This window comes from Acromyrmex echinatior, chromosome 2 (genome assembly GCF_024713525.1).
Source record: "Acromyrmex echinatior isolate Ae372 chromosome 2, ASM2471352v2, whole genome shotgun sequence".
In the NCBI taxonomy this organism is placed as follows: domain Eukaryota; kingdom Metazoa; phylum Arthropoda; class Insecta; order Hymenoptera; family Formicidae; genus Acromyrmex; species Acromyrmex echinatior.
In genome coordinates, this window is record NC_141853.1 from 2,013,116 (window position 1) to 2,157,294 (window position 144,179).

The 144,179-nt window shown below is 35.7% G+C and overlaps 4 protein-coding genes, 2 long non-coding RNA genes and 1 other non-coding gene across 11 annotated transcripts in view; 4 read left to right on the forward strand and 3 right to left on the reverse strand.

The window, feature by feature from the left end:
* The first annotated feature begins 7,380 nt into the window (after window positions 1-7,380).
* Window positions 7,381-62,683, forward strand: E75 (ecdysone-induced protein 75). 4 transcript variants are annotated; one of them, XM_011055276.2, is made up of 5 exons: window positions 7,381-8,010; window positions 46,951-47,039; window positions 54,541-54,685; window positions 57,857-58,098; window positions 58,455-62,683. In XM_011055276.2, the coding sequence occupies exons 1-5, from the start codon at window positions 7,830-7,832 to the stop codon at window positions 60,411-60,413; spliced, it is 2,616 nt and encodes an 871-aa protein (XP_011053578.1). In that variant the 5' UTR covers window positions 7,381-7,829; the 3' UTR covers window positions 60,414-62,683. The 4 variants fall into 4 exon arrangements, with proteins under 4 accessions (XP_011053578.1, XP_011053579.1, XP_011053575.1 ...); XM_011055277.2 differs by lacking the exon at window positions 7,381-8,010 and adding an exon at window positions 18,906-19,166; XM_011055273.2 differs by lacking the exon at window positions 7,381-8,010 and adding an exon at window positions 45,722-46,687.
* Window positions 26,019-45,245, forward strand: LOC147910394 (uncharacterized). Its single transcript, XR_015544269.1, has 2 exons — window positions 26,019-34,130; window positions 45,156-45,245. It is a non-coding gene; the product is annotated as an uncharacterized LOC147910394 (long non-coding RNA).
* Window positions 62,684-71,359: 8,676 nt separating the features above from the next.
* On the reverse strand, window positions 71,360-86,870 carry LOC105145606 (uncharacterized). Of its 2 annotated transcripts, none has more exons than XR_015544074.1 (3): window positions 84,218-86,870; window positions 73,780-74,022; window positions 71,360-71,867 (listed from the first exon to the last, which is right to left on the reverse strand). It is a non-coding gene; the product is annotated as an uncharacterized LOC105145606 (long non-coding RNA). The 2 variants fall into 2 exon arrangements; XR_846092.2 differs by lacking the exon at window positions 84,218-86,870 and adding an exon at window positions 75,641-77,158 and having other exon boundaries at window positions 71,362-71,867.
* A 10,534-nt stretch (window positions 86,871-97,404) lies between these two features.
* On the forward strand, window positions 97,405-97,477 carry TRNAV-CAC (transfer RNA valine (anticodon CAC)). Its single transcript has one exon. It is a non-coding gene; the product is annotated as a tRNA-Val (tRNA).
* Window positions 97,478-133,013: 35,536 nt separating this feature from the next.
* On the reverse strand, window positions 133,014-136,765 carry LOC105145603 (pre-rRNA 2'-O-ribose RNA methyltransferase FTSJ3). Its single transcript, XM_011055271.2, has 6 exons — window positions 136,555-136,765; window positions 135,958-136,421; window positions 134,966-135,887; window positions 134,403-134,819; window positions 133,558-133,939; window positions 133,014-133,475 (listed from the first exon to the last, which is right to left on the reverse strand). The coding sequence occupies exons 1-6, from the start codon at window positions 136,619-136,621 to the stop codon at window positions 133,217-133,219; spliced, it is 2,511 nt and encodes an 836-aa protein (XP_011053573.2). The 5' UTR covers window positions 136,622-136,765; the 3' UTR covers window positions 133,014-133,216.
* A 1,525-nt stretch (window positions 136,766-138,290) lies between these two features.
* Window positions 138,291-142,204, forward strand: LOC105145602 (Protein SHC1). Its single transcript, XM_011055270.2, has 4 exons — window positions 138,291-138,753; window positions 138,861-139,127; window positions 140,433-140,648; window positions 140,893-142,204. The coding sequence occupies exons 1-4, from the start codon at window positions 138,493-138,495 to the stop codon at window positions 141,322-141,324; spliced, it is 1,176 nt and encodes a 391-aa protein (XP_011053572.1). The 5' UTR covers window positions 138,291-138,492; the 3' UTR covers window positions 141,325-142,204.
* Window positions 142,079-144,179, reverse strand: part of LOC105145601 (ADP-ribose pyrophosphatase) — a 3,028-nt gene continuing 927 nt past the window's right edge. The window contains exon 2 of the mRNA XM_011055269.2: window positions 142,079-142,901. Coding sequence (XP_011053571.1) covers window positions 142,267-142,901 — 635 coding nt within the window. The 3' untranslated portion in view covers window positions 142,079-142,266. The remainder of the gene's footprint in view (window positions 142,902-144,179) is intronic.

Here is a 144,179-nt window from a genome sequence, read left to right on the forward strand (position 1 = left end):
GACAAACTATATCTACCAAAAATAAATTTCAGCAAGTTTCGTTTTAGATTATCGTTAACTATCAATGAAATGATGACTATATCATGCATTAATCTCTCTTTCTCTCTCTCTCTCTCTCTCTCTCTCTCTCTCTCTCTCTCTCTCACATTACATGATTCCATTAATATCTATCCTGCATAAAAGGCAATGGGATATTAACGGAATCAAGCGGTGTCATATTAGCAAAGTCTGCGCGCGCAAAAATAGCAAAGGGTCACCGGCCCAACGAGTGAATCTCGTCGAGAAGAGGTGGACGATCAATTGCTCGGCCAGATCATGTTTACCTGCGCACGACTGCGTTCCGTGACGAATGAACCGCGTATGCAATTTCGATGCAGCTTGTCCTAGTGGGCGGACATTCACCCCCGCGAGTCGAAGATCGCCGATCAGAGGCGAGGTTTCGCGAGACTTCAGAAGATTAGCCAGATACTTAGTTATATATTGCGAAATTTTTCACTTAGATTTAGAATTTTTCTCGAATGCCCTCTTCTCGACAGTAGCGTATATAGAAATTAACACGCTCAATGATATATGGCTGCACATTTGTTGCAAGAATCAAATACGTCTAACGAACTAGCATTGCCTTTCCCCGCGTTACTTCTTCTAAGACTTCTTATACTGATCGATAGAGACTATTATAGCAAAAAAAGTGCACTTGACTCACTTCTCGTTCTCGAGGCCTTCACACAATTATACTTAAATTTATTACAAATATTTTGTTGCGATAATATAATCCTTGTGCCTTATATTTAGATTTTATTGTATCTCGTACTGAATAAAGATATGCTGTGACCCGCCTTTGAATATTCCAACGCCGCGCTCTCGGCTGGCGCGATCGACCTCGACGACGGAGAACGGAGGACGTTGCACTTTGACCGTATCTAATATAAGACACTGCACGCGAATATAAATACGGCGACTAATAGGGTTGACGAAATCATTAGCGTATCGCTACATTTTCGTCAACGCTCTCATACTTATTCGAAAAATATCCTTACTAAACTTGATAGCTAGATTTAATATTTTAAACAAACATTTTCTTTTCTTTTCTGTTAAAATAATATCGTTATACACGTATGTGTGATAATTTAAAATTAAATTTTATTTTTGCCTATTCGATAAAATTTTTAATTAATTATTAATAAATTTATGAGTTTTTTTAAGAAACGCTTCAACAATATTTTCTGTCACCTTTTCAAAAGAATGGCACATTTTCGAGATAATACATTTTCGAGAAGTTTACATTATATATCTTTTGCTTTAATAATTCTAAAGTAGGTTTAAATAGCTATTATTCTTGCGCAGGCGTGTGCGTGATGATTGCAACGCGTGAAGACCGTTATGTGCGCAGTGAAAGGACTTCACGCGTTTGAAATTAAGTGTAACGTTATAAGTATTACGAGGTAATAATGTCGCATTACTATTCACTTCTTAATGACAACACTGCACTCTGATATTAATAGCCAGGATTAAATGACCGAAGTGGACCCAGAGATAAATAAAATGAAAAACACATTTATGGAGTAACAAACAACAAGAAATAACAAAAATAAAATAACAATGCGCAACTAAAAAACTAGAATAGAAATTTGATTTGTGTACAACAAAAAATAATAATGATACGTATCAAATGAAAGTATTATGTGAAATTTTTATTAGAGACAATATCAAGATGAATTACAGTTGTTTTTCGATGCTGTAAAATTATTCTGACGACGATATTCTTGTAGTATTCTGTAATCTCATAAATAATATTTCCGAAGGAATGTTCAATTCCTTGTATTCTGTTAATTCACTGTATCAATTTATAGTCGAGTAGTTCGATTGCTTTCGCAAAATGTATCTTATCTTCGTCTGTATCACAATTAACAGCATTACTACATCATCCGGGCCACCTAAGACAGCCGCTTTTTATCAGCGGAACAGATTGGCAGGCATAATGATAGTGCTACTACCGTCGTGCAACCGAAACTAGCTGGTAGTGCTGGTACAGCGTTTCGACAGTCGCATAAATCCGTGATTCGATCGATCGATAAACGGCGCGGCACGGCACGGATCGTTGCGAGGCGGTGAAAACGCACTTACGACAGCACGGCAGTGCACCGTTGACAGCCAGGGTGAAGGAACTTTATCTGACTGGCGACTATCCGGTAGCGTAACGTCTGGTATAACGTAATGCCTACTAACGCATTACGTAGAGAAGTTACGACGTCTGGCTTTCTGCACTTTCGGCCTAGTTCAGGCGAGACATATCCTATCTATCTATCTCTCTAAGAATTTCTTCGCCTCTTCTGTTTTCTCTTGGCGCATTCGGTAAGGCCGGTTCTCTGAATTCTATCACCGTCTTTTCGCGTGCCGCAACAAAAGTCATTTGACCATGTAACAAGCTTATGCCACGCTCGATCTATTTGAAGCTCAGGAATGCGCGCCATTTAAAAGTGAATGGAATTTCAATAGAAGTCCAATCAGATACAATATTGAATTTAAACGCAATATCGTATACTTATTTTTTTAGTTGTTGGGACAATTATATGGGACAATTGTGGGATTACCCCTTTCGAAATTGATTATTTTTTTCATTTATTTAATAGCTACTACAGAAAGAAAATTTATTATTTAAGCACTAAAGACTCAGCTCGATCGTTTACACCATAACCCTTTTAATATATACTTTGTTTTTTAATATTAAAACAGAATAAAAAAATAGATCCTATATGTAATAAAACAATATGGAAAAATTGAGGACCTGCATTACATGGCTGTTCGTGTGCTTTTTACTTTTATTATATTAAAATATAAACATTTGAGCAATAAGTTTCAGTCATTTTTAATACAAAGTTATGCAAAGAATGCACTTAATTATATCTTAAAAAATTATCTCATAAATGAGTTACAAAGTTAGACATTGAATACATATTTCGTAAAAAGGGATTCCTGTTGTCACACGCATAATGTGATGCTGAAAACGTCAAAAAAATGAATTATAATAATGTCCGACGAAGATACCTCGTCGAATTTAACAATTGATGTGACATATTAGAAATTCAATGTCACGTCGTAATAAAAATGTTAATATGTCGAACCACGTCTACTATAAAATACATATATGCCCTCACATATACTTATTATTAAAAAAATGAAAATTATAAATTTTTTATTAAACTTAAATATGATTAACGAACGAATGATTCGGATGGTTCGACATATGAATTAATATTTTTATTGCATTGAATTTCAAATATGTCATATCAGTTGTTTCAAATTCAATGAGATTTCTTCATTGAATTAATATAATTCTTCATCGGATTAATGTAATTCACTTTTTTGGCATCACATTATTATGCAACAACAGGAGCTTTTTTACGAAATGTGTATTCAATGACAAATTTTGCGACTCATTTATAAAATGATTTTTTTATGTAAGATGTAATTAATGTTCTTTATATAGTTTTGTATTAAAAACGACCTAAACTTATGGTCGAAACGTTCATATTTTGATATATATAATAAAAGTAAAAAATTTACGAACAACCAGTGTCAGATCTTTACAGAAATTATTCCTTTCATATTGTTCTGTTTAATATTGTTTATATATTTCATTTATAATGTTCGATTGATATTGTAAGATTTAATAGACATTTTTTAATCAACGAAAGCATTCTTCCTTAATTAAATTAGAGCAAATGGAGAATATCGCACGTAAGAATCGAATAGATTCGATTTACAAACTCGCAATTTCATGAATGTTACATTTTTGACACTGTGCGCGCAGATGTAATAGACTAACACACCAATGGTGGAATGTGCTGGTCAGCTTTTCCTAACGTCTGCGGATTCAGAGAGCTTCGCTTACTTGGTCAAACTATTGTTTGCGTTACGGCATCTAGACGGCTATGTATTTGCGTGTGCTCATACATTTGTATGTCGTATTGCTGATTGAGAATAGCATTGATTGTGAAATGGAAAATTGTAGGCCGAACAATATTGATCGTGAAGAACGCGAAAAAGAAGGGGAAAGTGATAGAAATACTCGCTGAAGAACATAAGAATTAGAGAGAATGAGATAGTTTACGGACAGCTACAGATATATTACGTATTTATGAATTCCTTTTAGATAATAAATATGTTTTATTTATGTAGAAAAAGAATGTTGTGTTCATATATAAAAATTAATGTTTAAATTGAGTGAATTTTTTCGAGTATGATTGAAGTCTTACCTTATTATTGCCAAAAGATCGTTTATCGCACGAAATCTACACAAAAATGTTCGTCACATACATAATCTCGCCTCGTTTTCAAGTTTGGATGTAGGATAGACTTTCCCGACCTAATCGTTCCAGTCAACCTACCTCGGTAGCCTACACTCTTATAGTTACATTGTGAAAGAAGTACGAGTCCTAATTACCCACATTCTGTGCCAGATATTGGCTGCTAATTAAACAATTGTCGATTCAGCGTTTCTATTTCTTATTTGAGATTTCCCAAAACTTACTAACGTGAATGGCACGTAGAAAAGATTCTACGAAAAAAATTGGATAATATAAAAAAGAATTAGCTTTTAAATACTTAGTTAAATACTATTTCGCGCATTTTTTTCGAAAAAAATATTTGCATTTATATTTTTATTGATATCTATATAATTTACTCGTTTAGATATATACATATGTATAAATTGAAAAATTATGTTTATCCATTTCTCGTTCATTCTCGAAGTACAAGCCGTGCCTCGCAATATGCCTCCGCAATACATTGCAAATACATGGCGTGGGACAAATTGTGGGTGATAGAAGTGATAAAAGTATCTGTCATGGTAATCCGGTTTGTTTGTTCAGGACTTCGTAAAATGAATAGAAATAGAAAGGAAGCTAGTTTTAAATCAGTAATCAACGCGAGATTCAAACATCTATGCACTTTCTCAATAAGCATCGCACGTGGGTGTGGAACTGTGAGTTTCGTAATTACAGGTTTACTTCTAGGACATTATCTTGCGCGCGAATCAAACGGTGCAAACTGCACCTGAAAAATTTCTTATGAATGGTGGGCAGTTATTGCAACGCGGAAAGTGTCCCACGCGAAGTCCGCTAGGCAGCTGACATAGACATCTATTCTGACCGACTGCATATCTCAGCCTGTCCATTGTCTGCATGCAAGTAGGCCTGCATGAGAATGCAATAAAATCGTCTCCTGTCATTGATATGCGGACCACGCTTAAGATGAATTCAGTTAAACAAACTAGAATCTTGCAGGATTTCTTTTTACACTTTATTATATATTTTACTATTTAATACTCGGAGTTTTGTATTTGTATTTGTATTGGATTAAGTGCATAGAAGAAAGTTTTCTTTTCAAGACATCCTAAATAATGATATTTGTGTGAGTTTAGAGAATAGACCTTTTGAATAGTAATAGCATCAGAACATTGTTAAGTCATTTTTTATTTATTATGAATTATATATGTTTGTTAATTCTAATTATAACACTTTTAATTATATACAATGAAAATTTACGAATATATTTAATTCATGACTAAATCTTTAAAATTTTAGATGTTGTTATCAAACAACTTTTTCAAAAAAAAATCGAGACACAAGAAAAAATCTAAAATGATTTTGAATAATATAATCTCAATGATTGGGGCAAATGAATTTCTAATTAAGTACGGGATAATCAATTCAATAACTTTTAAAATAATTTGTAAACTCTGCTTTAAACGTGAAATAATTGAATGAAGAATTTGACTTTTCGATTTGTCGATGTAACAATATTTATACGATTTATTTTAAAAGCGTAAGTTCTTCTATAACGTAACGAAGATATGTATCAACTATATATTTCAAAACACTGCGTAATTATACATATTTCCAGGTCATAGTTGGGATAGGTTAGGCCTTAACAGCGTTTAGATTACGCTGGCATTCGTGCACCGTTGTTCGCTTTGGTCCCACCAGTCCCACCACTTACCTGTGATCCAACTTGTATTTTCTATAGCTGTAACCCACGTGTTCATGCCGCGCGCACACGCACGCGTATCCGTATGCAAGGGTTTAAACGGCTTTCACTCTCTAAGTGTTGGTGAGTCAACGACAACTTGGCAGGGGAACATACTATATTCCCCGATTATATACCATATCCAGGGCCGTAACAAGATCGACTCTTCGACGCATTTTTAAATTGCAGATTTAAATAGATTTCAATTTTTAAGAGAAAAAAATGTATACTTTTCCTAGGGCGGAATGATAATCTGCGCGATTACTTATATTTAAACAAATATTATATAATCGATTATAATTCGTCAACTTTTAAATTAATGTCAATTTTCAAATCTTTAAAATTAGCTTAAATGTAGACGCATGCAAACATATTATTTTACAAAAACTCCTATGAATTCCGAAGAGTCATGTATGACAAACTAACTGATTGAAGAAAATTCAATTGTTTTCTAATCTCGTTAGTCGTTAGTGAAGTTTGAAACAAGTTTTCGTTATATCGTTAAGTGGACAATGCAGTTTGATGAATTGTCAAAGCATAATAATAAAACCTAGGTCAAGTGTTTGCTGGTTGAGATCCTTGATCCTAATGACAGGTCAACCGTGCCAATTGTAAGAATAAAGCGGTTCTGTTCCGAGGATACAATCGTACAAGTTTGATCTTAACTGGATAAGATTGACTTTGACCACGTCCTGTTGCTCTGAGAACAACGCACATCAATATCTGCGTGCTGCAAATGAATCCTTGAAAGGATTGTTTAATACTCTTTCAAACAATTATTACGATTAATTAAACTTTATTAAAGAGAGAGAGAGAGAGAGAGATTATGAATCATGTTGGAGTTACTCAATCTAATCCTTCAATAAATACATAAATCATAAATTTAGCAAATGACGAAATAAATATACAAATACAATAAATGTAAAAATTCAGAATTTTGATAATTATTAATATACATGAATCTTCCAGAAATATCGTCTGGAAATATCAATATATCAAAAAAAAATTTACGATATTATCTTTCTTTTCTTTTTTCACACTTTAATGCACAGAAATATATTTGGTAGCTTTCGAAAACAAAAAGAAAAAAAATTGCACGGAAAGGAAAATGTGTGGAAACATCTGGTCCAAGGATGAATCGTCTGATTTTTTTTAAATCGCAATTCTTCCGTGGATCGTAGCAAAAGTTAATTGTTGAGAGCGAGCGACTGAGAACGCACAGGGTGGACGCGCGACGGTGGCACTTCGGTGATGTTCGGCGGCTCGGTGCGCAGGCGCTACGGTGCGGCGGTACACCACGCTGCGAACAACTCACTCGCGTACTGCATCGCACGGCACACACAGCACACCAACTAATCAACGAACCACGAGCGCGGATCAGCGCCGATTTGCAGGTACAGCCACGCGGTCGCGCCGACAGCTACGGTGCGGCAGCAACAACATAACAACGCGACACAAACTGGTGTATCGTCGGATGAGAGAGCGGTGTCATCGAGAAAGGGACAGTGATCGAGGAATCTCCGATTTCCGGAGATCATAATCACCGATTAGATATCACGGTGATCGCAAAGATCAGCGGACAAGTGCGTGGCTATACCGTTACGGATACGTCAAGTGAGAATTGACTTGCCACGGTTGCACGTCAGTGAGAACGGGACAGTCTCGCATGTCCCCGCGGCGTGGCATGTTTCTCAACTGTTCGTTGTTTACGTTCGGGTGGATGCGTCAGCGGGAGACGCGCGTCGAGGAAATATAGCGCGATCATCAAGGGTGCAACACGCGACTTTTTCCGGTGCTGGGCGATGACTGTGCAGAAGGTCAAACCACGCGGTACCGCGACGGAGGAGCAACAACCCTCGGCGTCAGACATTCTCTCACCATCGGGTGAACCCCACGAGAATGACAAGGAGCAATCAACGCGAAATTGTTATCGCGGGACCGGTCCACAGGACAGCGAAAATCTCCTGGGATGCGTCTTAGCCGGTAAGTGAGATAGACCCAATGAAAGGGAGAGTTCGCCTCTGGGCGATTCTCCAACACGCTACATTATGTGTTGTTCGTAGGCCTTAACCGCTAGTGCATCTAACGGACTCGCGGAAACATTCCTAACGTAACACACAGATCGCTATTCATATAGGAAGGGATGGAGAAAGAGGCGTTTTCACTTTCCAGCGCGGGCAAGAATGTAGGTCGCGGGGCCCGGGACGAGGCCGAGTTCGTTGCCCTCGGTCGGCGGCCTTCCACTCGGCGCTCCGGCAATTTTTCTCCATCTCTTTCTATCTCCCTCTTCTCTCGTTTTCTATCTCCCCCTTCCCCGCCTGACTATACACATACATATATACACACACACCCACACACATACACATACACACACACACCTCTTGTTCTCGGTGTCGGCACTAGCCTAGATAGTGCGAGAACCTCTCTAGAATCTCCCACCCTCTTTCACGCATACATACGTGCGGGCGTTTCCTCCTCTCGCTATTCTCTCTTTCTCTCTCTCTCTATAGTCTTCCTACCATTTATTTCTCTCATTCTGTCTCGCTCCTCCTCCTGTTGGCAAATCGCGCACTCGCGATCTACCATATCTCTCTCTCTCTCTCTCTCTCTCTCAACACCGACAGGAAAGTGGGTCGACGGGGCCTTGGCGCGAGGCTAGTTCGTTCACCCTGCCTGCCCCGTAACTGGGGCAAGATGAAATTAACCGAGCAGTCCGACCCTCCGTCCCTCTCCCTGTCTCACCGTTCGCCAAGTAGAGCCGTTGGTGAACTCCGCGACTCATGTGGCCAATCGCCGTCGGGCCGGTTCAACGAACTCCAACTGGGTCTCCCCACCTGCCCCACTACCCGGTAGCTCTCCCACTCCAGTTTAGCTATTCGACGACTAAGCCTCCCCACCTACATCCACTAGCGAAGGTCACCAACACAGCCGGCTATGTCTCGTCGACGCGTCGAAGATTGGCCGAACCGTTCGTACTTACGCATACATACAAGAGAAGCATGCGTGACGCGTAACTTTGCGAGAGAGCGACGAGTACACGGCGACGGCGACGACGATGAAGGCGGCGATGGTACTTTGGTGACGTACGTATGTACGTACGAACGTACGCGCCACCATTGGCCTATCATCGGCTGGGAATTCTCGTCAGCATGGGCTTCGTTACGTAACCGTACACGATAGTGAATTACGACGGTAAACTACCTACTCACGAATCCCTCTCGCCACAATCTCTCTTCTCTCTTCTCTCTCTCTCTCTCTCTCTCTCTCTCCCCCCCCATCCCTCCTTTCTCATCTTCGCTCCTCAGCGCTCCTCCTGACTGTCTTCACTATACATGGAGAAAGTATCAGCTAGCTGCTTCGCTGGACCGTGATCACTCTCGCTGCTAGAATGCTTTCACCGTTTCTTCGTATGTCGCGAGTGGTCATCTCTCGCCACTCGGTGCATCATTATTATCATCTCCGGAGCACTGACCTACCGTATGCGACGCATGTATGGGATGGACCGTTAATTGCAATGTAGATTGTAGACTGCTAGATGTACTCGCTACGTGCGCTGTATTTAAAAGACGAAATAGTTTATATTCGAAAAATATATGCATTACGAACCCTAAACATTTCTTTCCATTTTTCCGTACAGTCATATTCGAATTCTATGTGTTTTAACGCTTAATAATATGTACAACTTATATTAGTTTTCAATTTATTATTGAATTCTGAACTTTAATATTTTTGGATGAAAAATATTTCAGAATCCGTGTCTCTAAATCAACATTATTCAACATTTATTTTTTTTCAAAATCGGCATTATTAACGTTATAATGAAAATAGCAAGAGTATCTATTTCGCGAATCAGAGTGTTATCAATGCGTACAGATTGTACGAAAAAGAAGAGATCGACACCTACATTTGACGAAAGAAAGCCTATGTCATAATAATAAAATCGTTTATCCTTGGCTGGATATTTTCTAATTGCGCTTGTGCGATTGTTGGCTAACCTCAAAAGCAAGACGCGCGGGCAATGGCCTGGCCTCCTCCCGGTCCCCAGTGACCTCGATTGATGCACGGTGTCCTCTCCCAGTCCACCTTCTCCCTCCCCTCTACTCCCACCCTACACCCTCTAAGCGGAGCGTTGACTCGACATCGCCCAATCAGAGGCCGGTTCGTCGACTCTCCGGGCTGCTCTCTCGGGGTCGTTCTAATCTCGCAACGTCCCTACGCCAAACTGACGAGAAGCCCGATAAGAGTACGATCTCGCTCATCCTCTTTCTACATACATGCACACGCATCTTTTTCTTTCCTTCTTTCTCTCTCTTTTTAGCTTTCTGTCTCCCCTTGTCTCTTCCCCCCTCCCCCTCTCTCTCACTCTTTCTCTCTTTCTCCTCTCGCTCCCTCCTCCATATTGCCTTTCTCTCACTCCCTCCTGCTGCCGAGGTGAACAACCTCAAATCATGTCGGCACTCTTATCGCCCGCGAGCTCGGAACCCTTATCGAGTAAACGCACGTTCGCTCGAGTTCGCCGAACCGCTGGCAAAAATGACAATTTTTCTTGATCACCCCGCGTAATGTGAATGCTCATAAGATGCGCTCGTCCTGTGTTAGCGCATGGAGTGGGAATGATACTTTGAGGAACCGACGACCCAGTTTGGCTCAGTCACAGTAAATATCAACGCTTTTGTTAAGAGGCTCGATATAGATAACATCAGTCCATTAGAACAGAAAACTTGTTTTCTAGTAGTCTCGCAAATCTCAAAAACTAATAATAAATAAAACGAACACTGTTCGTTTAATGTTTTAAAAACAAGATAGGTTTCTCTTGTAATAAGAGAAGTTGACGATATTTCTAAATTAGAAATTCTAATAGTTGATCAATTAAAGATAATTACGTGACTTTTTGATGTCTATTTTTTGTCACGTGATATGTTTCATACAGAATACAGCAGAGTGTCAACACGTGCGAGTAAACAAAAACTAGCGAAAAATGTATGACAAAGAATGAAATAGAAGAAAAGAGAAAGGGAATCATCTTATTTCTCGTACGCGTATTTCCCTTTCATTGGCATCCGGACGAGCCACCTTCGCCGTTGCCTTAACTTCCTAGCCAGACCACTCTTACTTTCTTTCTGGTGAACCGTCTCGTTTGAGATTCGTATTAAGAAAAAGAAGAATAAATTTCTAACACATTACATTTTCTATTATGTTGCGACGAAATATCTTGTTTGATTATTAAGTTTGTTGCGAATTGATTGAAAGTCTCGTGTGTGTCGTTTCACCATTTTTAAATACCTCATGTGTGTGTTTCCAACGTAACTATACACTTCATTTATTTCGTTCGATTAGATCAGCGAGAAGTGAAACGAATAACCATTTACGATCTAAAGTATTTCACGGAAATTCAAACTGAGCGATTACTCACGCGTCCCAACCCTCGGAACTTAGGTGGTGTGGGGAAAAGGTCGTGGGGGTGAAGGGAGGGCCGGTAACCTCGAGGCCAATGAACTCTGACCCACCAACCAGTCCCGGTATCGTTCATCCCTTCCTCCGGTGCTAAGTATAGCATTTCTACCAACCTGTCGTCCTATGCTACAGATATTATATCCACCCCAACTTATGCACCCCTTCTCCATGCCATAGCTCACTCATCCCTTCAAAAACTCGCTAATTCCACTTTTCTTGCTACGAGCTTAATGCAAAGTACTTTTGCCTGTTACAAAATGTCTGTTTCAAACGGTTGTGTTATACGATTTTGATCTTATGAAATTTTTCTAAAAATATAGGAGAGCGATAATGAAAGATATGATAGATATTATTTATTAACTTTAAGAATTAAAGTACTATATAATAACTATTTGTTAAGTTTAAATATATATAACCATCATGAGGAGAGGACACATATTAATGAGTAAATTCCATGTAATTTCCTCGCAGATAAATTCTCTTAAATAATATTTATACATTTCTTTTGTGTGGTGAACTATCATATGTATCTTCCCTACCTCCAAAAGCAAGAGGGAGATTCGCAAGCGTCGAGGTCGCGAGGTCATCGACCGTCGAGGGTGGCACTCACCCTAACTAGGCCAGCAGATCTGTCTTTCTCTTTCTCTCCCACCCCCTTTTCTCTCGATACGCCCTTCCTTTGGTTTCTCCCACCCGATATAATCATATCCCCACCAGGACACGTAACCTCTCGGAGACGTTCCATGATTCTGCTATTTTCGCGGGACCACTCGACATGGATATACATGGCCACCTACGTTTGGCGGGATAATTTGTGCTATCGAGGTCATTCCACCCTGCTTGGTGGAGAACGAAGCCTACTACTTCGCCCCGCTATATCGCTTACATCGAGACTTTAATTCTTTTCCTTCTGCTGAAAGCGAAAATATCTCGTGTTACTATGATAACAATGATGATATATTTGAGACTCATTTCTAGTCATCTATCTTTCGTCAATTAATTTTGATTGAGTACATGTGAAACACACGAAATACTTAGTTCATGATTATATACATATATACACTATATTATCTAATAATGCGTAATTCTGTTAATCTTAAATAAATTCTGTAATCTTAAATAAATTTAAACAATCCATTTATTTTTAAAATTAAATAATTTAATTGCATTTTTTAAATAGTTTCTTTAATCGTTTTATGATTAATTATAATTACAATGAAACGGATAATTAAATATAGTATATATAAGATGTAATATATGTAAGATAATGGCATACCATGCTATGTTTATTTGAATAAACGTGAGGTACAGGGTATCAAAAATACGCTAATGAATCAACTGTTGAGTACATGTCTAATAATAGTGTCCGGTTGATCACTGGTTCAGGATCAAAGGAATGCTAGAACTCGATTTTATAAACTAAAACTTGTTTAAAGGATTGAAAAAAAGATGCTGCTATTAGCCATCAAAAAATCATAGCGGTTGGTATATCGATGACTATTATAGATTGAATGACTATTATAGATAGAAAATGCTGCACAAACCGAACACACAGCATCATGGACATGCTTTGTCGGAAACATCTGAGTATTGCGGTACCTTGTATCTCATATATATTTTTGCTAAGATGACAACTATCTAGATATAGCATATTTTACATCACTTTACCCGGATTTTTTCCTTTTGTTACTGTTAGATAAAAAATGACCAATTGTGACTTAGAAATGATTTTTTAAGAAGTGGTTTTTTTCGCAATATCAACAGAAAAAATAAAAAAAGACAAATATAAAAAGAGAGGAAAAAGTTGTGGAGTCACTTGCAACTCAATGCTTACTTTTTTGCCATAGAAGTAAACATTTTTTAAGCATACACATGCAAAAAATTCATCAATAGCGTAGGCATTCTCGTTAGAAATTTAGACTTTTTTTGAGTTACCCTTTTTTTAGAGGTACCGTATTGGACTGATATTCTTTACCTGTTCTTTCAAGAACAAAGTTACTTGAAGATTTTTTTTTCTATTGTTATGAAAAAAAGGATCATAAATTCCGCCCTCATAATTTTCTTAAATAAAAGGGAAAATCTAAAAGTTCATATTATTCACACACACACACACACACACACACACACACACACACACACACTCTCTCTCTCTCTCTCTCTCTCTCTCTCTTTCTCTCTCTCTCTCTCTCTCTCTCTCTCTCTCTCTCTCATATAACAAACAGCAAATATCCATCTTAGAAGCCTGTTCTATAAAATAAGCTTCAGTAGATCAATATTCATAGACGATTTTTATTGAGACACTATTTATTTTTAAAACGGTCTTCAAATAAGAACGGACTACGAATACTGTCCCTAGTCTTTATTTTCTACATTTCTCTAAAACGGATAGTTTGATATTCTATATCTAGATTTTTACTGGATCGTCTTTATCATTGTCCTTTAATCATTATCGATCTGAAAGATATCACATGTATTGCAACACGCCTGACCCGCATTGATTTGATTGATAACAATATCAGAATTAGCGAACCATGCATTGAAAAAATCAATTAAGTGTTTTTTTGTATAGTATCATTAATTGTTCAGTGCATAAAAAATTACATTAAACTGTAAAATAACGTACATTTCTCAGAGAGAAAGTTACAAATCTTAAGATTTGATTTCGATTGCAACTTTCACTAAATTGCGTTTACTCTTCGCCTAATAATATACTAATCGCATTTATCGCGCCTTACTTAATTTCTATGCTCTTTAACATGCACGTTTCTCTCACATTGCAAGTGATTATCATATCTGTGGCTAATAAAATGCATCGCACGACGGTTAACCGTGACGAGTAAACACTTAATCACCTCCTTCGAGTATCCACCGAGAGCGCATTCAGCTTAGAAGGGGAAAAATATTGAATCACGATCGAGAGGCGGCGTGAACGTCGAAGGTGCGCATGCAGAGCGATTATCCTCGTTCGATGTCGATGAACCACTTGACGCGGATTCCGGCTTCGAAGGACATGGAATCGCCGATCCGCGACGAACTTCACGTACAAATCAGTTATTATATCGGCGTATCAATTTACATACCCGTTTGTTTCTTATACGGCGCTAATCACACAAATTGCAACTATTGGGCAAGTTATAAATATGATAATAATCGTTGCATAATGTCGCCGCCTGCCGATAAAGTGATACGATCGATATAAAAGTTAGGCGCACGATAATATGCAAGTTGTTCCAGAACTGTCATACTTCTTTTCAGTTAGAAATTTTTTAATTATCTAAGCATGCACAAGTTTATGCAATACAAGAAAAAGATACCTTGTTTTATTCACGCTGTTCCGTACAAACTGATAGGATAATAGGATGTTCGCATAAAATTCATTAAATATTTATTATCATCCCCTATGAGAAATATATATGTATATCTCGCAAAGAAACATAATCACAATTTATTGTTGTAATAATTGTTTGTATATTCATATCGTTGGATAATTTTGAGTACTCTGCGAGCAATCGATGTTACGGCAACACATAATCGGGGATAGGTGGAGGTTGGTGCGTCGAATCCATGTCGCGGTTGACCGGGTTAGGAATCGTGGTGAGATCGTTGCCCCAACGACCCGATACCCCAACCAACCCCGGGATCCGTGGTGGTATTTCCGCGGGAGAATGGGAGGCCGGAAACAGGTAACACGGACTGATATCTCGAACGTAACTGTGAATTTTGTACGTTTCATTCTTATTAATGTTGTTGCGAATAAAATCATTTAAAATATAATAGATGTTTTATATGAATTCTTTTTGCGTACACATATTGTCAGAAATGGCACTTTTATCAGCACTTTCTACAACTTTGTATAAAAAAGATATAAAGATGAAAAAGAATTATTTTCGATGTAAACAAAGATAAACAATTTTTATTTATTTTTTTCATCTGTTAAAGCTGAAATCGTTTTCGTGTGAAAACATTGTTTTTCCGTCGAGAGTGGCGATACTTGAAGAATACAAGACATCGTAAATGTTATTTGACAAAGCGCAGGAGTTTTATCGGAATGTAGCTAGAAGTGTCATGTAACCATAAGGCCCATAATATGATCGCTTGCTTTCACTTTCTGGGAGTAGTTGATTGATATCACTATTATACACTATTTTGGATCATTTTCATATATTCCTCAAAGTCAAGACTTTCTTGGCACGTATGTTTTATAAATTCTTTTGATTAATTTTTATTAATAGAAAGAAACTCACTTCATCATGTTATTTAATGCTTAATAACTATTATTCATGACAAATGTGAATATCAAGTAACAGCAAAATTTTCGTAACGTAAAGTTATTTTTACTACAAAATTAATCTCATTTCACTGCAATCTCTAAAGATATCGACTATCGACAGTAAGAGGCAAATTTTGTCAGCAAAAAGCTGTTTCATAAATGATTACGGAGGAAGATAGATGGATAGATAAATAAAAAGGAAAAGAGAGACGGGAGAAAAGAGAGAGAGGGAGAGAGAGAGAGAAAGCGAGAGAGAGGACACGTGTATGTTACGTGCATTTGTCTGTATGTGGAGGCGTGCGTCAGTGATCTCTCAAGGCCTTCGCACATTAGCCGTTCGGTAGCGTTCGCACCGTCCCACTTTCCTTCGCGCACGGTCAACGACCTCGTAGATAGGTGTAGTAGGCGCTCCAAGGTAGTACACTACATGCGCGCGCTCGCGATTCTATCCGTTCTCGTTACAGATTGTTTCAAAAAAGGATATGCCAGCAGCAAAATTATATATCCTTGAAACTATAAACCCGCGATGCGATTTCACGCAATCATGCGAACGTTTATCATCTAAGTTCGCAGGAAAAAATGAAAAGGGGAAACTTCTACGCGCAATTTTTATGCACGTAATCTGATTTAATGCAGATTATACTAAAGAGAGATTTATTAAAATTATTAACTTGTGCTAATGTTGCAATTCCGAAAGTTGTATATATAATACTTTTCGAACAATTCTTTTTACATAACATATGTTTTCGTTACATATATTTTTTACGTAATATTATCTCTCTTGAGTGTATTCGTTTTAAATCTACAAGGATTAACTGTACTAGATGATTTCAGAAATCGACATTTCGTTGAGATGGTCGGTCGTAAAAAACTACTGACAAAAAATAGTACCATGCATAAATGAATTAGAAACGCTACAGAAAATACTTTGTAGAAATACAGGATGTCATAAATAAAAAATACAAAATTAGCCGAAAATAGGTAAACCGTGACAAGGATTAAAAAACGAGGCCAATTTGTTTTGAATACTAATCATGCATAAAAGCATACCTTAAAAACATCCGAAATATGTTTTAAGAACATTTCTAAAACCTGTGGAATTAAAGTGTGCTATTTGGAAGTTTTTTCTTCGAAAAGATTGAGAGTAAATTGTATGAGTTAAAAGATATCCTTTATGTATTTTGTTCCGGTGTAAGAATACGTGCGGAGTATAATAAATTCTCAAGGACTTTAATAAGACAACTGTAATTTTATGACAGTGTAACTTTATCGTATAATGACTGATAAACAAAAAATGGAAAACAAGATAACGTTTCTACCGAGAATTTTGAATCATCCAATACAAAAGTGCGCGAGTGTGCGATACAGCTGCTACGCACACGCATGACCTGACATACATAATCACGGTACAGTTCGCGTGCGATCCGTGCGAAGGCGCCACTGCCTTTCGCGAATCTCCGAGGAAAAGTCGGTACGACAGAGAATTCACATCTCGCGAGTCGGTATCGATAAAACACTCGAGATAATGTTATGATCTATGTTAAAAAATTCATTCCGATTACTTTTCGAAAGCATATGATTCTACTCTTTTTTTATCCGCCTGTCAAAGTTATGTTTCCGTACATCTAAAATATGACATCGGATACAAAGAAAATAGTTTTAGATAGGTTTTAAGAGTTTTCAACCTAGACTAGTTTTGTTAGACTACAATAGAGATACAATCCAGATTTTGTATTGTTACAATTTGCTTTGAACATTTTAAAGAGTTACAATATTTGACCATTTTAGGCTACATTCAGATTCCCACCAGAGTGCCATCTAGATATCATTTTATTCTTCACTAAATGTCAAACAAGGATAAAATGATATATAGGAAGTAGGATACTTCGGATGGAAATTCAAACAAATTTAGTACCAAATAATTGTTTACATTATTAGTTTTGTTCTGTAGTATTTTTTTGATGCTCCAATTTAAACCGAATTTTATTGATGTACAAGTTTTATTGCAACCAACATCATATGTTACACATAGAACGTTTGATTGTGCAATAGCGACATATCAAGAATAAAAAAAAAAAATTATAAAGGAGAAAAATTATTTAAAGCAGTGACTTGAACAAATGTAGCGAAAGGTCGGTGAATGTAACAAATAATTAGAACACTGACTTGCGCGATATATTGACGTCAAGCTTAGACCCTTACGCAATATCTATAGATGAACGCATTTCTGCATGTGATATCTATTTTTAGTTGATCAGTGTCGGGGGAGTGTCCTACTTGCGATGGCGGTATACGGTCATACAAGTTTGTGATAATAGCAAGAGATATGAAGTATCACCTGAGCATGAAATCGACATAACTTAATAAGAATTTGTAAATCGATTATTATCTTTCAATAATACGTATAGGTTTCGTCACATGTTCATACGATCAATTACATTAATATTAAACTTTGATCTTTTTCTATAAATTGATTTAGATTGACAAACACGTGATACTACTATATACAAGTAATAATTAACTATATTGACAATTAAAATTAAATGACACTTAATAATAATCCTAATACTCCTTTTTTCTTTAAGACGCCACTCTCTCATTGATATTTATTAATAACTATATATTAGTAGATATTATCTTAGATGATCGTATCGATTATCGATTATCGTATCGATTAATATCAGTATATTGTTCGTACGTTTAATACTAACTAGTCTGTTGTTAGTTATTGATGATTTCCGCTTATAGCCTTCTATTTTATTCTTATCCTCCGCCGCCGCTATTTCTCGCAGGGTTTATATCGCTCGTAAACAGATGTTATAAATGTGCATCGGCAATTCGCGGAATGTAAAGATTGCGAAAAGTAAAAGAATTGCTAGAATCTGTCTGTGTCGTAATCTCATTGTCGTTGAGTTATTAATTAAAAGTATTCTTGTGTGACATGATGAAAAGTTTTATATATTATATGAGAGAGTAACACAATTTTAATTTTATTCGAGCCAGCATATGTCTCCTTTATATTCTGCACTTATTCCAGTAATTCTACAATTTTCAAAAGAAATTAAATATACATATCCGCGTCCAATTAAGTTTCCCCTAAATAGCGTGGGCACATCGACGCCTGCGCAAAAAGCCCCACGTTCATCCCGCGTTTCACCCTGCCGCAACATTCATGGTCACATCACACAACCCTCGAGTACGCATTAACTTTCCGCCGTGGTGGAGCATTGTTTTAACACGTTATCAGCGCGAGTAATGTCAACAATCATGATGCGCGATGACGTGAGTGAGAACACGACTGTTCGCGGACCGATCATTAGATACAACAGCCTGGATCCGATCGTGATCATCGAGACGACCGCTATTGTAATCACCGAGACGCAGAAAGCTGAGAGACGTCATCAACGCGTCAAAGGTTCGTCCTTTATCTATCATAAGGTGTTCAATAAATGTAACGGCTTTTCTTATATACATCATACGTAATCCAAATAGCTGAGATCTTTCGAGCAAACGAAGAAATGCTTATTAACGAATGGAAACGTATGTAATGTCGTCCCATCTTGTCGATCCTACCGGCATCTCGTATCTCTTCTATTCATCAATATCATAGGAAATTCTATTATTTTACTATAATTATTTTACTATTCCTCTTATTACAATTTCTTATCCCGACGAGGTCATTTCTTTGGAAGGATGCATTGCTCAACATTGCTGTTCCGCGCAGGTCGTAGACTGATGTAGGATTGGACTAGTCTAATGATTCTTGTGTTCCATGTTGTAATATATTAAAGACAATTTCTTGATCATACATTTTTTTCAGTTATAAGTCAAGCCATTGTAACATGTTTTAAGCTTCTATAAGTTTACACATTTTACACAATTTACGTAATTATTTGCTTTCAAACATATTTTTATTGATATTGGAGCAACAGCGTTGATATTTGATATATTATTATAATAAAAATTGCCGATTAAATGAATTCTTTATCGTTAATCACATTAATTGAGAGTATTCAAATTAATTTTGTCGTCCCATTATGATTATAGAGTTTAGCTTTTGTTTAAAACACCCATCAGTACACTTTTCCGTATGAAAAATTATACCACTTTTCAATTGGACGCATTTAAAATATTGCAACTTGCTCCGGGAAAAGCTTTGACACTGAGTCGTATCGATTTTACCTCAAGCGGAGCTCACGTGCTCGTTGACATTGACATTGTTCGCGGGCTTGCACGGACGCGGGCCTGCCATCTGTCGACCGCGAACCTTACATGTACCTGACGATTAACTTACACTTTGTACCGCGCGATGGCAGTTGTATCGTTCAAACTCTGTCGTCGTTATCATCTTTTTAATTTGCAGAAGCAGGAAAAACCGTATTCTTTATATAAAATACATTTTTTATTTACACGTTTACGTAAGAAAAGATATTCTTCTACTGTTATCGATATCCTATAAGATTTAAATCGATGCAACCTGTTTTCCTTTCTAAATGCACTCAGATCTTAGGGAAATCATTTTTAAAAAATCCAATGATTGAACAGCTTTCTAAATGCTCATTTCGCTTATTTATTAGAGATATAGACCTCTACAATCAAGTGTTATCTAAATGAGCCCTGTCTTTTCTTCTTTTATCGCATATCAGACTTTCTCGTTTCAAGGATGCATCAAAATTCCATAAATCGTTCGTCAACAAGCACCACTTTTGTGTTAATAATTGCATTTTTATCAGGCGAGTGTCCAGAGATCAGACATCTAATCTCGATGCAAAATTATACTCACTATGTCCCTGAGTAAGCCGAGAGAAAAAAACCGTCTGGCAATAATAGATGCGAGAGTGTACCAGTCGTCGCAAGTTTCGCAATTGCTCGCAAAGGCTCATGGCCGTTGTTCTATGATTATGGTGACTGAGAGTGAGGTCTACGCCCGCTGTCAATGACATACTGTTTCCTGTAATAGATCATGTATATTCATTTGCGTTCAATTTACTTATTGGTTCAATTTACTTATTATCGTCGAAAAAAATTGCAGTGGCTGTTTCTGCAATCTTATCAGTATCATTGAAGCTTCATTAACCGCGTCAAAACGCGCGTAAAAGCGCGTTTGTGGCTTCCATTCCTTTTATTAGATACGCCCTAGATGATAAAAATCCAAAGATTCTCTACAGGCGGCGCGAGTCGAGGTGAGAGTACTTTCACCTTTCTCTCTGACGTTGTCTCTCTTCTCAGCCATGTGACTCGCCTCCCGCTCGCTTCTCTTTCTCTTTCCCCTTGACAGCTTTTACTCTCGATTGCTCGCTACCTCTGCCACTTGGAGAAAGCTGCAGCTCTGACCTCGCGCTCGCGGCGACATTTCTTCTTTCTCGTCTTCGATCTTTCCCTCCTTGCTCACTTGAAGATCCTCTCGCACTTGTTGTCATTTCTTCGATCCACCTTCGAGGTTGCGTCACAACTCGCAACTTCTCATATACTTTGCCAAGCTTATTCGTACATGTGACACCTTTTTCGTCGGCTTATATAAATACATTACCGAACTTCTTAAGCGCTTCTGTCATAAAGCTGAATGGTTCTGCAAGACGGTTTAACCGCAAATTAGTCAGTCACCAAATACATAATGAGTCGTATTTCGTCATATTTTGCAAATATTATTATTATTTTTTTTTTTTTATTGAAACGGTTATTCTGGTACACCTTTTCCTAGGCAAAAATAGGAATATTTCTCGTATTTATATTCTATGTACATATTTATATTCTATAATTATATCTATTAATTAGATATGAATATAAACCAGTCATTTGAAAAGTAAAGTTGTATAGATATTAATGTATTACATATCGATGATTGTAAATCGTGAACATATGTATATTAACAACTTCTCATGTTATTTTTCATTCCTATAATTTATTTTATAATTGTTCCTTTTTCACAAGAAATATGCAATACAGTGATAAATGTTAACAATTTTAAATTTACTCTTAATATTTCTTAATAGCGATTAAACTGCTGAGACGAAAATTCGATGAAATTTGAACGCCCTTAGACAAGAGCGAAATTTTATCGCGTCGTCTCGCAAGTAAGGCGATCGTTTTTACAGTCAAGCATGTCCAGCATGATATTGGGCAATCGGACCTCGGCCGTCCTGGATGTCGGCCGGTAACCCCGGCCGAATCAAGGCCGCGATACACCGACGCTGTCAGCTCTTACTTTCACGTGTTAGACGGTGCTTGTTCTACTCCACGTATCGATAACGACATAATGTCAATGTGCAAATCAATCTAAATGCTTGATCAACGTGGCTCAACATTACTGTTAACCATTCTTGCGATGATTGTCCTATTATATTATGTTATTTCATGCGTATTATGTTATCTCATAACAAAAATGATGCAATTTTTTTCTAGATTATATACATATAAATATATATACATACATATACATACATACATGTATATTCAATTTTTCTTAACGAATTGACTTTTTTCTAATTTCTTCTTTATATTTTATATATATATATATATATAAAAGTCAATTTGTTTCAAATCAACAATATTAGGATCAAGAAAAATTGAATTAGAGGATTGTTAAAAAAACATAAAAAATATTAAATTATTTTAGAATATCAGAAATCATCTCTTACATCAGATTTCTTTTTATCTCTCGGCTATTGCGCACCTAACACAAATAACTTAGCACTGCTTACGTCAGTGGAGACGGTGGCTGTCGGAGAACGCCTCTCCTCTGGCATTCTGTTAACTCCACGGTAAACAGTGGTTTGTACTCCTCATGTCAGCAACAGGCGGAACCAGGCCATGCCTACGACCCGATGGCCTTGCTTTACGCATTCGACCGCGTCGTCTTGCGAAACTTGCTCGATTATTTTCGATACCTCTCTTCGTCTATCGCTCTTGTTTTTTGCGACACCTACTTTTATAAAATGACAAACAGAAAGTAACGCTCAAAGTATTTAGCGCAGTAAACACGCACGACTATCTTTAAATTATAATTACAAGATAAAAAGATTGTACGTTTTATGTATTGACGCGTTTAATGTACTGAATACTTGTCAAATATCTCTTCTTAAACCAGATTCGATAAATCGATTTAAGATCGACGTAAAACGGAGGTGCGACCGAGTGGATACAACACTGCTGCTTCCGTATTCTAATTCGATTCTATCCTTTCTACATAGAAAGTTTTCTTGCGTTTGGCACCGCATCGATCATATGTAGTAATACTTTTACTGTCTATCCGTCCGCCTGCAATATTTCTGCCACTGAATTAGAAAGTTTTCGGAGATAGTGAAAATCGAAAGTAGTTTACGTGGCGACGACTTGTCGCGGAAAGGCCTCGCATCAGAGACGCGCGAGACGCTCTTACTTTTCTCCGGGATTCAATTACGATTAATGAGCGCGGGCGACGTGTCCGATGCGGATTGTACTTGCGCAATGTGCGAGAGTCAGCGACAGCGTCCTCAATAAATTTTCAGTTCAGCATTGCCGAGCTGGTCATTGCCCCCGACCTATTTGCGCGCCAACTCGGCGGCCAGCTCGATCCGCCTATTTCGTTCTCCTTCCCTCGTTCCTTCCCCCCCCCCCCCGTCCTCCTTTTATCCCACGTGGCATGTATTGTATTTCTTTAGAAAAATAGATGAATTAAAAAGAAATCGGTGGAATTCGCTCTATGTGCTTAATTGAACATCTAATCATTGCTCGAATAATTGCTTTTCTATATCAAATTTTGAAAATAAAAGCTTTAAGGAACGAGATAATCAAACATCTCTCATTGCGAGCTCCAGATTAATTAAGAAATATATAAGCGTAGCAAATAGCTTTGTGATTGTTGATGACCGTCTAAATGATTATGTGTGTGCGATAAGAATAATAACTTCCACATTATGCGGCTCGAAGCAATAAAACCCCCGTCGAACTTCTCAGACATCACGCAGACTCTCTTTGTATACGTTTGTCCGACGTGCGAGATTATATCGATTACACGTAATGACGACAGAAATCATTAACGCGATCCTTGCTTCGTTTCTTCCTTCTTTCTAGTTGGGTTCGTTCGCCTCTTCGGTCATACCCTAAGCAGCGCAGCCGCTGCGTGATAAACGCACACTCTGTTAGGACGATCTCTACGAGAAAATCCATTATTATCTCGCCATACTAATGACATTGTGAACCGCAACTTTGCTTCCTCGTAATCTCGCCTAAGGATTCACCGTTAAATCGATGTACGACACAAAGCAAAATTGTAAGGATTATCACCCTAGATCTATGCTAGTTCCGCATACTACTTTCGTAGATGTCTATTTTTGTATTTTTCTGTCAACATTCCGCGTGTGACATTTATCCAATGCAGATTTGTGTTTGTAGAGCGGGCCTTTGTGTTTGTAATTCATAATTGATATTCAATTATTTCAATTTAATAACAATGTTGTTTCTGGATTAATAACTCGTTTCAAGCGTTTCACTCGTATAAGAAGCGTGATGCAAAATCTTTTCGTTTACATATATAACTAATCTTCAGTCATTATTTCACCATTTTATAACAGTAACTTAATTTTTTTATTTGATTAGCATGGCTCGACCTTATTTTCGATCTGCGATAGAATTTCACGACGGAAGAGAATACGAGGCAACGAAATTTTTTGAGATCGCGGGCATTCACAGATTAATCGATCAATTTCCGGAGATTATGTCATCCCACGGTGTGTTTAAAGGAAAAAGATAAAGATCTATCTCGCAGGGATATAGCGATAAGGATATAACGATATATATCGATAAGGTGCGTCCAGCGTGATACCAGCGACGATATACGCGCGCCATTGCACGATATTCGTACGTGAGTCAAGTACATTGACACGCAATATATTCGCGGAGGGCAGGGACAAGAGGAGCCATAGGTCACTCACCGCCGCGTGTGTATCGCGCGCGTCGCGTCTAGTTCTCTTCTCCACACGCGTTAAGCTCACGTACAGCTAAGCTAGCGCGCGAACATCCGCCGCGCCGTCGCCGCCACGCGTATCCTTGACGCGTGCACCTACCTTCTCGTTCGTACTTCGTCCCAGGATTCCACGTATAACGGAATCACGGAGTTCGTAAAGAGTTAGTAAAGACACACATGCCAGAATCTACTCGTGAAGTTCGAGCGCGTGTCGATCGATGGTAGCAGGTGCTGCTCGAGAGATTAATTTTGATCGAGATACTTAAGTATATCGCGATCGAGGAGCTGATTTATATTTACGTAACGATTATATTTCATTATTTACATTAATTATCATAATTATGTGTTGATATGGCATGCGGCGTATGATTTATAGTGAATCATTTGAGATTTATAATCTTTAGGTTATCGTAGTTATAATCGACATCATCATCCTACATTATCGGAGGTTTTTATCTTCGTAATGATGTTAGATTGAATTTTTATATCAGCGAGATGTCCTTGCACTGTCGAAGAAGATAAATAATTCTGATATAATAAAAAAAAAAAAAAAAAGAAAAAAACCACGCGTTTCCTATTAAAATTGAAATGTATACGAACAATCGAATGTTCTAGCGCCACCTTTTAATCAGAGCACGATGAAGCGGTTGAAAACGCGCGAAAGCAACATTTGTAAACACCAAACACTTTCAATCAAACAGTTTAGGCCCACAGCATGATTCATCGACTCGTCTCAGAATTTTGTGAAGTTAGATTCGCATTGCGTGACGCGAATATAATCTAAACTTATGATCTAACACGCGTGGTAAATTAATTAAGAGCACTTCTCGCTGTTTCTAATTGGGTAACATTGTATAGTAGTCACGATTAATTTTTTTTTTTTTTTTTTTTTTTCATTGGATCAACAAATTATCGGGGATCAGCCAGGCATGTACCCAGCAGATCTTCAAAAATGCAACCTCACGATTAATTATCGATATTTAACATCGGAACGACTGCACATGCTTCCTTCGAAAGGAAATAAAGAAAGAAAAAAAAATGGGAGCGCGTCTCATTTCATGGTGGATATACGAGGCGGAGGAAAGTTTCGCAGAGCAGGATCGTGGCCATTGGCATTTCGTCACTGGCCAACCAGGTTGAATAACCGGCGTTACGTCACCGCAGTACGCGTTTGCAGACAGCCAGGAGGAAAGGGGGGCAAGAGTGCCAACGGGAAGCAGCGACGGAGTAAGAAGGCGGCAAGGGACGAATGTAGAGAGGCGGGGAGACTATGGAGGTCGATCACCTACGTACGGGAGTCAGTGACACCTCCGTGATGAGGACGCTCTTTTTTTTCCTCTTCCTCCACCTCTCTCTTCGCACTACGCTTCGAGCAGACTCGCCAAATCCTCGACAATGTCCTCCATGTGGAGGTCGCGCGCGTGAACGATCAAGGAAACGATTCCGCCGAGTCACGTGGCTGAATTCGACATACGAATATCTCTGTATCAGGCAGAGTATAGGAAGAATTCTGATTTTGGAGTTTGAACATGCCGTAAATGTGGGTGAGATCATCCCAAATAAATGGTCACCGAATAAATAGAGATGTTGTCAGAATAGATCTTTCAAAATGTTTCATCACATCTCGACGATGGGATTTTTTTATGGTTAAATCTATTTATAACGATGTTAATTAAGACAACTATAATAATTTTGGAAATCACCACAAGTTTCTACTTGTACCTATTAGATTAAACCGTTCAGCCTTGTTAGGTCAATGGCTCGCCGTCGGGCTACTAACTCTTTCAACGTATTACGCCATCAGCAAAATTTACCTTTCGATGTAGTGTGTCATGCGAGGGGTCAAGGGCCTCGACAGTTGTTATTGTTCTTGAATCGTACCGAATTACAATGACGAAATGTCCAGATTATTAATTACGCTAGGTAAGCAGTAAGTCTCCGTAAACCGATATTTTATTCGCTTAATTGGACACGATTCTTTTCAAATATTCTGTTATACTGTTTACTTCAAACGATTATGATTGATAACACGTGACATTTTGTAGTTTATTTTCTTCTTACATCACCACAATTGCGTCGTACAATTGTACCAGTTATTATTATCTTGTGATTAATTTTCCATTGAACAATTCCTCATTCCTCTTCGCAGACTCGCTTTCATTCGAATCTAAGATCTTGTTGGCAGGTGCCCTTTTGCCAGGTTGTTCGAATCACGTAGGCGGCACGTTGTTGAAATCTAATGCTAATCTCTCTGAAGCTGAATCGATAAAAGCGGGTCAGTCCGAATTGAGACCACGAGTCAACGTGAACAAAAGAATCGATTGTGACGAGATTTGAGAACGAGTAAATTGTTATAAAATGTTGTTGTGAAAGATTTAAAATCGAAACGAAATATCAACCAAGTCGTTATAGATCCAAAGTATATCCATAAAACTATATCTTGATATCGGAATTAAGGATATAAAATTTCCGTTCACTCATGGTATCAAAATTTTATATAATATTCAATTTTTTTCAATAAGAAATAACGTCAAATTATATCGAATAGGAAAAAATTGTGGAAAAAATTAAAAGTTTGCTCAAATTCTGTTTTAAAAGAAAAATAAATCACAATATAATATAATTCGCAACAGAAATTAGAAAATAGGGCGTTTAAATCGGCATGCAATCATCCGTTAGTGATCTAAAAATAGGTCGGCAAGCTGCGGCTAACTTCCTCGTTCATTGTCGCGAATTCGGTTCGCCTAACTGTAGATCCGCCGTGCACTAGCCGTGCACTAGCCGTGCACTAGCCGTGCACTAGCCGTGCACTAGCCGTGCACTAGCCGTGCACTAGCCGTGCACATGCCACATGGAGAGAGGTCAATGCATCGTTAGAAGCAACCGCAATGACGCCGTGTATATGCGCGAACGCAGACTTGCTGCATTCAGCCGATGAGCTTCTGCTGATGTATCTTCAATTTTTCCAATTCGTAAATCTTCTATACAAAGACAGGCATAACTCGATTGGAATGTAAAATCACTTAGCAACTTAGTAACAAAATAGTAAAATAAAAAGAATTATTTTTTATATTTCGGATTTAATTTTTAGAAAATATTTTAATTTTTGTTTCCATATGATTCCATAACTAAATCACTATTTCAAAAATATCGATATTATAAAACATTTTCAATCTGGATTTCTGCATTTTATAAATATACTTGTTGTAGAATAGCACCGCGGATTTGAGAAAATCCAAGATTTTCGTACTAACAATCAATAGATGGAATGAATTGGTCAATAGAACAATGAAATGCGATACTTGTTTAAAGTGGATCTCTCGGAGACTGCTAAGGCGAAATCAGTCGAAACAACGTGATTACGTAACGACTAAAGTAGGCAAGCGCAAATTTGGTTATTCGGTCAGCGGCGCGCGTCGCGGGCCAATGAGCGCAGAGAACGGGCCAGTTTTGCAAGGCGCCACGTGCTTTCGTCTATAGAGGCAACTCTATTATGCAATTTCAGAAGTATTTTTAAACTGTATTGCAATCAAATGTGTCCTATTGTACCGCTTATGTTCATTATATTATATCGTTTTTGATTGTTGATAAAATAATGCTTTATTAATGCTTATATTAAAAATCACTGAACGTGAAAGGAAAAGTGGATAACAAAAAATGTGTTACTTTTCAGTTTTTTACGTTAAAATTCGAAATGAAGCATTTAATTAAAATACGAAGTATCTAATTTCATTGGAATTTCTGTAGAATCTCACGTAGAGTTACATTAATTATATTGTAATATAATAATATACATACAATAATATAATTTATACGATAGTACAGTATATCTCTATTATATTGTGCTATTTATTTAATTGTAAAAATCTATCTGTATTAATTTAAATTTTGTCATAATATACTTAAATCCCTCTCATTCACTTATCATACAATTCAATTTGTTGCAACGATATTTCATGATGTAGCTATCATTGTTTAAATTATGTAGTTCCTCGGATGAATTGACACCAATTGTCGGTCTTTTTTGATATTCTGTCCAGTACTCCATTCCTCGCGCAGACGTCGCGCTGTGTTTCGCACGATGCACCAACACGGTGCATCGGGTTCAGTGAACCCGACCTGACCCTCGCTATATCGATGCTAATGTGGGACCACGCCAACGCACTGGGGACCGAGCAGTGCCCGTCCCATCGACCGCTCGTTACCGCAAGCGGGCCTTCTAACAGCCCGGAAGGGACGCATTCGCGAGTAGAAAGAATAGAAAGACGCGAATGCGGTCGTCCTCCCGTTGAAACGGGAATAGGCCATTCGTAAATTCAAAATATCAGATTCATAGCTGTTTCAAGCTACGTAGCTTAAAGTTGTTCCGCCATGCGAGCTTGTGCGATGCATTCGCACATGCAATCAGAAAAAAAAATATATATATATGGGCTCGTTATTTCCTTCATATATATCTTGCGAGTAAAATGGGCAACCTACTGACTAACTCTCAAGCATCTTCGATCCAAGAAAATAAGATGATAAGATCTTTCTTTCTCTCTCCCCCTCCCCCCCCTCTCTCTCTCTCTCTCTCTCTCTCTCTTTCTGATATTATCTCGTCGATAATATACGAAAAATACGTATCGCATCGCAAACCGTACTCGTCATGCGACGACGATTGGCTTTCCCAGATATACTCTCTCACGAGACTTTCTCCGGCACGCTATCGCACATTGTTTCGTGACACTCTCGCTGTGAAGCGAACATTCGCCTTACCAAGTATCGTGTGTAATTATACAAACGCTCTATCTTTGAGACGCGTAACTAAATACGTCGGAGAAGCAATCATCAACACGCTTCGTCGCTTAATTTCCTTTCTCATTCGTCAAAGCGATTGAATGCGAGAAAATGGCAACAGTTCAACCTATTTTAGAAGATGGGTCGAGGATGAAATTTGAGGACGAAATTTCACGGGGATTACACAAGCGCCGATTTTGCGCATCCTTTGCCCGATGCATAACTTTGTCCCTGTTCTCCGTCATCTAGTTCAGCCATCGCGTCCTCCCTCCCCGGCCCTCTGCGTTTTATCTTCAGTGGATGTGGAGCAATATGGTTGGAGGTGACTGACCGACGTCCAGTTGCGTTCACTAACCTCCCTCCTCCCGTTCCTCTACACCCGCGAACCGCCACGGCTGGTCTCCTCCCATTTTCGCGCTCGCGCTCGTCGCGCAGCACTCCAAGCACGCGAATAAGCGAGCACTCGATGCCCCGAGTGGACTCGATTGCACTGCCAGTACTTATGAATTTAGAGCGCTCGGTAGATCTGGAGCACAGTCAGGTTTAGCCGTGCACGCGGTCTTTGTTCCTCCCTTCCCCAAGGAGAATTCTCATTTTTACTTCACCCATCCGTCTTGTTCTTGCTGTAGCTACGTGGATATTAAATCGATACGCTCCAGACCTTTCTGCACTAGTATATCTAAAAATTCAAATTTTGCGGAAATAGAGCTATATCTAATAGTGACTAGGTTTAACTGTTTTGATTTTTAAAATAGATCTTTCATAACTAATATAATAATATAAAAAAAGGACCAAAGACGTAAAAGTGGATTATGTGTATATTATTATATTGTTTATTAACGAGCTGGTTATTCATATTTTTTTTTTAGATTTTTTATCTTTGAATTAAAAAGTAAAATTGATAATTGCGAGACAAATCCAAAGGCTTTTTGTATTCAATCTGATTAAATATCTTTAAACTGTGAGAACTATTGGAAGTTTTCGCGAAATAATCGAAATTTTAATACTATAAACGTTCAATTATCAGAATGATCATTGCAATCGAGATTACGTTTGATATATTGATAACAAGTCGAACAATTACGCTCGCTAAAGAATATTGATAAGTGAATTGTTTCCATTCCCTCTCGTGTCACCGAGATACACTAGATTTAATTCGGAGACGATCCTAATCAATTAAACTTTTGCACGTTTCACTTGTATTCATAGTCTAATTTTTCATCTATTTTATCATTGTTTATATTTTGTTTGTCGCGCGGAATAAATTTTATTTCATCTATATAAAATAAAGTTCACGCTGTGATCGATATAACAAATAAAAAGTTATCATTTTATTATGATAAAATCTGTTTTAATAATTGAATGGAAGAGATATGACAACTACCCTACTAGTAGTGGGGTGAACATACGCGGCTGTTTAGTGTGCATGCGTACAGATTGTTGAAACCTACCGCCCTGGCGGCGCTTCGCGTGTGTGCACATGATGGTCGAGGGTCGTGCCGATGACCGATCAAAGAAGAGTTCGCGTTGTGAATACGTGATACGTAACCGTCCAAGGCACACGGCCACTGACCGACGCCGAAGCGGCTCAGCCCGAGCATTGTCCTCGCCATTTCTCGCCTCAGCACCGAACTTACATTATACTTATCGCATCCACTTCACAACAACAAGACTCAACATCAAACTTATTTATGGTATCAAACGAGTTTTAATCACGAAGAATTTCATTGGAAATTATAAAATCTTAGCGAATAACAAATTAATTCCTTATGTACTAATCGTATAATTTGATAAAAAAATCTGTAAATCAAAGTTGATCGTAAAGAATGATAAAGAAGGATAAAGGTGAACCGGTAGTCGATATCCTTTAGGATCCTTCTTATGTTTGCCGAGGTCAACTTGCGTGGAGACGATCATCAAATCCCAAGGTAGACAACTTCAAGGATTGATAGACAAAAAACTACGCAAAAAATCGAATCATGGTCGTCATTTAATTTAATACTCGTCGACGGAATGAAGAATCGAAAAACGAGTTGTTAAATTGCTGCTTAAATCATGCATGATTAACGCGAATCGTTTAAATTTTTGCGCAATATATTATATTTTGGCAGATTTTGCGAATGCTTTTTTTTTATTTTTTCTTAAAAAATTTAGCCTTTTTGTTAAAAAAATTTTTATATATATAATAATATTGTATCTAACGTCATTTTTGTATATTATTTTAGAAATTAAGAAAGTTTTTATCTGTGGAAAACTGTGCTGAATCACAATTCCGTGACTTCACATGTAATGGTAAATTGATGACACGCGTTACACCTATTTCACCTGCAGCCTGCTTGTAACGAATTGTACTCACGTGCATAGCTAACGTTTAAAGCTATAATTGTTGAAACGTATGATCCGATGCGTCAGGCTTGAGCAGATTGGACAGAATAGATTAGTATGTGAGATAAAAATTAGTCACAAAAGACTATGTCATTGTTGAATTACACGTTGCATGTAAATTTCTTTATTGCCAGATCGAACTTCCGGGTCTTGTGATCGCTTAATAATTATGTAAAAACTTTACCATATAAGATTCTATCAATAAATTTTTATTCAAGGACAATACAACTAAAACCGCGAATCTCTAATCACATATTGACTGAAAAAAAGAAGACCTTCAATAGATTGAAGCAAGTCTCTATCATAACTCTCCATTATGATAAAATTTTTTCCAATTACGAATTCATATCATTAAATAATTACACGATCAAATCTGAATTCATCTTTCATACATGAGTCTAAATTGTAAGAAGTGATTAAGTTGATCGTCGATTGTTTCATCGACATGCATCGGAAACAATGGAAACCGCGGTAGAAATCGTCAAGGGAATTTCCCATCAAAGAGGAGCAAAAGGAGCAAGGAGGAAGAGGAGGAAGAGGAGGAAGAGGAGGAAGAAAAGGTGGCCAAGGAGGAAGGCGGAGGAGCGAGGCAAGCAGGCGAGCAGGCGTTCTCCGTTCATCGCAAGATTAGCCAACCTGGAAGAGGGCCGATGCCAGTGAACTCGGTTGGCCGGTCACTAACCAGGTAACCCACACTAGCAACGACGTCAATGTGCTATGCAGCAGCAACAGCAACGGTTACGCTACAGGCTTTTTCACCGTTTGTCAGGAGGCCCTCGCCCGCGGAGTGCATAGCCCTGGTTAGGTGTACCTTGAAGTAATTGCACACGAGATTTCTACCTAACCTCCTCCCGTTCCTCAGCCTTCTCGTCCTTTCCTTCTATATTCCCGTACATCCTTCGTCAGGGAATTACCTCGATGCCGAGTCAACACCGCTCTCGTCTCTTCCGGGAATGGCGGAATCCTGCCACGCGGTTTATCAATTTAAAGTTAATTCTGGGAAGGTTAAGCGAGATAAATAAAAGAACAAATGTGTCGTAAATTCGCGATATGAGATATTTACTTCCTATCCTTTCTAAATTACGAAACTGAAATTTATCTGTAAGCTATCGACCTGTTACTATCATCTATTTAAGAAATTACTAGACATTGCGAGAAAAACCGCTACTTCGTAGTTTTCATATATATATACAACAAGAATCATACAACAAGAAAGGTTTAAGATAGAAGAAAGCATACTAAAGTAAGGACAACTTCGTAGCAAAATCATATTTCACCAAATTATTGGTGATAATAGTGAACCCATATGTTATTAAATCAGAATTAAAAGTTGACAGCATTTAAGACGAGAATATTTAATTGCGTCGACAATTATGTCTTACAATTACATTTTTTTTTAATTTTCAAATATTCGAGAAAAAAAATGTAAAATTCAATTTTTTAGTTATTGATTAATGTAAATGAGATCATTATGTAATAATTATCTAATCTATGACTCATCTGAAAAAAAAGATAGAAAAATCCGGCGATTAAAATCTAAAATTCTGAGAATTAAAGGATACTAGAGAACTTGAGATTTTTAATAATAAAAAAAAACTGTAAGGATCAAAAAGAATTGCAACTTCATACATTAGAACTCGCTTAGTATTTTATCGCTTTTCTCTGAAGATGCGGCCATAAGAAATCGCAAGGAAGCGTCACGCGGTCGACATGATTCTTTCCGATTTCCGTACGAGAAACTTCGAAGAAGCATCGAGAAGTTCACGGTCAAGCGTCCTTTGAAGCAGCGTTACCTCGCATATAGTGAACGTACGCGTGTATATGCCGCGTAATCGGAAAGAGAAGAAGGCAAAGAGAGAGCAGGAAAAGAAGAGAAATGCGAAGTAAAAGATCGAGGGAGGGAAGGAGCGAGAGGCAAAGAGGAAGCCACGATGGCGAGCTAGTGGGGCTTGCAGTTTGTTGCCCGATGACCGAGTTCATCGCCTCCTTCTCATCGTGCCCCGAAATCGAGAACCTTCGACGGTCGAGCGAGTCGCGAAACGAGACTCGCTTTTTCATTGAAAGCTGCCGGAAAAGGAAATCGAAAAAGCGGCCTCTCGTGAAAGCTGCCACGTGGCCAAGAATATAATTCTCAAGATGTGGTTCCTGGTTCCATGGTCGCGCACGCAACAATACCTCACCTATATCCCTATATGTATCTTTCCATTACCTACTACAGACATCAACGAAAATGGCGGTCACACCAAAGATCATTCAGCTAACAAAATTGCGCAGGTAACTACTACGTCTGTATTATGGTGGCAACGAACTTTCGACGATGTGGGTCACAAAAACAGGCTTCGCGCTCCAAGCACGCTTCGCTATGAGGCGCCCATTTCTGGTTGTTAGCAGAATTACCGCACTATTTATTATATGCTAAATATTCTCATAAAATAAATTAAATTGGTATACTTTTGTGTATTTTTGTATACTTTCGTAATTCTTCAAACTATTAATTTAACATCTTGAGTTTTATTATCTACATCAAATACGAATTCATGTTCCTTTGTGTGAGTAAAAATTCTTTTTCAAATTTCTGACAAGTATTAAAAATAATTCATTTATTTATAATAACAAAAACTCTTACTATACATGAATTACGTAGAAAGAGTTTTATTTAGTTAAAAAAAAAAAATGTTTTATTGAATAAATGAGAACTCTTTAAACGCAATGCGTCGCCAATGCATTTGCCAAAGGTCAATGACCGAACGTGTTATTCGTGTTATTCGTACTCTTACACATACATGTCTAAGACAAAAGAAGATAAGAGAGTTACACAATGCAGAATTTAGTGTCCATTCGTATGTCACCAACTGCGACTCTTCCCGACTGCGTAGCAGCTAAAAAATAAAATACAAATCGTACACGGAGAAGCTAGTGCAACACCAATAATGTACCGGCGATCTAGGGTCGACGGCCGACTCTACGATCGTTATGTCATTCATGCTCTTACGCACGCACGTACCTCTTGCTACGCGAGCGTACGAGCGCGTGGACTTGAACGTACTTAAGCGTAGAAACGTAGGAGTACTGTTACACGTCGCGTTCCGTACTCACGAAACACGACGAATTTTCTTGACAACGAAGTATTTATGAGCGGAGAGAAAGATTATATCGCCCACAACGTGACGACACAGGTCATATTCATACTCCCGAGATATAACATTCCGAGGTTTTTCGGAATGTCAGTTTCTCTCTCTGAGAGGATTTTTTTACATACTTACTTTTAGTTACAATTATAAAGAGCAAAGGTCTGTTTATTAAGTATTCGATAATCTGCGAGTTTACGATAAACATATTATTTTGGAAATTACACTATTAAATCTATAGTGTCAAATTTAACCTAAGTCGCCACTGCTCCTGCTAAATATATCGCTAAATTACTTTTTACTAAAACGATAATTAAATATGACACTGTATCGTACCAATTTGATACTACAGTGACAAATATAACTATTGTTATTTTAGTATAAAATAATGATATGATTGAATAGGAGAAAAAAAAGCGACTCACATTAACTTAAATTTGACATTATAAATATAACAGTATATAAAGAGAGAGTCAATCGATTTTATGACTAAATCGTTCATTTATGCGAGATATGAGAGATATGAGTCGTTCGAGGAGTCAGGTGCACCCTCGAACATCTTCGTAGGTTATTATCGGTTATTATCGGTGGAGACCGCCACTCTTCGCAACGAGGCCCTTCGCGAGAGAGTTCAAGGACTCAAAGAAGGTAGAGGACGAAGAAGGAGAAAAGAGGAAGAAAGAGGACGCATATCTGCGAGGATACACGTAAGGGCAGCTGGGAGCGTTACACCTAGGTAGGGCATTGCACCGGTGTACACGTCGGTGGTAGAAGTCTTTGCCCGGCGCTCGCAGTGCAACTGCAAAGAGTTGCATTCGCATAGCCGCGTGCAGTGACCCGCCCTACCGTTAGGACGGCCCCGAGGATGCGTTCCCCTCTTCTTCTGCTTCTTCTTTCTTCTTATTCCTCTTGCACTTCTTTCTCCTCTTCTCTTTCTGCCTCTCCCCCCTTCCCTCTCCCACTTTTTCAGCGGCCCTCTCTTCCTCTCTCTGCCACGTTCGCATATCGAACGTTCCTAAGCACCGGGAAGCAAAAGCGCGTCTATCTAACGAGGCCGAAGGGAGAGAGCGAAGAATTAACTCACCTTCCTCCTCCAACTCTTCGTATCGCGTAAAGCTCGCACTACGCTAAATGTAATTGACCTCGCAATCTCGCAAGCAAAACCTAGGTTATAAAATTATTTGAAATGATGTATTAATTTCCGTTATTAAATAATATACTGAAGAAAATAATTAAAATTTAAGATTCAAAAAAAAAAATGACAAAGCGAAACTGATTGTTGCGTGAATTTCCTTACCCACTGCAACTGTATTTTAGCTCTCAGTTCTCTTTTCTGATTTACTCGGAATTTTGTATGACGTGCTTTTCTGATTAGAAAAAATGGAAATAAAGTAAATAAAAATTTTTCTGTCTGTATATTGATAAAACCGGTGAGGGATCATTTTCTTTTAAAGCTTAAAAAACTCTAAGGCCAGTATTCATAATCCGTTATTCTTATTTTAAGACCATCTTAAGTAATGTTTTAAGATGCTAATACAGCTCTTGACAGCGATTGACTTGTGATATCTTAAAACTGTACTTAAAATCAGTTCTATGAAGCTTGCAATTTGAAATCAATGTTTCATATTGGCTATCGCAACAAACTTGCAATCAGCTTGCAACTAATGTAGAAGCGGTTTAAGACAATCTTAAATGCAAGAACTGACTGTGAGTACCAGCCTAAAAGTGCTTGGGCACTTGCCATCGTATTTCGTTGGCTATCCCGAGCTTTGTACCGGGCGTCGCGACGCCCATACAATCTCGGACTCGGAGCGGCGTCGTTTCGTCAGCGTCGACGCAGGTGCTTGTTCGCGGCCCGGCGCGACGCGACGCGATGGCGAGTCGCGGGGTAGGATGGGGACGAACGGCACGGAGTTCAATGACCGTTTCGCGAGCTGGTAGGGGTCGGCGCACTCCCAAGATCAGCGTGTGTGCACGTGTGTGCACGTGCGTGCACGTCCGTGCAAGACGCGCGCGCCGGTGCAGTCGCTGCACTCCCACGTCGCTATGCAGTCCCGTAACATTCGCGGAAGCCACTGCCTCCTACCTCTCTCTCTCTCTCTCTCTTTCTCTCTCTCCCTCTTTCTCTGCTTCTCTCCTTCTCGTTCTTCTCCTCCTTCTTCTGCCGATTCCATCCCGGAGTGAAGCTTCGCTTCGTAGATAGACTGATTTTGACTTAGCAACCACTCGCGGCGATACACCCGTGACCGACCTTCCCCTACCTTCTCATACCCAATTACATTGCACCGTCGAGGTGGAGGACCTCGTTTCCTATGCTCGATGGAATCCTAAAGAACGGTGGCTGCATCGGTCGTCCGCGAAAAGCGCGCATTCCGCCGCGCAACCAACCGGTGAGGTCATTGAATCTCATCGTGCCAAGCTTTTCGGACATTCTTCGGGAGCATGTTGGCTGCGCCGCGCCGCGCCAATCGCAATTGGTTTCGCTTTCCGGCCCACTTGGTGAAGTACCTCAGCGAGAGCCGCCACCGACAGTGAATCGAGGCGCGACACGGTTCTTTACTCCAATTAAATTTACTGTACATTGACTCAGTAATTTATGATTACTCATAGGTCCGCGGAAAGTTTCTTTGTTATGTTATGTTATCTGGAAGCCGGGATTATTATTAAATTGATAATTGAAAACATTAAGATTAAGACACATATATATGTGGAATTCACACAGTCTCAAGTTTATCAGTTTCTTTAATTATATCATTACACGCAGCATATTAGAGAAGTATTGAATTGCCAAGTTATCGAACGCGTTTGACTTTATATAATACTGCAAGAAACGGTCTTGTGCACTGTTATATAAAAAACGGTAGTATCTTGTATCATATGTATTAAAACGGTCTTTCTCACTACTACCTATAGTTCCTTCTGCGCTTTTGCGTTCGGTGCAACAGATGCAACTGGCGTTCGCGCTGTACGTTGCTATACCCGCATTTTGCGAAACCGGTTCCCATGCGGCGTATTGTCGTCAACCACAATGCAGATGCCAGACGATGAGTTAGATCGTCGCGAGATCACGACGGGCAAGACCTCGCAAGATTTGAGAGCGACAAGGCCGGTTATGTAAAAGCCCCATTAATCGTTTCTAGACTACTCTCTGGGTCAACGCACCGCGAGGACACCAACTTGGTATCCATTGTCTTCCTGAAGACCACGCCTCGCGAACGGACTTCTCGCTGTTCTAAGATCGATGACCGTGAATCCAGGATCTTAACAACCTTTTCCCCTCATTACTCGTTCATGTTAAATGCATTAACCTTTGGTATGCGAATCGAGAATTTGATTAGTTGGTTCCGTCGTTACACGTTATTGCCTATCAAGTGTGATTTATTGTCGATCATTTATCTAGAGATAAATAGGTGGACAAATTTTTATAAATTTTACATTCTCAAAGTTTACTTCAAATATTTATTTTTTCCACAAATATTTTTATTTTCTTTAGTAATTAAGCAAATAACATCGCTTGATTAGCTAATCTATCTAATCTTTATTTAGCTATGTAATATTATACTAAAAAATTAGATAAATAAATCGGATATCTTTAATCGTAAGAATAGTGTGCGCGATTGATTTTAATTAAATCACGATAGTATTATTATCGGGTACAATCGAGAGAGAGATGTATAATAATAGGATATTCTTATATCTAGGTAGAATTAGAACTTTGTTCCATCTTTAAATAAATTATGTGATACCTATACCTAATTAATTTAATTATTGGATAAACAAAAGAGTGAAAGAGTAAAAGAGTAAGACAGCGAGCTGAAGTTTATCGAAAGAAATAAGCCTTAATCAAATTCAATTTTGTAAACTAAATTTAGAACAGATTTTATTTTACGTCATTGTTTTTATAAAATTTATAAATATATAAATTTTATAACAAATAAAAATCTAATAAAAAATAAAAGGAAATAGGAAAAAAAATCGATGGATAACTGTCGATTACATCACTGTCTTGCAATCAAGTCCTAGAAACACGGTCTCGTCGTTCTCATAGGCAGCCCAGTTAGCGGCTTAGGAAGTTCATACGATCACCGATCGGTCTCCTCGTTTCTCCTCGCTTTTCGCGATCAATTGAGAGAAAAAAAAAGCGGTTTACCGCGGCCGTCCGTTCGTCAGTCCATGGAGAGGAGGCGGGATCAGGGTAGAGATGCTCGCTATAATCAACTTGCACCTCGAAGTAGCAATGCGAAGCAGGCCAGCCTGGGGCTAGTAGCACACGTTCCTTGCTCTCTTCTCTCTCTCTCTCTCTCTCTCTCTCTCTCTCTCTCTCTCTCTGTTTCTTCCTCTCTCTTTTTCTCCTTCTCGACCGATGCCGTTGTCTTTTATCTTCGCGTTCCATGTCGTTTCCTCGTGGAAAATGTCTTTCCTTCCGCATCTATCTATCTTTGGCTTCGCGGTTACAAATGCTACTTTCGATGATAGTTTTAACAGAATAATCTAAATAGTAGTTTAACCACTCGATATATGTTTTAACTTTCTTGAATTGGTGTTTCCAGATTTCATAAAATGTTAAGGCATAAGCTGAATGCATTCGGAATGTTAAGATCACGATAGTCAAGGGGCACAGAATCTAACGGTGTAAGGAGCTAAGACTTCGCAGTTCGCAGGTTGGAGCACTCTAGGTTCCTAGAATACAGCTAGGATAACACGGCACCCCACTTCTCGCTTAACCCACGCGATCCGATTTATAGATGGCAATCTATTATAGCTCTATCATTTTTCCTCGTCGACAATATATAATGACTTAAGGAAATGAGATTTTGAAAATCGAAATCTTTACAGGCGACGATCGGAATGATGAACGTAGGATGCTCAATCATAATGTTCTATTTCTTCTTTTACACTGAATTGGCGGGATTTGCGGCTGACAGTATTTTACTATAACTTGTTCATCTTGGTTCATCAAAGATCTAACGGTTCAAGATGCTGAGGCTTTGAAAATCAAAGTCTTCCTAGGACGCACAATCAGAATGGCTCACGGTACTGCATTTTTTTCTTTTTCAATACGAACTGCACGAATCGCGGACGCGTCTTGGCTCGCTCATCTCGCTTCGCCGTTTGTTGCAACTGTACTCGACGCAGACATCTACATTACTTGCGTCGCATCATTGCGTGCCATCCTCTCGTTTCTTTCTTCGAGATCCACCTGGACGATGCGATGCTTCTTTCGCAGCAGCGATTGCACGCGTCACCATTTATAGACACGAGCCGATTGTGTGCTCGCTCGCGAGTGCAACAAGGTGGCCAAGCGGCCTCCTTGCGTTTCTTTGCAGGTCGCGGCACAAGTCGTCCATCGGCCGACCCAGCGCGAGGCGCCAGCAGAGAAATTACTTTTTCCATTTTTCTTTCGCTGTGAACGAGCGTTTGCGCTATTTTCATGAATCGCGCACCGATTTTCTTCTCATGTGACGGAATGTACGTTTACAGAATAGAAGCAAATTTAATATTTCCGTCCTTTATCATTATTTTTTTAATAAAAAAAGTTATTCATTTTCAATAACTATTCAAATTCATTTAGATTTAGATTGATTGAAAATTTACAGTTATTGTTTTGACAAATAAGATTGAAAAATGGATTTTAATTGAAATCAATAATTGGTATGCCTAGAAAAAAATGTAATGATTTAGAAATGATTTAGCGTTTGCATTTTTTTTGTGTGGACAAAAAGTCCGATGCCTACGCATCCGTTCGACACATCGATGCATCGTTGACACATATCCTGAGTCACTGTGCTTCCCGAGCGTGATATGATCGAAGACACGCGCCGCATTAAAAGATTACGCCAGCGAAATACAACGCGCATGTTAATGTACGTGCAGCGAGTACACACGTGATGCAACGCAGCTGCTTTTCCACGCCTATCGATCCTTCCGTTCGTTTTCTTTCTAGGACAATTGGCCCCTCGACATTCACAATCGAGGAAGCATCTTCATTAAACAGATTTTATGGTATTTCCGAATGCGGCGTGGATAAAAAATTGCGCTCAATCTTTTAAGTATTTTCGCGAACGTGAAGAATCGCGCGTCTTCTCTTCCAATCAGTGATACCTTAAAGCTGCAAGCATGCGTTAATAATAATCTAACTGCTATCCCGCGAATTTTCAATCGCAATCATCGTACCCGTTACACAGTCTTAAGAAGTCACGCGTTGCAAAAATTAATGAAGCACGTGTAACGCAGAATCCAGTTCAGTGAAGCATAAGCAACGAAATAGAACAGTCGCATGGTATTCTTGCGGGTTGTATTATACATACATGCACCCGCTGTTGCTGTTACTGCTGCTGCTCCAGGTTCAGTGACATCACCACGCACGCATATGCGTGACGCGCTGTGCGCACCGTTATGCCCATAGCCTGCCCCATAGCGCCCACTGCGGAAGTATCGCCATATTACTCAGCGGTACGACATATACGCGACGATCGGCGCCCATGCTGATGCACCAAGCCTATATATCCGCAACCACGCTCGCCGTTAACCCACGAGTATTCGCAATCGTCAGCGCAGCGGCCGTCGAAAACTGTTTCCTTCTTGTACACACACACACACACACACACACACACACACACACACACACACACACACACAATCATGAATTAAAAAAAATATATATGCATAAAGTTGCAAGATTATATCTTGTACAATGGAAATACACACACACATACGTATATATGTTATATAAGATTACATAAGATAAAAGCTAATAAATTTATGTATATATATATATATTTTTTTTAAATTTATTAAGGTACATATTTTTGCTTTTGAAATATACTTAGATAATTTTTTAATCAAGTTGCAAATAGTGTCAAAGAACTTTTGACAAACCATGTGATCATATATAATAATAACGAAACCGAATTCCGATAGGAAGCTGAGAGTCTTACAGTAAAGCAGTAAAGCGAAGTCGGCGACCGGTCGCTCAGTGCCAAGGACACGGACGGTAGACAATGCAGTCTTGGTTGCCGCGAGGAAGCAACCTCTAATTATGTTCCTGCTTGTTACATTTTTATCTGCGTCTCTCTTTTTCCTGCATGCATCGTTGCTCATTACTATTCTATTATAGTGAGAAGAATCACGAACGTCTCGATATAATGCAAACAACGATGATCCCATTTACATAATTGCTAAAAAAACGTACTCATCAACTATATGCGAAGGCGGAAAGTCATGTAATTCAAGTGCAATAATTAGGCAAAGTGAGGCAACACGCCTATGAATTTATAGATGCGACACAATTGATATTCCTTTAACCAGCGTCGTAAAATGCAATATTCATCGTACATAATTGTTTTTTCATGAAGATCGCTAACCATCACATTTCTTCGAAATGATTATTCATTTCGAAGAAATTACACTATTATTTTGACGTTCTGTGAAAGTTGTTAGTAAAAATGAAATATATAAAAAATGAAATTTATCCATTTCTAAATTCACTTTACTAAGGCTAAGAAAATAATATAATTTGATACGATGTTTGTGACGCGCATAATAATAGCTTTACATTACAATCTATTAAAAATAGATAGTAGGATCGTGGTGTATTCATTGCATATAAATGTACGTAGCTACAGGTCGCTACCCGATTTCAAGGAAACGCCATCGTCTGACCTCCGTCGTCGCGGCCATTACGTTCGAGGTCTGTCCGAGTTCGTAGCCGAGTAAGAGAGCGTGAAGAAATGTTTTGGCGAACTTGGCGCATAAATCTATTTCAGGGAGAAACGTGGATTATAGTTAATATAAATATCGATTAATTTAAAGAATTCTCTTCTAAATATATATCAGCGATTTACAGAAAATATAATAGAATGAAGAATTATTATACAACAGATATACAATAATACTACAATATAGAGATTATATTAGGTGTTGGAATTAATTCGTAGCGTTTTTTAATGAAAGAATGTTATTTATTTCACATGAGCATTAAAAAATACATTAATGAAAGTACTTCCCATCACTTGTAAAACGCTACGAATTAATTCCAACACCTAATATATTTTTATTTTTGTTTCATTTAATTTTATAAATGTCATAACACAATAGTAAATTGTTATATAATTATTATGAATTATATAATACACACGCACATAACGCTAACTCTGCATTTATATAATATTAATTGTAATTAATTATGAATTATTTTATTGAATTAATAAAAGCGAAATGGACGCGGCTCTATATATATATATATATATGTGTGTGTGTGTGTGTGTGTGTGTGTGTGTGTGTGTGTGTGTGTGTGTGTGTGTGTGTGTGTGTGTATATTAAACGTTCGCATAATTCAATATTTTCATATGTCCGTTTAATCGATTAAGATTTCGTGGATGAGCTAGAAATATATTTTCTAAACAGATTTTCTATAATAGGGGCAATTTCGAATTTTTTAAATATGTTTCTATAAAAAAATGAATTATTTAAAATTGTAGTAAAATAATTAGTGGCGTACCATATAATTTTTTTATTTACGCCAGAGCAATCCTTTGGAATTTAATTGTTGATCCTATTGAAACACATTGTAAAACATATCTTCATAAATATCAATGTTTATTTTCATTTTTATTTTATCAATGTTTATTTTATGAACTTTATTACTTTGTAAACGTTTAAATATTAACTTTTTTCAGTACATGTGTGTGCAAACGGACAAGAATTTTCAAATATGAAAGCTAGCTTATTTCATCATTAATGCAGTAATTTATCTTTTATGATAATTTTATGTGTATAATATTATATAAATATTTATATATGTATATATATATATATATATATATATATATATTCATATATGTATACAACAGAACCATTATGAGTAACTTTATCTTTCTCCATACTTTTTTTGCTTATTGTTAGCCTTCCGTGTCCCACGGGGCTTTGAAGACGAATTTTCTTTTGGAATTACTTTGCCATACAAAAAAAAAATGAAAAATGTTTCAAGTTGTCATTGTAATTCATATTTTTAAAGAGCGTATCAGAAATTTTTCAGAACTTTTCAGAGCATAAAATCCTTTTATAAAACACGATCAGGTATTAGTGAACTAGGTATTAGGTTGAACTAGGAAAGTAATGAAAAAAATTGAACAATGTTGAACAATGAGAAGAGTTAGTCAAAATAACTGCCAATAAATAAGTAAGCAATTTATAATAAATTTTACTTGGATTAATAATAATTTAATAGTAATTTGCTTATAATAATTTGATTTAACAATAATTATATTAGGTCTCTCGAATTTTAAATACTACAAAAAGATAAATATAATAGACTAATGAGAGCAACGATAAACGGCGCAATTATTTAGTGAACAATCAATAATCAGATGTTGAATTGATGTCTTTTTTATTTTGAACGTTTCGACTCTTTTTGGAGTCCTCCTCAGTAAGAATGATACAATTATAATTAGCTTCCATGTCTATATAATATAAGTCACTCGCAAATTGACAAAGATGCAGCGTTGTTAATCATCATTCTCTGCTGAGGAGGACTCCAAAGAGAGGCGAAACGTTCAAAATAAAGAAGACATCAATCCAACATCTGATTATTGATTGTTCACTAAATAATTGCGCCGTTTATCGCTGACTCTCATTAGTCTATTGTATTTGTCTTTTTGAATTTGATTTAAAATTTAATAATCAAAATATTTAATGTTCGATACAAAAGGATCGTTTATTCGCAGATTTAGTAAAAAAGAATACACATTTGCTGTTTATTTCAATATTTACAAGAAATTCTTCCATTCTCGTTGCATACTTCAAGAGATTTGATAACTAGATTTAATATCAAATTCAGTTTTATCAGCAGTAATTCGAAACAACGTAAGGAAACCGATAAACAGTCACGAGAATGCGATCGGGACACTGAGTGTAATTTATAATGTTAAAATACCGACACTAACTTGATCTCTTGTATCAGCCGATTCAGCGGATACGTCGAGTTGTCATCACATTTTTCGCACAAACATACACGTGACTATCAATGTTTCGTACATGAATACGAAATATCTTGATCATAATTTTTTTTAATTAAATTACGTTTCGCAATTAATATTGTCAAAAATTGTTACGAATAATCTTTTGAATTGACGAGACAATAATAAACGTTATGGCGCAAATCTTCGCGCAGGAATCAACATTTTCCGCGAGAATAAGACACATTACGAAGAAACAAAGCGGCATATGCCACAAACAGAAGAGAGAGGATAATCTTATATAGTATATCAATGAAGAAGAAAGAGAGGAAAGAATAAAAGAGCGAAGCGAAAGAACGCAATATAGAGAGGAAAGAGCGAATGAGCAAGTGAGCGAGCAAGAAGAGAGAGCGAGAGAGAGAGAGAAAGAGGGAGAAAGAGAGGGAGGGAAAAAGACAAGAAGAAAGACAAGAAGACAGCAAGAGGAAGAGAAAGAGAAAGAACGAGAGAAGGGGAAAGAGAAAGAGAAGCAATACGACAATCACTACATTCGCGGTTAGCTCGAGCGAGAGAGCGCATGGCCTTGGCCGCTGCTGCGGGGTAATTCAGTCAAGGTTTCGGCCGATGAACTTCCTCCAACGGGAGGAAGGAGACTTCGCTGGCCGGTTGTGGTAGACGTGGTAGGGAAGAGTCGGACCAATAGTGCGACTGAGGGCCCGCCGAGCTGACGGCCGATTGGTCGGGCCCGTCTCGGTGGCGACAGCACGGCACACTGCGACGGGCCCGCAGCGACTTGTCAGTGACCTCCAACATTGAAAATACGATGAACTCTCTCGGGGGGCCCTGTAAGAGAGCTTACGGAGCAATGTGTTGAGTGTCCTCTACTACATACTAGGTAGCCAGGGCGTAGACATTGTAGATGGTCGAGGCAGCCTGATAGCCTGGCAGCCGAGCAGGCACATCAATCCCTCCCCTCCACCTCCGACTTACTCAGAGTAAGGGCTGCACGGCCCCCAGGTAACCAACACTCGGCAGCGCCGAACAAGAGTCAGACCAACGCGAACCTCCCTCGAGCGAAGACTTACTTTCACTCTCTCTTCAGGCTACCATCCTCTCGCGCTCAGCTCCGCTTCCAATTCATTGCGTCGCTTCCAATCCGTCGTCTACAACTTACCGCCAGCTTCGCTATAACGTCTGGCCGTAACGTCCGTAACCTTTGCACAGTCGCAGATCGCGCCGATCATTTGCGGTGCTTCGATATTTACCGAGTTCTTGATTAAGAATTGCACGTGGACGTTCGCGCGCGTGCATGTAAATCGATATTTAGTGATTGGTAAGTGAGCTTAGTGACAGTGAGAGCGAGATGAGAACAAGTGGAACAGTATCGTAAACCTCCGGAACAGTATGTGGACTTTTAATTTTTTTCTCAGTGCAGTGTTGTGAATAAACGAATGTTATCTCTGTCGGAAAGGAGAGCGTTAACAGCGGAAACTCTCCCAAACAAACATGATTCTTACTCCGGACAGTAGTGCGCAGGACACGCTGGTCACATCACCCGTACCTGAATTGCTGATTCCCAACGTATCTTCGCACGATTCCCGCGCGTCCACCGTACCGCGTGTACCCAGTCGAGGCATGTCTAGTCCGTATCACGTGATGCAATTAGCAGATCATCATCTTAGTCCCAATATGCCGACGATGGATTCGACTGTTTCTTCCGCTAAACCCGAGCCTGAACTTAACATAGGTACATGTATTTCTTTTTACAATGGCGAAATCATGCCACGAATAATGCCAATTGGCAATTGGCGTGCGAGCGTAAAACGGGTGAGACCGCGACAGTGGGTGAAAGCAGAAAGTTGTAATGCAGCGCGATGCTGTAACCTGCTACACGCGCGAGAGAGGAGAAAGTGTTCTTCTTTCTCTCCCACCTTTCTCTCGCGCAGCGCGAGAGGAGAGGTTATCGTTACGACCTGCATTAACGGAATGCGCTTCTCTTGTTTGTTTCAGAATTCGACGGGACCACCGTGTTATGCCGGGTCTGCGGTGACAAGGCATCCGGTTTTCATTATGGAGTTCATTCCTGCGAGGGATGCAAGGTGAGTACCGGCAGATCAGTTGTCAATTACACGGCAATTCGATTCCTTTGGAATCGTCTCTCCGAAGTCTTACGTTACAATCCTTTGTCAAGATTTTTAAATCGAACGCTGACGAAATTTAATCTCGCATGAGCGATCGGAAGTGCCATATGTTTTCGCGCTAAGCGATTTCGATATGTAAATTCGTCGTTTCAGTTTTGTCGACAGAATTGAACTTGTTTTTTTGTAAACAATTTTGTAAACTAACTTATATAATCAAAAAAGTAAGAATTATAAAAAGTAAGAATAATTTTATAAATTGTATACTTACAAAACAAAATGCGCAATGTTAAAAAATGATAAATTTATAGAAAAGAGAATATAATCAAATTCTCGTTAAGTATATTTCGAAGTTTATTAACTTCAAATTACTTCAAGAGATTTTCCATAGATTTTAAAATCATAGATGCGTTATAACGTTTTCTATCTATAAGAATATCGAAATTGCGGATGTGCGTTGCTGTGCTGCGATCAGAGTGAATGTACGTGAATGTAAATGCATGATGTGAGACCAAGGCTACATAGGAGTTGTCGACCACGCGGAGAAAACCTTGATCACGCGGAAATCATAAGAGATTTGAGGTGATCCTTGAAATTATTTCACGACAGGCAGTTCGTCTACATCGGCAGAGGATCTCGTGAAGGCCTCTTTCGTACGTATTGCCAGGGCCAGCGTGATAATTTATTTTTTAAAACATTTTTTAACAGTTAATAAAATGATTAAAAGCATCAATAGATCCTAATCAATCAATAGATTCTCATGGTCTTTGTGATACATTTTTTACCTACAAAATTATGTTCGGTAGAAAGGAAAATACAGTTAGAAAATATGACAGATTTTTTACTAAAGTATTTCCGTTTCAACAAAATTTAAGAAAAGGTTCAAAGCAGGTAGATATTCCTTAAGAATTCTTCAATGATTCTGACAAATGTTTGAGTCAGAATCAACTAAGGCTTAATGGTCAAAGAATTTGGAAATGTCATTCAAGCTGAATTACTTTGCAATTTAATTGTCTTCTTAATGTGTCCATAGGCGTTGAAATATGGAATTTTTCTTTGTCACAAGAAACTTTCCGAGCTGTCTAAATTGTAACAAGATCGATGTCTTTTGTTTCGCTTGTACGCGTCGACTCGGCCGGAAACGGATAGTAGGATCAGCACCGGCTATCGACGCGTTTTAGGAAGTGAAGGAATGGCGCCACTACCCACCGCCGATTTTACCATCTCCATAACCGCGCGATGTAGTGGAGGTGGTCTGGGTGGTCATGCTACCAGGTACCGTGCATCGTTCACGCTCGTAAATCGACTTAGATCACTCGTGCAACAACTTCGTGCCATCGTCTTTCTTCTAATCGTATTTCACGTTATTTATTTTAATTCTTTTTATAAAATATATATATATACTTATACAAGGTATTTCCTATTCAAATACAATCATCACACAGATTATGTGATATTATTTATCTTTTATAGCCAATTTCTTCATCGCTAGGTAATTCCCAGATATCTCATGAATAAAGTTATCTGGAGATGAAAAAATTGGTCATAAAAGATAAAGTTGTCAGCAATTTATCTAGAGGTGAAGAAATTAGCTGTTAGAAAATTTGTTTGTAAAATTGTTGAAAACTTGTTTTGATAAAAAAAGGACTTCCTCTCTTTTTGGATTTAACAAAAGAACTTAAAGAACTTGATAATGTTGCAGATACAAATATGATATGAATGATTGAGAGATTTAAATCTTTCGATGTTTATAAACCTTGCTAGCCTTTATTTATATTTATTGTTGTTTTGCAAAAGTGATTATATTCACATAATACATTTATCCAAGGAATTTTCTGAGAACGTTCTTAGAATCGTAGGAATGTTTTACCTATAAATTTGTATTGTACAGATATGTATGCATAAATGCATAGAATATAAATGAGAAAACTGAATTTAATAGAATGTAATATAGCCATACACTGCTTAAAAACATTTCTTTGAAAACGTTCTATAACAATGTAAATAATTTGTCATACAATTTATCCTGGCGGTTTTTTCATTGAAATAATTGAACAGAGCCGTCAATAGAGACATCCCGCCGTGCTGCAGAGCAACCAGGGGTGATAAACCCAAAAGAGAGAAAATGAAAGCGAGAGTTAGGGTCAAACCGAAAAACCAAGATGATGATTACCGTGGGGAGCGAAAGTATTTTTCGACCTAGCAGTAGATACTCCTGCTTTCGTTGCTTCTATTGTCAGCCATAGAAAAAAGACCTACATCGACCACATTCTATATGAAACACCTGACTAAGAATTTTTCTTCGTCGTCTTCTCCGTCTTGTATATAATGTCATCCTCCTGCTTCTGTAACATCGTTCCGATGGTTGAAATTCACTGAAGAGACTAATCGCTCAGATAGAGAGTCATGGTCCCCGACTGGTTGACTAGGTCAGTAACTTATAGACGCAGCGCCGTAAGAGGCGCTAAGCCGAGTCTCCACCGAGTGACCTAGCCGCTAGCGGTAGAGCGTCTTAAAGTACTGGAAGAGGGGTTTGTGGAAAGGGAAGAGAACGCGGAAGAGTGTTGGATATCTTTAAGACTAGGTCGCTCGGTCACACAGCTACACAGTTGCACTATTTCGCTCTACTGTCTCATCAGAACGCTACTTTTCTCTTCGCATCATAGACCGCACTACTGAAATATTAATTTCGTTAGAAGAAAAAAACTTACTGACGCAACATGTAAAACGTCATATGTCTGTCAAGAAAGCCACTACGATATTCCTGTATACATATACCTTATTATTATTATTATTTAATAGATTCGGAAATATTTCAGAAATAGACAAAAATTGACACAAAAGACAAAGAATTCGAAATTTTGAAGTGTCAAGATTCAAGAACCAAAAATATCTAAATCTTCTTCTAATATGAAATAAATTAACTTAAAAGCTGTGACAGTACCGAGTATTTCAACCTTCTCTAATTTATTGAAGAATAAAGCTTCTCAATTTATTAAAGGATCATGCAGGAGAATAAAATAGAAGCCGTATTTTGAATATTTTAGATCAATTTGAGTTAAATCGATTGCAGTTCCAGAATAGTCGAATGGCGCTATTATCGCTCTACTCTTGCCATCATAACGGTACATATTGCAGCGAATTAGATTTGAAATAAATATAATTTCCACGGCAGTTTTTCATTAGTATATAATATACGTGCTTTGACTTGTAAAACATAGCTTGATCTTATTAAACATCTTTCAATCCTATATTATCGTTGAATTTGAGCTTTTAATTAAAAACATTTTTATCTCAAAATAGGAAAAACTAATGTTTGATGTATAAAACTTTAGCAAACTGAAATTCTAAAACGAAAAGTTGAGGCTCTTACATGGTCAATTTTCTTGAAGGTATTAGAAATTATTATTTAGGAGAATGAAACCTTTTAGTAATATGGAGCTCCTCTTTAAATCTTCGTGATACAAAACAATTGGTGGAGGTGCACGTCGGTGCTTTTTCCGGAGGGTTGAAATCAGGCGACCAGTGCATTAACCCTCCGGTCGTCGACCCTTCGAGCCAGTTACGTCACTCTCCCTCTCCTCCTCCTCCTCCTCCTCTTCCACCTCCTTCTCCTCCTTCTCCTCCTCCTCTCTCATGCCCTCACCGCACACCCCCTTCCCATAGGGAAGCCTTCCCCCACTCTCCCCTCCTCTCTCGGGTAACCGTCATTTTTGACGTCGTAACGAGTCGCGATCTCATTTTCATTTGATTGCGCGAGTATTTCGGTGCTCGCTTGAGGTTATCGACCCCGAGGTGCATCTACTTTAGAATCGGGTCAGCCGCTTATTATCGTGGTAGGTGTTCGCTCGACGTGGTATTTGTCCACCGAAGCGGGAGCTCTTCGAGATAACGCTTCCCCGCAGGGCGAAATCGGACCGCCGCAATTTTTACACCCGATAAATTCGTCCCGCGAAACACGATATCATCAGCGAACAGTATAATGGATTACTTCTGCCGCTATACATGCGTCATTCCGCTTGATACGTTAGCGAGCATTACGACTTCTAGAAAGATTCGGAATTCATAATGATAAATGCCGTTGTGCAAATTAACAATAATTGATTGACAACGACAAGATCCAACAGGCATTTCCAGAAAAAAAGTTGAATCATTTCATAATTCTTAATCATTTATAGATCATTTCACAGAGGTATGAGTGCCGACAAGATTTTTATTACGATCCATAAATACTAATACATGACCGCAATGATTTAGCAAGTCTCTCATTTACGCAAGATCAATCAAAATTGCACCTGATGTTACTAAGTCACCGTTATATATCGTTCGGTAGTATCAGTAGAGTAGAAAACTGTGTGCACGGGAGCAACCATCTCTGACCTCTGCGATCGACTTTACCGATATCGATGCCCGGGCAACAGAACGGAACGGCAAATTCTTGGGGTCGTAGGAGAGTGCTAGAACGAGCTAGCGAACGAGCGAGCGGTTAATGCCCCCGAGCAGAGCGGAGAGTGTCGCGACTGTTGGAGCGGCGCGCACGCGCACGCGCGCATGTTACGTACGTCACCGTTACTCCGTTTCGCGTCCTCCTCTCTCCCTCTCTGGCATCAAACCTCCTACTTTTACTATGGTACCTCACGCCCCCACTCTTCGCGTGGTAGCAGATACGTTCACCTTCCCCTACCGTCCCTCAGACAGATCGCCGTCCCTCTTTCCCCCCTCTTCTCCCTCCCCCTCCCCCTATTCGTTGCAGCAGTCGTGCGCTCCGGTCGTTGGCCCCGCGACCACATCGTGTGTATATCCCACACTCTCTTCACTTATATATGTGCAGTATGCACGTATATGCAAGCGTGTAACGCTTATACAACCCTGTACCACCGTCACCGACCGACGTCTCTTCTGCCAGCTAGTAGTGTCGTCGCTGCACTTCCACGGAAAATAAAATTGGAACTTCAACGGCCGTCGCGTCGCGTCGGCCGGACAATGACGGTTCCACTAAATTGTGAAGATAATCTTCGCGCGATTCCATTCCCAGATGGAATCACGAAAATGTCCGATGTCAATTCGATGTCCGATGTATATTACCGTTCAAGAATGCTTTATTGCGTATTTCAATTTCAATTTCAAAAAATTCAAGAATTTTTCGTACAATTTCTTTTAAACGTAATATAGTCCGCTCTTTAGTAGTAATTAATTTCTCTGTTAATAAGGTCTTGCGGAAATGAGATTTTTTTCTTGTTGCGGAATTGAGAACAGAGAATAACAGAACTTTCTCGACTCGGCGAAAGTTTCGTTTAATTCTCCTCTCGACGCATTTTTTCTGAAACTATTGTTGAATTCAGTGCTCGCTGTTGCGATTGTTAAGTAAAGGAGAACGTTTCTATCAGTAGTATTTAAAATGATCATATTTGTACGTATGAAATTTATGCAAAAATAGTAAGATTATGAGATAATTCTGAAATAATTTTTAGTTGAGATAAAATATTATATTCTCCAGCCTCTTATAAAGATTTTGAGAATAAGACGCGTGCGCAAAGGAACATTCGTAACTTGAGGTAGCGCACGAAGGTAGTCGCCCCCTGACCCATCACGGGCCATGCACGGTTCGAGAGATCGATGCACCGCATTCCCCCACACACCTCCTTCACCCTTTGCTCGTTGGATTCCCGACGACCGAGAGGTTCAACAGGGGTTGCTGGCTTCGTCCGGGCACGATGATAATTCGTGGCTCGATAGCATTTCGTTGCAATTCCGATGATCTTTCGCAAAAAAAATTTGCTTTGAATCAGAAAGATTTGTAGGTCCATCAAAGAATCTGAAGATGTAATTATTGAAGTATTTTAAACATAATATTTGAAATACATTACAATAAGTAAAATTTCAAAAAATGAATCTTAAAAATTTGATCGATTTGTAGATCATAAGTTATATCATTTGAAACAAGCTACCTTTTTTTGTACGAAAGATCGAAGACGTATTTTACCACCGAAGTCAGCCGGTTAGAATCGAAGGCAGCGATGCTTAACATTGGCAACGCTGACAGTTCATTGACTTGCATCAAACGCTCGCGCCGATTGACAGCCCGGGCGCGGAGGTGCAACGGTACATCGTTCTCTCGATGAGCTCCGCACGAAGTTGAGGTAGGCGAGGTCGCGCATCTGACGTCACGGCAGAGTTACTCGGCGACGAGCATCGCCAACTTTTCGTATGCGTACGTGCTTCGACGTATACTCGCGGTCGTCGACGCGACGTCGACGACGACGACATGACGAACACAGAAACATATAGAAGCTTCACGAAGGGTCCCCCACGCGTTGCACGTTACGTAATCGTCTCGCGAGGTCGTTGACCGATACACAACGGGAAGTTCCTTTATACTATAACCTACCTACCCCCTTTCTCAATTTTTATTTATTCCAAAACTCTCAGCTTCTTTATAGCTCCGAACGATTAACGAGATTGGAAGTAAAGATAAAAAATGATACATAAATAGAAACAAGGGATTTGTATATTCACGCTCATTTGCGAGTAAGAGTAGGTGGATATTAGAGGAGTATCAACGCGAGGGTAGGAACCGAGAAGTGGAGGTAGGGCAGGTCGTTCGGAGAGGGTGGCTCCTCTGGTTGGTAGGTGGGGAGGAGGAAGGGAGGGAGGGAGGGAAGGAGGGAAGAAACCCGTTAGTAGAGCGCCCGCGAGCCTCTATGGTAGCGCTCGTAACTCGTAGCTCGTAGTAGATACGACGAAGAGGACATCATCTAGGGTTCACTTCAGCGCGAGTGAGAGAAACTGGAAACTGGAGAAAGAGAGAACCCAAAGAGGGAGACGACCGAGGAGCGCCAGTCCGCGCAAGGGGGACTCTCACTTTCACGCGGTGAACTGCGGGTGAACGTCCGGGAATTAGGTCACAGTGTCCCCCACCTCGGTACGCCAGAGGCAATGTGCCGAGGTTCTATGTTCTCTGTGCTAGAAAGAGCCAGTCCACAGCCAAGCTTCGATACAAACGGTCGCTTCTTTCCCCTACGAAACTCGCGTTGTACTTAGGTACGCGCGCGTTCACCGTGGAGCTGAGTATCCGAGAAGAGACTCCACGCGGGTTTGGTTAACGCGAATTACGCGTTCATGTGAGGACAGTGACTGATGCAAGCGACCAAAGATCAATTTCCTGTTTTCGCAGAGAATACTCTAACTTAGGTAGCGTCATTAGTTTCGAACCGCGAAGGATACGTATAGCAAGTGATAATCATTTGGTTAATCCGCACGATCCCACAAACGGTGGTGTTACATTCGTTGTATTCGTTCAGTTCGTTAGACGCCGTGCGATTTTTATCTCAGCTGGAGTGAATTAATGGGGTGCTTGTGCGAATGTGATTTGGCCGCCCCGCGTTCGGGGACCGATTGCTCATCGGGGTCTTCGTCGGACAGTGACGGTCAGATTGACGAGGGTTTTGTTGGTGATTCGCAGGGCTTCTTTCGTCGGAGCATCCAGCAAAAGATTCAGTATCGTCCGTGCACCAAGAATCAACAGTGCAGCATCCTCCGAATCAACAGAAATCGCTGTCAATATTGCCGTCTCAAAAAGTGCATCGCTGTCGGCATGAGTCGTGATGGTGAGTCTTTTCAATATTTTATCTATGAGAATAAATTTTGTAGCTTTAAATAAAATTTCATGTATTTCAAATTTATCATTGCTGAAAGAAATGTTGCGGATTATCTCAAATAATTTGGCCTTTATTCTAGTCAATAGTTGAAACAATTCTAAAATGTAATAGAATATATTATTTCGATTAAAAAAAAACGCTATGTCGCCAATCTCGTAAACATATTTGCAAACTTAGCGCGTCCTTTTGATCAAAATTTGTTGTTGTTACTCCAATTAGATAAAGCATCGCATATTTCTTCTTTCGAGCGTCATATTCTCCGTAAAAGAGTTTCTAAAATTTAATTTGCCAGGTCATTGACCGTTTGCGTAACGTCGTTCCTCGCGACATGATGGAGTGTCGCAACGGGCGAAAGTGGCCAATTCGCCATTTGAGAAAGCAACAGCGATTATCTTTCAATTGGTGTAATCAGATCTTGCTTTCTTTTCGACGAATTAATAAAATTCTGGTCGCTTTTTTATCGAATAATCGGTATCGCAGCTGCGCGGGATGCTGCACAGCATCTCCCGCCCGGATCATTGACCTAGGTCGTCGACATGTCGCGCGGGCGCCAAAACACACACACATACACACACGCATACACACTCTCTTTCTCTCTCTCTCTCTCTCTCTCTCTCATATATATATATATATATATATATATATATATATACATATATACATAACAATATATATGTATATATATCGCATTCTTCTAACAAAATTAGAACGCGTTCCTCCTCTCTAGATATGACTATGAAAATGTATATTTTTATCATTTTTGCAAATTAATTCACGTAGATTTTTCAAATAGTTATGATGTGATATAATCAGAAATATAATCGATTTACCCATCACAAACGCGTATGACACGAAAATGATCTTTCGTCTTAAAAATCAGTGCGAAAAAGTACGCCTATCAGTATCAACGCGATTCGCGGGGTCAATAGACGGCCGTTGCTCGTCTGGCGGGTGACTTGGTGTCCGTAGAAAGAGTACCGCTACTCGCCGCTACGTCCCCCGGTAATCCTCCCACCTTCTTCCACCCTCCTTTCCCAGCTACCGCGCCTCTGTCGCCGCACTCCGTCGTCGTCCTCTCATTCCCCACCTCAAGCGAACGATCGTTGTCGCTTGCTTGGCTTCTTCGGTCGTGGAACGCAACTCTCCCCCACCGACGGCGATGGTGCGCTGTCGCGTGGCGCTACACTCCATGCGGAGACCTCGCGAACTTTGCTTCCTAACTACATTCCCCTTCCTCGATACCGCTCCTCTCCTTCATCGATCTCCCCTCTTCTACATCATCTGAATCTACCTGGCCGGTAGGCGCATGCTCTCGTCGCGGGCTACCGTCTGGCCAGAGCTGTACGTGACTAACTGGTCATAACGCTTCAAGCCTTGCTACGAACAACTTGTCGACATCGTTATCATGATCGGGCGCGTTTTTTTTTTTCATTTTTGTCGCGTTGTATTTGAAGAAATAATTATAAAGAACATTGTAAATACGATCTTTATAAATAGGTTTTAACGACGAGGTTTTGTACCATGAGATGAAATGAGTTAAAAAAACGAACTTGGTGCAGAATTGATAAATTCCAAATTAGAAGAACAAATATGTTGGAAATTGCACTTTTCATTACTGATCAAATCTCTGTACTCTTCGCGTAGAGTAATTGGATTTTGTGTGTTACACGATATACTACTACTACATCATTACATCAGATATGATCTTGAGTTAATATCCCGTTAGCTGCTCTGGTGATTAGATTAATCGTAACTAAAGTTATACAAAACATTGTATGTTTGCTAAAGATTCAAGATGATAACAAACTAAATGAATAGTTCGCTTTAGCTCATAGGACCAGCACGTCCTTAACATTAAAGATCGATAGTCCGCAAATAGATAAAGCTGACTATCGACAGCTGGTGACAGAGCAGGTAGCCTAGCAAGGGGTTGCACAAGGTCGTCGAGGGTAAGTTACCCCCGACAAAGGAAATTCGCATCTGCGCATAGAGAAATTCAACTATCTCACTCACTCTTTGCGCCGGGTGCTACGGCTTGACGCGTCGTACATTTGCTCGTTATATAGTGTATATAGGTCGGCGGTACGCCTCGTGCGGCTGTCGCTGAAACCAAGTTCAAGGCCAAAGGCTCGGCAAAGGCCACATTCGCGCGCGATGGTGGGGGTCGTTGATGGTTGAATAAGTGGAGGGGCTGTTGAACGCAACCGCGGAACATCACTCAGTCGGCGGTGATGCTGTCTCGTGTTTGCACGCGTATTATAGTCGCGCTCGTTTTTCAAACTCTGAGCGGCAAACCTTTCCGTCATAGCCACGCGCTATTTCGCGCAGTGCGATCGCTTGGAGTGACCCGCAATTCGCGAGTCAGCCGAGAGGATCGTTCGTGGCGCTTATCAGTCAAGAACACGCAACCTTAGAGTCAAGGAGTCCCTCGCGTACAGAGTGACAACCGCGGCGTCAGGCGGCAGGTGATATCTGGTGCTGATAGAGAAGTCAACCACGTGCGTGAAAGTGCGATAAAATCGAAAATTATTCCAAGATTTAACGTGATTTACGTTTCCCTGAACCGTCATGGGAGACGAGTTACCGATTCTGAAAGGGATCCTCAACGGAGTAGTCAACTATCACAATGCACGTAGGTGTCCCTTTGATGGAATGATAACGATACCCAACGTTAGAACGGTTTCGATAGCGATAAAATGTATAGTGTACTTTCTAATTGAAGATTCGCATAACGCGCAGCACTGCGCGTGAGCGCGCGGCACTTTCATCTCTCCCGCGAGAAAGTCGTGCGCTTTCCCCTCTGACTTTTTTTCACCTTTGGCGCGAAACCATATCTGGTGTGACGGTACTCACGCTTTGAATAGCCGGTCGGTTTACCGTGATCGAGAGTCACGCCGTTTCTTTCGATTCTCCCGTATGGCCTATGCGAATATCACGCGAGTGCCGACATTCGTTTATACGAAGGTCATCTCGCGATAGCGAACGGTCGGGTCCGTTGCATGATTCACCCATTGATCGCATTAACTATTTATCGTCGTCCTTCCTTTTGCGTGCGACGTACAAGCGAGCGTCAAATCAACATACATCTAACCCTTTGATTTTGCTTGTTTCTGATTACAGCGGTACGATTCGGCCGCGTGCCCAAGCGAGAGAAGGCCAGGATTCTGGCTGCTATGCAGCAGAGCTCCCACAGCCGTTCTCAAGAAAAGGCTGTAGCGGCCGAGTTAGAGGATGAACAACGTCTGCTCACAACCGTGGTGCGAGCCCATATCGACACATGCGATTTCACCAGGGATAAAGTGACCCCGATCCTCGCCAGAGCCCGCGAGACTCCCAACTATACCGCATGTCCACCAACCTTGGTAAACAAGCTCGACCTATCCTCTTGACATTGACGCGGATTACGCAAGCCATTCGCTTCGCTTTGAGATTTGAACGGTCGGCATGTATGCTGACGTCAATAACTATGCGGGCCTTGGGCCGTCTTGATCTTTCAAGCGTTCTACGCGGAAATCGTGCGAGAACCAGGCGACCTCGGCGAAGGAGGAAGCGAGATCCGACGAGAGCGTGTAAATTGCCTCGTCTCATCCCATCTCGTTCCGCCACGCGAGGACGCCTGGTATGCTCTTCCGAGTACCAATAACGATATAGGCGACTTTCAACATGATTTAACGATTCGTTGCCTCCTGACCTTGGAATTTGATTCTTTCTGTTATAGGCATGCCCCTTGAATCCTAATCCGCAACCATTGACCGGGCAGCAAGAGTTACTTCAAGACTTCTCCAAAAGGTTCTCGCCGGCCATACGCGGTGTCGTAGAATTTGCGAAACGCATACCTGGATTCAACCTGCTGGCACAGGATGACCAGGTCACTCTATTGAAGGCTGGCGTTTTCGAGGTGTTGCTCGTGCGACTTGCCTGCATGTTCGATGGTCAAACGAACAGTATGATCTGCTTAAACGGCCAAGTGCTCAAACGAGAGTCCATCCATAATAGCAGTAATGCGCGATTCCTAATGGACTCGATGTTCGACTTTGCCGAAAGAGTCAATTCCTTGCGATTATCCGATGCTGAATTGGGACTGTTCTGTTCGGTTGTGGTGATCGCCGCCGACAGACCTGGGCTTCGTAATACCGAACTGGTCGAACGTATGCACAATAAACTTCGAAACGCTTTACAGACGGTACTAGCACAGAACCATCCCCAGCATCCTGATATACTCCGTGAATTATTAAAGAAAATACCCGACCTAAAAACTCTCAACACCCTCCACTCTGAAAAGTTGCTGGCTTTCAAAATGACTGAGCAGCAACAGCAGTTGCAGGCTCAACAACAACATCAACAGCAACAACAAACACAACATGTCATCACTCCTCAACAACAGCCGCATTGGCCAATGGAAGAGGAACCTCCGGCTTCTTGGGGTTCCGCTTCGGACGTAACTTTAGACGAAGCGGTAAAGAGCCCACTGGGTAGCGTGTCGAGCACCGAAAGCACCTGCAGTGGCGAAGTTGCCTCCTTGACGGAATACCATCCAGTACCACCGCCAAGTGGTCATCATGCGTCGAGCGCGCCTCTTCTAGCTGCTACCCTAGCCGGTGGACTCTGTCCGCATAGACGACGTGCGAACTCTGGCAGTACTAGTTCCGGCGATGACGAACTTCATCGTTCTACTATATCGAAGACTCCACAGCCGCCACAGTGTCGCAGTTTTCGTAAATTGGATTCGCCAAGTGATAGCGGAATTGAATCTGGTACCGAGAAACCTGATAAACCGGCCAGCAGCAGTGCCAGCAGCGCTCCCACATCTGTGTGCTCGAGTCCACGCTCGGAGGACAAGGAAGTCGAGGACATGCCGGTGCTGAAGCGTGTACTTCAGGCACCACCTTTGTATGATACCAACTCATTGATGGATGAGGCTTACAAGCCCCACAAGAAGTTCCGCGCTTTGCGCCAAAAGGATAGTGCCGAGGCCGAACCGGCCGTAATAGTTCAGCACACGCAGTCTCAATTGCATCTACATCTAACTTCGCCACCAGCGCGCAGTCCGCCCACACAAACGACACAATCCCAGTGCCCGCAAACCGCGAGTTTGCTCAGCAGCACGCATTCCACTCTCGCGAGAAGTCTAATGGAGGGTCCGCGGATGACAGCGGAACAACTGAAGCGTACAGACATCATACACAACTATATAATGCGGGGCGAGGCTAGTCCCAGATCTCCGACAGCATCGCCGTCGCCCGCGGAACAATGCGCATCGACGACTACCATAACCACACGTTCGACGCAAGGATCTCAAGGTCTTCTGCAATGCGCTACTACGAGCTATTCGAACAGATGGCCGGCCACCTCGGTGATCACGACGACAACAGGTGCGCGACAACAGCAGCAACAACAGCAGTCTTCCTCGGATTATCTCGCTGTTGCCAACTCTCCGGCTTCATCTCCGCGGTACCTCTCCGCGACGGCAACTAGTAGTACGAGCACGAGTCCGAGACCAACGTCGAGTACGGCGGCTACGTTATCGGTGTTATCGGGCTGTCCGAACATGATGGAGCTGCAGGTTGATATCGCGGACAGCCAGCAACCGCTGAACTTGTCCAAGAAATCGCCATCCCCATCACCATCACCCAGACCACTCGTTGGGCCCTGCAAGGCCCTCTCTCTCGAAGCGTAGTGTTCTCGCGAGCTCAAGTGATTTCCCGTAACATGCACTGACGTGCGCGCGCACGAAACCGGGATGTTTGATCCATTAATCATTAACCGGCGGAAACTCGTTGTCGCGACGCGATACAACCTTCCCCGGCCCTTAACTAGAAACGAAAGTGCCAGGACGCTCTGAGCGCGTGACAAACCAAATAATTTATTAATTTAAACTACTTATCGCTAAAATCACGCGAGAAAGGAGGTGGAGGTTACGGAGGAATGGACAGGGTACATCTCCGTGTATAATCACGAGGAAGACAGACATTCTGTGGCGAGTTGTTTTTTTCGAGTGCGCGAAATGACTATGAATGGACACTTGCATAAAAGTGCCGATTCGATGAAAGCAACAGTGCTGTGTAGGAGAGCCACCTATCCACCTAAAACTACCTATCTACCTGTCTACCTACCTAAAACCTATCTGCTCTAGGTGTATATCTAGAAGATAGAGCATCTACGATGAAAAAAAAAAACAAAGGTTGAGTGTTACAGAAATTAATAATCTATCTACATGTGATAATCATGGAAATCGCGCATCCTGTACAGTCTCCACCTCATTCATTGATCATCTACTCTACTATAATTATTAAATATTATAAAACTAATTAATATTATTGTAATATGTGTAAGGTATCATAACCGTAAAAAATTATCATTTCGTGTACGTGTAGAAAAAGATGCGTATGATACTCTTGTGTGAATGATGAAAGGCAGACATACGGAATGAATGGGAAAAAGAGAGAATGAATGACGGATGAGCGTGCTTGTGCAAATGAATCGGGGCAAATCGAAAAGCTTCTTGATCGCGGTGGCAACCGAGAATGAACATCGCGTACGCGATTTTAAAGAATTAAGCGTTTTGTTATGAGACTGATCGGCCCGCCGCGGCCACCAGTTTGCAATTACCGTACCTTTATATTACATGTCGTGTCTCTTCGTCGGGAAGACGACGCGAGAAGTAATTATATCCTCTAATCGCGTCGTATAGCGAGATAGGTATCGTAGGCCCGCTTAAGCGCGTTATACAATATTATGTGTTGTGTGTGCATGCATGAAAGTCAGATTAGATAGATCGAGACGGGATTGCGAAAGAGAAAGCGAGGTAAAGATAGCAAGTGAGAGAAGGAAGAGAAAGATGGAAAGGGAAAGAAGAGTAAGAGAGAAGCCGCGGAGCGCTCGAGCAAAACGGAGTTCCGAGTAGAACTTCGAAACGCAGTTGTAAATAGTAGATTTGTAAGACTATGTGTTGGTAGGCGCGAGTGAACCTCTTCTGCTTCGAAAAAAAAAATCGTGAGGAAAAGTTAGAAGATACGCGGTGGGCCGCCGCCGACGTGTTGTTGAGACGCCCGCCCCGCCCCCTCCCCTTTAACCATCCAGCATATCCCAGTTCCAGCATGAACATCGCATCGAATACGCTAATACATTCACAATACGCTGAGTTGCGAGCGAATAAAACCGATCTTAAAACAGTTGTAGAAACACTTATGCCTCCTTTCAAGATGGACTAGATTCTCTTGGTTCGACCTAGAAGGAGCTCATGTCTGATTTGAGTTTCGTATTAGTTCGCTCCTCAAATTAACGATTTAAATAGAGTTGCAATAAAGTTCGATCAGATTAAAGGGAATCTACTCGTCAAGGAATGAGGCATTAAAAGCACATTCAATCTTCCGGCTAGAAATATAGCCTAGCCAATTGTATTCCTAAACACCCATCCCTTCCTTCAGCTTAGAGGCCTCTGTATTTATTGTATCTAAAGAGAGAATGCATTTCCTTCGCCGTGTCGCATGTACCACATTCACCTGTTTGTCCAAGCGAATCCTCGTAGAATCCTTTTGTCCTTACAAAAACACGCATATACACACAATATGGACACATTTACACACGACAGCAACATATATGCACACTGAGCGAACACTTATTCTTGTCCTCCTCTCCTCCCTCCCTTCCTCCCTCCCTTCCGCAGACAACCTAGCGTTGATATTCGTAATACTTGTTATGCATAAACTACACATAATTATTATAGTAAACGATACATAAAGTATGATATATTTCCCTATCCATTAAGAAGAATACAAATACAGCTGTTGTTTCTGGTGGAAAAAAAACGAAAAATATGGATAAAATGTACTCTACTACATGCAAGAAATGCAGCCCCGCATATTGCCCAGTGAGCACGTCATTTTGTACGCTTGGGAGTTGTGAGGTCGTCTGAATAAACATTGTCTGGTGAATTATACATAAAAATATATTGTCTTCTTATTTATCTTTAATCCCACAGCCTTCCGATTCTTTCAATAAAAAATCTGAGATCTCTTATCCTATCTTTCAAAGATATTAAAATTCTTGTCGAATAATATATCAGATTTTATTATTCTTGTTTATTTTATTCATATAAGCACAATAAAATTCTAATTTAAATTATCATTAACATATTTAATAATATAAATTGCACTTCTAAAATTAATTATTAATGTGTAAACGAAAAAGACCAAGCAGTTATAATTGCCCCTAAATTAATGTAATTATTCAAGTATCAATAATCGGATATCTTGAATTTTGAATATTTAAGAAAATATGTCTTTACAAATAAATAATTTATATTACCTAAATTTTTAAAATTCTTATTTGTGCGACTCGTATAATTCGACGATCATGCCGTATATTAATTTGAGCTGGACATCTTGATGTTCATATCTTTTTTTGTTGATACCTTGAACTTTTACACAACCTTGGTAAGTATAATATTTAGATACGTATACGACGAAATTTACGAACGCGCGCGTTATCGAAGACGCCAATTACAATAAAAAAAAAACAAATTAAAATATCTTCACGTTTTTTATATTCTCAATATACAAATAATTACTCGCTCTCGAATAATCGATTAGATCGAAAAAAAATGGTTATTCGAAAATATTATTATTTCTATCTCTCATTTAATTATTCGTTTTACTCATCGGAAAAGAATAATAAAACGAGAGTGCAATGCGTACGTCCAATATGTAAATTTAATTATATATAAATTTAATATCGTAATCGATATGCAAGTGTTGATAGTTACAGGAATGCGAGTAATGGGGCTCTTCAATTGTGTTTTTCCATACTTTTTCCGCACAGAACCCGATACATTCAATCTCTCTCGTTGATCCACCGAATCCGCCTACGACGAGGTGCGGTGTAACAGAAATGATAGCCACCCCGCTCGCGTAAATACCTACATTGGAGGCGCGTGGCGCCCCGTGGGCGTCGGTTGCCACGCAACCTAGTTCTCGCTAACGTGAACTGTCCTATCGTGAACTCTGCACTTCGCTTCCACCGCATCATCATGTCGATGCGCTTCATCATAATTGTTATGTCACGCGAGGGCGTATTTTCGAATGAAGATAAAAATGAGCTATTAACTAAAAATATCGACTGGGATTGGGAAACTAATTATCCCCCTGATTTAGCTGCCACGTTCAAATTGATCTGACGTAAATATATTACGGCGCACACGATTAGCTTCGACTCTCCAATAATAAATATATAATGAACATTATTTGAACATGCTTTGTAGATATATCTATGCCTCAGATAAATAGATATGATGTTTTATCTATTAAGTTTCTATTTATATAATATGTACTTGAGATATCGCGCATAAGTCGCGATGTGAGTTTTGTTCATCATACCTTCGTTCTAAGATATGATCTTGAGATTGTAATGAGTCGTTAATTCTCAAATATCAGGGAGTCTCTCGAGTCTATATTTCTATCATATTCGGATTAAGCAAAAAGAAAATGAAGTGGAAGCTACCGAGTAGAGATCAACAACAAATCATCGACTAACAATAAACCATTCAGTAAAACTTACTGCAGAGTGTAATGCGGTTAACCCAAAGGCCGCTCGTTAACCTGCTGATGCTTGGAATTTATGAACATACAACCAATGCAATAGTTAAACAAAATATTGATTATAAATAACATTTTTTGCCTTTATTCTCAATTCTCCCGAATATACCGGGAAATGACCGGTTTCGACTGTCTATTAGTGAGACGAATAAAAATAATAAAGTTAGTACTATTCATTGTCTTATTGTCTCTGTTCCTTATGTTGACACAGGGGGAGAGTACTAGCACAAGAGGGGATGCCGATCTCGTTGGATGTGTCTGCGACCTCGGTCGGAACCTTGAACGCGCTCCTTAGCTGAGACGCAGAGTGCGAAGGCTTTTATGCGTGGAAGGGAGGGGGGGCGGAAGTGCGGGGGACGGATACGCGGCTCGTAATGTGAGGGCGTCCTGGAGGCTGAAACCCAGTCTGGGAATGTACTCTGCTTGTCCAGGGACAGCGCATTCTCTCAAACACCAGTAGAAGGTAGCCTCGAACCATGCACGCCGTTGGTAGGATTCCATCACAAAGACAATACCCACCATCGTGGCTTTCCGATAATTGGATTCTAAGTATAAAGCCAGCCCACAAACGTAAATCGCGAACGCAATCGGGATGATTCCCGACGGGTTTACTCTCGCGATCGTAACTCCTGTGCTGTACGCTGCCACTAATTAAACTAACGTAAAAACATTTTACGGACAAAATTAAAATGTCCAATTCTATATAGATCTATATACATTTATACCGTTTTTTGACTTTCCACAGATCACAATCATAATATGAATAGATCACAATCATAATATGATTCTAATTTTCAAAACTATTTGAAATAAAGTTAATATGTAAATACATATATGTGATACAATTTGTATTAAACTTTTGTATTTCATCTCTTTAAACAATAAAAACAGCATACATACTTCTGACTGGCATAATATCTTCTAAAATGATGTATCACATCGAAATACTTTTATAATACTATGTGTAGAATGGAAATACCTTTTTTGTTTATTACTCAAAACGCTGTCTTCCGGGTTAATACACTTTTGTCCTTCACGACTTATTTCGATCTTTGTCCTTCGTCCTTGTTGCTCCTTTTTACACTCCAGTTTTCCACGTAGCAAGGTCACGACCCTCGTGAAAAACGCACTATCCTCACGCACGAAGCAAGCTCGCCCTGGCCCGGATTTTTTCACCCCTCAACCAACCCGAAAATTTATGAACAGTATGGCCTTCGACCGTCTTTAAGAGGCACGTGCGTTGCCTCATGGAACCCTCCTCGTGAGTCTCTCCCCCGCCGATTCTCTCCAAGGTCCTTTCAGTAAATCCCTTAGGGTCGTATTCACATACTTACAGGTTTCATCGCAAGATTTTAGACGTGTTAAAGTTGCCTGATTACATCTTCGTTAAATTCATTATGTATGTGTGTATGTGTGTGCGCGCATGTAGTTTATTGTATTTAGAATATTTTAGAACATCTCTTTTTTAGAAATAGTACAATTTACCACTTCACTAATAATAGGTATTAAAAATAATTAGAGAATATAAATAATTGAAAATAAATTTTCGAATTTAATGATGAATCGTTGATATTTAAACACTACAAAACGTTTTAATTTTCTCGTAACGGAAAAAATTTCTCGTTATATTCTACTGCAAAATTGTTAGAATTTTATCATGTTTAGTGATAAGCGTGGAACGATTTAGCAACCTATTAAATATTACCGATAATAAGAAATAGGAATTTTTAAAATAAATAAAAGATATTTTATAAACTATTAGGTTGAAACAAAAAAATTCATAACGCTACAAACTTCAAACAGTTGTAATTTCGTTATAACTAAACGAAATTTAAATTTAAAACAAAATTTTTTAAAGCGAAAATATCTACTTTTGACGAATATAGTAACACTATGTATTTTGTGTTTAATCATTTTTACATACAGAAAATTACAAGCTAGATAAAATTGGAAAATTTTTGCGTACTTTATAGACTTATCATGTGCCTAAAAAAATTTTTTAATTTTTATCGTGAAAACTTAAAGATTTCTCTATAAAATCGTTTTTTTTTTAATATTTCCAAGACTTTTGTCTTCAGCGATGCCATGTATTATTCATTCACTGATGAGTGACTTTAGAAATATTTTAGTAAAAATAAAAATATCAAACATCGATCAATTATCACGGTAAAATTATGAGTGTATGATAAAATTGTGAGTGACGAACAATAAATCAAGTTGAAAATATCATTGTATTGTAAAATTTAGATAAAATATAATATTTTATTTCTTTATCATTACTTGGCACATCTGTTCTATTTAAAACAATAAAGAATTATAAACTGTTCAATATATTTAAAATTTTTAAATTATTAAAATTTTATTATACCTTTTAGTAAAATTAATTAAATTAACATTTTATATTTTATTATAAAAATATTAACAAATCAGAAAGAGAATCACATAATTCTTCAAAATACGATGCTATTTTACAATTACTATGATTTTTAGAATAAATTGTAAGAGAAAATTCTCTCTCAGGGAATGATTCTCTTCAATTTATATACTTGAAATATAATTTCGTGAACTTCAAAACTCTTAACCAATTTTGGGAAATAAATAATGTTATCTTTTGTCATCTTTCATTAATTTTAGAATAGAAGTATATAATGTAGGATGAAAGGAGAAAGCATCAAGCTTTCATATAGGAAGCAATGAAGAGAATGAGTAGTTACACCTTGACCTACCATCCTTGGCCATCATACAAGACGTGGATTAATATTTGTGCCTGACAATGCACATAAAGATTGACCAGTTCGAGGGAGAGTTAAAGCCTTGAGCCAACAATGAGCAAACACTCATTATCAGCTACGAGCAATGTCAAGCGACAAGCGAGTTTCTCTCCTCTCACTTTTCACTGTCTCTTGGGCAATCTTAAGTTTTTGCAATGCGGATAGTATTAGTACAAACATTGTTGTTTCATACTGCAATGCAGAAATAAAACATATACTTGTAACATCCCACATTTATTATTTGTAACAAATAAAATGTAAATAAAGCATCATATTATCATTATCACACACTATTGAAATATTAACTGCAAAGATATTCGATATCCGAAAAAAAATATAACAAATTCTATCTCAATCTTATGGAAACTTTATTTTATTAAAGAATTAAAAAAACATATATTATAATTATTAATATATTTATATAAGTTCTTGAGATGTAATTTAAATTTGAATAATAAGGCTGACGTGACAACAATAATTATGCACAAGGATGGTTATACAAAAAAAATGGCCACAAGGGTATGATGTAATCCATATCTTATCTAGGCCAATCAGATAGAATGTTGAGGTTAATAGAAACAAGATATCGGAATCAGGGTTACAAAAAAATTATAATAGATATGTCAAGCAGCAAAGATTCCAATTGTACATTGAAAAAAAAACCCATTTCTTTAGCGTCAAAGTACAAGAAAAAAAATTGCGCTTTTCTCAAGTACATAAGTACTTAAGAAAATTTATCATCCCTTCAACAATCTTTGGCGTAACATAAAAATGACCAAAATATAATTCATGACATCAAAACATGTTCGCAAAAGATTTATCTTACTCACCTATGTAATCCCACAGATTCAATAATGAATGATCTATGGTTCGCATTATCCATGGACTCGTGGAATTTATTATTCATGATCGAGCTTTGGAGAAGAAAAAGAAGTTTTGAACTTTGTGTGTGTGTGTGTGTGTGTGTGTGTATGATTCTTATATTAAGAAAAAGATGTGAACAAATATTAAGGGAAAAACACGGAAGTCACATTCACGTCACAATATATCAAAAGGGATACATATACAAAAGTAAAACCATCACTCTCGAAGATCAGAATAACTTGCTGCATTTCCAAATGACTTACATGCAATGAGAGAAACAAATTTGTGAATATAATTGTAAAATATTTATAGTTAGAAGCTCCTAATAACAATATTATAGCCGTAACAACCATGAGCTCCATTTATGATTATTATGGCTATAATATTAGTAGATAATAATTACTATATATGTTCTCTCAAAATAAAAAATTTATACTATAAACAATGATGAATATAATTTAAAATATTAATACAATAAAATATTAAGATATAAATGACACACACACACACACACACACACACACAAATAAAATAAACATTTTTATTCAGTAAATGCAATTAGCTGCAATTATATTTCTTAGCTTTCTTATTTACTATGTGTTGTGGCAATAATAACTAAAAAATATATTAAGAAAAACTAAGATAAAAGATTTTCAGTGTGTATAATTATTGTTAATAGCACAATTGATTATATTATATGATTAAAACATTTATATTTATGTCCCAAAAAATGACTATTTATAGTTAAATTGTGACAATTGCAATCATTTTTTCTCTCAGTATTCTTTCTGCATGATCATCGATTAATGGAACAGATATAAATGAAAAACACGGAGTAAGGAAAGATTTAAAAATATAAGTAAAATAGTATTATGTCAAGTCTGTTTAAACTGTTATGTATGACATTTCATATTGCGATATACCTCGCGTGCAAGAGTCGCTCAGTTATACTTTCGAATATGAGCTCTTGAAACGACAATTTAATTGCAATATGCTGTGCAGGCGCGCATTTAATGAATGCAACGAATGCGTTTTCACTTTTCCAGTGCTTTCACTCTCGCAAGTGAGCCACTTTTTCCAATACCACGTATCCCGCAATGCCATGGAACTAACTAGAGTTTATAAATCAATTTTGTAAATGCAAAACGTATTAACAAAATATTCTCTCTAAAAAGAAAAATCTTTTTATACTCTTTAAACTTAATAATGATATGAATGATACACAGCATTATGCTAATTATTTTCCTCCAGTGTTAAAGAAAACAAGTTTTAGTAATAAGACACTCAGCCTCTTTAATTATATCAAGTATCCATTATCTGTGTTAATGATTTCGCGTGGCAGTCGGATGAAATTTCAATCGAGCAAGGAAAACAACATTGATAAAGCGTAATTAACCGTAGAATGAATTTATCATAATGACTCTCTTTTCCCTTCTGCAACGGTCACTAACCTCTGTCGATTTTTACATATATGTTTTATTAGAAATACAAGTTAAGCTTAACTTTACTATAATTTTATGAAATATAATAATAATCAATATTAGTGACATAAATAAGTAAATGAAAAAATAATGAACGAGTTTAATCAAATATAAATCATTTTTTAAGATAATATTCCATTTCTTTTACCCTGAGATTCATTTCAATGTTATATTTTTGTGACACAAGTCGATTACTCACAGTCCCGTTAAAACTCGTCGATATCAGCTCTGAAGTAGCTCTGACTAATCCGAATCAATGACCCACTTACCTCAAATCGCGTATTTTTTTTAGGGAAGTCCCACGTTTCATAAAAGATCCGTAAAAATTTATGCTCTATTACGTGTGATAATATTTCATACGTTTTCGAGGTTCGATGACCTCCACGAGTCTTGCTTTTGTGTATGCATGTTATTCGTTTACTCAATTAAAAGCTAAGAAATGCCGCAGCGTTTATCTGAGTTATCTCATGAGGATAAAAACAGAAAAAAAAAACATTTAAAAACCCTAGACTATTTCTGAATTAATAAACCATTTAAATTTTAAGTAAATTTTAAATTGTATGCGATATTCAGTTATCGACATATATCCAATATTGAAAGGTTTACAAGTCGCGAGAAATGATAAAAGTGATGAAATTTCGATTTAAAAAAGAGGATTGAAACATAATACTTTTTTTTTAATCTGCTTTCCGCAGCTTAAAGATTACTGTTATCCGCAGTCATCCTTTCGATTCGAAACATATCTGACTTCAGGGTCGACGAACGCCGCGGGATTTTCTCTTGTCTTCGCGGTGACGAGGCCGAGGTGACCATACGGTATTTCCTTTCGGTCAGGCAAGAGCGCGGGAGTGAACGCGAGCGCGCGTTTATTGTTAGAGAGGAGGAAGAAGTGGTTGGAGAAGGAGGAAGAAGAAGATGGAGAAAGAGGAACGTGGAAAGAGCAGATGGAGGAGGAGGGTATAACTGTACCATCTTTCCCGAGGCCTGCCAACTCCTTCCAGGGTTCACGAACCTTGTCGACCGAACCAAATTCGAAGGTCATTGCTCCAGTTCCAGCTACCTCGTGGAATCCATATAACGTTCGCGAATTCGAAAGTAATTAATTATTTCTCAGATTACACTGAACATCCAATTTTATTTGTCAAGTAACAAATGTTTCTTGTAGGATCTTTTACACTGAAAAAGGCTATGTTCTTTAGAAAATTCTATCATTCATCAATTTTTAGAAACTCCGCTTTAAATTTCTGATGTAATAACGCAAATTTTTAATATGTAAAACATGTACAGCTATATGTAATACATAAGTTCTTTTTGTTCTGTTTGTACAATTTTAAGTGATATATTAAATTTAATTTTAAATGATATATTAAAATAATAACACTTCCTTGGCAATAATTAATGTAAAAAAATCATAGTAATTTACAAAATTACCGGTTCTTAAAACCCCATAATGATTCTTAAGCCCATTTTACAATTGCGTAAGCGTAGTTGTAAGTGGTTGTAGTTGTAAGAATTGACTAATTATAGTCAAATATTTTTCTCATGTTTGATTGTGTATTTTACTCTTATAAAAGAAAAAAGTTGTAAAGTTGTAATTTGCAGAATTTTTTAAAAAATAAAGTTTGTAATTTCGAAAACTATGGGCGATGAAATTTTTTTAACTTTATATTCTTTTATATAAAAATATATAAGAATCACCATTCAGTTGTGAACCCTTTTGTAAATTAATATTATTAGCTAAATTCACAATAATTTAACAAATTTCATTTAAAAATAAAATTAAAAAACTTTAAAGATTCAAGCGAACTGATAAATTCAATAATAAATTCGTATGGGCTAAATGAGCTAAGCACGTTGTCGATGCAAAAGAATATATTGTTACAAATTACAAAAATCTTCCAAACATTTTGATTCTCAACGGAACCATCCGTTGATATATAACAACTTACATTAACAAATTTCATTTATATTATATATGAATAAAATATATAATTCATGTATATAAGCATGTATCTTCTTTTATAATTTTTGTTATGCAAAGACGATATCAAATTTTTGTTCAGACTGTACGAAGAGCGAATATCAATTCATACGAGACTAAAAGTCAATTGCACCAATGGCCTTTATTATTAACCCTAATTAGTGATTTCGTATATTTTTTTTAGATTCACTTTGACCGTAGCATGCACGAGAAGAAAATTCAGTTAATTACGGTCAACGCTAATCAACCTTAATGAAACTGGCCCTAAATCTCGTTTATTTAGGTGGCTCAGCCATACACCAATGTGTCGGCCAACGTACGACGTAAGCACAGTCCTTGATAGAAATAGTCGTGGTGATGCGATAAAGAGCTAGGCGTAATTCGAGCCGACGTTTTGTTAAAACGATAAGACTCACATCGAGAGCTTCGCGTTAAGCGACCCTGAAAGTTCAAGAACGTTAAGGTGAATGACCGCTCTCCTAAATGATTTCATCACGTATTGTCGTTATTCCCTTCGAGGTCAATAGTATTAAAAAATATAAACTTTGACGAGTCTACATATATAAGCGATAGTTAAATAAATCACATAAAGTGAAAGATGATTATATGCAATAAAATGAGACTGTGTGCTTTTTATGAAATATTTACTCTTCTTTGAGCCATTTTACACGCAACATTTTTATCGTGTGTACATTATGACATAATTCATCATTTTTATTATCTACATTTCTTTTTACAATCTGCATTCTTATATTAGTATTTGAAGAGTTCTATGAAAGAAAAATACGAGATAAATATGATTATAAAACATTAATTAATTTCTGTCATAAAACATTAAACAAGTATCTCCATGATATTTCATTTATTATTTCATGATAAATATGAGAGAGAGAGAGAGAGAGAGAGAGAGAGAGAGAGGGGGGGATGATTTCGCGTTACATTTAATTGACGGCTTTCGGTGCCCGGAAACTCGTCATCGGATTACGCCGTATCGGCGACATGGCGCGGGAAGAACCGAGCTGGTCATTGACCGTGCTCCTTAACTGGTATATTTTCGTCATCTTCCCGAAACGCTCGCCAGTCCCGGGGTCTTTACGTTTCGTCGGTCGAGTAAATCTACGTACGTACGTATACGTATGTGGCGCGGCGCGAACGCGAGCGAAACCGTGTCGGTCGTTGAACCGACGACTGATATACGTAAACCACGGAAACATTGCAAGGAGAGAGAGTTTATCTGGTGGGAGATGATCATCGGTTTCGTTGCGCGATATCGATCTCGGAACGAGCTCGTTTCTATACGCGCAATAACAGTCATACTGCACATCTTGAATATTTGAATATTTTTTATGAATTATTTGTAAGATATTTAATCTTTCGAAACTGTTGGTGGATTTATTAGACCCATTATGCAGTGATTTTTTTTTGCATAAGATTCTTGATGATGAGTAAAAGTAATTCACTTTTCTCTATGAAGTAATATTAAAATAAAAAATATATTATTGTATTTGAATTTATCCATTAATTCTTAATTCTTGTATCTGTTATTGTAGCAATCGCCATTTTACATAAAAATTGTCAATTCAATGCACTTCAATTTTCTTTATTTTACATCTAAATTTAAATTATTTTTACTAAAATAAACTTAATATTTACTCTTTTTATGCAAGTTATTTTGGTTTCTTGAAATTAATTAGTGTTTTTTAATCAACATGTATAGATCTCATAGATTTAATGTTATTAACTGCTTTGACGTCTTCGAAGGAAGAGATTTCAAACATACAGAGTTACGTGTGTTATATTATATATATGGCTCATTAAGCGAATAAAATTTTTCTAGAATATTTGATTTTTTAAATAAAAATATTTATCTTTTCAAATTCCATGCCTGTTATCTTGGAAAAAATTGTCTGTCAATTCTTAATTTATCTCATTATTCCTTGCTTTGAATCACAACCACAAGCTGTAGGTCATTGACCGAAGAATTGCACGTTCTCACATGCTTGTTTAATTAAGGATTTTATACACTAAAGAATAGAAACATGGATCAAAGTTAAAGAAGAAACAAGTAATACTCAATTAAATTTTATCATTGTTACCTCAAAATCTATAAAATAATCATCATAACGCGACATTATGATAATGCACAGAAAATATTAATTTTAATTTATTTTATTTCATCTAAACTTCCATGAAAGCATTTGAGACTGTTTGAAAATTACATAAGAGTGAAATAATCATGAATAATTATTTTTCTATTTACATATACCGTTAATTATTATTACTATTCAAACTCGAATGTTATTTATAATTAATTTACATTAATTATAATTTATAAATTTGGTCAAGTACTCACTTCATAAATTTTTATTGCTCGTCTTTTGTTGCTCCAAAGAAAAGTACCGACAAACTTGTAGCCACTCGGAAGTAACGAGATACAAATAGAATCCCTCGCGATTGCAGCGGTATAACAACGGGTAGAGGTGACTGCCCCCGCGTGTATTAGGTCACATTTGCGCCCGCTTCAACTGGTGCTAGTTTGCTCGATGATTACACCGCCTTCACAGGACCGCGGAATCATTGACCTCTTGGGCTCTTGCTATAGTTAACCATCAAACAAGCATCAATGGAGAATACATTTGGCGTACAAGGGTTAATTACGCCACGAGAGTAATAAAATATTTTGTAAATCACAAATATATTTTATGTAAGAAAATTATCGATCGAAAATTTTCAGTCTAGAATTGCTGGTTGATAATTTGCATATATAAAAATATTTTCTAACAGTAAATCTAACAGTGTTTGCGAAAATAATGCCAATTCTGTTCTAATTAATACGTTCATAATAACATAAAGAACATATGAAAATCTAATGAACGATTTTTCTAACAAAACATGAACTTCGTACGCTTTCACTTCCTTGTCCATCTGCTTTCTTATTTTCCTTTCACATTTACTTTTCATAGATTGTATCGTCTACTTTGAAAGAACCATCTATGAGGCACACTATCAGTTTCTCTTAATACTTTTCAAGTTACATATAAAGAGAATCTTAATGATCGACGATTAATGAAAGGCGTATATGTCATAAAATCGATCAAATTTTATCGTGATAATAAATAACAGCTTTGATGTTTCTATCCGAAGCATCACGATAAATATTAATAGAAACGTTAGAAAGATATCTATAAGAAATTAATCAAATAAATTTAAGAATTTGCTTCTGAAACTTTCTTTTAAACTAAATATGTAATAAAAAAGCGACATATCAATTTTTATTTTAAATTGCTTGTCAATTTAATAAATGACATTACTATTTTGGTTTTGTTCACGATTACATTTCGTGAATGAAAAAATCGGCGCGCGATTTACAGAATCAGATATGTGTATAAATTCACACAGAAACATTTAAACATTAAGACCGAGAAAAGGATTTCTCTTATTTAATTATAGATTCATTCTCATCGATCTAAATTCGTATCATAATTGAATATCAATTTTTTATAACAAAAGTTTCAAAGACAAATAAAAATATTTATTAAATATATATTAATAAAAAGTGCTATCACTTTTAAGTCTCTCACCTCTCACTTACCATAGCTCGTATCGAAAGCTAAGTAAGATAAAAAAAAAATTTTAAATTGTAAAAACAACTATATTTCACTCTTATTCTAATAATCTCACGTGTAAATTTGTTTCGCTATATACGTTCGAATATATTATATGGTTCAATAAACGCAGGAGTGCGGAGATTGACTGTGACATAATTTGAAGGAATCACGTGATACTGTCGGGACCCATTTGTCGATTGAACCGCAACGAACATACATAATTATACGGTCTGTCGTTCGAAAACGAATTGACAGTTCATTCACCGCCATTTCAGTACAGTCAGTCCATTCTCTTCTCGTACATACCTTATATCGTAAAAACTTTTCATTACTTTAAGATTATAACATCGAATGACGAATCGACATGTCTTATGAAGAAAGGTCATTTAACAATTTAAATTTCCGAGGAGTTACATTTACCGGTGACTTTCCTCAAATTTACATAATCCCCATTTATTGACTTCGTATATGAACGAGAAGGAAGTTGGGCGTTGTAACATCGACCTCTGATACTCTTTCGTCGCTACTCGACGTCCACGCCATGCCTGACCAGCGAAGCGCACTTGCGCTGAATAGTGACGAGGCCGTTGACACTTGTCTACGTACGTATATGTGTGTGTGCAGAAATAGCGTCGATGCTTCGATGCACTTAGCCAGTTCCTACCGCTGCTCGATAGGTACTGGCTTCGCTCGGAGGTAGTCTGTGATTTTTAATCTGTACATAAGTCTACTCTTTAATAATTTTCTATCTTTTTACGCATAAAAAAAATGTGCGATTTCAATATCTCAATTATTGTTTATTTTTTATTAGATAAAGTATACATTCTAAAAAAAAGTATACACTCATGTCTACATAATTCTCATTTAATATTAACATCAATAAATCTCCAATTGAAATCTCCAATGTTTATATAAACACTATGAAGGTGTGTTGATTTAAAATTCATAGTGTTAAATTTACATCGCTATTTTTTTATAGAATGTATTAAATTTGTAATATATTACGAGGAGTTCTTTAGTCAAACAGACCTAAAGAACGATGAAATTGCGCTGTGATCTCTCAAAGCAGCTTCGAAATGCGATGTCACTTACGTAACGTGTTTTCGTTTCACGACGGACCATTGTCCTTGGATAACATTCACGAGCAATTAATAAATGCGATCAACGTAAAAATACGCATCACTGAATTCTTAACTAACGTAATAAAATAAACGATAACTGACTTCGATTACCGAAAACCGATTAAATCAACTAATTATATCCTGATCAACGATAACGATCGTATTATTTTAATCATTAACCAGTGATCCGGCTATAAAGATGGAACAGTTGCGCCGTTAAATCGTTTCCTGCTCTCAAGGACTTTGCAAGTCGATATCGACTACTGTATGTTTATCGTTAACGTTCGAATGTCCGACGCGACGTTTTATCGCGAATGATGTAGAGAAGAGTGTTATGCCGTGAATAACGGATGTATAAAGATACATGATATGCGCGATCACCTGTCGTCGGCACTATCGCAACGAGGGTGTCGCAATTACCAAACTAAGGTCCCAGCTACGACGATACCAGTTCTCCGCCGCCCGGTATCCGATTTCCTGTTATTCCATAATGGAGTGTCCCCCTGACACTGCATGACACTGACGATCCCGATATCATCCGATCGTCCACGCATACATACGCTATCGTTTGATATTTTTAGCCTTATCGATCAGAGCCTACGTCGAAAGTGTATGGTAACGAATCGATCGAATGAAATCTTTTCAAACCTAAGAAAGAAATGTTCTCCTCTTTCCCTCACCTGTAGCTATTATCAGAACGTGTCATAAATCGCCCGAGCTGACCGAGACAATTAGACTTAATTTATATATAATGTCATAAAAGAGAATAAGGAGGTTTGTAAAATATTTCATTGCGATCGATGTGTATTTCTTCTTTGCATCCTTGCTGACTGTTGCAACAGGTTAGCACGTTGGAGTCCTTTACAGTTACTCGTCGTGGCTACAGTTCGTTGCATTGTAACGGAACTCCAGTTCTTCCGCAAAAGATCAGTATCCGATCGTAATAATTGCGTAATTGCGCAATTGCGAGACTGCAAGAAAGCACCGCTTTGTAAAAAAAAAAAAAAAAGTAGAAATCTTTATTTTTCTTTTCTTTTCTTTTTTTTTATTCGTTCAAATTCAGTAACAAAGATGTTAAATTTTTGAAGAACGAAAAAGATTTGCATAAAGCTTTGCGTAAAGATTCAAATGCTAAAATCTAATCTAACTACTTTTCACAATGTTTTATATATTACATTTACTATACGTGTTTCTAATTTTTCTAATAATTATCATTGATAATTGTTGGAGACAGAATAAAAAATGGTTTAATTAGTGCAATAATTTGTTTTTACTTTTAGTAAAAGCTATTTTTAAGAAAAATTTCAAATTAATTTTAATTTTTTGTTCTTACAATTGTAATAAGATAAATGTATCTAATAAAAGCTTTTTCCTAAATGTTACAATTTTTGCTGAGTCCAATATTGAAAATTAGTGGTTAGATTCAAAATATATAGGAACATTTCTGAATATTAATTGAAAATATAACATATTCAATAGATATTTTCGATATTCACATGGATGTGATGACAGTAAAGATTTAACTATTCATGCGTAACTATCTATAAATAGCAAGTAAGTCATATTGGGCGTAGTTATTTTTAGTAGTAATCACTTAATGTCATTTTTATGGCAGGAGCTATGCTTTGTAAATCTACAAAGTTGCGAGGGTATAAGTGAGTCATCATGTTAAATACTATTGACCAAACGCTTCGAGGTGAGGCAACGAAAACGTCCCTTCGAGAGACGAGTCATTTGTGAAAGCGCGCCGGAAGTCACGCCACGTAAACCAGTTGGGAGCGTCAAGGCCTCCGAAATATTTACTCTAAATAGCTATGATTATCATTTCGATAGGATAAAAATCGATGACTTTATCGTAGAAAAACGTAAGATAGTAAAGAAATCGTCAAAAATTATAGTAGAAAATATAAGGCAATGACGTAAGCAAATCTAAAATGCTAATCTGCTTACGTCTTACTGCTTAAATTTTCGCCATAGCCATAAATAACGTACATGAGTGCAAAATTATCCTTTTCTAATAATTAAGCGAACATTGCGTCGTTTTTCAAGAAATATTTCTGAACAATGAGTAGTTATTTTTTTAGTGACAGACACGTGGACAAGACACGTGCACGAAAAAAAACAAGCGCGATTGTTCGTCAATGCCTATGAAAAAAACATGCTTACGGTAGATTCATCTTTATGATTAGGGGGTGGATGAAACAACGGTCTCACGTAGAGAGGTAAAGGAAATGAGACGCGAAAGCTGACCTTGCGCGCGCGTATTTCCAACGATCCAGCTAATAATATAGCCGAGCGTATTCATATTCAGAAACGCTAGATTGCGCGTGTCGGAATCCCCTTTGTCCCTCTTTATTCTTCCTCTTCCACTTTCCTCTTACCTTGGACTTCATACGTTTATTCAATTTACTCCCACATTATTTGAATTTTACGCTCAGGTAATAAATAAGTAATGACATTCACGTATATGATAAGATAAACAAGCGAGATAAAAAAATATATTTTTACATCTATTATTATTCTAGCAATATCGATGATATTCTCTAATCTATAATGGTTACAATGATCTAAACATGCTGCGTGTTGCCTATAGTATATATCAAAATAGATAATGTCTTAATTAAACATCGCGCCACTGCAGGCTCCTTTTCTTTCACGCGTCCTCGTTCGTTATCCACGGGTCTCTTCTGCTTCGTCAGCTTCTACGTCGTCGCACACGTGCCGCTGCGTTAAGTATTTCGCTAGCAAGGTCAGCGATAGCGACTTTGCTTCCTAGAACCTGGGGGGTATCACTGATAACCAATAGCGCTCGTTCAAGATGACTCGTGACAGTCATGGCTTGAGGTACTCGGATTATCTTTCTTCTCAGGAAAACAGTCCTCAGGAAAAACAGGCCTAGACCTGGAATAGTTCTTATGTGCGAAGCCAATAATATTTGCAATGAAAATTCAAACGCGAGAGATTATATACTCCTTTTCAATTATTACCTCAATGTAAATGAAACACAAAATCGATTTTGGAGTAAGGTCCATTTTTTTTCTCAATCAATATAGATCGACTTCAACCATTTAACTTGTACCTTTTTACTTTTTTTCTAATTCTAAAAATTAGAAAAAGATGACGGAAGTAAATTAAATCGGAATAAAAGTCAATTTACATTGATTAAAAGGTTTAAGTTAGGTTTAAGTGTATAATGAAAAGTGTACCGATCGCAAACAATAGAAGTCCAAACACGTTTTCTCACAATTAATGCAAAAATTTATATGTATATCATCATCGTGCTCCCGATCATCGTACGCTGCGATACCGGGTGCATTATTATTCACAAATAAAAAGAAGGCTGACGCACGGTCGGGAGTTGCACTAATCGCTCGCAGTCGGTCCGATGCGACCGCAGCCTCGACGGCCGTCCGATAACGAGGAAAGATTATGCTCAAGGACAAGGTCGCGCCGCGCCGCGTCGCTCCGCTCCGCTCCGCTCCGCTCCGCTCTGCTCTTTGCCTCGCCACACGTCTCGCCATGTTCGCTCCGGCTCTGCCTCCAAACGACACGAGACATTGCGACAAATCCGCGAGGCGGAGATATATACGCGTGCACGTAGCAACACTAGTAACATGCTGCGCACATGCGTGACGATACAACATTGATGTGTGCGCCGTCGTCCTTGTGACACTGCCGCCGCCGCCGCCGCCGCCGCCGCCGTCGTGAGATCGTCAACAAGAACAAACTGTCAACCAGAATTCCGAAGTACGTTGATGTACAGGCTCTTAGATGTGCCAAATTCTGCTATGATACTTCTTAAACGACTGCTATGTTACTTCTAATCGACAAGATTAATGAAAAAAAAAGGACAGCAAGTTGTTTTTTTTTTTTTTAAGTAAAGATCAAATTTCATCAAGACTTTTGCAAATTATTTAATATGATTATTTAGATTACCGTTGTTTAAATCGCGCAATTATTGTAGAAGGCAAGTACATCCGAAAATAGAAGCGATTTTCATTGGGTTATCTCGCCACCCAGGTTGCCTCACAATTTGCTTCCTACTTGATATGTCTCTAATTTTAAGCGACTATGTAGGCTCACACACGACAGCTAACTTGCAGAGAGTAACCTTACACTAGTTATGTGTAAGATTAGTGTAAACTAGCCGCAACACGTAACCACGCCTCCCTCGCAACAGTGAGTCGATCTCCCCGAAAACTAAAACTGTCGCAAGGACGTAGACCAAAGATGTTGGACTGTTTTAAAGCGTTTGTACGACGTATTCGGCCGCTCTCGACCTTCGACGTGATTTCTGGTCAAAAAGATCGAACATAAGCCGGCTAGTATCTATACATAATGCTGACATAATATCTATATGCGATCCTCTGACTGTATGGCCATCTCGTTCTTTGAAAAGTTAAATAAAATTCAACAATCTCGACTCTGAAGAGTTTTCGACTTACAGAGAAGAGTAAAATAAGGTAAAACAGAAAATTCATTTAAAACATGAAATAAATCCTTCAAGATTCATTAAAAAAATAAAATGGAAAACTAAAATACAATATATATAATAGTCAGTGATATCAGAAATGGAACAATTGGAGATGGTTTATAATGAAACATTCAGTTTCATTATTATTACAAACCTTGTTTGGCAAAGTTTCGTCACAAACAGCATTATGCAAGACACTGTACGAAGTTTATTTAAGACTCGAATCGGTCTTTCTATATATTCTCTCTGATTCCGATTATACTTCATGAATTTCGAAACTACTTTATAATATCTATGGAAAATAATATAATGTTCAAATATTTAAATTTTAATTCTGTCATAATATATTTTGTCTAATCATTCAATTAAAAAAATCATTTAAAAATTAATTTTACAATTTTGTTATACAAAGCCATGTATACATATTCTTACATAATCTTTTCTCATAATCGCATTTGTAAAATTATTAGAAAATAACATTATGTAATCGATGCTGTGCATTTGAATCTTTCAGAAAAAAAAGCTAGTTCATAAATAAAAATAATTTATAAATGATCGAATAATAACTATATACGGAGATATAAAAAGCGATTAATTTGCTAGATTAAAATAAGATTCTTCGCGATATTTATTCGCTAATATTACGAAAGTGTCAATTGCGTCGCTCGAGGTAAAGATCACTCGAATCTGTACTTGAACTCATCTCGCTGAGTCACTCAGCGCATTATCATCAGATAACGATGAACACACGACAAGATAACCTTCCTTGTGCTAGCGAAACGCAATCAGACGAAAATTCCGACTTCTGCTCAGATAGGCACCTGTTCAGAAGTGCATAATACATTCAATGTAATTCAGCAGCGAGTATACATATCGATTACTAACATGATAAAGCTGTATATAATTATTATGACATTAGATATCGCACAGAAGACTTTTTTATTAAAAGAAATTATAGCCTTGACATTTAACACCAAATATAAACTTTATTTTATTGAAAATTTTATTTTGACGAAAATTTTATTTTAACAAAGAAATTGAAAAATTAAAAATATTAAGATATAAAAAAAACAATGCACACATATATAATACTAAAATTCTCTTACAGCGGACAAGACTTGGTACTAAGTAAACCTGTGTAAAACATTAACATGTAGAGTCTGCGTAACAAACATTACAGATGACGTTACAGATAAATTTATAACACGATCCCCTTCTTCCCTCATAGATTAAAGATCAAAGACTGTATATCTCTCAATGACAGCGATATGTATCCGGCATGAAATCAACATGCAGGATTTTCCACTGCCTTTATCGTAGAGACATTAATGTGGAAAAAATTAGTTTTTCCGCATTAGTCACCTGTGCAAATTTGTTTAAAACGGCGCTTCGACTCATCGTTATTTTATTGTAATGTGTATGTATGCACATCGTATGTGTGCACACGCTCTATTCGCGCCTCCTCTCCTCCTTTCCTCACACTCGTTGTAGGAAGGTTCCACCGGCGCGCGGCGAAGCCGACGAGTGTCGGTGGCACGTAGTTGCTGTTCGATGCGACGTCGTACAAGGACAAGGCCACATGGTCACGGGCGGCCGGAGCGGACACGTTGTATAGATATATATCGACTACTACTAGTCATGATCCCCTCTCCCCATCCATCGTCATCATCGCTGCCTCTTGTCACTGCTACTACTACTACTACTATTACTAACTGCCAGAGAAGGCATTTCTATATCACGACGTGAATGATACATCGCACCAAATGTGTGCGACCACGCGCACGTCGTTTGACCCTACGTCGCGGTCTCGTGGATTTTCAGGGTCACGCAACACGGTAGCGAAACAAAGGATGAGATGTCTTGTCTCGACCCTTTTAACCGTCGTTAATAAACCAAGGTAGGAGCGATATACCCTACTGCGAGCCTTTCAGAATTTTTCAGATGAGTCTTTCATTAGCATTATGTATCTTTAAGGCTTTCTGAATAAAGAGTAATAACACTGACCTAAATCTCGCAATTTTTAAAAATTCTGCATTTTCATTTTATTATGTATGTATATGTTGATATTATTGTGTCTTAATTGATTCTACTCTAGTGAAAATTTGTCTCATAATTTTTATACGAATTGGAACATTTTTCAGAAATATTCAGGAATATTCGGAAAGTTTATCTTCTCTCAGAACTTCTCATATAAGTGAATTCTGAAATATTCTGAAATTTCTCATCCCATAATTTTTAAAAAGTATTTTTAAATTTTTTAGATTTTGTAACATTTCAGAATTCAGATCAGAAATTATACTTACAAAAAATCTTAAAAATCTTACGATTTTTTTTTTATAATTAATATATATGAAACATTCTGAGAAAAGATGTAGATTTTCTGAGAAATGTTCCAATTCGTATAAAAAATGTGAGGAAGTTAAAATTATAGAGAAATTCTAAAAAATTATATGAAAAATTTTGAGAAAAATTTTCATCGGGATAATTTTTTTGTTTGAAATTTAATTTGTTCCAACATTTACTATGTGGTGTTTTTATTCATGTAATATGTTTCTTTTGATACTTTATTGATTACTAAGCAGACACGAAATTACGTAATACGTAATATTTTATGAAAAATGATCTGGTTACTAGATATTGAAAAATTATCTACAAACAGATTTCGCGTTTACATGATATGTAGTAGAAGGTCAGAGTCTATATTAGAGTGCCAACAGAAATTACGAGAAATTAGACTAAAATATTTCGGTATACGAAGATTTCATAGTAAATTGAACAGAGACAACCATATAAATTATTGACTTATTGCCAAGCGGGAGGTACACAAAATTGTATACATTGTTTTAGAAACTATTCTACGTCGCGTTTCTACGATGCTTGCTTATACAAATTCAAAATTATCAGCTTAGTGCCATGCAGAAAATATAACAAGGTGAAAAATATATTACGTAATGTTTGGATTATTTATTTTCATATTCTTATATCTCTGTCGCCACTTGTTGATGTAATATGAAGAAGCATGTTCAATACTGATGTGAGGCGTAAGTCTTTGCTTGTTTGTCAGTTCAATAAAACCGGAAATTTATATCAGTGATACGAAGTCAAGTTTGGGTTAGAATAGACCCCGGAAACGGCCGATAAAAGACAAGGCACGCATACTTCTATCCTTGACTCGTCTTATCGCAAGGTCAGCGTTTCGGAAACAAGCTTAGTGGAAGAGGTCAATGTGGCATGTCGCAACATTTCGTCACATGGATTATGATATATGTACAAGATTACTATCCGGATCGAAAAAAACTGCGTAATGGAAACTATATTCTAAAATATTCTTACAAATGTAATTATAAGACATTAATTATAAGATAAAAACTTATTGACAAAATTCCAAAAATTATTGTTATCTGAATTATACAAAAATAAATATAAAGTCACATTTATTATTATTTAATAAAACTGGGAAAAAGCTATTAATCTCTCGATGCGTTGGACAGATAAAAAATAATAAATTATATGTCTACCGCGCAAATTTGGCGAAATAAACTTCTACGAATTGAATCTTAATTCCTTTTTACTTGAGCTATACCTTACCTGCTAATTACGTAAAACGTTAACCAAACGTAGCTTTTTGCAATTCTGGCGCAATTCTGCGCGAGAAATTGCAATCTCACCTCAGCTGGCAATGCCAGCCAACGACCTTGGCCTTGCCCGAATAAGACGCGGCCTTGGTGGTCGATCGATGCGACTATCAGCCGGTGCAGCGAGAGGGGAACTGGATCTGAACTGGTTCTCACGTATTCCCGGTTTAGATCACATCGCGTGCATCAATTACGACGATCAGTCGCGGCTCGGTCGCGTTTAAAAACTGTGTCACGCGTCATTGTCGTCTTTTGAGCTTTGATCCTTGGATTGGATTCTTCACGTAAACCGCGCGCGCAATAACTTCGCTTATTACTGCGCTCGTACCATATTGCGCAGCTTTGCTATGGATTCCAGCGCAGCGAACACCGTATCAATCACAAACAAAAAAGTTTAAATTCAAGATGACAGTATATGTTTCTCGAAATATTACTCTTTATCGATGAAACGATAATAAACATATTATTGTTGAGAAACATATTAATATCATATTATGATATACGTAATAATATATAGTTACAAATTAATAAATAAATATTTAATTAAAATAAGGAGACAGGATTATTTTATATTGATTCTTTGATCCAACACCTTTAAAGCGTAACGGCGATAAGTATAAGCTTAATATCGAGCTTGGCTTTTCATCTGTGTGTTTAAATTGTTGTTTCGGCGGAAATATGAAAAAAAATGCGAGAATCGGCGTATGATCTTGAAGAAGATTCGACGGGCATGCGCACCCTCGACCTTGGCACGAGGAAATAACGTCTCTCCGCAACGCTGTCGAAAGATTGCATAATGTTACGCGAGACGCGATGGTATATATGTAATTCCGTTTCGCCTCTCTTTTCTTATTCTTCCGTATTCACACTCGTCGCGCATCTTTTGCGCAAACAAGAATCTCGCGCCACTTGACAAGCACGTAACAATTTTTCTGTTCAGTCCAATAGGAGTGAATAATCTCATCACGATGAATTAAAGAAGCACTGTTTCGTTCTTGCATCGAAAATGTTGACTTTGAGGAATTAATTAATGCTTTCAGTTTTATAAATTCGTATTATTTCTTGCGCAAGTCAATGATATTGTGACAATGTGTAAAGAAACGTGCAAAAAGACTTCTTTTTGTTTCTTTCTCCCTCCCCCCTCTCTCTCTCTCTCTCTCTCTCTCTCTCTCTGTCTCTCAAAAAGTTAAAAATATATTTATATAGAATACAGAATATTTAGATTATATTATAGAATACAGAAAAAAACTCAGAAAAAATTTGCTTTTGTTATTTATGCTTGAAAAGATAAAAAAACGAAATGTAGAAAAAAGTGTTACATGTTTGTTTCTGTTGTTGTTATTGACTTTCAGCATCTGTTAGACTAATTTCAATTTATCTTCGATAATATCGGCTACACGCATTGTACATCGCGTGCTACAAAAACATGCGTTATTAGGAACGCGCGTTAATTACTTCCGTCCTGACGATCATTCGATCACGGACATTCGTTATAAATGCGACCTTAGATGAGACCTTGGTTGTTTTACGTTAAATTTCAAGCTCGCCGCTTTAAACAGCTGGACTTTGCCACGCATACGATGTTTAATTACATAAGAAATACATACGTGCAAGATATACATAAATTATGACCCGAAGCAAATATTTAACATATTATTAATAATTTTAATTCGATTGCATGAAAACATTGTATAATAACTTTATATCGTAATTGTTGTACAAAGATTGTTCGAGGATTGTCAATCTGTTTTCAATGGCACCAGCGCGATCGAGCTGAGTCTAGTGAGATATCATCAGTTTGTTTGTCGAACGACCTCGCTCGTACATTCGCGGTCACTTGACGTCAGTTGATGCAAATCGAGTGCCGACTTATCGATTCCATCTCACGTCATCACACGATAGATCACCGGACAATGCAATTTACTGCAAATAGATGTTACCGTAAAAGACCATTATACTATTGAGAATCACTTTGCTGAAACGTAATCATTCGTAATGTACAATCAGTGCTAAGTCATTTGTTATGTCGTAAAGTACAATTACAAAAGATATATTTACAAAATTTTAGAATAATAAAAAATAATTTTGTTTATGGATAGTTAAATAAATTTAAAAAATATATTAGTATCGATAATGTTTCATGACTGTATTTCGTAAACTAATCCGTTGTAAATAACGCAAAATATGTTACGAATTCTCGTCTTAGTTTGTAGCTTTTATAAATTATAATATCTAATAAAATTAAGAGTAATGTCATGACGGATGAAATATAAAGCTGAATAGCCTACTGCAGAAAATTTATTCTTGGCAAAAGCACTGTGTTGTATCTTTTCAAAGCAGCATACATTAGATCCTAACTTAAGACTACGTTAAAATGCTAAATTCGATCTAGTTCACTAACGGAGGGACTTTCCTATACGCAAGGTTTCTCTGTGCAAGTTCGAACTCATAACAAATAGGTTATCGCTTGAGGTCACAATGACAGTAATGTCTGTGGTTGAAGAGTCAAGGATCTGAAACCTTGCAAAGTTTGCTTCAAGTTATGTCTATATCGCGACTGTAACGATGTTGCATGATTGGCATAATACGAATGCAGCAATATAACACAAATAAGTATGTTAAAATTAGAATCTGCTAATTAAAAAAAAATTAAATCTAAATGTAAGTTAGTTAGATTTTATATTGATAAGGACTCAAAAAGAAGGGTTGAAACGTTTATTATTTCGTTATTGTTTTTCACACGAGAATAAAGACATTTATGTGCATCCGAACAGCTGGTTTCGGCTGGATTGGCTTTTTTTTAAATATATATTTTATTAAATCTCTAAATGTATAAAATTTTTTAAAGTAATTTAACAAAAATTTTCAAAATGTTAATCATTATTTATTAATGATTTATCTAAGATAAAAATTATAGTTTTTAATCGAGTGTACGATTAATTTAATATGATATAAAAATACCTGTTTTGAGTTATACAAATACGAGTCTAACATTTTACACTTAAACTCGGTTAGGTGGCCAAATTCGTCGTTTGGGACATTTTGGGACAAAGGAACATGTCGACATTATTCTCACTAAAACTTTGCATCCTTGACACATATAAAAGCTACGGCCGACGTAACCCGGGCAAAGAGGCCGTTTCGTTTGCGAATCAAATAGACCGGTGTGGCGAGGCAACAATGCCGACGCACAAGATGAACTCAATAGTTTACGATGATCGTGAGACCACTTCTTCAAAATTTAACATGTCTCTTGAAATATGTATAACATCTTAAAAACAAAATATGAAAAAAACAAAGTACATAATTCATTTTTTTTTTGAAAAATGTTTTTCTAATAAAATAATTAAAAACTGTTAATTGTAAAAAAGAACTAGTTTGTTTTGAAGGAGAGATTTGTTTGTGAGAAAAATATTTTTAGGTAGACAGTTTACTATAAAATTTCCGAAAACTGACTCTTTTTCTCTAGAACGCTGAATATTCTAAAAATTCTGAAACTCGTTATACATACATATACACACATATTTTCAGGGTCATCACGTCTTAGCCCCTTCACTTCCGTCGATGACTAATACTTGTCTGGATGGTTCCTGATCCATTGCAATTTAAATATAATTCAAAAATAAGAAATAGTTTTAAAATACTCACAATATAAGTTTCAAACTTTAAAATACTTTTTTATTGTTTTGTCTGTAATAGATAATTTTTTACTGAATTTCGGTGATTGGAAAATTATGCAATTTTGAAAGTATTTTCTATTTTTTGTTGAAAAATATACATCGTAAACATATTATAAATGTAATGAGACGGAAAAGATATCATATATAAAAGAAGATTTACTTGGATCTTTTTTAAATAATAATCGTCACAGAATCTAATCATCCATCACGTTATAGCAATATAATAGACAATAACAAACTTTGTTTTTATACATTATGCGAATACTTCGCTTTGGAAAGCTAATATAGAGCTAGAGAGATCAAGGCTGCTCCGCGAACAAGCGTTTGACTTTTAGCCACGTGTTTACAGTTGCTGAGCAGGTACTCGTGGCTTATCAGACGTTTTAGTATACAACGAAATTAACATTTCAATCAACGTTCTATGCGCGTGGAACAGTATAACTATAAGTGATGTGCGATATAGACTGACCCAACTTCACACTTTATACCTTTTGTATTTTGTTTTCTCTATCTTTTCATGTAAAATAGAAGATAAAATAGAAAATCAGAAAATAGATTTCCTCTTAATTTTTATCCAAAGTTTTAATATTTATTTATATGCTTCTTGAAAATGACTCGGCAAAATTGAGCTATTCAAGTATTTTGCATACACATCCATTAGGATAATTAAATTGGCAAAAACAAAACGAAACGAAAATCGACCAAGTTTCGTCTCGTGGAAACGAGATTGCGTTATCGCATTATGCAGCCAATTAAAATCGATCGTTCGACATTTGTTGCCCTAATAATTCAGAGAACCAAGGCGGATTCAAGGCCGCGTGACGCATTTGTTTAAACGAACAATACGACTCGCATTGATTTCTGACGACGATTCTTCAAGGCTAACCGTAAGAATGCGCTAATACCGTATATGCCTTCAAAAAAATAAGACTCTCCACGGCAGATGTGAAAGTAATCTTTCTTAATCTATTACATAATTAGAAGTATCATTTTCAGCCGTCATTTAATTGATTCAATTTCATACAATTTATATTCAATTCTGTCTTCGCTTTTGATCTCTTCAATCGAATTTAGGAATGTATCTCGGAGATCTTTGTACCTTCGTGTCCTCGAATTCTAGGATCTTTGGCTGTTAAACGTTAACCGTTCCAGTATATCGGGACGGAGACGTTTCTTAGTCCGACTCGATCGCTATTTTTAGACGTCATTGACATTTGCACGTAGAGACGTTCGACCGTCTGTGCACGCACCGCGTGACGGGATTAAGTTTATCGTGAATTATCTTGATTGTTAGGATTTGTTTTTTTTTTCCGCAAAACTGAAAAATGTATAAGACAGCTCCGGAAATACTTAAAACTTTTCAAATCGAAAGTTAAAACAATTGTACCTCTTATCAGAGACCATTTAACTAAAGAAATGTGTTCGATTCAGAGGTAAACATTCAAATTGGGTCTTTTCTTCAATCGATTCCATCACTATTCCCTCTCATCCAGCGCCCTCTCGACCGCGCACATTTTCGCTGGTCCTCGCCCACGCGTACCCTTCAGAATACGCGTCTACGGTCGATCGGGCCATAATAATAAGGCGAGGAGTATAAACGCCGGCTTTCTCATTGTTCGAGCTTTGGATGCGCGGGTGTTTTCACGATATTTTTGATATCCCCTGTGATGGAGGCGATTGAAAGATGTGAAAAAATGTGCGGACACATCTTCGCTTTGCGAAGACGATTGTCTCTGTTTAGACTCGTACATTCGCCGCGTAATTTTCCAAAAAGTGTAATGGACAACTAGCGGCTGGCAAGCTTACGATCAACATTCTTAACAACAGCCACGACTTATCTTTGCCTTGCAAAAATTCAAATACGAAGAATCTAGGATTTTTATAAATATGCTTTATATAAAGATATTATACCTACATTTTTCTTTATACGAACGAAAATTTATGATCTGTAAATTTAGGTCAAATAAATGATACAGTACGTTATATACATATTTATATATATATTTATATATATATTTATTTATATAATTATTAAATATTTTACATATTTTAAGTATATAGATTCTTATTTATTAACATTACATATGATTAAATATTTCTATTAAAGAAGTTCATATATAATTTTGATATCTTGCTAACTAAATTTATCTAGCAGCTATAACTGATATAATGGAAGTTAAAGCATTAATCCGCTTACTTAAGGAAATTTAAATAAACTCGTGGGTATACAATTATTTTAATATAATACGCGATATCCAGAAAGAAAGTTTCACCAATTGGCCTTTAGTCATTGCGACTGTTATTGTTGCAAAACTATGTGGACAATATAGTAGGAGGGGAAAATACAGAGTATAATCTACTTTACTTTCACCGAGCCTTCATGATAATATGGATTTCCAACAGTGAGAGTTGTCTGTGTCATATATTACGTCTCGAAAAATCAAAATTTTTTCCCTTTTCATTGGAATATTTGAGAGTCTTATTATTTTTACTTTATGATATTTTATATCTAATATTTTGATATTTAAACTATTTTTTAAGCACTGTTTAAATTGATTTAAAGCCAATTAAAAATATAATCATTATAAAAATAAAAAATAAATTTTACTATTTTACTATCTAATTTTATCTTTAATTTTCACATTAATTGCGAAATTTACTTGAATTTTGTATCACTTTACTCAAAAATTCTGTTCTTAAAACAGATCGGTGTGAATCGACTCATTCACTAAATTCAAAAAAATTAGATTATTGTGTAATATCGTTGATAAAAGACTCTTTATCAGCCGTTGATTTATCACGACTCCCGACTCGTAAATTTCTCCAAACCATTTCATTGGAACGGTGACAGGTTGCAAATCTAAAGAAGCAAGAGAATCTTGAACAACGGCGCGTGGAACCCTAATCGATCGGCGCCCTTGACATGTGCTCTGGTTTCCCATGGCAAGTCAATGCCAGAATAATTATAAGCGAGAATATACAGTGGCGAAATAATTTGAAACGAACCGTTCGCTTAACCTTATTAAACAATTAAACATCGTTACTAAACACAGGTTTGATATACGACTGTCATACATATGAGTAATCTGAGCGGCCTACTTATTTTACTTTCATTTTGAACGAGAGAATATAATTTTGTGTTTTTTTTTTAAGTTACAATTTTAACTCTTTTTTTCTGCTATATTTACTATATCATGAATTTTTTACTGCTCTGAATTAGGGTTGAATAAGCTAACTTTTTTTTAACTATGTTAAGTTAAAGTTAACAGCCTTAAAAATTTAACTTAATTAAAATACAAGTTAATCCATAATAAAATTAATAGAATTAAAAGTTAAGTTAATAAAAAAAGTAATTAAAAAGTTAAAAGTTAAATTTGATTCGAACGAAGAACCAAAAAAAAAAAAGAAAAAAGTTTGACTCTGTTACATAATTTTTCATATTTTTCTTTTCTTACAGCTTATTTATTAAAGAATCTGCTTATTTTTGTTCACAAGTAACAATTATACAATATAAAATTATTAAATTATATGCTCATTAGCCTCTCGCATTGTACCTAAGGATTGATTTAAAAAAAATCAAATTAAAAGTTAATAGTTAGCAATAAAATGTAACTAAGTTAAGTTAAAATTAATTAACTTTTAACTTTTCAACTTAACTTTTATCTTTTTAACTTAGTGCACTACCCAATCCTGCTCTTAGTATAATTTCCAATAGTATATTTCCTAGCATATAATTTCCAACAGTATATTTCTTAGCATATAATTTCTAATAATGTTGCAATACATAACTTCTCTCAGAGAAGAAGAAATTTTACTATATTTAGCTTAAATGTCAAGAAGGTTTATTCATTATTAGCCATATATTCATCCATATCTTGTAATTATTAATAACTAATTATTAATGCTAATTAGAATTCATTCTCAATATAGTACTTTTATCTAAACTTATATCTGTAAATGCTTCTTAATCTTTTATATATATATATAAAACAATCTTTTTAATTTCATCTCTTGCGCTAATTGCGTAACTTCTTTTAATAAATGTGAATTTTTTTCTAACATTAATAAAACGTAATCTATACGTGCTCGCATCATGCATTATACTATTGCCAGATTTTAAGCATTAAGAAAATACGCGACATGATACGTCACATGTGACCTTACTCACGCACCCCTCTGCGCATCCCGTAGGCAGAGATTTCTGGCTGAGATCTCTGGCACGTGTAGCGCTTCCTCAAGCCAGTTCAATATCGAGATAATTACAATGTTCCGTGTCGTTCACGGGCGATCGACTATACTCGCCCACGTGCTGTACGCGTCGTGAAACTCGAAAGCGGCTGTTCACGTGGGCCACGTGGTGCGCCGCCGTCTCACGCTTTCACGAGCGTATAGCCGCCCTGTTCCGCGTCGATACAGCGGGTCATTGCCCTCCTACAACTCGCCGTATATGCAGGTTGTGTAACGCGAACCCAAACAATATGTAGGTCGCGCCTATTTCTCCCACTTTTGGTCGCCTCGGTCTATCGCGATTACATCAACTATCGCTTGGTCCGTTGGCTGAAAAAAATGTTGCTAATGAGATGATCTTCTCTCTCGCGATCACGACTGTATCTAATTCGATGCTTTCTATTCGTATTTTAATTCTTTAATCTTAAATGCCTGACTTACAATATCTGTAGCAAACGTGATAAAAAATGAGGACAGTATGCACAATCAAATTATACTTGTATTATATAATTTTTTTAGATAATAACATTATTTTGACTAGTTTGTTTGATAAATATATCTAGTATTTGAATAAATGAATGAACATGAATACCAGTATGAATACAATTGTTTTTATATGAGAAATGAATAAATACGTATTTTTTACTCAATTTGAATGAGTCTATTTATGAATATGATTATGAATATTTTCGATTTCGCATTCATTCCCACTTTGTGAGACCATAACTACATTATTTAAGGAGATTCTCGCGTTTGATGAAATATAAGACAAGTCTATAATATACATGTAAAACCAAAGTTAATAATATCAATAATCTAGAAAAAATTTCATTGACTTTTACCATTTTGAAGATATTTAATTCTAAATTTATAGAATTTTATATTACAAGTTGAAGATATAACTTTATTCTGTAATTATTCTTTTTTAAATTGAGACACCTGCGTATAAGGCAGTAATTTAAAAATCGTTAGAATTATGAAGTAAACATTTAAGTTTGTTCTCGTAAAGTTCATTTAACTCAGTGATCGCATATTGGTCATTTTACCGCACTCTTCCGTTTTCTATTTATATCTTTCAATTTATTATATTTTTACCTTTGCGTAAATGTTTGTTAATGTTTATTCATATAGTAGTGCGAAAATAGATGACGTAAACACGCTTATATCTACATAAAATTTGATATATTTGCAATGGTCGGTCTAAAAGATCGTAACGCGCGCACTCGCGTTAATGTTTATCGTCTTCGCCAGTCTCCGCCATTATTATATTTTTATAAATAAAAAATAAAATTGTTATAATTTCCTTATTATTTCGTTACATATCAATAATTTTAACATATAAATATAATTATTTCCAGTAATTATTACGTTCCTTTGTTTTTAATTGATTAATATAAAGCATTATCAGAACATTTTTTATTAATTATTGCTTATAGTAATTATAATCATTTATTTATTCTAGTTATAACACATATACATATGAAAATATATTTCGGTCAAAATAACCAGGATACGCCTGACTAACGTTAGTTTCGAAACGCTTCTACTTCCGGGTTAAGGAATTTGTAAGAGCATAAAATACATATATTAATTTACGCTTTAAAGAAACTACATACATGTGAAAGTTGTGTTCGTAACATTCTGTTTTATTGAACAACACATTTTTATAGATTATTTATTTTATTTTATATTAGTTATATAAACAAAAATTTTTTAAAAAATAACAAAAATCTAAATTTTTTAATATAAATATTTTAAATACTAAAAACGACTTATGTAAAGTTTTATTGAGATTCATCAATTAGTTTATAACAAATAAATATTTTGTTTATTTACTGAACAATTAATTTTAATTAGTCTGCATCTCAATGTAACATTACATAAATATTTTTAAATTCATAAAATACTTATATTATATAAAAATTGTAATTTTTATTATTATTTTATAATACACTTTCATATATTGCCATTAGAGTATAAATTAAAAAAATATTATTTTTAATTGAAACTTTTGATTCAGATTGATCAACTGTCCCTAATTTTTTTGTGTTACTTTTAAATGCAATTTAGAATAATCTGTAATTTTTTTCAAATAATTCTTAACATATTGGACATATTGGAGTAATATTTTGCTTTTTATAACCTTTTTAAACTGACCATACAATTTACAAGGAATTTATATTCTTCAATGAAAAAAACTAGAATATATATCAAATGGACGATGCGTATATATCAAATATAAAATATCTTGCAACTTTTATTTTGTCATTTTGAACATACTTAATAACATATAAAATTAACAATGATTATGTATAATGGCATAAGATATTGTTAGTAATCTTTTTATTCCATTATTTTAATCGTTTTACATATTATTTTGAATAAACTGTCTATTGACTAGGAAGTAGCGCGAGAACCTCCTTAATACATTTCTTAGTAAAAGCACTGGCGATAGCTTTCATTTTCTCCTCGGTGTAAATGTTTCTTAAACTTTAATTAAGCTCGAAAGTAGAATCTTTTACGGACTGTAGCGCAGTTAAGCAATTACGCTTGTTTATAAATCAACCGTAAGAAAATGTACCAAGCTAACAGATAGTCTCTGGCGAAGTACTCTTATCAAGAGTAGAGTAAACATCTTAAATTTTATATCCAAGTTCAAATTTTAAATAAAAAAAATAAAACTAATGAACGAAATTTAGTATAACAGTAAAATAAATGATCTTTTATCACAAAAATGTATTTGAATATCTACTATAGGTCACTAATTACGTCAAGAGGAAAAAATTGCTTATCATAAAGCTTTTTTAAATTTATATTTTATTGGAATGAATACGAATATTCGTAAAATATACATTCATGAATAAATATTTTTGAAAACTCAACAATTTCGAATGAATATATAAATTAATGATCGAATTTGAATGAATAAAATTTATAGCTCAATTACGAATATTTTGTATTCTTCGAAATTTATACTAATTTTGACACTGACCAGTGTCAAAGATAAGATAATCAGCATTTACTCTTAAACAAAAAATGATACTTTACGACATTTTCGCTATCAAATGCGAATCATGTTATTTTTGTAATTATTATGATAAATCTAGCATAATTACATACAATCTCATTATATCGTGTTAATTACATTGTATTCTAATTGTATTGCGTTATCTATTTTACAAGTACGTGTTACTTTTATTTAATGCGTGCAATGAAATCTATGGGATGCCGATACAAATAAAGTTGAAAGATAAAGGTCTGACCTTGTCGAGTGAGGAATTGATAAGAGTTGTAATTCACATATTGTAACCTTGGATTATGTGTGTACGACTCGTGCAGCCTTGAATCGATTAATTTGAAATAAATAATTCCTCGAAGTGGCCTTGCGATTAATTCTGAATCATTTAGTCGCGGGATGGTATTAGGCGATATCAAAATGTCGCAATGTTCAAGCCTCAACGATTCGCGATATCATAATCAAGTTCAGCGTACGTCTAAAACGCGAAAACACATTTAACTTGAAATAATAATAAGATAAAATATGTGCTACCGTGATATTTATATACGTAACATAAACAGCAGCAAAGATATGATAATAATTTGAGTTCTTCAATATTAATTTTGATTTAAAAGCACATAAGTTTCAAGTGTTGCATACATTGTGAAATTTATGCTTATTGTGAAGAATATTTTTATGCGTATATCTCCGACATAAACACCAGACACCGCACGTGAAACGTGAAATATTTTTTTTTTGTATATTTATTATTCTCATTATATTACCTATAGAGCAATTTAATTGATTTGCAAAACTTATTATCATAAACAATGCAAGCGTGCGAACCAGGAGTCGTGCAGAAAGCGCGCTTTCGCTAAGATATTTTTGCGCGGATTAAGAGCATCTCTGACGTCGAAATCCAGGAAGATAAAGAGATCACCAAGAGTTTCGCGAGTTGCGCTCTCTCGTTGATCGTCAGGTCACGCTTCGACTTTTCGAGCTCTCGAAGTACAGGACATAGTCCTGTTATTATTAAAATCCAGTTATTTGATTGGTCTACCACAATTCCGGGATATATATCACGAAGTCGTGCACTTTCTTTTTATGAATACAATTTTTCCACAAAGAAACTCAAGATTCTGCTGCTAAATTCTTATGTCAAATATCGTGTTAAGTTTTCATTAGGCCAATTGAAAATCAATTGAATATATGGTTTTTCTTTCTATTAATTCGTAAAATAGAACTGAATTTTTTCAACAAACGTCGCTAAACGATATAATTGACGATGATAGAGTGGTGCAACTTCACTCGTTGCTGCAACCAGGAAATGAACTGAAGTAGAATTGAAAATTTTTTGCGATCGTGACTGCTGAAAGTATGCCAACTTACAAACGAGAAAAGGGCAAAGCTGATTGGTCAAAGAGATAATCAAATATGAATATTAATGGATGCTAAAAGGTTGATATTTTACACATTTAAGTGTAATTAATATTGAAGTTAAAGAAACACAAAATCTAATTTACATGATAATTTTTTAATACATATTTTGTTTTTATTAATTAAATTTCAAAATTTAATAAATAAATACATATGAGAAAAGAGGATCATATTCGATCAAGGCGATTCTTAGTGTTTCATAATATATGATACATAATATATGGTACAAATTTTTTATAATTTTCAGTTCAAACACTTATTTATGTTGAACATTTTTTGATCTGTTTTTTTTTATTTAATATTGTCAATAAAAATAAAAATAAAAATAAAAATAAAATTATACATACTATACATTAAAAAATTATCATATTTAACTAGACATATAACATTATTATGACACGCAATATGTAGACAACTAAAAAGTTGCAAGAAATACGCGAACGTGCACTTTCTTTCTAGAAAAAGTAAGAGTTGTAATATTGCTAGCGACAAATGCATATTCAACGAGTTCAATATATTTTACTTATTCAAAATGCTTTTTCCTTGATTATAAAATTCAGCTAAACCGATTATTAACTTCAAAACTTCAACTTATTTATTAAAATATTTTGCTGTCATCGATAAATATTTCACATATTTATAATATAGATGCGTACAAAATGAAATAATTTAAATAAAAATAAAATAATATAAAAATGCACGATCATATTTTACATTTTTAAATGTTATCCACGTATCATATGAGATAGAAGCAAACATCTACATTCATGTTCTCAAATAAACACCAAGAGCTTCAACGTTTCCGTAGTGTAGTGGTTATCACGTGTGCTTCACACGCACAAGGTCCCCGGTTCGATCCCGGGCGGAAACATCTTTTTACTCTAGCTAAAATTTTTGCTTACACAATATATATGCAAAAGTTCGAACTATGCTCTCCGTTGCCTAAAAAATGATGTTTCCGAACTACACATGATAACCTACATTTATATTATATTTATACAGAAACTTTGAACCCATCGCTAGTATTATAATAAGAGGACGAACGTAAAAAATGGTTTCAAGCGTAAATTTAATGAAGTTTATATTTTTTGTATTTTTCAAACTTATAAATTTTAATATTAAATCATTTCTTTACTTTAAAAGTAGTGCAAATAAAAAAAATTACATTTTTCAGAAAAGAAGAAAAACAATTTTTCAATCTAATAAAAAATTGATTAATCAAACAATATCGACAAAAAATATATCTATTTTTAACATGATCAAATGTCATCTTTGTTATTTTCGTTTCATAAACCTTAAAAATCTATCTTTTTTTAAATTGTGATTTTGACAATTTTTTATGAAGTTAAGTTAAATCACTTTTGATGGATAATGTTTACTTAATAGCACTGCTGCATGTTAAAGCCGTTGTGTATATTGATTTAATTAGAGTATAAAAATAAAATGCAAATATTTCGAATCATAAAATACATATTTTATCTAACAGCACAATAAAGTGTATTGAGTATTTCACGGTTTAATCGGTTTATATATTTATAATACAAATCTCTTTCAATTTATATACGACGGCTTTAATTGTGCACATTAAATGCGTGCAATCGAATTCGTTATAAATCATTCATGGTAATAACTCATGGAAAATCATGAGTTGTATCATTCTTGAAGTAAGGGAGCGAAATGTTCTGTATAATTTAAACTTCTCAAATCATAATTGTGCCAAAGTTTACTTGGAAATGAGATACAAATTTTATTTACTAGCGTTTCCGCAGACACAAGGTTTCGTCGATAGAATTTCGCACGAAGATTAAATCAAATGGCGAATTTAGGAAACGTTGATCTTTGTGTGCGCGAGAAATCTCATATGTGTTATGAGAATGCCGGATCGCTGGGGTAGGGCAGGTCGAGCCGTCTCAAGGCCAGTTAGGCACAAGGGCAGCTTCAGTCTAGTGTGAACTCGACCGCGCCCTTCGAGGTCATGCCATCCCATTCTCGCATCTTTATTTTTCCTTCAACAAGTCAACACGATCAGCGTTTCTTTGTGTTTCAACCACTCAAAAACAAATGAATTAATTCGAAGATTAATGATTTTTGTGTAAACAAATCAATTAAGATTATTTAACTTATTAATTATCATTATTCACCCAAATAGCAACGCTTGTAAAGCGCTGAAAAAGCAATTATATATGCTTTTTTATCGCTTTGTAAGTGCTGTGTGCTATTTGGGTATTCTTTGTTATCAGATTAATATATACATATTTATGATTTTTATAGAATAAGCATATTTAAGTCATAAGTATATTTTATCAAATTGTAACACGTATAATGTTTTTTTTTTCATTCTGATAATTTTTTAATTCGTAATATAAAAAAGAACTTCGTCAATTACCGCAGTATGGTAGGCCTAATTGTATCAAAAAGATTTTTTTTCTCACTGAACCGAAAGGTCAGTCTTAATGCGTATGAGAAACTCGATGAGCATTGTCATTGAATTAATTGCTCGTTGGGTAGAACAGATAAGCCCATTGGTGCGTATTCTCTTCGCTCCACCCGTCTCCCAGAAGTACCGAATCGCTTCATAATTGGATGTCACGCGATAGAAACGACCAACAGATCAAGGTCCTATCGATGAAAGAGACAAGATTGCTTCGGCGAACTTTTTTGAAATTATGGACAAGATAAGTAATCAATTATTATGATGGTTTAATTTATCTATAAAAAAAAAACAAGAAACAAAAATTCAATGTTTTTTAACAAAACACTTTCAAGAAATTTTTTCTTATATCTTATCAAATAGCAATTGCCACAATCATTTACCAAATATGAATAAAGCCTTTATTACCTACATTTTGTACAATTACTAGAATTTAATCAATTATATTACATTTTTTAAAATAATCAATTAAATTTAAAGTTAATATAACTATAATTGTATTTTGACTGTTTCGATTGTGCAATTAATGACAGATTATTAAAGAAAGATTATGGCAAATAAAGTATAAACATGGTCTTATTGATCCAAGACAGAGTGTAGTTCGAGAGACGAAGGGGTTGAGTGAGATAACCGATTCTTAGCGCGAACTTAGCTGGGCTGAACCTTGACTGGGCAAACAACGAGTAGGATGGGAAAAAGGGCGGCGCAGTCTGTAAGAAAAGGAGGGAAAGGGAGACAAAGAACTGAAAGATCTCATTCTCCCTCATTCCTTTAACGCGTTGCACGCCACACTCGCTCTCAGCTCCCGGGGTTAACGCACTACGGTAGACACAAAAATCCCCTCAAGGTCGGTGCATCCCTGTCTGTTGGTTCGTCCGTTCCATGGTTGACCGTCTCCTGCCCCACCCCCCGGACAACCCCTCAGCATCCAATGCCCCTCCAACGGGACAAATGCACCCACGCGACCGATCTTGTTCGACTTCAGGGCCGCGCAAATGAAAGCACAGAAATCTATTTGAGCACATCATGCGAGACAAGTAACCATCGATCAAATTCGATTAAATTCATATTCTTAAATCTAGTTATCACTTATTAAAATTTCCGTGTTAAAATAATCTTCCGAATTTTCATGGTAAAAGTAAATTCTGATCTGAAAAAGTATATGTGTATATGATGTAAGAAAAGTATTACTTCGATAGTAATTTCATAAAGCAATAAACGGCGGGCTGAGAACTGGATGAAGAATTCGCGAATATGCAGAAACTTTGTTTCGTCATGAATTTGGATCGTAAACGCCATACAATGCAGAGAAAGAATGAAGAGGAAGGAGAAGAGAAGAATAATCGAGAGCAAGGATCGCGTATGGATTGGTATGAAACGACGAGTGCATCGGGTGAACGGCCGGCCGTGCATCCAGACTGCAGACGTTCAATAAAAATATCTTACGTTAGCCTTTCTCTCTTCTGACTATCGTCTACCCTCATTCATCGCCAAATTATTTTTATTGCGAATAACCGTACGGCGCTTCTTACCAACGTCAGCTGACCACGTTTTCTTATTCAATTAAGAGACTAGTAGAACAAAAATTTGTCCATATTATTTTTATGGTTATCGATATACTATTTAAATAATTAAACGGTTCTGATAGAATTTTCACTCAAATGATAGTTGAATACATTTCAATAACAGTTTAGAAACTATAATATTAACGAGTATCGTTGATACGAGTAGCTTATGATAATTGGTACGAATAACTCGTAATAATAATTAAGTCTATTTCAACATGGAAAGAGCAATTTCATTGAAGCTAATCTAACAAGTTAGCTAAGTATAGATCTGAAAATAATTTTATTGGATTATTGAAATAATTATGTAAGATGTTCAAATTGATTGCTAAAATGTCAAATTTTTTTGCAATATATACTTATCATGCTTGAATTTCCTATATAATTATTTTGATGGTCCAATAAAATTATTTTTAAATCTATATGTAGCTAAATTTTTAGATATTTTAGTAAAATTGTACTTTTAATTTAACTATTATTTAGCAATTATTTTATAAACAATATTTTTCAATAATATTTATAGATTTATTAGATTTTTTACTTTCTAACAAGATTGGGTAATGCAGTTAAAAAGTTAAAAATTAAGTTAAAAAGTTAATTAATTTTAACTTCATTTAGTTACATTTTAGACTCTTAACATTTTAACTTTATATAGTTATATTTTATCAATAACTATTAACTTTTAATTTGATTTTTTAAAATTTAACATCAGATTTGGATAGTTAGAGTTACGGATCTTATACTCGGATTATATGTTTACACATTCATATCCATGAATTCATGTCTATCGGAGATGTATTTTTCTAATTTTAAATAATTTCAAATATTTCATTCACGTTTAAACAAAGAATAAAGAAGTTTGAAAACGATCTGTCGTTGTGACTTAAAATCACGATTTTTTCAAGAAATACGCAGAAGTGCAATTTACTGTTTTACAAGGATTATTTTTTGGTGTCCCAGAATAATCACGCAAAAACTGATCAAAATCCGTGAAATACATATGTGAAGTCTGTCCTTGTTAGCTAAAAAAGTTAATTTTCTTAGTTTTTTAATTTAGTTAAAAAAAAATTAACTTGAATAAAACAAATTTAACTTAACTATGTTAAATTTTTAATAGCTGTTAACTTTAATTTAACTTAATTAAAAAAAAAGTTGAGTTACCCAACCCTGCCTAACTACATTTAATGAGATACTGTCATAAATATAGAAGCCAATGATCCAGATGGACTTTCGCTCTGTCAAGTATAAGCGCGTGCTATCTTCTTATTGATACGACCGTAGGACAATGCACTCGTTACCGACGTAAATAAGTACACAAAAAGACAGCGATCGAAGCTTTTAACTCGAACCGTTGAGATCTATGAATCGCCATCGTGGATAAATTCTCTGCGTCTCTTTTCGCTAACGCAAAAGACTTCTGATTCATTCTAAATTATTACGAGTCAACCGAAGAACAGTGTATTCTGGTCGAACACTATTGTTTCCTTGCGACGCGACGTCGATCGCAGATTTCTGGAATGGTCGACCGTTAATCCCGAGTCCCGACTCGGTCCTAAAAATATCGAAAAAGAGCACACAGTCGGTGCATTCTGCTAACAACGCTAATGCTCAAATAAATCTTTTTTATGAGCTTTACGAGATAATGAGACAGATATTGAGACTTTCATAAATCACAATTCAAATCAGTACAAGGAATATCGAAAAAAATATTTCATGTTATAAGTTGTTTGATAATTTTTTTTAATTTAATTATATATTTTTCACGAAATTTTATTTAAAAAGAAATTATTAAATTTTAGATTTTGAAAGCATGTGTGACATCAATAATTGAATGGATTGAAATGTCGTTTATGGACTAATTTTATTCTAAATAGAGAAATTTTTTAAAACTGAGATTTTTATCCGTCTTAGACATCACGTCGTATGTCGTTAAGTCGCGACTGTTGAGATGATTCGAGGTCTGAGTCACTGGAAATATAATCCGAATATATGGTCGACTATGACGCACAAGGTCAAGGTTTCAAACGGTTATCAAGAAATAAATTAAAGTACCTCTTTATGCTGTCTACGGCATATACTGGCGCGACGGCGCGCGGCGAGCCAAAGATAATCACTCTATAACTATGCGATTTTTCTATCATTCTCAAGTATATAGAATCTGTGAAGGCTAAAACTTATTTAGATTCGCACTATCTTGGCATACATAACGTACTAAATTTAATGCATTATTAGGCCTACTGCATTGTTAATCAATAACATCTTAACAATTAACGTATAATTGATCGATAACAGCAACGCCGTTGTATCTACCTTTAAAGCTTACATTACAACGACTAAACTTGGGTAAAATTATAGTCTATAGACATACGGAAAAGATGGTCATAGACTATAATTTTTCTAATAATCGCTTAGTAATACATTTTTACAGTCATTCTAAAAATAACTAATATTTACAATAGTTTATGTGCATTAATGCATTAGTGCATTTTTGTAGTCATTCTCAAAAATAAACAATATTTACAGTAGTTATGTGCATATATTTTCACAATATATATCGAAATAATCGAGGAAATAAAATTGTGAAAATTATGATATTTTTACTTTCGATGCAAAGTTTTGCGTGTATCCACTAAAAGCTACTATAACATCGAATAAATTATAATGAAATTGTCGTAATCAACGTTATATACGTAATAAAGGTACGTAATAAATTGTAATGTGACCTATAATTTTTATTTTCATTTTCACTATTTATTTCTAAATACTATGGCCATTTTTTTCCGTCACAGTTGGGGAAAGAAAGTCATTAACCAAGTAATACACGCATATGAGTATTGTTTTTCTTTTAATTATAGAAAAAAAAATCTTTAGTTTTCTTAACTTAAAATAATTATAATTAAATAATTATTCTTAAGTTATTGCAATAGTATATATCTTTATAATTATAACTAAATTATATATAATTATACATATATTTCTATTAAATATATAAAATTATATGTTTAATTTATAATTTTACAAAATGCTATATGCATCTTTAGCATAAAACATATATGGCTATCGTTTCTCAAAAAGTTAAATAAAATGGTCAATATGCATATGTTATAATATATTTTTATAATATTAAATTTCTGAGTGTTTTCTCTTTAATTTTAATAGTATTTATTACTTTAAGTGTCAATAAAAAATGATAAACTAAACATACACTGGCGTTGCGTCGTGAAAAAATGTTACGTTGAAACTAGTGTATATCATGGATCTAATGCATCTACGACACCGATTAAAGATTAAGAAATAAAAATAAAAGTATATTTTTCACATTTTAAAAAATTATGATCATCTTTATCGAGTTTACTCTATGTATTATTCTAACAGATTACGAACTATCCATCAATCGAACAATTTCAGCTGAAACAGACATTTATTCAAAAAAGTGATCATGCAGTTACAGCAAAAATGATCTAATTGTAAGTATGAAAAATAACTAAAGTAGATAAATTTCTAGCAAGTACTACGACATTGTATTGCACCTAATCGTATAGATGACAGAGATAGAATTTAGATTTGTGTAAATAAATATATAAATTCTATGCGTATGACATAATTTTCTATCAGATACAAAAAAACAGCTATAATTCTGAAGCAGCAAAATATTTTTTTGCGTATTACGTATGTCCAATTTTAGGAATTTCTCTTATATCAATATAAGCATAAATTATCACAACGTAGATTAAAGAGTCAATCCGGCGAATTCAAATGAGAGAGAGAGAGAGAGAGGGAGAGAATTATAACTACGTTTTAACATCGTATTATATTATTTCTTCTGTTAAATATCTAAAATCGATCATTCTCTTAATAGAGAACAGAGAAAGTAAATCATTCAAACGACCTCTGATTAAACAGTGTTAGTAAAACGGTCACGATAATCCTCGATTTGCTCTTACCTCGTTGAAGAATAAATCGATGGTTCGAGCAATGTCAATGTCAGCCGTAGGACAGATCGGCTCTGGGAGATGGGAAAGTAACAGCAGCCTTTGACATTACGTCATCGTGACGTCAGTCAGCAACCCCTTCATTGCTATCACTAGATTTGCCCCGACAAACGACCGACTCTTCACCCCGCGTATGGATCATCTAACCTGAGGCGTGGACGCACCTTCGCGTCAGTCCAACCTGTTGATCTAGCTGAGAATAAACTCGATCTCTCATTATGGAAAATACCAAGATTCTGACACGAGCGAGCGTTCTCAAGAATCGATTTAAACTCGTTAGCGTCATCGAAGAGCCGATAAAATATCGTTCGATTAACGATAGTGTCTGTTTCATCCTGATTTCTTGAATAGGTCATGAATATACGAGTTAAATAATTTAACAATAAGAATTTATAAAACTTGCTATATGAAAGAGTGCCATTTAATTTATAGAATTGCGATATAAATGTTACTACTTCCCTTCTTGATTTATATTAAACTGGGAATTCTATTCTATTCTATATTAATACATCACGTTTATATTACGAAATAGCATATTAATTTTATTTGCAAAGTTTATTAATATTAATATAATTATCCAATTGTAAATATTAATAACATATTCTATTTTCATTTTATTATCGTTCCATGAATTATTCCAAGCCATTGATTCCTAGAATAATGATTAAAGTAGAACGACAGAACAATAGTACAAAACAAACCGAGATGTCAGAAGACAAAATAAGCAAGGAGAAGATGACAAGGAAAAATTTACACATATGAAAAGGTAGTTATTCAAAGTAAGATATTGCAACAAAATCTTTAGAAATATTTGCTGCAACATCTTCGAAACAGCATTTTTCCTCTTCAATGAATAATATAAGCTCTTGCAAAGACAAAGGACGCGTATAGAACAATCGGTGTCAAATATGATATTATGGGTAACACATGGTATCGAATTGTCTTGGTCTTATTGGATTTTCGGGTGGTCCAAAACGGAGAAAAGCTGCACGCGCAAGAATTTCGATCGAGTCGAACGCAATACGAGCTGCCAAGATGGCTAATGGAGTTTTTTTCGTTTTGCGAATCATACTTCGGGCACCTGTCCTTCCAAAATCGAAGGCTGTGCTTTCACGAAAAACGACTTAATTCATATTAATTCTGAACGATAAAATGGATCTGCTCTCCATAAAAAAATCGATATTTCACGAATATCATCGTGTAGTATAAACTTGATTACTAATTTAAATATTTATTCATTGAACAAAGTCTAATACGGTCAACCACAGATCGTGGTAAGGTGGCGAATATACGGTTCTTTCTTTTCGAGGTCACCCATCGCCCGTGCCGTACCACCTGCCGTTGATACAGCCGAGCTTACGCACCACCCTCTCTTCATTTTGCCTCGATCTTAATATCCACTTTGTATTATTTATATGTAAAAGGAAGATAATAATTCCTATACGTAGAATAATATAATGTAAATATCGCTTTTTGTTGAAAACACACATATCGAAGAAATTATAAATGAATTACAGATGTATTAAATTGATATTAATTGCGCAATAAATTTATAATATCGATATCAAGGATTCATAAATATAAAAAATATTACTTATGATGCGATAAATTACAATAAAATTCACTTTTTTTTCGATCTACATAGTAGAAGTATGTAGATAATAGTAAAAAAGATCTACATAGTAGAAGTATGTAGATAATAGTAAAAAAGATATTCCAATGTAATAATTTAGATATTACTTTGCGATAAAACATTTGACTTTCAACAATTCCCCGAGACCGACGAACTACAACCGTCTGTCGTGGATCACGTAAACGCGGGTGCACCAATGGCCAGGTGTTCCACGGCGTACGCCGATTTTGTGGGTCGTCCTGGCAGACAGACACCCCGAGTCGTGCGTTTGGCACATGACTGTCAGCAACACATTTTGCCCCGTTTATGTAGGTCACAAGTTATGCGCGGGGTTATAACATTCACGGCCGTAAGAGTCGAAACAGCCGTCGGTTACTTTGTTATATATTATCTGATATGTCTAAGGAAATGAAACTTTGCTTTGTGTGTGTGTGAATATGTTTTTCTCGGTCAATTTCTGTCAAAGACAAGTGGTTGTACTAAAGAACTTCCAAACCGAAGCTTCAAATCATCGACAGATGAAGGACTAATATCTAAAACAATATTATATCGTTTCAGATCTAATTGTATTTTACGAAATAAATTGTAGCAAGACAAATCAATTCTTAGTGACAGAATTCTTTCAAATTCCGCTAATCTCTTAGTTGATAAATTAGTAATAAGTTATGCGGCAAAAGTGCCAGTCTGGAAGAAGTTATACCAAGAAATTTCATAACTGTGGACACGAGCCTGACATAACAAAATGCGGTTTATTCGAGCAGGTGTTATGAGTAACGAAGCACCCGCTGCCGAAAGACTCGAAACACCTGTCCATTTTTATCAAGCGTATTACACACATTACATTCACACTTTAGGGGCAACATGTCCGCTCGTCCACGTGCAGAAGGAAATGAGGTAGCTTCGGACCACATGTTCGTAAGAAGGCTGAAACGGATGTTTTTGCACATCTTTTATTTACGAATCTAACGGTTAAAAATTACTAATTATAATGCTACAAATGAAAAGGCATATACACAAATAATTTATATATATATATATATATATATATATATATATATATCGTAAAACTCATCAATAATTCTAAATTGTAGATAACAAAAAAATGAATAGAGATTAATCCATTTATTATCACTACATATTTTTTATTCGCAATACACGTACACGAAATTTATCAATCAATTAATAAACTAACTTCTCTCTCTTCTAAACAACTTAAAAATTTTTTATTTATTTAAAAATGCTAAAAAGATATCCTAAAAACCGATTGTATGCAGGTGCGACCCCTTTCATAAGGTCTCTTCTGCGTCTTGACTTCTCAAGGCAAACTGAGAAAGAGAAATCGTCCTTCGAACGTTTGAACCATTGGCCCCATTGATAGTCTGAAATAACCAATGGGCAACCCTTCAATCGTGGACAGGTGTCGCTTCTTCTCCAGCATCGCAGGGTTGCGAGCTAGGAATAACAACAAAGGACCAAGCTTTAACGTGTGATTATAGCGTTCATTGTTAAAAAAAGATCTTGAATAATATGCAATTTAGTTATTCCATGTATCCCTTAACGTGAAACCTTACTCTCCTTGGACCTTGCTATCATCAGTGTCTAGTATAGGTCAATTCATTGATGTTATTATTCTCAAGTTAAATGATGTATATGTTAACAGATGTATCGTGTGTATGATGTTGTTATTCCATTCGTTTAATTAAATTAGCCGATTATCTTCATTAAAAGTATTACATCAACGATAAAAAATTATTAATATACTATTATCACTGCGATCCTGTTGATACCCTTGACAATAAAAAAACCATGTCAAGGTTTCGTGTAATATGACAAATAGTTATACACGATGTCGATATAAATATTTCAATGCTCGTTATGCTGTAAAAAAATAAAAATAAAATGCATCCGTAGATTTAAACTTGAGTTCATGCCTTCACAAGACTAATATTACGGTAAATCGTGAGCAAATATAAACGCGTCTTTTCTCATCTTTATATGTGTGTATGTGTGTTCATATTATTGATTTTATATAGAAGTAAGGCATAAGTAAACTATGATGGAAAACATCTTTGATTAATTTGAACTATACCGGAAATTGAATATTGACCTCGCTTAACATCGATCTAGTTATTTTGTGAATGATGCTATGAGTAATATGAATGACTAAGATTTCTTCTTCTTACCTCCATCACTCTTCGAGTGATTTCATTACATAGCGACCTAGATGATGATTAAATCTCTCACAGAATATTAAATTGGACCACAAAAGTGGTAGTTTAGAAATAATTTGTAATATACGTTGCAGTTCAGTCAAGATGATATTATTACCTAGAATTTACATTGCGATTATTATTATTACTGCACTTGCTAATATTGCTTATTACGTTTTAATATTTGATAATAGGTAACTTCTCTTTCCCTACACATTCTCTTTTATACCGTAAATACTTGTACATAAAAATTCAATTACAAATAAAGACTATTATGGAAATTCTGTTCTAACCAAAAATAAAATTAAAGCGGAGGCAACAGAATCGCGATTAGCCAGTAGTATATTTCTGTAATACTAAATTTTTACTTAAATTACGTTATTAATCATTCAGAACAATGCAAATTCATTTATTAATAATATGCGAATAAAATATAAATTTACTCTGGTATTAATCATCATATAAATTTTAATATTATTCAACATTAAACAAATACAATTACTGATATTCAATAGTAATTATAAATATTGTTTGCCGATATAATTATTATATATTAATATCACATCCGTAAGGAAAAATATAAGATATACCCTTAAGTTCCTTCCGCGACCTACAAGGGCGCATGAGGTCAATATGCGTGGGTTGTTGCACCGGGTAAGTTGTCGGATCGATACAGCTTGCACCGGGGTGCACAACCCGGCTAGCAACGACCCACCATCACATCCCACCACCCTATCCATAGCAACAGGCAGCTATTTACGCGTGCCAGGTCAACCCGTTACGCGCGTGTCACTTTCTGATTAAATGATGACCGCACAATCAGCATCTTTTATCTCGTATTTCTCAGAACTATCAGAAAGGAAATCATCTCGACGTATTATAATCGAATATACCAGCAATTTCAAAAATTAAAAAATATTTTCAGCTATCTATTCTTGTATAAAAATCTAAATCAACATTAGAGCATTAAAAAATTTTTATATGGCATTATTATAATAAATAAATCATTTAGAAGACTCATCCTTATAAAATCCTTAAAAATTCAAATGTTATTTGTTATGTGCTAAAAATAATTGCATAACTGTTTTCCCGAAAGATTTCATAAAAAGCTCAGAAAAGGAAGAGAAATGCAGAATAATTTTTAACACAGAAAAATGACGTTTTGTTGATTAAACTGTAACCAGTGGTTGGCGCCACCGAGTATCCGGAAATGTCGACTGGGTGGGGCAGCAATTTGACCTTTCGAGAAATTCAGTTAACTGAAGCCAGATTGAAAGTGGGTGTCATTGTAGATGGGAGCGCAAGTCACAACCGGGAAATGGGTTGAAGGTTAAAGGTAAAAGGTTACAGCGAGCACTCTCATCCCTTGGTCCATTTCATGCGTTCTCATCTCTTTTAACAGGAAGATATGTTCTAGCACCTTTAAGAGCGAAAAACAATATCATATATTCATTTCAGACGTTTTTTCATTAATCCCCTCCTTCAATCCTTATATTCTACAAAATATTTTAAATAAAATTTTTTTAATATAAGATAACTCAATAAGATTATACAAATCTAACTATAAACACGAGCAACTGCAATTTATTCTAACATTTAACATCCGATATCTTGAATGATCGTGCTTGTATAATACAAAGATAAAATAAAAAAAAAACAAAAAAAGATGAGAATGAAATCGGAATCGACCTTGACTCGAAGACCAAAGTTTTCTGAGAGGGTGGCGAGGTCCTTAATGGTATACGAGAGTAGAGAGACAAGCAAAGATAACGTAAACGAGTACGAGAGGGTGAGGTCATTTTCACAGCTAGTGACCTCTAAATTCCTCAAGAGCGCGCACGTGCCTACAGTATCTTCTCTCCCGCTCTTAGTCAAGGACGAAACATTTTCGTCTGTTATTATTTTATGGACGAGGAGATTTCGTATTAAAGATCAAAATTAAAATTTAAAAGTCGTTAATATGAAAAAGAGAATCATTCATTAACTGTAATTGTTGTTCGCTAATTGATGTAATATCATGTGAGAAATGAAATTAATATTATTTATTATAAATACTTTTTCTAATAACAGTATAATTAATATTATATTATTTTTTTCATTTTGATCAAACTACATTTTCATTAATGAAGTAATTAAAGAATAACGTGTGTGGAAGTTCTTTCCTTCTCACGTATGTTTTTCCTCGTAAAAGTACTTTTCCTGAGAGACTAACTGTGTGTTACGACATCTAGCATGGCAGTGAGGTGGGTCGGAGGCCAAGGCCGAGTAAATTCACCCTGTGGGAGTGCCTATCCATTCAAAAGCTTCTGTATGGCTTCTCGACTCGACACTCGACACTCATCATATGAAGTTTTATAACGGTCGTGACTTCTACGTAACTGCGTAATTTTTCTGCCCTTATTACAATAATGTCAACAGATAAACGTAATATTTTGCAATATTAATAAATATTACTTACACATTTCCAGTTTTTTTGTTTGTCATTAATATCTTACACGAGTACTGCACAAACAACTGTTTCAATATACTACTCGTATTAACATGAACTTAAAAAAATATTTATAAATAAGATATCTCCTTTAATCCTATAAATGACCAAGACCTTGTTCAGTCAGGGTCAAGTTACTTATATTACGTCGTAATCTATTCGTCGTAAGTAACGGTCCTTTTGCCTCAATCAATTATCAAAAATGATTGTACCATACAACACACGATATTGTGTTTCATGTGAAAGTGAAATTTGCAAATCATAAATTAATATTTCTACATCAAGAATTATGACGTGCCAAAAGTTGGACAAATAGCATTTTAGCATTTTAGAGATCAGTAAATACTGATACCTTATCTCGATAATTACTTCATTTACAATATACAGGTAATAATGTTGCGACTAATTTCTTTTGCGATAATTTTAATTGACCTTGAAGCATTGCAATAAATTTGCTCAAACAATTTACTTAATTTTAATTATTATTTCATTAACAATTTTCTTTTTCTTTTTTTTTTTTTATATAAATATTTTATCATTTTGAGAGAACAATATCATATTTTAATATTTTAAGACAGTAATGTGTGCGTCACGTCGACACGTGATTCGACCGCGACCGTGAACCATACCAGGAAAAGCGACGGAGAAAATGCGCACCGGTGACAATCGGACTTTATCAGTCGTGTGGCACAAATAAACCGACTACATGCAAAGAAGTGAATACAGAGAAGGGATACGGGAACGAAGGAAAACGGCACGATGCCAAGTTCAAGGATATAGAACACGTGACTACCCTATCACTTTGCATATGTAATTGAGAGATGTACATGTTAATTACAGAAAAAGATACATGAAAAATCATGTAGATAACATCGAAGTAGTAAAGCTCGCAGGTTAATGTGTAAAACGAGCGATATTGTACTATTGGAAAATGTTCTTTTTCTAATGGCCCGCAAAATACTTCCGGAACTTTTGAGTTAAGAGTTAATGATGTAAACCAATATATATAATAAAAATAAAGAATATATAAAAACTACAATACGTATTAACTACAAATACCCATTACAATAGCCTTTTATAAAGCCTCCGCAAGCAAACGCAATGCGTGTACAATTCCCAGAAAACGGAAACCATACTTAGAGATCTAATTTCTGAAAAGTAGAGCTCTTTCGCATGATAAAGAATCACCTTGAATGACAGGTGCATCTTGACACGAATGCGCATGCGCACGCCAATCTGTTCGTGATTATACACAATGTCAGTCCGCTCAAAGGCATATTATTCTGCTGAAATAGCTGCACAAAGCTTTCTCGGAATAATAAATACGTAATGAATTTTTGACTGATCACAGACAATTGGGTATTAAAAAATAGAAAGTTATAAGATGCTAATCTGCATAATCATCGCGGAAGGAGAAAATACTTTCTGGTCTGGGTATACAGCATTTATATAGCGCGAACATTCACGGGTTAACGGCGCGGCTCGTTGAAGGTTAAACTCCTCGACCTTCGACGATACGTCGATTACTTGAAAATAGCCGTTGTTGTTGGAGCAATGCGCGCGACACACGCGCGATGTCCTACGCACACTCGTCTCATCAGAGATGTCCTTCGCGAACGTTCTTTTAACGGCATACACGTACACCATCGTCCACACGCGTCTCTGTTCCAACACTGACACGTGACCGAGACTGTATGTGTGTGTGTGTGTGTGTGTGTGTGTGTGTGTGAATACAGGAACTTTCGTCGATTAATCATAAATTACAAAGTAGGGAAACAGTTACACTTTGTAGGTTTATTTCTAGCTCCGATTAAGTTTTAGCACAACGAAATAATACATGACAAGCACTATTTCTATTTTAATTGTACTCCGATTATTAAATATCAAGTGCAATTCTCCTATTATACATTCATTTGTGTGCGCGATCAATTGAAAGCGTTACCGTATGCCTATTGTCAATATTGCCCCTTGTCGCGGTTAAGCGACCAAAGTCCAGTCACGACCTTCCCCGGAGGACGATATCCTATTGATAGGAACGGAATAAAACGTTGCCCTGTGTTTTATCGAAACATTTCAGCGACAACAACGTGACGAAGCAGATAAGAAACGCTTCAAGTCAGCATTCCAATATTTTTAAATTAGATTACGCAGAATTTTCGCAGAAGCTCTCTGCAATTCTTTCGATCTCCTCGTTTACAGAGTTTTAAAAATTTATAACCGAATCACTCTCTGTAATATTTAACTTTTTAATTCCTTAACTCTAAGCAAAATCATATTTCACTCTAAGTTTACATCATTTAAATTGCAGTCAAACTTTTTTTCCGATAACTTCTCACGTTTAATAATTTTTATTTGCAGAATGTTAAATAATTTTATTTTTACGACGTATTTAGGCTAAAAATAATTTCAAATAAAGCGTTCTTAAAAGAGTTCTCGTTCAATTTTAGACACGTCTATGATCTAGCATCTATGCTTTAACTTTGTTTATCTTTTCTTGCTAGTGCAACTTAATTATCAAGTGCATTCTTTTGTAACGATCCCACCTTACGCAAACAATTACGAATTTTGCCGACACACGAAGAACAGTCAAGGCCGCGGACCTCTCGTTTGAATATAAATTGTACCAATTAGACTCACCTTTATTCCCGCCGCGTCTGTTTGTTCGCTGATTGGTCGAGATTATGGTACTGCTATCGTGCTTTAACTCCCGACGCTAAACTCCATCGCAAGGTCAGAAGAACTGTTCGCTCTTCTTCTTATTTGAGCAAAGACAACGTGGCATAAAATATTCTTCCACCCAATTGCATACATCTATATTTTTTATTTCTAGTATCTATTTTTTTACATTAATAACTTTATTTTTGGAACTATTATCGCGTCTGCTATTCTATGTTTGTGCATTTACACGCGAAGTAGAACTGATGCTATTCTTTCAACAAGTTAAAGAATAACGCTAACACAATGAATTTTACATAGAAATGAAATGTTAAATTGTTTTGAAACCCAAAGTATATAAATTCATTATTTCTCATAAATCTTATCGCCAAATTAGAAATTAAACGAGCACATTTGCATGTTGTGAAAGGAAAATAAACATATTCTCGAATTGGCGAGGAAATTGTATGAGGAAATTGCGGTTTTTGGCTGATCGTTGTTCCCACAACCATGGGTGCATCGCAATCGCAAGATCATTGCCGATCTTGAAACATGACGCAGGATGTTGTGGCGAAAAGTTATATCATATTTACCGACGCTTCCGTCCGCATACATGACATATCCTTTAAGGATAAGTTACAACCGATTAAAACGAGCAAGACTTTTAACTTGACAACTATAATTTCTTTAATAAATTTTATATTAGCTTGATTGAATTAAAAAAAAATATTATCATTCCTGAGTTATTCATTTCCGTCAATTAATTATGCAATAACACAAATTACGTAAGCATAATCTGAACGTAAAGGTCGTCTCGATTGTCAGTACAATACCATCGTTGTATATCAATCGCGTTTTATATCACATGCCATTCTTCAAGATGTAAAGATAGATATTATCAAGATATTCTCAACGAATAAACATTGTTGCTTAATAGTAAACCTGTAGATACTTTTACCACAAAGTAAATGCGAGTGCACAAACGTATGCTTTTCTTCTCTATATACACTCATAATCACGAAGAAAATCGCATACTATTTTTTTACGTCGAAATCACTGAATTCGCACTTACTTGATCCGGTTTCCGCAAATTTTGTATTTATCAACACGCTATAAAATGACGCGTCTTCTTTCTCCTTTTATGTTTTATCAAAATAAAAATATCACCAGAAATGTTACGGGATAATTGTAAATAATATAATGTAAAAGAATCCGGAACGACCTTTAACGAATAAACTATATTGCTTTTAAATGACAGCATCTTTCGACATTAGTATGAAGGACACTTTTCATAGAAGTAACAGGATAACGGTACTCTAAACGATTTGAAAAACGTATATCGGATTGATGTTTCAAAGCAAGAACAATAGAAATAACGAAAATTCTCAATCAATGTCAATCACAATGCTTCGAAAAATTGGATTTTTAATTTTTAAAATTTGCAAAGTTTGAAGAATTTTTTTCAGGAGAGACATCCTCAGGAGCCTCAGGGCAGTGGCTAAAATAACACTATTGCGAGATTACGAAGATAGAATTAAGGAGACTACCGTATCCCCCGGCGGTGTTCGATTCGAAAAACGTGGTTGCGTGAAAGTAGCCGGAGGGGAGGTAATCGCGTCTCTCTCATTCACGCCTGCAACGGCATAACGGATCCGCGAAATTATTTATACGATCTTACAATGGCAGTTACGTAAGACGTGCCGTGTGGAACTGGAATAGCGGGAACTGGTCTCGAGCCAATAATTGCTGCGTCTTAATCGGTCGACGCTCGTCCTTCGGAGAGAGTGGCTTGAAAGAGAAAATCAGGGAGCAATCTTTGTCAAAGACATTCTTTATTAATTCACGAATCAAACGCTTCCGACCTTCCAGATTATTTCTAAAGCGCCGCGTGCACTTGCAAATACTTATACAGAATTTAATAAACGTTGTCAGAATTCGTAATTTTATTATACGTAATTTTAATTTTCATCTCTTTTTTTAATAATGCAGAATGTCATCAATAAACTTACCAATTACGTTTCAATATATTAGGTGTTGGAATTAATTCGTAGCGTTTTACAAGAGATGGCACAAGCAGTACACTATTTCGTTGTTACCTATAGTTCTGTATACATTGTAAACATCTATCATAGGACGTCATTTGCCGTACATAACCTTTCTTGAAATCATAAATAACAATACTGTATAATTCATTGAATATGTCAAAATTTGTGCCAGATAAAGTGTTTTTGCGGGGAGTTTTGCTTCATTATTTTAATATGAACAAAAGTGCAGCTGAAGCTCATCGTATTTTAGTGGATGTGTATAGTGAACATGCTCTGGCTGAGCAAACGTGTAGGAAGTGGTTTGCACGTTTTAAAGCTGGTGATTTCGACTTGGATGACAAGGAGCGACCTGGTCAGCCGAAAAAATTTGAAGATAACGATTTGCAGGCACTGCTCAATGAAAACTCATGTCAAACACTTAAAGAATTATCTACGTCATTGGAAGTTGACTTCTCAACAATAGGAAAACGTCTTAAAAGTTTGGGCATGATCCAGAAGGAAGGACATTGGGTCCCATATGAATTGAAACCAAGGGATATTGAGAGACGTTTTCTCACGTGCGAACTGCTGCTTCAACGGCAGAAAAGAAAAGGTTTTTTGCATCGGATTGTTACCGGTGACGAAAAGTGGATCCATTATGACAATCCAAAGCGCAGAAAGTCATGGGTTAAGCCCGGCGAACCATCAACATCAGTGGCAAAGCCCAATATCCATGGCTCAAAGCTCCTGCTCTGTATTTGGTGGGATCAGAAGGGTGTCATATACTACGAACTGCTAAAACCGCATGAAACCGTTACTGGAGATCTCTACCGACGGCAACTGATGCGCTTGAGCCGTGCATTGAAGCAAAAACGGTCGGAATACTTCGAAAGACACGATAAAGTCATCTTGCTGCACGACAATGCTCGCCCACACGTTGCAAAACCGGTAAAAACATACCTGGAAACACTTAAATGGGAAGTGCTACCGCACCCGCCGTATTCTCCTGATATTGCACCTAGCGACTACCACTTGTTTCGATCATTAGCTCATAGCTTGTGCGAGCAGAAGTTCACATCTTACGAAGATTGTACAAAATGGTTCGATTCCTGGATTTCATCTAAAGATGAACAGTTCTTCCGACGCGGTATTCATTCACTGCCCGAAAGATGGTCAAAAGTAGTAGAAAGTGATGGGAAGTACTTTCATTAATGTATTTTTTAATGCTCATGTGAAATAAATAACATTTTTTCATTAAAAAAACGCTACGAATTAATTCCAACACCTAATATAATACTAATAGAACAATCATTACCTTTAATTTTGTTTATTTAATAATTGTTTTAATTACTTTAGCACGAGGTCAATCATTGCGCGTAAAAACTAATCAACTACATACCTCCCTTGTGTAACGGAGCGGCTCGATCGGGCATTGTGTTAAATAAAAGTCGTAGGACCTTCGTCGATACAAATGAGCGGATGCCGTCCTTCTTGAACGCAATTACCTTTGTCCTAATTTCGCGCTACAGTGGTATTTCAAAAGTTAATAGACATAAAAACCCATTACCATGGTTGGTAAAACGTATAAAGATTTAAGACGAGCAGAGTCGTTTCATTTCTACATATCCTTTACTTCGAATATGACACAATTAAAGAAATTAAATTTAAAAAAAAAAGAAGAAAAACTATTATTCAACTTAACAGAAAATTATTGACTAATTAAATAATATTGACAATAAAATAATAATATTGGCAAAAAATATGCTCTTAAAAACATGACTAAATGTTATTTTTGTCACATTTTCGCGTTTTAAAATCCTCAAAAAAGCCTTTTCTACTTATAACAATTTCGATATCTTACAAAATTATGACAAACCGGAATAATTCATCAAAAGTGATACAACTCGAAATATCACTAACAGTTTATATTTACTTTGATCAATCAAAATAATCAACTAAATTCAAAATAAAATAATTTTTTTTTCAAAATTCAATCATCAAAATTGTCCCATTTCTTTTTATAGAAGATACTATTTATTTAAAAAAACGAATAACTCAAAATGTATCACTTTTGTAGAAGATATTACAACCTCTTTAATAATCTTAAAATCAATACAAATATTATTTTGTGAATAACGGATTGCGAAATTAAATTAGGTTACTTACAATGAATAATACGCTGAAAAAAGAGTCTGCAAGTTGCATTAATTAGAATTCTGTTGAAAATAGATCACAGAATTTTCTGATTAAATCTATTGTAATTCTAATTGAAATAACCAGAATTCTGATTGATATAATCAAAATTTTCTGGTTCATCCATTTCTAATCAGAAATTTTTCTCATATAGAGTGTAATCTTTACTTTATCTTTACTTATTCATTCATGATAATAATTTTAAAAGATCATATTTTTTAAGTTATGCCACTTTTGAAAGGAATATATAAGGGAACGATATAATTATATATTTTTTTTTATAATGAGAATTGAATGATATTGCTAACTATTGCTAGCTTGATATGAATATCTCGATTGTTAAGTCGTGCCACCGACTGAATAATTCGCGCGCAAAACAGGTATGTCGAGCAACTTGGTTGTGTGTTTGTTGAACAATGGGACGTAAACTAACTTCAAAGTGGGTGAACAGGTCACGCGGTTCGCAATGGAAACAGAATATCGTATCTTGTGCTCTTTCTCCACAGCCAGAAAGGCTTGAGAGACGCGAGCATATCGAAAGTCAGATATATACATATATGTATATATGGGAAAGCTTCAGGAACGATACACTATTGAAATTCATCGCTTTCGCCACGCACACAATCGACAGTTTACGTAAATAGATCTTTAAGTCTTAAGATAATAATTGTATATTTGTGTAAATTTAGGTATAATATTTAATTTCTTTCTCTTGTAATTTATTATTTCATATTACGTATATTTTTAAATAAATTAATACATTTAGAAAAGATCTCAGAATGTATACATTTACATATATTGAATCATTTATATTGCAAAATAAAGTAGCATTATAAAATATATTCACGCGATTGGCGATAGAATAACGAATTCTCTCTGCATTAAATGTCGAAATCTCGGAAGACTTGCCGCATTTTGATCTGGCGATGCTTCTTCGTTTAACACCTTTCACTTCGCTGAGACATCGAGAGAACGTAGTGAATACGATTATTTAAATAACAGCTGCATCACGATCGAATGAGGCTTGATTGTACTCTCACTTTCTCTGCGATATTGCCATCGACCCGGTTTCCAACGACACAATTTGTTCTGCCAAATGGGAAAGTGAACGTTGCCATGAACATCGTTGCTTTTATGTTTGTCTGTGCGAGAGAAATTCTTTCCAAAGGAGTGGCAGAACCTACTTCGATTCCATATATATGATACTATGATGAGATAAATAGATTACATACAGAGCTTTGTACAGTTCTTAATAATACTCTTTGTTTGTAATAAAAAAACAAAATCATTGATCTTTGATCCTTTAAATCAGTTGATTTTCAGACAATAAACATTGAAGATATAAAAGAAAAGAAAAGAATATTTCAAAAACCCTTTGAAATTACCATGAAATTACATCAACCTTCGACAAGAAGAAACTTCTTAAGGTCAAATCAATAACTGTCAGGGACGACTTCACGTATAAGACGATTTCTCTATACGTTGACGAATGTCGTGCAATATTTCCGCTTTTACGAGATCGTTCTGAGAATGGTCCTTGCATGCCATCGTTCACAGGTTTATGTATTTACTATTGTTGATACAGGATTTACCGAATGATTGACAATAACTGCAAACGGCTCGCAATATTAGAGATCGCAATATAGATTTTACGAACTATTAGAAAAAGAAAAATATATGTATTTAATAAAATATTTACTACTTTTCCTTACGTATCAAAAAAGTTTTTCTGTTAATATAAAATTTGCAATAAAATTTATATATAAAAATCTACTATTTATATACCCATAAATTTATGTAACCTAAATAACTCAAATCTAAGACAATATAATTAATCACCAATTGATATTATACTTTACTATCATTTATCATTCAGAAATTTTTATCTTTGCTCTCAACAGAGATACTGTAAATTCTATATGTATACCAATGCATTTTTTGTCAACTCCATTGGAACTAGAATCAAAGAAAGTTGTAGGTGTTTGCTAATCGCCATAATCGGACGATCGTTAATATCAGTCCACCTTCGCGATGTCGTTTCGAGTTTGCCAGCGCTTACTATATCCCGGAAATAGCTTTCACTTTCTCCTCATCACTTCGACCAGTTAACTTTCCCTGCTACGACGCTGATATCGGCCACCACCAACGAGTCCGGATGAGTCCGGACGTACGCACGCATGCTCTTGTAGATCGGGAAAGGGGGAAAGAATCGGGTTTCTAGGTCGTCTGATGGGACAAAGAGTCTATCTATCTCTTTCACGCTCTCGGTGATTCGTGAATTCGTCATGAACCTGAGTACACTCTTACTAACTACGCTTGTTCTCCAAATAGCAAAAGCTGAATCGCTTTCTATCTCGTTAATATCATATGTGATCTGGCTATAGCAGGAAACGATGCTATGTTGCGAAGCGACATACATTTTGGAGCTAAAAGCTCAGACTAATTCGTAATATCGATAAATTATCAATTTCTCATTTTTTCCAGCTAACTACCTATCTTAAGGAAAATTTTATTAAGAGAATATATTAAACTATAATGCTTTGAGTATATTTACATTATGAAGTATATTATAAATAATATTAGCAAGAATCTCTCAAAAGGAAACAGTTTTCTTTTCGAATTTCCTTCGATCACGAGACATTCAAGGTATATGTGGCATCGCCCTCTCTCGAAGAGCGAAAGGAGATGAGAAAGTGGAACACGGCCAATGGCCTGCTAACCCGATGACATACATTTCTCGCTTGCTTCAACGAAAGTGAAAAGAAACACTCTTTTGTCATAAATTTATGTTTAGAGCAAAATAATATGTTATACAAGTAAAAGGTATCTAATGTAAATTGCTAAATTTATCGCCACTTATGACAATGAAAAGTCAATAACTCACAGGAGATATATAACGCTGTAGTGAATACTATTTAACCTTATGAGATCCAACAGTATAATCATTGTTCGTTATAGAAGTGAAGAAGTTTTGTAAGGTAAACTTTCAAGGATTTTGAAAATTATTAGCAAGTTAGTTTACTTTCTAAAGAAAGACAATGATTGAAATGTTAACTATAGACTTAAAATGTGTAACCGCAAGGGAATTCAACAACTATGAAATCGAGAAAATCTTATTTCGAAATATCGTCCTTGGGTTTTTATGACTTTCATAAACATCTGTTCAACTTTCGATAAAATAACAATAGAAAAAACGTAAAAAATATCATTATTGTTCTCTATGAAATATTATTACTTTTTATAAAACATTGAACGTTAAATAATGACGAAATAAGTCAACTATCAAATCAATTTCTAAAAGAAACATCGCGATATGCATTATCATAAATTACATAAATAATTTTAAAAGTCATGGCAGAAATCTATCAAGGACAAAAGATAGCGCGATATTGCACTTGGTTTACTCTCTCCTTATGCTAGTAAAAGTTTCGACATCCTTGGCTACGGTTTTAGTTTTAAAGTACGGACATACATAGATACGCTTTGGCCTCTGCTTTATTCATTTATAAATTATTTTCTCGCAAAATAAAAAAAAATACGTATAAGATTATTCTTTCTTTTAAAACGTTATTACGAAAGATGTAATCTTGTAATTCTAATTTACAAGAGAACACGAATCTCCTTGGAAGTATATCATGGAAATATATTCATGAATAAAGAATGAAATTACAAAGTTTACAGGCTCAAGGAAAATCATCGATATTTTCTCAATATTAAAGATGTAATTATCCGGGATTACTTTATAAAATAATTTGAAAGATTAGCGTTTCCGTAAAAATATTTATATAAATTGCCTTCATTTTTTTTTTACATTATATTACAAAATTTCAAAAGCTCGCTATGTGTTTTATGTGTGCGTATATGATACTGTGTTTAAAACAGTTTGTATTTCTAAACGAACTTCTTAAAAATTCTTACGTAGCGTGAATGCATGTCGCCAATTTTTCCAAAATTGTAGGCATTTCCGTAACGTACTTCAACCGCATGATTTTAAACGATGACGGCTACTATTAATATAGCGGCTCAATGAGAAATCGGCCTTGGATACGTATACTCTGAAAGCAAATGTAATCACGAAATACGTACAAATCTCGCAAAGATCACGTCGATCGATATAACGTCAAGAAAATGTTCCGTTTGCACGCCAGTTCACGGACGAAAATAATACGTTATGCATTCTTATAAAAACTATACTTTTTGATTAATTCAATTTTGTAAAAATAGATTTTAAACAAGTTCTTTTAAAATTGTTGAAGACATATCTAATAATATATCTATAGAGTGAGAAAACTGTAAATTAATTCATCATCTCGAAGGTCGTAAAGAAGTTAACACTATTGAATAAGAAGATTGAACAGCGGTAACGACCGCGCAACCCACCTTTTTAGGTCATAATCGTCTATAATGGAAACTAGGGATATGTACTGACGACCGTAACCTAAGGATGTTAGCTTCTACCTTATAAATTATGTACAAAAAAACATTTTGGGAAACCATATATCCTAATTCCTTTTATAAGTTATACCAAGCCGCAAGTCCTTTACGTCATAATGAAATATTTCTCGACTCGAATAGTCAAAGAATGAAATAGTATACTCCGTGTCCTTCACCAATTTTTAAATCGTTTCGTTCCCTAACTTATAAAAAAGTCCAAGTATCCTCCCACCCACCAAGATGTCCAAAATAAGTGTCCAAAATATATTTATGAGTTGGTTATAAGTAAAAAATACATATTTATATTTCTAAAATGATTAATGAATTGCAGCAGTCTTTCACAATCGTTTGATTAATACAGCTTGACAAGAAAGATTGCAAGACAAAAAAGTATATATATATATATATGCGACACTCAAATAATATGTATATCAATAATATTCATTGTGTTTACATAAAATATACGGAAAAAGGATAGTCGAAGACTAATTTAACTTATAGATTATGATCTTAAAAGAAATATTACGGACTTCTTCATTTACTAGTTAGTTATATATGAGTTTCTTGAAACTCTATAACAGAAAGTTAAAGTTTGCGAGTGCACTTAAGATTCTTCTTGCTAAATGCATCATATAGTAGCTTAGCTGTATTTACAGCGAAATACGAGATTAAATCTAAGCTCTGTATGAATAGTATACACAATAAGTCTAACTAGAGTAAATCGGCTTTATGTATCATTCGTATGTTGCACATCGCAACGATAATACGAGTGACATATACGTGCGTTGATGCGCCCACGTGGGATAGGTATAGATGTAGCCTCGAGATTTTAGGTCGATAGCCGTGACGTCAGCGGTTCGCAGGCGAGAGAGAGAGAGAACCGACGTGATAGAGAGAGAAGAAGCGAAAGAAGTGATGAAGTTCAAGGTTACCGCGCTTGAATGCACGTCCCACGCGGAAAATAGGAAAAGAGGGCGAATGGATTTTCCAGGTCCAAGGAAAAACGTCAACGCCTAGAAGGGGCGGACTATATCCGTAACGGAGCTTATTAGAAGGAATTATGTTCTTAAAGGGGCGCGTCTTTTGAGAAAATAAAATTAAGATCTTAGATTAATTAAGATCTCGTTTATCAAATATGAAATAAAAATCAAATTGAAAAATGTTACGTGTCAATTAAAAAAATTTAACGTTCGAGAAAATTTAATGTCCAAGAAAGCAAAAATATTATTGTATTTTTCTAAAAACGTGTTAATATTTAATTTAACTCAAAAAATCTTTTTTCAAGGAATATTTCAAAGAAATATCTGAGAACTTATCAAACAGACAACACTGTTTCGAATTCAAATAAATTATCATATACCAACTTTTTGCAAGTTGTTAAATAGGCATTTCGTAAGAAAATATTCTGATAATATCATTACTACATAATAATTCACTGACTACGCAGAATAATAACACTGGATGGTCACTGATACGCAATGACACAATTGCGATTGCTTTGAAAACTTGATATCGCTTTCGTAATATCGATACTAATATACGACGCAATAGACATCGTTGCTCATTGAAGTATATCAAGTATGCGAAGAATATTAATTGAACGCCTCGTCAAATTTTTCACATGACATGTTTATTGATAATTGCAACAATTCATTATTTAGTACACTGAGAGAAAATGTTTGACGTCTGCGACTATAATTGCACAGTAAAATGATTATGGTATACAAGTTCCATTTTTACAGTTATTAGTGTAACAATATTAGCATTATTAAATTATTAAATTATTAAATACTTAAATAAATGCAATTGTAGACATAAAATTATTATTAGTAATACAATTTATAAATATTTAAAAAAAACATATAGGTGGAACCAAAAATGTAACTGTAAACTATAGTTAAACACTACAGTAATCGTAATCACTTTTTTCTCCCAGTGTATTATGATTATAATGCAAACAGCGCGTGAAACTCGGATCCTGCGAAATCACTAGTTCAAGACTGAAATCTGTTGTCTCGATATTCGAATGCCCTCGAAATGAAATCGTATTTGCGTTGGCACGCCCGGACGTGGCCCGGACATGGCCCGGACTGAGCAACCTTGAACTTGCTCGCTCCCTTGAACAACTCACCCTCAGCTTCCGACCTTCTACGCCTCCCCTCCCCTACTTTAAAGCGTATATGTTTGGTATTTCACAATAAGTATATACTCTTGACGAGCAATGGAAAAGAAATCGATGTTGCAGAACCATCTTCTTTATTTCACATAGGTACGTGAATTGTACATGAAGGCGATCAGAGTAAAAGATATATTCATCGGCGTTACATTCGAACAACAAATGTGACATCATTTATGAGATTTGTTTTGTCAACACCTATAATTTTCCGCTTCATTCTTCCAGTCACGATCGTATTTCGAATAATAAAACATCGCCTTACTATACGAAGGATTAAATAACGTATATTTTCTGCTAGAATCCTTAGCAATCTACGGATCGACCTCACGTTGCTCTCGGCAAGTGTAACCGCGTATAACGGGTTTGCCCGTGACCAACAGAGACCTTGGCAGTGGCTCGCAGCGACGAGGAGCGACGGCAGGGTTGAGCGTCGCGACGCAGACGTCGAGTGCGCGCGCAGTTCGCTCGATGCACCCGGAGGTCGCGTTCACGCGCGCCGGGAACGACAACCTTGACCTTATACCACGGCCCGGTGACGAACAAGGTCCATCCACTCTTGAACGAAGGTCGGCGTTACCGCGGCTGGAAGCGGGATGGAGGAGGGTAAAACAGGGGGACCTAGCGAAATCCAGCCACTCCGCTCGATCTCCCTCGAGGACGCGTTAACGATCCTCAATTACCGCACCCTCGACAGTTCCCTCGTTCATTCTCTCTTTTTCTCTCTTTCTAGTGTCAATTTTTTTCTCTTTTTCTCACTCTTGTAATAAACTATTCGTTTCCTCTTTCCCTCCACACGAGGATTCTTCTTTCCCCTCACACGAGGACTTTTATCGTCCATATAAAAAAAAACTTGGAGACTATAAAAGGGAACATCAAGTATATACCCTCGTAAGTTGTATTTTTGGCGAAATGAAGAACACTCATCAAAGGATTTTCCATTAGGTACTGTAGGCATAGTCTAAAGCTTCGATATTGCAAAATTATTTTAATAGAAACTTCAAGCCTATCAAAACCCACTGACAGAGATTTGATTTAATTAATTCTATACGTGATACAACGATCGTTCAATACTTTTTCATTGCTTTCGACACACTGCATTCTGTATTTATTTTTATATAATATTTATTTCGAATATAAATTTAATTGCAACATGATAAAACATGATAAAATAATTTTTACAAATACAATAAAAACAATTGTTAATTACTAGCGAATATATTTCAATTAATTCTATAAATATAAAATCAATGTGAAAAATCGTTCGAGCAATACTACGATCGTACGGAGTTTACTTGATGAAATAGTAACATATCACATTAAAAAGAAAAATATATATACATAAAATTAAAAAAATATAATATTTATTTCAGATTGCATTGAGTTTGCTTTTAAATACACATCGTAGATGTATCAAAAAGTCATTTTACATAAATTAAAAGCATGAATTAAGACAGTTTTCAAAAAAATAAGAAAATATTAATATTTTAATTATTTTTTTAGGTATATCCTCTCTCTTAAAGGATATTGAATAAAATAAAATCCGATAAAATTCGAATTAACTTAATTGATTTCGTTAATTTAATTTTCAATTAGTAGAATTGTTTAGCAACAAAATATGTATAATATAATCTTTCTTTTTACACATTAAACAGCAAAACTAATTAAATTAAAAAAACATTATGCGATAAATTAATCGCCGATTAATCAAAATTTGATTAAAGTTATTCTCTTAGAATTCCAAATTAAGTAGTTATCTATATGTGCCCCAAAATTAGCTCAACTGTGAATGCAGAATCTCCGGAATTTCTGTGACTTAAAAATTTGTCATTTTAACTAACATTTTTCTTTCAGAAAAAAAATGAGATTCTACATATAATTAATATCGAAAATTAACAGAAAAGAAAAAACGCAGTCAGACATGAATAAAAAATAAATTATTTTTATGTCTCTTTTTTTCATATTTATAAAAAAATGGCTCTACCTTTTTTCGCTTTGATTTCACGTATCTCTCTCTGTACTTAACTAAACTATCACTCTAATTTGCGATTGCGCACGAAGGGCAATGCGAAAGTAAATAAATTAATTAGTCACGCGACATAACAGATGAATACACTCACCGGCCGATGCACCAATATAACCTTATTACTGCTTCGCCGGCTGCGCTATTGTTTCGAACATTCGTTCATTCAAGGACACAGGTACAATTAATGCGATACCACGATCGACCTCTTTATCCGGCATACTCAACATTCATTGCACTTACGCGCAAACGAGTAAATCACACGAAACACGCCGTGCACGATAGGTACTCCGCGATTACGTTCCAATTATGACATAAATAGACAAGGCACAATATTGTGCATAATGGCGGTCGAGATAATCATTGGAGACGAGAAAGACAATCAATCAAATTTACGAGTCTAATCTGCAGCGCCAATAATATCATCCGCTACGTTGTACTTTTTAAAATTTGAAATGAATCTCAATCGACTATCTCGTTATAAATAAATGCATATCTATGAAAATGTTATACTTTCCTTTTTGCTTCGTTCGTTTTCATTAATGATTATCTTTAGTCTCGGTTTAACTTACTTTTTACATTAATCTAGATATTTTTAATACTACAAATTAATAGAAAAGAAAATACACAGCAAGTACACAGATTAAAGAGCATTAATTACCTTTACTTCTCTTTTTTACATTTACACAGAATGTCTCATTTTAATCACTCAAATGTCTTTTGAACAATACATTTTAGAGAAAAATGTTTTAGACAAAAAATTTGGGACTTTGAGAAGGACATAAGATAGTGCCATTAGTTTGATCTTGGATTGCGTCGTCAAGGCCAGGACAAGATTACTTTGAATTTTTTTAATGGAACCCTCCATTTTTCATTACATATTCTTGTAGTTTATCTCGAGAGCTTCTCAAAACACTATAATAAAATGTTTTTTCATTAAGTTTTTACTTTGCGAATTATAAGGCTTGAAAGTTACAGTACCGTCGGCATTAGCATTACTCAAAGTGTCTGACCGACGGCTAAAATCTCTTGAATGTTGTTCAGAATCATGACCTGGATAACATTTGTCAAGATCAAGACTATTGGAGAGTTGTACCTTTTATTTTCATTTTTACTTAGAAATAAATTTTTGGTGCAAAAGTGAAAATAAGAGGAACAATATCCAATGACCTTGATCTTGACAAATGTTATCCAGGTCATGATTCTGAACAACATTCAAAAGATTTTTAGCCATCGGTTGGACATCTTGGATAATGCTAATGTCGGCGGTGTGATTTGTAAGTCTTATATCTCGAAAAGTACTTAATCAAAATGAACTTAATTATAGTGTTTTGGAAAGCTCTCGAGGTAAACTCCAAGAATATGTAATGAAAAATGACGGATTCTATTTAAAAAATTCGAAATGGCTTTATCCTGATCTTCACAACGCCACCCAAGGTCAAACCAATGGCATCATTTTATGTTCCCCTCGAAGTCTCAAAACTTTTGTCTGAAACATTCTTCCCTAAAATGCACTGTTTAAGAGATATTTGAAATAATTTATTAATTTAAATAAAACATCCTGTATAAAAGTAGGGCTCGACATTGGGTACTTTCTAAAAATAATAATTGTAAAATAATTGTAAAATCACTAGACACTTTCGTGCATATGACGACATAAGTTGCATTTTAATTGCCGCAATCGTCGCCATAACACTTACATTCTTATTCAGCCCGAGGACTACTAGCTGTGTAAACTTGTATTTTCTAGTACTAACAATTATATGTTACTAACCGCGGCGGCTAAAAAAGAGATTGGAGGACGTTGAATGGCAGATACTTTTACTTTTTTTTCCATTCAATACAGGCAGAACAAGCTACATTTAATCTAACTCTATCCGAAACGGACCGAAACCGTGCATAGCGTACAGTTTCAATTGAATCGTGTGCAGTGTTACACTTTGTGCATTCCTATATACGTTTGTGTTAAGATGTTAATTGGAAAGCATGACCTCTCAATTAAATGAATGTGTATTTTTCAGTTTTAAAATCTGGTTTCAAATAGAACACAAAAGTCATAATGGCTGCGTTCAGCAGAAAAAGCAGCTTTGAAATAGTTGTAAAATTCTTTGTAATATGATTTGTCTTGCCCTTAGTTCCTGGATCTAAATGTATAAACAAATCATATTAAAGAATCTTGAGGCGGCACACGATGCTTTTCCTGCTGGATTTCTAGCTGGATTTACGTTTTGTTACTATATTGGTTGCAACACAAGTAGTATCACAGCCAATACGATAGCATCGCTTTACAATAATTACAGAGCTGCTTTTCTGCTGAACGCAGCCAATAATGTCATAAGGGAGACCATTATGACCTTATTTGTCGCTTATAAGTTCATTTATAATTTGTAAGCATCAAATGACGTCATGATGGCATCCTACGATATCATTATGACTTCTAAAGTCATAATTATAACTTCTATCCGTTTCTAACAATATAAATTAACTTTAATCTCGATTCAATTTGCTCTTTATCTTTTTCTAATTATGCTTTTTTTTAATTTTTAGAAAAAGATGAAATGTTAATTCAACTGAGATTAAAATTAATCTACATAGAACATCTATGTTCTACCTGAAGTTCCACCCACAGTATGAAATTCACTTTAATCTCAATTTAATTTATTCTTTATCTTCTTCTAAGTCTAAGAATTAGGAAAAATGAATAAATGAGTAAATTAAACCGAGATTAAAATTAATCTTGTATTGGTGGAACCGGGTCTAGTCACATTAATGACATTTCGACCAATTTCGACTAATCAATGATTAATTCGATCGTCAGAACAATCGGCATTTAAAACATCTCTAATACAAATCGTTGTTCTCAATCTTTTTCGATATATTAAATATAATTCTATTAATTAATTTGATAATCTTATTTGTATTACTTAATAAAATAATGCCGATTAATCGGACTTGATCGAAATGGTCCTTCGATGTCGATTCCATTATCATTTCGCATTGGGTTAGAAAAAAATAAAGAGTAAATTAAATCGAGACTAAAATTAATCCACATTAGTAGAAATAAATATTATTATTTTACGATTCCGATTTCATTTTACCCGATACAAAGCATTTCTCTACCAATTCCCGTTCGAAAAATATTTGAAATATACGGCGATAACTTCACGCGGGACTGCAGTATATCGTCTAGTTTCATTCGTCTGCGTCGCGAGGGATACCAACCGCGAACGACGGTTGCCTATGAATTTTTTGCTCCATAGTTGCCATAGATTTCAAATTTCGTAAGTCACATTACGCTCAATTAGTACGCTTAACGTCGCGAGTGAGTGAGTGATCGGAATTGTCGTGTAAAGTGACGGAAGAGCGTCGAATCGCGATAATTAACCCGCAAATCGAACAGTCGATCTTCCCGACACGACGTGCGTGAGTGCGTGCGTGAGTGCGTGCGTGAGTGATGCGTGTATTAGATGCGGTGAGTGTGAATATGCACTTGCGATGCCAACGGCTCCGTTCATCAAGTATCATGGAGTATTGAAGAAGGATCGCGGTGTATCCCGAGGAAGGAATTCGGCGTATCCGGAAGCGACGGCGACGACGACGACGACGCAGACGACGACGCGAGCGATCGACCGGTGAGTGAATATCATATTACATTCGCGTGAGACTAATTACCCGACCTCGTCTCGTTCGCGGCGATCCGGCCCGGCGTCGTTGCGTCACAAGGATTAACACTCCCTCCGTGCCATAATGGCGAAACGTGGCACGCAGGTTTCCCTTCGAACTGAAATGTAATCGGGCCGAGTAATGGCGATCTACGAATAGATCCATTAAACAGACTCCCGCTAAGAATAGGCGGGGCGTCCGAAATTTTTGAAGGACACGGTCGGCCTTTAGGTCCGCCCTGCGGAGACCCGGAGTCTCTCGCATATTTAGTTAAGTCGAACAAAACAGTCGTCCCGGACCGATTCTCGCGCGAATTAGAGACGGTAGAGAAGTCGAGGTCGCCCTTGACGTAAGCGCCTACCGCGTGTAGATACACAAATACGCTGACGCCTTTTCGCGTATCGCATTCCAAGAATTAAGTACGACACGCCGCGCCGGTGTCGGAGCCGCAGGGTATCGCGAGGCGAGGCGACCGAATGGCGTAGATCAGCTCCGAGTATCCGAGTATATTAGTCGCGATCGAGAGCCAACGGAAATCGTTCACCTCGCGTACCTCGGCGATCATTGAATTTATTAGCGGCGCCGATCGCCACCGGCGGCGATCGCGATCTTTGTTGATGCAAATGTCTCGGCGTCGCCGTATATGCAAAGTTGGCTCGCGATTAAACAGGCGGTAACAAGTGGGTGTTAGCAAGCTCGGGATATTTTTACGCTTTTTAAGGCTAACGCCGATGCAATCTTTGCTACATTTATTCATTTGATATTCAGGTATTTGAACGTAAAACGACGTTTGAACTAAATACATAACGCACGGATTTGAACTGCGTTGCAATCGGTATTTTTCTTTCCCCTTTTTTTTTCTTCCCTGCGTAACTTATTATATATATATATATATTGCTACGCAGAAAGTAACACGTATGTACGTACGAGTGCATCAGATATGTCAAATAAATCCGTCCGAAATAAAAGCGAAACATCCGCTTAGGCGTTGGCGATACGTGTCTGTGTGTGCTATTTGGGTCGAATTCTTCCTTCCAATATCGGTGTAGTAGCGCGTCAATTCGGTCTTGCAATAAGCGGTCTCTACATCTTCCGACCTTGACATCGACCGTTGTAGCTACGCAGTTGCAACCAAGTGCATCACCGATATCTGCCACCTACTAAAGCGGCTGTGAATACACGATCGTTTATTTGACAGCGTAAACACTTTATCATAGTAGCTCCAAATTCATCGGTGTATCTCATTATTAGTTGGTACTTTCCAGCGAGAGATACAGTGTAGTCACGCAGTGATCGTTTCATTTTTTGTTGTTTAACATTGATAAAACAACAAAAAGCTACAATGATTCACTGCGTTATTATCTGTCTCTTGTTGGAAAACATCCATTTTCAGTTAACGTGCGGCAGAAATGATGATGGAATATGCACTGCAATATGCACTGCAGGAAAAACCTAAGGTATTCAAACTGGTTGTTAAATTCACAATCTCAAATTACATCTAATTTGAGTTATTTTTGGTCGTTCCTATCAATAGATCTTCTATCAACATGTCATTGATTTAATTAAAACATATTATGGATTTAATTAAACGATGCAATTCAAGAAATATATTAAATTTAATTCAGTGGCTCAAATTTAGCTCACTACTTACTAAGTGCATGCATTAGTATAATTGCTGTTTGTTTGAAACTAACAATAAGCAACAATTCAACTACAAAAATGAGTTGATTAGACGTAACTATTTTTTTAACCATATTTTGTATTAAAACAATAGTACTTTGACATATTTGAAAGTTAAAAATAACACAACGTTATTTTAGCTCAAAGAATTAATTTGTATTTGATCCTTTAATATTTAACAGTATTTAGAATGTCGACACTTTTTGCAGCATTGTGCTCATCATGCTCAAGCATCCTATAATTATTTCGATGATCCAACAAAATTGTTTTCATATCAATTGTAGCTAGCTAATTTTTTAGATATTTTAGCGAAATTGTTCTTTCCGTGTACAATTCTATTCAATTACTATAACGCCGGTATAAAGCAACGTCATGCGATTTATCCATATTTTACGGAAACGTGATCGATGACGAATCTTGGCACCCGCGACAATCGGTTCGATGCTACTTTCGCGAATGACGGTGCATCGACGCCGACGCGAGGCGATCTTTATAGATACCATCGGCCTTGTCCTTGACATCGACCGCAGCGTCCCGACGCTACACGCAGACGGGCCGTTAGTTACATCGAGATATCCGATACAGCGAAAAATTTATCCGTAGAGAGGTTTACCTCTTCCTATCGGATGAGAGGTATTTAAAGAGAATTGAAGGGACGCGATCTATATCAGTGGACGAATAGATGATAAATTTATACGTAGAATATATTTCATAAGATTACGTAAAACTTTTTGGAAGGTTATTCTCCAAGCACGAGAGATAACAAACGTAATAAATGATAGTTTCGTTCGCGATCTATAAATGGCCTTTTATCATTATTTCTTCATGCGTTAGAATGCAATTTAGAACTTGCGACTCTTGTAACTATGTGTTCTGTCATTTTATTGTTGAGGAAAGTCTTGGGTTATTCCTGTATCTACATCGACATTATGCACAAAACAGAATTGCCCAAAATAAAGCAAGGACAAGTTCGACTAATCTCGTACAACGTGAATAAGATCATATTCCACTACTATTTATTAACACAGTAGATTCTGCGTCGGTTGACTGGCGGACAGAATTGGACGTCTATGTGTAAACAATATCTAAGTGTAGGCTTCGTTACTTATCTCTTTACCAGTAACTCAATATACATTCTCTGCATCAATATATATATACATATGTATATTTATTTAAACTTCGTTTCTCCAATTTATAAAAGCAGGAATATAAAATCGATGGAATAATTTAGAATGAGAAGAAATTCAAAATTCTCAAATGTGTATTACAATAAAAACTTATTTATTTACATATCTTATAACTTATCTGATATAAGATGTGTATACTTACATATCTTATATCTTGAATTATGCAAACAAATTTGTATGGTATAATTTTTATGAACTAAAAATGTTTTATAACGTGAAAGAACGATGAAGAAATTATTTACTTTAAACGATGAAGAAATTATTTACTTTTCCTCTTCATATTTTTAGGCCGTACCCTTAATTTTTTGCCTCGATTATTGCCCCGCGTTTTCTTTCTACGTCCCTTAGTTTTTTCCTTCGCTTTTGCCGCGCGTAAATCTTTCTTCATCCTCGGATCGACTACTTTATATCGACCTTTCACACCAGGAGGCCGAATGGCTCGCTTTTGCGCGGTATGTTTCTTTGCTACGATATACGTAACTTCCTTTTTTGGCTCCTGACGAGCTTTCTTGTATAATCTTAAATCAAATAAAAAAATCGAGTTAGAATATAGAATATATAAATCATCAGATTAGACGTTCTACAAAAAATCATACTTACGCTTTAACTTGTCTGGCCTTCTCTCTATCACTGATATCTACATTATCCATCAATGCTTCTATCTTCTTTTTGGCCTTCTCAAGTTTGCGAATTGCACGTTTCTTTTTTCTTGCTTTAGCTTCCATTACTTTCTTAATAGGTCTTACATTCAAGTCCTCCACTCTTTTTTTATAGTCATCGGCAAGTTCTTTAGGTACAGGCACTTCTTTTTTCATATGTTTTTCTTCATCCTTTACAAACCAATCGGGTAATTTCTCATCGTTAAACGCATATCTATTCCAAGCCGAATCAATCAAGTCTCTTCGAGATTTTTTACTTTCAATCAGCAGTGATCCGAGTGCTAAATCTTCGGGAGTTAGTTTTTTTGTCTTCGATTTTTTATCTGATTAATCATGAATAAACATGTATGTTAATAATAATAAATTATATAACTAGCTGCCAGTAATTATTATCTCAATCAGTAAAATATATACACTGAGAAAAGAATTGTTCATTTGACTTAATTGTTTAATTGTAGTTGTCTTTCGTTAAAGAATGTACGTATTTTAAATCCGATTGTACCAACATTATTTTTAAGTGAGGCTTAAAAGTCTTTCTTTTTTTTTTAAACTGAGAGGGGGAGGGGGAAGAGAGTTTTTCAAGTTTCGCTTAAAATAAAAGTAAGTTGGTACAATTAGACCTAAGTCAAATATAATATGTTTGACTTAAATATATTTTTTTCACCGAAAGAATTAAAGATAAACTAAAATTATAGTTATATATAATTAATAAACTATAATTATATAAATTAATTTAGTCAAATGAACAATTTTTTATCAATGTAACCAAAACAAAAACTTCTTTACCTGTTTTTTGCGGCACTATCTCAAAACCATCTTTTCCACCGATTTTTTTCAATTTTTTGTTAGGTGCCATCATTTCTTCCACATCATAGTCTGAATTAGTATCATCATTTTCACTGATTTTGCGTTTTCGTTTCTTTTCTTCATCTACTTTTACTTGCATTTGCTTCTCTTCTCCGAGAACATGTCCACCTTTCTTCTTGTACTGCTCTATCATCTTATCTAATTCATAATCTGCATCATCTTCATTTTCTAAGTTTTTAAATACATCTTTCTCAAACCAGAGTGCTGCTTTATGCGCTCTTTTGGTTTCTTTATCTCGAAAATCTAAATCAGTTAACAACGGATTGCTTTCAGGATCTTTAAATTGTTGTTTTTTCTGCGATTTATTAGTAGTATCATCCTCTGATTCGTCCAAACCTATATTGTAATAGTAACGTTATATAGCTTTGTTCAAACAAATTCGAAGAATAAATCAAAAACAAGATATAAATCTTTCTAAATTAAAAGAGAAGGTTATTTCAATAATAACATTGACATTAACGTTAATATTTTATATGTAATACCTAATCCAGATTTTTCGCTCTCATCGTCTGATGCATCGGTATCGCTTTCTTCGCTGTCTTCTGATTTATAATACAAGCCCTTGCTGTCCAAATGATTTGTATCTTTCTCATAATAAATCGTTTTCGGTTTGACTTCCTCGTCCGAGTCCACATCACTCGCTAAGATGTCAGGCATTTGATCTGTTACTTGCTCTAATTGTTGATAAGTTTGAATCTGGTTTAAATTAAACAAATCATCTCTTTCCAATTTAGGTCCCTCGTCGCTCTTATGAATCATTTTCAAATTGAGACGTTCGTTCAATTTCTGTCTGTCTTTATTAGCTTTCTTTCTCTTGCGTTTTAACTCTCTAGCTTCTGCTTCCCGGAGGTCAGCAATCTGTTTTTGAATTGCTTCATCTTCCAAATCCTCCTGTTCTTCGAGACTAGTAGTTGCAGGTGTGACAGTAATTTCATCTTTAATTACGTTCTTCTCTCCATTTGTTTCAGTTTGTGTCTTTTTTAACGCTTTCCACCAACTAAGTAGAAGTTTCAAATCTTTTCGCCCAAGCACTTTAATATCTTTACAACACTCCCTAATTTCTTTAGTTGTTTTCTCATGCTTATCGATAATTTCATCATCTATCACTATTTCGGAAGCATTCTGCAAAGCTGCTATTGCATCCTCACAGGCAATAAATTCTTTTGCAGATATTTTATGATATAATGTGTAATCGTTCTCACGATATCCCTCTGCTTTAGATTTCTTTTGCTTTTCTGGATAAAGAATATTTAATTTATTTATAGTTTCTATTTGTAATTCAGAAAAGACATGCTTCGGATCAAAGAACTTGGGATCTAATTTATCAGGAGCAATATAATATTGGCAAACTACAAAAATTTCTGCAGATTCATTACGTGACGCTTGAGGCTTAGTAGCATGTACCTACAATTAAATTTATAGTGATAAAATGATAGACAATAATTAGTAAATATTCCTTAAATGATATTAATACCTTTTTAAACAATTGTTTTAGCACCCAAATCAATGGGTTATAATCTTTAGATCGAAATACTTTTGTTACAAACCAACCACCAGCTTTTAAAAATTGAGTAGCTAATTTAAGAGCTGATAATGTCAAAACAACTTGTTGATACGCATCATGAAGCCAACTTTTTCCTACATTGGGAGCACCATCGTTTAAAACAACATCTGCCTTCCATGTTTTTAATTCGCGTGAAATAGCAACTCTACATTTGTCTGTCGTGATATCTTCCACAAGACTGAGACATCCCGGGATAGGCTTTATTGGGAATAAATCTACACCAATAACTATTGATGATATTGACATATTTTGCCTAGCAACTTGCATCCAACCGCCAGGTGCAGCACACAAATCGATGCATACTCTGGACTTTTGAAAAAATTCAAATTTTCGATTTAATTGAATTAATTTGAAAGCAGCACGCGACCTGTAACCTGAATAAAATACAAAATTTTAGTAATTATTACAATTATATGATTAACTAAACGTTTAATTAAAATATTACTGCATTTGACGATAATTCAGCTTTCAATTTAATAATTCATATGGACAAATAATATTACTTACCTGTTTCTTTAGCTAATTGATAGTATTTATCTTTTCTTTGCTTTCCAATCTTCGATTTTTTCCCCATTTTAAAAAGTAATTAATTCTTTATATAAATGTATTAATTGCTCGTAACAATTATTAGGAATCTATACAGCGTGGTCTTTTCAATCTTATGTTCATCATATAGGTTAGGAACATAATAGGTCTGTTCGTGTTCTTTGTATTTTTTGCACTCAGCCATCGACTAGATACTATTAAAGACGGTCGCTTGGAAATTCGCGTGCTTGTTAAAATTTAAGTGATGAAGAATAAGAAACTAGTAACTAGTACGGTACTAATTTCATGATTTATTAGTTTCATAAACATGTGCATGTGTTTAAAATTTAATAATACTCAATTTTTATTTAAAATTGATAATATTAAAATCAGAGTTTGATTCAATACAGATGATAACTGCAGACAAAAAAAATTGCAATTTTTCGGCAATATATAAGATATTATAGCATTAAAAGTATGCTTACTTATTTACGTAGCATTTATATAATAAAAAATCACAAATTTTCGAAATATTTATGTTAATAATCATAAATTTTTATTAATTGTCATTGTTTTTCAATTATCCCCGGGCCCCTCGGGTTCCATTGATAATTACGAAAATTTGCCTAGAGCAAACCGACGGTCTTTAATAGTATCTCGTCGGTGACTCAACTTGGTTAAGGGCTATCGCAAATAAAATTTCTGTAATAGTAACCTTAAGGATATATCCATACAAATTTGCATAGCAGCATAAACGTATGCATAACGAAAATTATCCAATTACATTTTACGTGCGACTTTATAAGAGAAATGCAATTGAATAATTTTTTGTATGCATGTTTATGCGACTATGCAAGTTATGTGGATATACCCGAAGACGTGAACTTAAGCCAATGAGCCAATCAGGATACTGCTTTAGATCTACATATTCTAACAGAAATAGAAATAGCAGTAAACCAATAGGTGTTTTAAATCTTAAGCCGTAAGAAATTGATCAACTACAGTCGAATACGAGCAGAATAATTGATTGTAATTTGTCCATTCCTTTTGCCTTAAGGCTTTAAAATCTATTGTAGATCCGAACTTACTAAAAATATAAGATTAAGAGTCAGGAGCTGCGCACAATAGTAGAAATAAGGAATTAGGAATAAGAAACAATGATTTCAACCTATCAGAAGCTATGTATTCCGATGTATCCGATTTTTAATAGGTTAAAATTGTTTATTCTTTATTTCTAATTCCTTATTCCTTCTATTGTGCATAGGACACAATAGAATATTGTGTCTTAAGATTAGCCTGCGCACAATACAAACATTAGGAACAGGAATAAATATTAAGATTTTAACCTATATAAAATTTTCTCCATTAACTTCAATGATAACAATTTTTACGTTTCACTTTCCATCCTAGGAATAAAGTTTCATGATTGATACCCAGCAAAGAAAACAACTTTACAACTATTGTAAAATTCTTTAATATGATTGGTTTTGTTTGTAGTCCCTCACTGGATTTAAGTGCATAAACCAATCATATTGAAGAATTTTACACAGTTGCAATGCTGTTTTTTCTGCTGAATGCAGCCATCAAAGGCTGAATTTCAAAATTCACTGTCAGTATTGAAAATGTACAGTATATGTAACGTAAATTGTAGATTTTCAGCGCTGGCAGTGAATTTTGGAACACAGCCGAATAATGGCCTAGGAATATTTGGTATGAAAAGGATATCTGTCTGTTTTCTCTAATTTGTGCTTCAAAGTGCATTGTCTTTTAATATAGCGCAGGTCGCAGATCGGCGCAGATTTTACTTGGTAGTAGAGGATAGTAGACCTTTCTTTACCTATCTTTACCTCTATTTTATAACTAAGTATTCACACACACAAAGTAAGTTTCTTCATAATATATATATAAAAAGAAGAAAAAATGTGGAAAGTTGTATTTCGTGGAATTCGAGAAACATTGGAGCGACGTGTTTGTCGCACCAACGTTTATTCGCAATCATCGCAGGATAATGCGAAGAACGAAGTCAAAACAAGCCTAACATGCCAACAAAAATTTCTTCCACCTGTTTTTATCACTTGTGATAAAGGTTTTTGCGGATCGGCTAAAAGTACCGGTACTAAAAACAACAGACGTGATTCTAATTGGAATACCAAGCACAGTTGGACAGAAGCTGTTGGCTGGGTAAATAAATGTCTTCAAATAAAAACTTGTTGCAATGTTATACATTTCTTGGCACTATTAAAAAGGTCTTTGTTATTAATGTGTAATTTATAGTGTATTTTTATTAGTCTAGTGTACTAGCGGCTGGATGGGTTGTATGCCAAACACTTTGTCTCCGCAATAGAATCTTTGACAGAGATACCGCTGAGACCTTAAAAAGCAAATTGCATGATTACTCTGGAATTTCATTTATACTTATGCAATTATTAAATTTACATCCAAGAAAAATCTTGCCAGTTACCAATTGTGTTGGTACTAGCAAAAAAATCTCTAACCAAGATTCAAACTCACAATGGACTGCAGAAAAACCATTTGGTCCTATCACCATTGAAGAGGTGAGGATGTTGTTTTGCAGACAATATACTTTGTAATGGTACATAGGCAAAAATTGAATTAGGATGGAAATTATAACAGTCTATATTTCTTTTAAATAATTTTTTCAAAAAGTATATATTTTATGCAAAAATGATTTATTATAATTCATTATTACTATCTTATATTGATTTTGTGATTATTAAATAAATATACAGAATGCATTTGTCCACTTATTTATTCTGTGAGAAATTTGAAGATATTTTCAGCAAACATTTATTTACTTGTTTTGATATATATTGTACTTATTGCAATATTATTTTTATAATTCGTATAATTAATACTCACATATATTATCATTCATGTTATTTGCTATTTTTGTATCTTTTGTGAATAAAATATAATTTATTTTAAATTTTGTAATATGTATTTGACGAAGCGTGTTTCAAAAATTGTAGAATAAATGAAGACTTATATCTATTTCTTCTCTGTTTTTTTTTAAATTTCTCTTAAGGAGACTGTAAGGAAATATGTTTAGAATTACTAGAAAAAATTACAGATTATTCTAAATTGTATTTAAAAGTTATACAAAAAAATTAAAGATAGTTGACTATCTGGATTAAAAGTTATTTCAATAAAAAGTAATATTTTTTTAATTTGTATTCTGATAGAAATATATCTGTATTATAAAATAATAATAAAAATCTCAATTTTTTTTATATTTTCAAAATATATATTAGGTGTTGGAATTAATTCGTAGCGTTTTTTAATGAAAGAATGTTATTTATTTCACATGAGCATTAAAAAATACATTAATGAAAGTACTTCCCATCACTTGTAAAACGCTACGAATTAATTCCAACACCTAATATAAAAAATTCATTCAAAAATATTTGTGTAAAAAGTTATATTAAGATGCACATATTAATTGTTCAGTAATTGTTAAATAAACGAAATATTTATGTTATAAACTAATTATGAATCTCAATGAAACTTTGCATGTCATTTTTAGTATTTAAAATATTTATATAAAAAAATTTATATAAAAATTTAAATTTTTATTATTTTAAAAATTTTTGTTTTTAACAATAAAATTAACATCAAATAAAATAAAGAATATATAAAAATGTATTGCTCTATAAAAACAGAATATTGTGAACACAACTTTCACATGTATGTAGTTTGTTTAAAGCATAAATATTATGTGTTTTATACTCTTACAACCTCCTTAAAAATTTTTTAAATATTTAATTTCCTATGTGTAAAGGGACTAAGTGTAAAGGTTTATATTTATACATATAGATTTTATCAATTTTCTATATCCTTAGGCATTCAAAGAGGCTTCTGATGAATTTACAAAAACTCATAATATAGTAGTAGGAGAATATGAACTTCGTTTTGGTATTAAAGCTTTAGAAGAAAAACGTTATACCGATGCTTTAATGCATTTCTCTGCGGGTGCTAAATTATCATCTCCCGGAAGCATATTCAATTTAGGTCTATGTTACGAATTAGGCATTGGGACTTTGGCAGACCAAGCAAAGGTACACTGTAATATCTAAATAATACTAAAAATTCAGAAATGCAAGAAACAACTTTAGATACTTCATTTACTTAAAAATCTTTTCGATCTTTTTTTTTATCTTTGCATAAAGATAAAAAAAGATAATTTAGACATTTATATGAAATTTAAAAATATAGATGATTTGAAAGTGTGAAAAGATATATATATATATATATATATATATACTTGCAAAAAAAATATATATAAATATAATTTGCCTACAGGCTGCAAAATATTACAATGATGCCGCGGCCCATGACCATGCCGATGCGTTATATAATTTGGGAGTTTTCCATGCTCAAGGAAAGGGCGGTTTACCAATTGATATTGATACTGCGCGCACTTATTTCACCAGAGCAGCAAAATTGGGTCAGGTACAAGCGCAACATGCACTTGATTTAGAAAAAGCTGAAACTCAATCGAAAAAAAATATTTCTACTCTATCGAACATAAACTTAAAGAATTTAGATTCAAAGAAATATGAAGAAAATGATACACACGTTAAATTAAGCGATCTCATGTTATTAAAAAATGTTGGTGACACATTCGGTATAGTCACAAAATCCAATGAAGTATTTTTAGATTTTCTCGGTTTAAAAAAGCCTAATCAAGCACCCATTATGATAACTACAAGTGATTGTCACGTGCCATATTAAAAAAGTATAAAAATACTTTTATTACCTCAAATGAAATTGTGTATAGTTATATAAAAAGTACTAATTCCTACATGGTATTATTTTGCGTTATTTGTTTAATTTTTCTTGTTTTATGCTTGTAATATTTTAACCGAAAGTGTGTGTTTTACTGAAATCCAATTATTTATGTTATTACAGGAGTATGTTCTTGTATATTATTACATGTATTATACATGCATAAGTAGGTACAAGATATTCGTACAAATACTTGCTCAATGATTTGTCGTGTTATTCAGAATTTTATTATAAATTTCAAAATCCCACATTTTTATATTATTTCCGTAACTTTTATTGAAAAGGAAGCGTTATTATTTATATACGCTTAGCTTAAAAATTCTTTATTTGTTTTTAAAGTTATTAACATACATTTTTTTTATGATACATTTATATTATACATACATATATATATATAAATATATATGTATATTATGTATGCATGTATATTAATATGTGAGTTTAGTGACTGTATATATATATATAATATATATATATATATACATATAATGTTATATTTAATTCGTGTTTAAGTTTGAACGTGATTGTGATGTGCGCGAAAAGAATTATGAAAGTATACACAACAGGAAACGACTTAAATTTAAAGATTGTATCTTTACAAACTTAATACAACATGTAATCGATATTTTTAAATGTGTATTTTGTCAGCTCTTGCATTATGATCTTATTTTATCTCTAAAAACGTGTATTAAATGTAAGATTTTATAGCATAGTTTGACGACAGTAATGTTTATTATTCTTGTGCTCTGCAGTGTTTTATAGGTGCATGTATAGATATAATGTGTACATATAATGTACGTATAATACAAAATAATTTTTAAAATAATTATTTAGTTTTTTAAATATTTTTTTCTCCTATATGAGGTCATCATAATTATACACTGTGGTTTACCAGTGCGCTTTGCGTCGCGACACAACTATATTTACAAAATCACTATGATTGGCATATAAATTTATTTCTTTATTTAAGTCCATCCATCTTACATTACGCGCATCGTCTCCAGCCTTCAATGTCAACTTTCCAACGATATTATTTTCCTCGTCGTGAAAATTTGTAGCTACTGTCTCCATCCAAGAGTTATCAGTATTTCGCGGATCGTCCACATATCCCTTGTAAATCTCGTTACCTTTTGTGAAGAATTCCGTTATAGAATTTTGAAGGATCTTTCTTTCGGCGTCATTCATTTCTAAAAAGTTCAGCGCTTCCTCCATGAATTCTCTCATTAACGTGGTAGAAATCGTCTCATTTGGATCGATCATTCCCCCTGGTATGGCCCATTCACCGGAATCTCGCCTCTGTATTGCGACGAATTGTAACACGGGTTTTCCTGTTTGCTTGTCTACTTCTACAATTCCCGCATTATCGCGTTTCCACCGTGTAACGATAGGATCTGCAGCGTGATTCGGTCCCCATCGGCCGAGAAGTCCTCGTTCAACGATACCAGTTCGTCCCACGGGATTTAAGGGGTAACCATCAGCGTTTACGATATAGTTACCCATAAAACTCTTTCGATTCACCTTGTCTATGTATCAAAAATTATATTTTAAATAATTTATAAGAAAAGTTAATACATAGGCTGTGTTCTAATGTACACTGCCAATTTTAAAAAGTCTATACATTACGTTTACATTACATTTATTAGAAGAAAGCCCACTATTATGAGATAAGCGTCTAATGATTCCACCATGAATGTATTGCTCTTAGGTTGAAAATTATTTATTGGAAAATGCATTATTAGATCGTGTCTGCAGTCGTAAAAAAAGATTTTAGAATTTGGATGTCTTCAAGTTTCATTGAAATGAGTCTTTAAATCTTGTTTATTATTTAATTAGTAAATATTTGGCAATAAGTTCTTTATGTAGTGATAGAGTAAGATCATACTAATAGAAAAATATGAGATATGTTGAATTGCTTAATTACAGAAGTTAGATTTGATTCGTAAAACCGTAAGGTGTGGAACTCATAATATGAGATACTTTAGGGTACTTCTAATGTTCCTAAGTCTGTCTGAGTAGCAATCGTTGTTGAAGTATGAATGTTATTGTACAGTAATAAAAAAAATAATCGGAATGAACATCGAGTTCCTATTTCTGTGTTTTCTGATATTTGATTTTAACCTAGACAAGTCCTGGGTACAATGTATCGCTCATTTTGCACGCACATTGGCTGTGTTTGTATTTTAGAAACATTAAATAACATTTTTTAATTAAAATACTGTATGTACTTCGCGCTTTATTATCGATTTCTCGAGGTATCTCATATTATGAGCACAATTTTTTGACTTTGTGATTTGCTCATTTTTTACATTTCTTTAACTTTCAGAAAAAATAGTATTTGAATTAAATTTTACATGACAGTATTTCAAAGCTTATTTTAAATTCCCTTTAAAATAACCTATTATTTTTAATTCTGCTCATACACTTCCAGAATTTACCTAAAATTCGAACTCGATATCTCATAGTAGCTCTGGTGAAAATTTTTCTCATTTTTATACGAATTGGAACATTTTTTCAGATGTACTCAAAAATATTTAGAAAGTTTACATCTTCTCTCAAAATTTTTCATACAAGTGAATTCTAAAATATTCTGAAATTTCTCATCCCATAATTTTTAAAAAGTATTTTTAAATTTTTTAGATTTTATAACATTTCATCAGAAATTATACTTACAAAAATTTTAGAAATCTTACGATATTTCATAATTTAATTAACATATATGAAAAATTCTGAGAAAAGATGTAGATTTTCTGAGAAGTATTCCAATTCATATAAAAAACGTAAGAAAGTTATAAAATTATATA

Excerpts from the sequence above, each read along its gene's own strand:
- E75 (XM_011055273.2), top strand. The coding sequence starts at position 46,447 with ATGATTCTTACTCCGGACAGTAGTGCGCAGGACACGCTGGTCACATCA. Across the intron at positions 46,688-46,950 it reads CGAGCCTGAACTTAACATAG|AATTCGACGGGACCACCGTG; the intron begins GTACATGTATTT and ends TGTTTGTTTCAG. Across the intron at positions 58,099-58,454 it reads CCGCATGTCCACCAACCTTG|GCATGCCCCTTGAATCCTAA; the intron begins GTAAACAAGCTC and ends TTTCTGTTATAG.
- LOC105145603 (XM_011055271.2), bottom strand. The coding sequence starts at position 136,621 with ATGGGGAAAAAATCGAAGATTGGAAAGCAAAGAAAAGATAAATACTAT. Across the intron at positions 135,888-135,957 it reads TAAAACAATTGTTTAAAAAG|GTACATGCTACTAAGCCTCA; the intron begins GTATTAATATCA and ends ATTTAATTGTAG. Across the intron at positions 133,476-133,557 it reads AAGGCCAGACAAGTTAAAGC|ATTATACAAGAAAGCTCGTC; the intron begins GTAAGTATGATT and ends ATTTGATTTAAG.
- LOC105145602 (XM_011055270.2), top strand. The coding sequence starts at position 138,493 with ATGTGGAAAGTTGTATTTCGTGGAATTCGAGAAACATTGGAGCGACGT. Across the intron at positions 138,754-138,860 it reads GGACAGAAGCTGTTGGCTGG|TCTAGTGTACTAGCGGCTGG; the intron begins GTAAATAAATGT and ends TATTTTTATTAG. Across the intron at positions 139,128-140,432 it reads GTCCTATCACCATTGAAGAG|GCATTCAAAGAGGCTTCTGA; the intron begins GTGAGGATGTTG and ends CTATATCCTTAG.